The sequence below is a fragment of the Ovis canadensis genome, chromosome 3 (genome assembly GCF_042477335.2).
Source record: "Ovis canadensis isolate MfBH-ARS-UI-01 breed Bighorn chromosome 3, ARS-UI_OviCan_v2, whole genome shotgun sequence".
Classification (NCBI taxonomy): domain Eukaryota; kingdom Metazoa; phylum Chordata; class Mammalia; order Artiodactyla; family Bovidae; genus Ovis; species Ovis canadensis.
In genome coordinates, this window is record NC_091247.1 from 68602999 (window position 1) to 68740187 (window position 137189).

The 137189-nt window shown below is 37.5% G+C and overlaps 2 protein-coding genes across 3 annotated transcripts; one reads left to right on the forward strand and one right to left on the reverse strand.

Annotated features, from left to right (window-relative positions):
- Positions 1-10487: 10487 nt before the first annotated feature.
- Positions 10488-64044, forward strand: PPP4R3B (protein phosphatase 4 regulatory subunit 3B). Of its 2 annotated transcripts, none has more exons than XM_069583275.1 (16): positions 10488-11058; positions 12362-12417; positions 22970-23068; positions 27894-28517; positions 31734-31811; positions 33164-33280; positions 36458-36574; positions 40318-40449; positions 41763-41865; positions 44215-44256; positions 45621-45779; positions 51032-51201; positions 53101-53240; positions 53623-53807; positions 55308-55510; positions 61513-64044. In XM_069583275.1, exons 1-16 carry the CDS (start codon positions 10917-10919, stop codon positions 61606-61608), a joined length of 2463 nt encoding a protein of 820 aa, XP_069439376.1. In that variant the 5' UTR covers positions 10488-10916; the 3' UTR covers positions 61609-64044. The 2 variants fall into 2 exon arrangements, with proteins under 2 accessions (XP_069439376.1, XP_069439377.1); XM_069583276.1 differs by having other exon boundaries at positions 53644-53807.
- Positions 64045-65223: 1179 nt separating this feature from the next.
- Positions 65224-95775, reverse strand: CFAP36 (cilia and flagella associated protein 36). Its single transcript, XM_069583291.1, has 10 exons — positions 95022-95775; positions 92066-92130; positions 91350-91451; positions 80882-80996; positions 77135-77222; positions 75244-75295; positions 69779-69881; positions 66203-66342; positions 65863-66012; positions 65224-65392 (listed from the first exon to the last, which is right to left on the reverse strand). The coding sequence occupies exons 1-10, from the start codon at positions 95134-95136 to the stop codon at positions 65291-65293; spliced, it is 1032 nt and encodes a 343-aa protein (XP_069439392.1). The 5' UTR covers positions 95137-95775; the 3' UTR covers positions 65224-65290.
- Between the last annotated feature and the right edge of the window lie 41414 nt (positions 95776-137189).

Below are 137189 nucleotides of genomic sequence, written 5' to 3' on the forward strand. Positions count from 1 at the left end.
TACTTTATGTCTGAACTTTTTTTTATTTTTTGTCTTCATTCATATCTTGGTAGTTTTCCCTGCTTTCCAATAAAGTTTTTCTGTGAGGGCTATTATATGCTAAGATCTCTAATTTATAATAACTCAAACTGACTACCTATCTTTGGTAGTAATGCAGTATAGGTACTCACAAGACTTGTTTCTTTATAATCTTTGTTACTAACACTTCCCTGCCCATAAATCACAGATTTTTTTTAATACAAAATTTTTTTCTTCTCTTATAGAATATCTTGAATTTCTGGATCTAACATCATTATCTTTCTTACTTCAGTTCAGCCAAGCATAGCATTCATTTATTCAATACTTACTATGTGCCAAGTTCTAGAATGTGTACACGAGGTATATCAGTAAACAAAACAAAGTTCCAATGCTCACATTCTAGTGGATGGAAACAATAACTAAGTCAGATAGTGGTAGGTTCTTTAAAGAAAAACTGGGTAAGGGGATAGAGTGATTTTTTTTTTTTTAATTAAAAAAAAAAAAGGTACTATTGTAGATAAAATGATCCAGAATAGCATCTCTGAATAGGTAACTTTTGAGCAGAGACCTAAATCAAGTGGAGGAAGATATACAGCAATTTTGGAAAAAAGATTCCGAATAAAGGGACTAACAACTTTATTAGTATGGTATGTGTAGAATATACAGCAGCCTTTCTATTCTAGGAACCAATTTCACATAGTCCTTTTACTCCTTAGTAGTGTGCCTGTTGTTCACCAAAATTAGAAAACATTTTATAAAAGAATATAAGAGGAGATATAATCAATGCAAGGTGATAATTTTCAAAGCATTTAATCTGGAAAGAATAATGTTTGCTTACTTGTAAGAAGAGGAAAGATATGAAGGTCGTGTAAGTTTAAGTGGCTTTTACAAAATTCCAGGCTCATGACAGACTAGGGTGGTAGGCAGCGAAAATGGAAAAGAGAATGTATCTTGGTATCAAGGGTCAGAAACCAATCTAAATTAAGCTAAAGCTAAGAGGGAATTTTATCATAGGACCATGAATTTATTTTACAGAAAATTAGTCACAATCCCTATGGTGGAATGGAACTAGGACTGTCAGGTACTTATTAGGAACTAAGACAGTTCTCCCTACCTATGGAGTCTCATGACCTCTCATTTGAGCTTCTTTCCATATAACAGCTTTTTTCTTCTAAGTCAATATATTTTCATAGCATGGGGCAAAAGATGGCTGTCCACAGGAAGTTACTTGTCTCTGAGTTCAACTTCTTGAGGAGAAAAGGACAGGCTTAACTTGAGAAAGGTGTCAAACCTGATCAGGATTGCCAGATAAAATAACAGAATGCCAAGTGAAATTGAAATTACAGGTAAACAAATGTTCAGTATAGTATGGCCTCTATAATATTTGGGATATACTTACATTTTTAAAAAGTTATTCCTCATTTATTTGAAATTCACATTTAACTGGGTTTCATGTATTTTCGTTTGCTAAATCTGATAACCCTAAACCTAGTGCAACGAGGAATTCTTAAGGGCTCATTCCTGGGCGAGGAGAATGTACAGAAAAAATGGACTGAGCCTATACCCAAGATACTGCAGAACAAACATAAAAAGAAAATGGATAGACTTAGATTAACTCAGATAGTAGAGGATGCAGGTGAGAGAAGAAAAGGCAGATTTCAGCCTGAGGGTTGTGAAGACAGGTGGATCTATGACATGAATAGTAAACCTGGAGGGGTAAATAGTTTTAAAGAAAGAACTGTTTGATTTATTAAATATGAGCATGAAATCACCAACCAACATATTGGTTGGATATTCACCTGAATATCTGAAAAAGCAACTGAGGCATAAATGACTTTTGCAGAGATAATATTTTAAAACAATCTTAGTTTTACCATCTCAAGCATATCTCAAATCACTGCAACAGGTTTCAGAGTAACTCTAAAATTTACAAAATTAAAGGTAATTAAAACTACCTATTATGAGCACAGTACTAAGTTATGGAATAGTTTGTTTCCTTCTGAGATTTACATATAGAGTCAGTAGTTTATGAAAAGCTGATTGATAAGCAGTCTAGTAAAGGTTTTTAAAAGTCATAAAAAGATAGGGGAAAGAATAGGTTAATTCTAATTGGAAGAAAAAGTGAAAGTTTCTAAGAAGTGGAATTTGAATAGGACATCATTAGGGAAAGGTGATATTTGAGTTGGGCTTTTAAGAATGATTATAAAGGGAAAGGCTGCCTGTGGAATGGAACAGTTTTAGCAGTGGATGAAGAAGGCAGTAAGTAGAGGCCAGATTGTAGAGGGGTTTAGGATATTAGACTTAGGACTCTGAACTTTATTCTGCATATACTGAGAAACACTAAAAAATACCCATTGTTTCATGAAAACCAAAATTGCATAGCCGGCTATAGTTTTGATATTGTGGCCATAAAATTTAATGCAGTTGCCAAAGGACTCAGAAGAGATGATATTTTTAAAAACACTAAAATGTGTAGGCCATTATCATTTGTGAAAACAGATAAATTATTTTAATAAAATATTGGCAATAGCTATTAGGACCAAATAGTCTACAGGAATGCAAGGATGGGTAGGCATATAATCTCTATAATGAATTACAGAGAAAAACCATATGATAACTAGATGCAAGAGAGGCAATTTATAGGATTCAGTGTACATTTCCTAGAGAATTCTGAATATTAGTATTTGTCCTCAACTTGGTAAGTGGCATCTATCAGCAATGAAGAACATGTATATAACACTGAAGATGTTGCCATTAAAGTCAGGAACAAAACAAGAATCACCACTATTTGATTCATCAGTGTTGAATGATGAACATAATACACCATCAGTGTTCTGAGGTCCTAACCAGTGTGATGAGATTAAAAACAGGAGGAAAAGAAAAAACATTTGCAGATGATTATCTAAAACACACTTTAAATTGTTTTAAAACAGGGCACGTGTATCTGCCAAAATAAATAGCAGTCAGCTGCTGTTATGGTATAAGCTCATTTCCACTTATCTCACTTTTTCCAGGTTTCAAAGAGCTACACCAGCAGTGAGTTTGCCCCATCCTCCGGGGTACTGATCAGAATTAAATCTTCTGTCCCAAAGTCAATGAAATCTTAATTATCCAGTCTTAGCCTCCAGTCCTCTTGATCAAGAACCCTCAAAATTCAAGCCCAAGTGTACTCTGGTTCCTGCTAGTACATGCTAGTTTATTTTTTCAGTTCCTTTGGTGTGTAATCTCCTCCCTTATCAGGCAAAGCAGTCCCCAGGCATATTACAACTAGATTTAACCCTAGTTACCACGGCCTCTCAGCCAGAAGAAATGGAAGCATATGGAAGAGAACTTTCTACAAGGGGGCAAGTGTTATCTCTTTCTAGGAGTTATAAGCCACTTCTGCAATCCCCAAGGATCCAGGGATGTTTACAAAGCCAAAATCCTCAGGGGCACCCACCCCATGTTTCAAAGCTTCAGGCTTTCTCAAGCAGGGCCCTAGCTGTATAGTAAACCTCCCTAGGCTGAAGATCCAAGTATCTTCAGAGCTCTTGTAACTGTCTAATCCCATGTCAGTTTTTTCACCGTAGGAAATAAGGGCCTGTTTATGAAGCCCACAGAGCCCCCTCTGGCTCACACTTAAGTTTTTGTTTTTCCAAACTTAGTTTTTAACTGTGCATTAAGCATTAAGTGCCCTCAACTCATTATCCCTCTTCAAGGAAGTAGTATAACTTAATTGGCCAGCTCTGCTCTCATAAGCATTGATTCCCCTATATCTTTCAAATCCTGAATTGTTGTCTAGGTGACAGCATCCACCCCTTCTAGGATGTTTTACTAGGTCACTACTGGTGAAATCAATAGTCAGGTGGCCACGTTGTTCCAGGGACTGAGTAAACATTTCCCAAACCACATCTTACTGTCTGATCTCTGACACCACTACCTGTATCACCTATTGTCAGTCCTGATCCTCAGAAAAGCAGATGCCAAGAAGGGCATCACATGCAAGATAGTGATCGGGAGAAATGTCTGTGAAGGATAAAACCGGTGGGCTCAGGATTGACAGGGAGAGCCTACAAACTATGGTGCCAAGTCTGACCCCTGTAAAAGGAGGAAGGGAAGAAAACACAGAGTGGAACTTCAGACTAGTCTAATTCCAAGAAAGTCTCATCCTGGCTAAGTTCCCCAAGCCAAAGTTGTCCGTTAGAGGAGTTCTGTGGACAAGAAAGGACAAGTCACCCAAAGAGGTGACTTGCTGTCAAATAACTGTTCTCCAGAGTACAGTATCTTTAAGGAAATCAGAATGGTGCATGTATATGGCCACCACACCAATCAAAAATCAAAACAACTAAAGCTACAGCAATTAATTGTCATACTAGAGTTGACCAAATAAAACAATGGATAGAGTGAATTCAGACTCAAATCTAGATATATGTCTGTGAATTTAATAAAGAATATAAGTAGCATTTCCAATAATTCCATCTGTAAATGATGTTGACAGTTGACTCTCCCATTTGAAAGGAAAATTTTAAATTGACATCCTATTTCACATATAAAAAGGTTTCAAGTGAATTAGAAAACTAAACATTAAAAAACCATAAAAACATGACAGAATACCTTGGTGAAACATGGAAAATGAATAACACAGTTAATTTTTTTTAAAGTAGAGTCCAAAGGGCAAACAAGACAATAGCAGAGATGAGATTTTAACAAATGTTGGTTGCATGACAAGCAAATAGAAAAGCAGTGGTAAATTCAGCAGAACTGAGAAAGTCACAATCTGTATGACCCACAGAGGTGATGAGGCAAAACAGCACAAATCATCTTCACCAAAAAAAGGATCAGGGCTGAGAATTTGAGGGTGGGTTAAAAGTCTATACAGAGACTTACATGCCTGACTCCCTTCCCAATTTCACATAACCAAAGGACTACCATCACCGTACACACACACCCATACATGCATGCTCTTGTAGAACTGCCACGACCATCTCAGAAGAATGAGATCCTAGCTACCGGAGATGAAATGGTGAGAAAAACATAGCTCCTCAGACTCATGAAAATTTTTTATCTACATGTGGAGACAAATTATTAATCAAAACCCATACAAATAAAGGTAAGGATTCAGCCTGAGGATAGATGAGGCAGAGCAGAAAGTAGAATCGAGGAAGGAAATAAAATTCTCATTGATAATCAAATCAACACTGAGGTTCATCTTATCTTCAGACTTTGTGTTCACATGAGCCAATGAGTTCTCTTATCATTTTAACTAAAGTGAATTAGGTTTTTTGGTACATTCCAAGGGGATATGGAAGGAAGTCAAGGAAGGCTCCTCTACATAAATAATTGTAGTGACATCTGAAGGATAAAGCAGGAATCATCATGAGATGACTGGAAAGAAGGAAGTTCAGACAAAAATGTCAATTTTAACTTAGATCAAGTAAAACAGGTTGAAAGATGTTTGTGGGCATTATCTACATAGAGGTCTTTAGTTGAGTTTAACAAGAGCGTTTTGGTGAGGGCTGAGTGATGGAAACCAGAATATGCGTGTGTATATGCATGCGTGCGTGCTCAGTCGTTTCAGTTGTGTCAGACTTTTTCTGACCCTATGGACTGTAGCCCACCAGGCTCCTCTGTCCGTGGGATTTCTCAGGCAAAAATATTGGAGTAGGTTACTGTGCCCTCCTCCAGGGAATCTTCCCAACCCAGGGATCAAATCCAAGTTTCCTGCATTGCAGGTAGATTCTCTACTGCTGAGCCACTGGTGAAGCCCAGAAATCAGAATAGGTGGGTTCAATTAAGGAGTGAATGGCGAGGTGAGGAAATATGAAATGAGTATAAAACAACTTCAACCCTTGAAGAGTTTGGCTGAAAAGAGGCAAAGAAACAGGAATATCAGTTAAGATACAGGTTATCAGTTTTGATGACTTTTTAAATGGGGATGGCCTTAAAGATTAGTCACCTCAAGGAAAAACTAATTATACAGCAAAAAACCTGTCATAAAAGTTTTTTCATAAAAATATCCGGAGAAGGCAATGGCACCCCACTCCAGTACTCTTGCCTGGAAATCCCATGGACGGAGGAGCCTTGTAGGCTGCAGTCCATGGGGTCGCAAAGAGTCAGACACAACTGAAGCAACTTAGCAGCAGCATAGAAATATCAAATAATTAGGAAGGGTGAAAACAGAAAGCCTCACATTTCAAGGACATGACTTTCACTTTTCACTTTCATGCATTGGAGAAGGAAATGGCAACCCACTCCAGTGTTCTTGCCTAGAGAATCCCAGGGACGGCAGAGCCTGGTGAGCTGCCGTCTATGGGGTCGCAGAGAGTCGGACACGACTGAATTGACTTAGCAGCAGCAGCAGCATAAAATTATCAAACAGTTAGGAAGGGTGAAAACAGAAAGCCTCACATTTCAAGGACATGAGGCAATAAGATTGAGAACCCAGTTTACTCTGTAGAGAGAACTATTTTTAATCCTTAAGAATTAAAAAGTGTAATGTACTCTCAAGAGACATTTGGCAAGGATGAGAGAGAATTCCGATGATCACAACAGGAGGATGAGGTACAATACTACTAGCATCTGGTGGGTAGAAGCAAAGAATGCTGCTAAACATCCTGTGATGCACAGGACAGCCTCTCACAACATAGAATCATCCAGCCCAAAATTTCAGTGGTGCCAAAGTTGTTAAGCCCTGCTCTAGGAATTTAACCCACACATGTATTGACACACATAAAACTACTTCTGTACAACCATTTATTGTTTGAAATTACAAAGTACTGGAAATGACATACGTATATATAGAAGGTTTAAACAAACCAAGGTACACTAGAACACCAGTACGTATGATATTCCATTATTTGTGTTTTAAAAAGAGTGGTAGAAGTAAATGTTACATATATAGATAAAGATACCTATCTATCTTAGCCTTTGGGGTTGAACCTTCCTGAAAAAACTTTTTGCTGGGAAAAACACAGTGTTGCAGTGCATTACTGCCCTCAGTGTATTTTAGAGAATCTTGTTCTGGCCCTCTGTCTGTGCTCTCCATGGGAAGAGAAGTCAGTGACACCAACGGAATGTGTCCAGCTGGAATCCACTCTTTCCCTTCCAGATCATGCTCTGGCCACCCTGGAATTCCTTGTCCCAAGGGCCAAGACTGCTCCGAGGGTCTGCACAGTCCTCTTCCCAAATTCTGTCCTCTTGAGGAACACCCAAGAGTGACTACATTCAGGGAGTGCAAACATAGAATTTGGACAAAAGGTTAGGGTATCCTATTTGTGTACATGAGAGCTGTCAAAGTGCAGGACAGAGCTGAAGTGTGAGAGAGAAGGCAGGCTAAGGACTTCAAGGGCCAAAGGGAGAAGGTGGAACTCTGAAGAGTTCAAGAATTCTAGATTTGAATCTAGCTTCCAGACCATATGAATATGTATTTCTCAAGGTATGCCAAAGGTAGGAAAAGAAAATATATTTTCATTTAATAGATTGATTTAAAAAATTAAAATCTTCAGACATACAGTATATGTTCTTCCATTTGTATGCCTGTCCTGGATCTTACCAACGTTAGAGGTCAGCCCATTGCAGGAGAGAGAGAGAACCCCTGTGACCTAGAACAAGAAAGAAACAGAACCTGGGCCAGAGGATCCAGCAAGGGTCAGAGATGAGTCCCAAGGGTTTAACTCTGTTCCCTAATTTCAGATCTTGGGGAGTATAGCAGAAAAGGGATACTATAGGGAAGATGGAAGCGATGCTTTCAAACACTGCTGAGGTCATTTCATTCCTTAGTTGAAAACTCCCCAGTGAATTTGCAACTCATTCAAAGTAAATCCAAGGCCCCAAAACGGCCTCTCTCCCACTCCCAAATTTACTTCCCACCATCTTCCCCCTTTCTCACTCCACTCCAACCACACTGGTTTCCTTGCTAGCCCTCTCACTCAGCATGCTACAGCCTCAAGGCTTTGTACATGCAGTTGCTGTTTTCTGGCTCTCTCTGCCCCCAGGGGAATGCATAGCACACTGCCTCCCTTCAGAAGCCTCCCTCAGTGAACATTATTACCCTTCCCAAACTCACTCTCTGTCTGCTAATCTATTTTTTTTTCCTTTGGTCATAACATTTACCAGTATCTAGCATACATTTGTTTATTGTCTTCCTACACTAGAATGTGGGCTTCCCTTGTAGCTCAGTGGTGAAGAATTCACCTGAAATGCAGGAGTCACGGGTTTGATCCCTGGTTCCGTAAGATCTCCTGGTGAAGGAAATGGCATCCTACTCCAGTATTCTTACCTGGGAAGTCCCATGGTCAGAGGAACCTGGAGGGCTACAGTTGATGGAGTTGCAAAGAGTTGAACACAACTGAGGGACTAAACAACACTAGAATGTAAGCGCCATGAAAAGAGGGATTTTTTCCTATTTATCCATTGACTAGAACAGCGTCTAGCACTTAATATAGTCAATGAGTGTTGAATGACTGAATAAGTACAGGAAATGACTCCTGTGATTTCAATTAAGAGTGGGACACTTACTGAGCGACTTCACTTTCACTTTTCACTTTCATGCATTGGAGAAGGAAATGGCAACCCACTCCAGTGTTCTTGTCTGGAGAATCCCAGGGATGGCAGAGCCTGGTGGGCTGCCGTCTGTGGGGTCGCACAGAGTCGGACACGACTGAAGCAACTTAGCAGCAGTAGCAGCATAGGATATTAAGCTTTTAACGTATGGTGTCAAAGTGACTTCTATATAGTTCTCATTTTCAATATTAATACATACCTTGCTCATAAATTCTTTTAGGCCAGTAACACATTATGACTTTGTTCACCTGGTCCCCACAGCCTTAAACACCTTTCAAGCCAAACTTCCACTCAGGGATCCTCTAACATCAGGTCCCAAAGTTACCAGTGTGAAGCCTTCTCTGACCTGAGATAGAGATGTTATTTTCTCTGGGTTCAAAATGCATTTTGTGCACATTAGTCACAGCAATTAATGTGCTCTTTTGCTACATATATTGCACGCATCTGTGCTCAGTCACTAAGTCATTTCAGACTCTTCTGTGACCCCATGGACTGTAGCCGACCAGGCTTCTCTGTTCCTGGGGTTTTCCCGGGCAAGAATACTAGAGTGGGTTGCCATTTCCTTCTCCACAGGATCTTCCCCACCCAGGAATCGAACCTGCATCTCGTCTCCTGCAATTCTTTACCCCTGCAGTTCAGTTCAGTCGCTCAGTCGTGTCCGACTCTTTGCGACCTCCTGCACCACCTAGGAAATCCCCAACACATGTAACTACTTAAATTCAAGTGTATTTTCTTAGGTTCTCTTTAGATTAAAAGAAAACCCTATGTAGCCAGATTTTGAAATGAGAGTTTATTTTTCATCAGGAGCCTACTCTGTGTAAGCATGTCACGTGTCAGTTCGTATGCTGGGTTTACGCACAAGATTTGGTCAAAAGAGAAGCACGCTTTGACAACACCATTGGTAAGGAATGACTACAACTCCCAAGATGCGCCGCAGGGTAAAACCTGTCGATCTCGCTTGATTCTCACCCTTCAGACTAAAGGGTTGTCAAGAGCTGGCGGCAGAACAAACTGAAACTGTCTTTAAAAACGAACCAAAAGAAATCTACCAAGAACGAACAGCGACTGACAATACCGCGCAGTGTCTGACAATTAATGTGATGTGTGACAACCGAAGTGAACGTCCAGAGGACTGCCCCCTCGCTTATTCAGTGCGGAAGACCTCCCGAGAGAGAACGCTAGAAATGCCAGCAGGAGATACTCAAAGATATGGAAACAGTGCTCTTAGATGTGTTAGGAAGGTAGTTCCCCGCCACTTGCCTAAACTTATCTGAAGACTTACGTTCCGAGGTTACCAACGCAGGAAGGACACTGTTTTCAAGAAGCGGAAAGTATGCCAGCCACCAAAAGCCTGACAAGAAATAACGCCTGAACGAGAAATAAACTGCCAATGCACTTTTGTACGATGTTATAATCTCCTGGATAGCCACAGAACATCCTGAGGAGATGCTTAACTGTAGCAGACTCCTTAGCGAGTTTCAGTGGGTTTCGAGTCGCAGTAAAGGGCTAACGTCTTCACAGAAAGAGGTTTAAACTATTTTTCTCTCACAGGCTGAAAGGGCGAGCTTCCATTATGGAGTGCGAGCACATTTCCTTCCCTTCTGCTCAGGGTGAGTCCCGTCCAAGGATGCGTACCTCCCAGACTTGCTTCGTTTTTTCCACAGAGCTGGAGTCCACGGCTGCTCACACGCCGGGCGCAGCCCCAACAAACCGCACGAAGCCGAAGCCACAACTCCGCCCTCGCCGCCAGTGCAGAGAAGTCTCGCGGCACCAGCGAAGACCCGGAGCTCGCGAGAACCGCCCACCTGGCGAGAGCCCACGCCTGCAGGCGGGGCCGAGAGAGGAGGAAGTCGCACTTAGACCCACCCACCTCACTCCACTACCCCTCCTCGCGAGAATACTGAGCTCGGCCGACCTGGGTAGCGCGTGCAGAAACAGAGGCGTCACACGTTGGACTCGTCGGCCGCCGTAGCCCCTGCTAGGACAGCCCGTGCGAACCTGCTGGAGGAGGAAGAGAAAGGCAGAGAGAATCGGGTTACAAGATGGCGGGTCTTTAGTAGTTACCGCGGCGGCGGCGCGGCGGCGGCGGGAGAGCGAGCGAGCTCTGGGGGGTAAAGGGTGGGGAGGGTGGGTGCGTTCGGGGGTGAAGTGAGAGGTAACTGGGAATCTGGACGGCAAGGTCTCAGTGGCTCCTGTTGCCCTTTCCCGCGGCTGAACCTGGGAGCCATGGTGAACTCGGGCCTCTCCGGAGCCGCCGCCGCCGCTGCCGCCACCGCCGCTACCGTCTCTCAAGAGTGAGGGGCGTAAAGGAGGTGAGCAAGGAGGCGGCGGCTGGAACAGTGGGGACAGCAGTCACCATGTCGGATACGCGGCGGCGAGTGAAGGTCTATACCCTGAACGAAGACCGGCAATGGGACGACCGAGGCACCGGGCACGTCTCCTCTACCTATGTGGAGGAGCTCAAGGGAATGTCGCTGCTGGTTCGGGCAGAGTCCGACGGTAAGGTTATTGGAACCGTAGCATAGGGGACAATGCCTCCGGTTTGGGCACAGCCTGGGGTTTAGGCCCTGAGCCGAGTACTGTTACTGCCAGCCACTTGGAACAGCGCATTGGTTTTGTGTCTTCACTTCAGTAAGGTAAAAACAAACTACTTTGTCGGGATTGACCCTCAGTCGTACGCCGAGTCTCTGTTTCCTCCTCTTGCTAGCCTTATTAAAACACTTGATCCCTTTCTCTGCAGTCTGGCCTCTTAAAGAAGCGGGGAGAGTGTGGGAGGGAAGGGAGGAAGTAATGAAAAACAGTTTAGTGCTCTCCTTCTGACCCTCCCCGTCCCCCTTTATTTTCTTACACATTTTATCTCTGATACAAAAAATTTAATGAAACGTTACTCTTTTTTAAAAAATTGATTTTATTAACAAGCTCCAGTTGCCACAGTAGACAGGTGCTGGGAAAAACCAAAAGACGCCTTTTTCCTGGGGTTATTGCAGATTGTTGCCACGATACATGCACTCACAAGCACATACATCTTCAGACTGGGATCCCTCCAGGCTATCTTTGTAGAGGGTGCTGTGAACAAGTGAATACTTTACAACTTAAACAAGTTAGGACAGCAGACCAGACTGTAAACTTGTATTCCTTGATTTATTGTACGAGTCTAATGTGAAATATTTTTAAATGATAAAATGTATAGCCTTAATGAAGACACCTTCCTCACTGTAATCTGACCGCTGGATTTGAGCAGCTGATAACGTGCAAATAAAAGAATAATAGTCTTCGGTTTATTTTCGACACATCTTGTACTCTTGCACCTTTTTTTTAAAGTAATCATAGACATTTATTTTTACATGAGGTGGCCTTTGTTCTTAGAAAAGGATAAATGCAGTTTTGTAATTTGTGTGCAAAGTATTTAGATCCCTGTTGTGGTACTTTGTAATTTGTTTTATTTGTTAAACTGGAAATGCAATAAAAATAACTTTGTTAAAAAGAATTTGGTTTCAGGTGGTCATTTAGACCTTAAAAAGTTTCCTTTCAATAAAACTATAAGTCATCTAGTCTCTGTATATTCTTGGTCTGAATGTTGGTCTTAGATGGATTTTTTTCCCTTAAGAGTATTATGGGGATAGAATGATATGTTCTAATGCAAAGTCCAGATCTTGAGAGAAAAATGTAAACTGGAGTATATTTGATGACTTAAGATGTCTTGCCTGGGAAAGAAAAAAGTTTTTTTTTTAATGTGTATTCTGATGTTTTACTCAGGGTTTTGTAAGTTGAAACTTATAAATATTATTTTTTTAACTTTCAGGATCACTACTCTTGGAATCAAAGATAAATCCAAACACTGCATATCAAAAACAGCAGGCAAGTAGTTGTTTATCTTTAATTTGAAAGACTTCATCTGTGATCAAGGAAGTATTAATCAGACAAAGAATGGGAAAGCTTTCCTGACAAGAAAAAAAACATTTGGTAAACAAAGTTACATACTGTATGTATTTTCCTTGCAGATTAAAAGTTTTCAAACTGAAAAGTGCAAGCTTTTGTACTGGCAGTAATTTATTATCTTTGAATTGAGCCACTGTTAGTTTCTAGTAGAATACAGTGTATTCATTAGTCTTACTTAACTGCAGCTAGTCAGGTATCTTTTATACACTGTACACTAAGCCTTTTATTCTCAATCACAGTTAAAGGAAATGGCATAAAAGAAAATTCATAGGAGTACTCTTTAAAGCAAGGAAAGCCTGTTTGTGGTGTGAAAGTAGATTCTTTGACTCATACAGAGGTAAAACTTTGAAGTAGAAGCACTTAACATCCTGTTCTTTAATTGTATATTTTTAATATAATAACCAATTGATATTTTATGAAAGTGTACACTGCTTATTATGTAATGTTTTCTGTTAATATTTATTGTCTTATCTGGGAAAAGAAAATCTATGTTGTGTATTAGTGTGCCTAATTATCTAATCTGGAAATGGCAGCAGTGATTCAACCTTTCCTTTATTCTGTGAATGTTTTCTTTTTTATTATGAAAAATTTCAAAATTGAAAAGTACAGAGAATAATATAATGAGTGTCTGTGTAACACCTCCAAATTTAACAATGTTAACATTTTACCATATCTGTTTCTAATCTTTTTGTAGTGTTGAACATTGTGGATAGAATTAAAACTCTCTTTGTACCCATTTCATTCTATCCATTCTCCATCCTCCCTATAGGTAACCACTATTCTGAAATTGATGTGTATTATTTCTGTACATGCTTTTATACCTTTTCTGCATATGTATGTATCCATAAAGAATATGTAGTCTTTTGTTTGTTTTAAACTTTGCACAATTGATCTCCTATTCTTACATGTACTCTGCAGCTTTCATTTTTCACTCAGTACTGTTTTGAAGATTTGTTCATGTTAACAATGCAGATCTAGTTGGGCTTTTTTTAAAAACACTGTATGATATATACACCTGTTGTTAGAAATTTGGATTATTACTGATTTTTAGTGTGTTTGATGTGTAAAGTGAATATGGCAGAGATTTTTGGAGGAAAAGATAATTTTCCAGTGTATTTTGTGTGTGTGTGCAGTGTGTAAAGTGAATATGGTAGAGGTTTTTAAAGGAAAAAATAAATAATTTGAAGGAAAAGATCATTATATTTATATCATCAGTGCCTACTCTCTTCAAGATCAGTGAAAATTTTGATGCTCAGAAACAAATACTTTACAGTTGGAGAAATGAAATTATATGTCTATTGCACGGTGCATTGTTAGTAAAAGTCTTACTGTTAAAACAATTATTTTGTGTATACAATACATTCATAATCAGTAATTTGAAATATTTTTGAATTTTTAATATTCAAGTAATAGTGTTTTTTTCTGCTTATAAAATACTATGTGTTTTTTTGAGAGAGAATCAAACATTTATTCTGTGTTGAACCCTGAAGATATTTCTTTTAAGTCAGCTAGTCAGATGGTTATTCTCTGTCTTTATACTGACTTATACCAGAGTTATACTTTGAGTTTGTTTTTTTTGTTTGTTTGCTTGCTTGCTTCGTGACTAAATATTTTGTAATCATTTTGTTTTCCACCTGCATAAATATAAAATTCTCAGGAACTGTTTTCTTAAGTACGACTCCCTACAAATTAGTTATATTATGGAGTCTTTTCAAATTGTATATGAAATCCTTTAGTTGTTTTAACTGGAAAGATCCCCTTATGGTTTAGGTTTGTGTATAAAATAATCCATCATCATTAGTTCAGAATTACACAGTGGTTCTGTGAATATTTTTAGAAACTTTGGGACATAATTTTGTGTGTCCTGTTACTCTGCTAGAAAATTTAAATAATATAGGAGAGAGATCTTTACTTAAAAAAATTTTTTTAATGCCATTAGGGGAGTAGTTTTTGTAATTAATCACACTTAAATAATATACCATTAGGACTTTTAAAAAAATATTTCCCTCATTGAAATTTTAATAATTGTACTAAATAACATTAAAGTACTAATAATTTAGTACTTTTACTAATAAAGCTTAAGAGCTCTTCAGCAGTAAGAATACTCTGGAAAAGCTTTGTTTATAAGAATGAAAAACCTATGTAGATGAGGTCAGTTGTTTAATTATCTTTATATTTGTTTAAATTATACTTTTCTAATAGAAATCAAAGAACTATATAAGGGTTATGTTACGTTTGTTTGTTTCACCAGATCTTGTTTCATTTGCCTTATTACCAAGTTACACAAATTGGGATTTCCAAGCACATTAATATTTTTCTATGTTCATTAGAATTATCTTTTTTTTAAATGTTATCATTTGAGTATTCAATAAATTAGCCTAGAAAATTGTGTGCTTGCTTAGTTACTTCAGTCGTGTCCGACTCTTTGCAACCCTGTGGACTGTAGCCTGCCCGGCTTCTCTGTCCATTGGATTCTCCAGGCAAGAATACTGCAGTGGGTTGCTGTGCCCTCCTCCAAGGAATCTTCCTGACCTAAGGATCAAACCCATGTGTCTTAATATCTCCTGCATTGGCAGGTGGGTTCTTTACCTCTAGTGCCACGTGGGAAGCCCCTTATTTCCAAAATTTATATGAAATACATTGATCATTAGTGGGAATTTTTGGTTTTTTTATGTTTTGGGCTATGCTTTGTAGCATGTGGGATCTTAGTTCTCTGACCAGGGATCAAACCCATGCTCCCTGTGTTAGAAGTGTAGAATTTTAACCATGAGACCACCAGGGAAGTCCTCCATTGGTGGATTTTTAATTAAAAAAGAAATACCTTCAGTGAGTTAATGAGACATTCATAGTTACAGGATATTTTGCTACATTAAAGTACATTGATTAAATACAGAGAGGAATATTTAACATTCTTTTAACATTACAGTTCTAAAATGAGCTAAGTACTAAATTATGGGCTCAAAATGAGTTAGAATGAGTTGAGTTTAATGTCAAATGACTCAATAAGAAATCACTGATTGATGTCACTTCCTTTGCTTACTATGGGCAGTATTGAAGTAGTTAATGGGGAGAAGATATACTTAACCTTAAGTAGCGCATAAACTTGTGTTTAAATAAACACATTAGAAGGAAAAGACAATGATTATACGGCCTGACACAAAATACAGTGCCTGATACCTGTGTCAAAATTACAAGTTATTTAGAATCAGTTTCAGTTGATCTTGACTAAATCAGAAGCAGACTTATAGGGTGTATACTTTGTATATTGAACATAATTTTGTGTTAATTGGGTTTGGGAGAGATGTATAAAGAAGTCTTCGTCCTGGGTCTTATTGGGAGACAAGACACAACAAGTGAAACAATTAAAGAATTATAATACAAAAGCTAATAAAATGCTTTAACCCAGTCCTTCTTGAGAGCCCATGAAAGCATTTCACAGAAAGTTTAAGTTTTTTAACTGAGGTTATACAGCAGGTATGCACCAACAAAAAATACTGTGTAAAATAACTTTATTCCAGAGACTTGAGCGGTAGAAAAGAGGAAAGAGAGACTGATTTGAGCCAGAATCATTGAGAAAATCTTCACTTCTTGGTGGTGTCTGCTGAAGGATCTGTGATAGGGAAGGAAATAGTACACCTGACACAAAAGGTATTTATTAAGCCTCTTTGCAGCAGAGTTTTCTTATCTGAGAGCTTGGTTTGCTAAACAAAAGGGAGCCAGTATAGTTTCTTGAGTAGGAGTCTAACGTGAAAGTAATACCCTGTTTAGGAACCCAGTGTGGCAATGTTATGAATATTGAATTGAGGGTAAGGAGGGAAATAGAAGAGCTTTAGGTAGCAAGACCTTTGCAGTAATTAAGATCAAGAAAATGAAAGTCTGTTCAAGTATAGTAAGTGGAATTGGAAAAGAAGAAATAGAACTTCAGTATATTTTCAAGAAAGTGCTGGAAAATTTGAGTAATGATTAAATATGAAAGAGAACTGACTGATTCACATTTTTGTACAGCAGAAATCAACACAACATTATAAAGTAATTATCTAATTAAAAAACTTTTTACCACACACAAAAAAATTTTTTAAGGGAATCAAAGGTTACTAGTAGTGTTGAGTTTTGGGGCCATGAAAATGATGGTTCTCTCCAGAAACTGGGAAGTTGAGAAGAAAGCAGTTTTACATTTATCATATGGTTATGTGCTGCTTTTTTTTAAATGTTTTTATTTTGAATAGGTAATACATTCATGTTTTTTAAAACAAGAAAGTATCTTTTAAGTCTCGTACTCTGGATTCTGTCCATACAGTTTCCTTTACTAGAGGCCACCAGTGTTACCAGTTTCTTGTATACCCTGCTAGAGGTTTTATGCGTATGTAACAAATTTGCATGCAGTCAACTACATAAAATTCTCCCTTTTATTGGCATAAGTGGCAGCAAACTGCATTTTGTTCTGTGCCTTATTTTCATTTCGTCTTTGACATGAGTAAAATGAATAGGTCTGAAAATTGAACATTCTGGGACTAGAATTAGAGTAAGAGTTTGGTATAGGAGATTCTGATTTGAAAATCATTGAATGTTATTTTTAGCGACAAGAGGAGATTACCTTTGAGAGAGAAGGATAGAGAAAAGAACAGAGCTTAAGGCTGAGTCTGGTTAAACTGTCTACATTTACTCATTCATCCAGTAATACTTGTTTGAGAGCTATTTGTGGTTTGATTACTATCAGTAATTTGGATTTTTAAAGTGCAGTTGAAGGCTCTTGAAGAGTTTTCAGCATAGAAATGACATGATCCAAAATAGTAAATCAGTCTGTAGAATTGAAGACAAGCAATAAATGAGAGACTGGTTGAGAGAGTGCAGCAGAGTCTAGTAAGCTAGAGAGAATGTTGAATCCAGTTAGGGTAATGGCAGTAGAGATGGAAAGAGGAGGGGTGGTTAGATTTGAGATATATGTGAAGATAGAATTGACAGGGCATACTGCAGGATTAGATGTTTGGTAGTCAGGAATAAGGAAGATACAATGAAGAAGAAGGAATAAGCAATTGGAAAGAATAGAGCATCAGGAAAATATGTTGTCTTCAAACCAAGGGAAAATATAATTGGTAAGGAAAGAAGGGCCAGTCAGGCAGCAAATGCTGTTTCATATCCTTTCAAGAGAAAGACTGAGAATATTCTACATTTTGGTTGGAAGAATGTCCACTGAAATGAAGGTAGAAATAAAAATAATCTTACTGTATCTATCTATGAATTGGCAAAATAATCCAATAAAATTGAGGATGTTGAGGTTTAGCCTAAGAACCATTATGAGGAATGAACTAATGAGTATGTGAGAGGTAAAGAAGTTTATAAAATTTTGAATGTTGCATTAAAATAGCTGCATGAATTTGTAATTAGTAGAATCCAGTCTGCACTTTGAACTGTAAATCAAGTGCATAAGTAGAGGACATGAAAGATTAAGTACGAAACATGAGGCAGAGTGATTGGGTAGTGGTCTGGAATGGAACCAAGAGGGAATCTGGATATCATATGGAGAGGTCTTTCTTACTTAGGGTCCTTTTTATTTCCTTTCTTCACTAGTGGCTCAGAGAAACTGCTGGCAATGCCAGATATGCAGGTTCAGTCCCTGGTTTGGGAAGATCCTCTGGAGAAGGAAATGGCAACCTACTCCAGTATTCTTCCCTGGAGAGTTCGTGGGCAGAGGAGCCTGGCAGGCCCGAGTCCCTGGGGTTGCAGAGAGTCGGACACAACTGAGCAACTAACACTTTCACTTCACTTGTTTCTTACAATGCAGCAGGAGAGATGCTTGGGAAGCAAGTGTATTTTGCCATTTTTTAGAATTTGTTCACATTTCTTATGGGGCATAGTGATAGAAACATGGGTTTTAGAATTTCATGGATACTCTTTAACAGTTTTTAATTCCATTATTTCTATCTTTATGATTTTGAGCAAATTTTCTCTGAACCTCCCTTTTTAAATGGAGATACTACCTGACTCATGTAATAGTTTTGAATTAATATATGAAAATTGCTTTAGCACGGTACCTGACACATAAGCACAGTAAGATAACTGTATTCATGGTCATCTTATAGTAATCCTTATGTAGGCAGCATTTTCCTCTTTTCCAGAAAGGAAAGACAATCAAAGAAGTAAAATATTCAGCTGAAAGTCATGGAAATAGTGGACAGTGAGACTGTGGGTGGTGCCACCAGGTCCTCGATCTAGTTCAGGGTTACTCCCATTGCACCAAATAGATTTTGAGATGATAAGACACTACTACTGTAAGTGGTGTCATCATGTCTGTCTTGGACTGTATGTTATACCATACTGTATGTAATACTATGCATAGATTTAAAAATCTCTCAGAAAGCATTTAGGCCAACTGTTGTTATAAACTGCAGGGGCTTCCTGGATAACTCAGTGATAAAGAATCCACCAGCCATTGCAAGGATGCAGGTTCAATCCCTGGGTCAGGAAGATCCCCTGGAGAAGGAAATGGCAACCCACTCCAGTATTTTTGCCTGGAAATCCTGCACAGAGGAGCCAGGCTACAGTCCACGGGGTCACAAAAGAGTTGGACAGGAATTAGCGACTAAACAACAACAGAGAGTTACATGCTGTATTTTCTGGTTAATCTCACTGATTTCAGGCATCACATTGATTTTGAACCTGTAAATTGAATACTGTAAATCTAATAATCTTTTCCTATTTTATAAAAAATTAGTATTCCTTTTGAAAAACTTCAGCTCTTCCTCTATCGATTTTGTCAAAGTCATTGGGAGCAAAGATAGGGTTAGTCTGGCAAGCAGTAGGATCTCACATATTTTATGAGTAGATTTTATTCATGTTAATAAAGTGGATCAGTACTAAGGAAGAGAACTGAAGCATAATTCATTGGTTTGTTAGACCCTTTAAAAATGTGTCATGGATTTCTTAGCGAATATATAAAAATTGGAGCCCCTTTCCCCAAAAAAGATGTTATGAATCAGGTTTTAGATAAAATTTTAAGGCGTCTGTAGACTCTGGATTAAGAACCTCTGGTTTAAACACTATTTGACTCAAGAATGTGTTTTTAATATATAAAATTGAAAATAACTATTTCTCATAATAAAACTGCATTGTGAAAACCTGTTAGTGGAGGCTAAATTGTCAGGTTTCTCTAGCTCATGTCTTACTCCCATGCTGGGCTTGAACATAATCACCTTTATTTTTTCTTCTTCTTTCTTTTTACACAATCAGACCAAATAAAATTTTAAAGCTCATTTTAAATCTGACTTCCATAGGGATATAGTGGTGATTAACTGTTTTAGTTAATAGAGGAAAACTATGCTTTCCTTGGTTTAAACTGAGACATTAATAACATCCCAAAGATACGTGTGCCACACACTGATTAGGAAAAAAAAGAAAGATCACAACGTACAGTGATTGAAAACAATTTACTATGAAAAATTGGGCTTGACTCAATTTAGGCTTTTTGGTATGTAAGAAATTGTGCCATTTGACACTTCATTCTGGTATAAATATTCTTATGCCAGCTCTCTATATATGTTCCCTTACCCGGCAATTTGACCCTTGGAATAAGCAGTTCTAAACAGTCCTTTTTAACGGGTGCTTTTTTACCCAGACAGTAAGGTACGGAGGAGAGAGAAAAGGAAAGATGGATTTTGTCATCATTTGACTGAATAACAACAACATAGAGATGGAAGGTGTCTCTGACAGCATTTCCCTTTTCTCTGTTAACCAGCTGGTGGTGTACTTAGGTCATGTTCTCAAATTTGACTTACCCAAAGAATTACCTGAGATCCTTGTTAAAAATAAAGATTCTTAGACTTACTCCAGACCTGTATCCAGGGGAGAAGCATGGGAATCTGTATTTTTTACCTTTGCATTGAAAACAATTCTGAATATAAATCCTATTTAGTTTCTGGGATTTTGATTGGCTTATGGATAAAGAGTTTACTGTTAAGGATGGGAAAGAAAGAACAAAAGAAAATGGTTAAGAAGAAAGATACTGCATCATTTTAATTCAGACTTTGTTGCTTACTTGGACTTTTCTCGGAAGATAGATTGGAACCAAAATAGAAGGGGCATTTAATACCTGGATAAAGAAAGGGTTTTGAATTTCATTCATTATGCTATACTAGTGATCTCCAAAATGGAATGCACAGTATGAATCATTGGAGAAGAAACCTGTTCATCAAAAATTGAATTTTGCTAATATTTAATGAAGTCACATGGTGAAGAATCAAAAATAAGCATGGTATTCTGAGAGAAGGGGATTCCCTGGTAGCTCAACTTTTAAAGAATCCACCTGCAATGCAGGAGACCTCGGTTCAATTCCTGGGTCAGGAAGATCCACTGAAGAAGGGATAGGCTACCCACTCCAGTATTTTTGGGCTTCCCTGGTGGTTCAGCTGGTAGAGAATCTGCCTGCAATGCAGGAGACCTGGGTTTGATCCCTGGGTTGAGAAGATCTGGAGAAGAGAAAGGCTACCCTCTCCAGTATTCTGGCCTGGAGAATGGGGTCGCAGAGTCAGACATGATTGAGCAATTTTCACTTTTCTGAGAGAAGAGTAACATTTCCATGAAGACTGTTCCCCACCTATTATGAGTTGTTATAGACTGTATATGCAGATAAATATTTACAGATATTTTCCAACTAAACATAACCCTAACAAAAATGTGTGTGTGCCTTAAAATGGGTTGAAGACAGTAACGAAAGTGCAAGTCAACAAGATAGTTGTCAAACTGATTTACACTTAGTGTAGTCTGTCTGTTGGCCAAGTGACAAAGCCAAAACAATGATTAAAATAGATAGTATAAAAAGTTGTCCCTCCCCCCCAAATTCAGGATTGCTAAAAGGATGGCATTAAATATGGATTTGTATCTCCCGTCAGTTATGGATATACTATGCCCTAACTATATTGGGTCTTAAAATTCTTAGTAATAATAATATGGAGCCATTACAGTTTAAACATTTTTAAAATATGGCTTATCTTTTTAAGCTTTATATAAGCCTTTTAATTTCTGTTTTAGTATGAAATTAATGTTTTATAAAGTACATATGGCTCTACTAATAATATATTCCTTAAATAATATGAAAGTAATTTGAGGCACACAGGTTTTAAAAGTTTGGAGATCACTATTTCTGCAGCTGCTTTTCTGTTGAGCTCTAAGAAACTCGGGAACTAAGGAAAGAACATGGACCCTCTGCAGGTGCCCTAGTGCTTTAACCAGAATAGCTTTGTTTTTATCTTCTTTTTTTTAATGGAGATTCTTAGTAAAATTTTGATGATAAAAAGAGCTCTCTTGATTTTTAAAAAAGATTTCAAAACCTCTTCTGTACATGACGGGAGCAACTAAAGGTTTTTAAATCAAAGAGTGGCCTACTCAAATAAAGGGGCTTTCCAGGTGGTGCTAACAGTAAAGAACTCTTGTGCCAGTGCAGGAGACAAAAGAGAGGGGTTCAGTCTTGGATCAGGAAGATCCTTTGGAGGAGGCATGGCAACCCACTCCAGTGTTCTTGCCTGGAGAATCCCATGGACAGTGGAGCTTGGTGGGGCTATAGGTCCCATAGACAGAGGAGCCTGGTGGGCAAAGAGTTGGACATGGCTGAAGCGACTTAGCACACCAGCACGATGGCAAACAATCCCTTCTAAGAAGCATGGCCAATAAGAAGCAAGAACACAGATTCTCAGTGTTCTTTTTACCTGGTTATACAACAAATAAGTGTTAATCTGAGTCCTAGATTAATTAAAAGATATTTTTTACTTTCTTGTTAGATCTACCAAAGTACTGAAATGTTTTCATTTTGAAAATTTTGTCTTTATTGGGGTTCACTTTTAGTTTTCTATTTTTTAATAGGCTATAATATTTATAAATTACCAGTTAACTGAACAATTAATAAATGTTTTCATAAATTACAGTTTTGATAATTGAAATAACCTCAGATGGCATTTTTTTGAAATTCAAAGGTTTAGCCATATTAAACTTCCATTATTATGTATCCTTCAAAAGTCCATTTCATTTAGGTTCTCATAATGATTTTAGTGTTTATACTTGTGTTTTAATTTAAAACCAAACTTTAGTTTTTAATAAGGGAGTTGACAGTTTTTCCCCAAAAGCATAACCTTTGGGAGAGACATAATTAAAGACATCTGAATGTGTATACTATACTTTGGCCAAGTGCTAGACTTTTGATTAAACGTTATCTCGGTAACATGAGCCTGCTAACATATCTTAATATTTTTTGTGTCAGAAGATTGCTTACTGACACTTACAGTGTCAAAGCTATGATTTCTTTGCCTGTATAATACTAAAGTTACAAAGGATAACAAAATGCAATTACATGGTGTCAATTGAGTGCACATTAATTGCACTTATCTGAGGGCATTGCTTTGCTGTTTCTTGTGCGCTTGATTTTTACTTATACTTTGTAGTTAGTTATTCTGGTGTGATGACACAAATCTTTATTTTTAAACAGGATACGTTAATTGTTTGGTCAGAAGCTGAAAACTATGATCTGGCACTAAGTTTCCAGGAAAAAGCTGGCTGTGATGAGATCTGGGAAAAAATTTGTCAGGTAAGGTTATTTTAATAATATTTAACTTGCATGCATTCTTGATTTTTTTTTTCCATTTTATCTAAAAGAGGTATGTTAAAATGTGGAGAGATAAAACAGAAAACAAGCATATAGGAAGGCTGACTGCCCATGTGGCTGACTCTAGTCTCCAGCACTCCCAGATGTTGAGCTGATACTGTGTGGCCCAAGATCTCCACCATAAACCATACAGTTAGCCATACATGTATGTGCATGATATATCTGGCATAGCACAAGGCCCCCAGGTAAACAAAACCACTCCTAATAGACCGTATATTCAGAATGCTTAGGGATTACCTCTCACGAATTAGGCAAGGTCCAAACCTTCCTTGAGGCAAGAGTAGTCCTTTACTGCAAAGATCACCATTTGACCGCTTGGCTGAGACTGTTACACCAAAATGATCATATTTGCCTTAGCATGTACATTTAGTGTAGCATATATGCGACAAAGCAGTAGTATCGGTATCAACATGGCTAACGTGGAGGAGCCAATCTGGGCTAGGGATAGATTTAAAGAAAAAACTATTCTGTCCTATAAAGCCATGATTTACTTTTTTGCACTATTTTGACTGATCATTTCCCTGCTTCATCTACTATAATTTGTTTTAATACCTTACGGTCAACTCTTAAGAAAACTCTTTAGTATAGAAATTAGCTGATGGTTAATAGCTAGTAAGTCCATTTATTCTTCATGTCAATCATTTTCTATTGACATTACATGCTAAGGAGCTTTACTTCAATTTTCCAGAGCATTTGATCATGAATATCAATATTATCATAAAGCTTATGTACGTAAGGTAGTTGGATCAACAGTAGTAATGTTATACCATGTGTGGTAGTAGATATAATCTGAAAAGTAAGAATCCAAGTGGATACTGGCACATTACTGTTGGGTTGGCCAAGTTGTTTGTGGCTTTTCCAGAATATGTTACAAAGCTTCTTTGTAGAAAGGACAAGCTTCTTTGGCCAAACCAGTAGAATCCCACTCAGTCATTAATAATTAGTCCATGAGTTCATCATATTGTATGGCAGTGTCTCCCAGAGTGGTGTCAGTTCTGTCTGGTTGACCTACAGACTTCCATTCAACTTTTTTGAGTCCAAGGAGCAGTGGTAGACTTAGTAAATATATAGCTTCAGCCTCCAGGCATCTGTTATAATTGAGCTAAGAGAATACCATCTCTTACCCTGAGCTTTTTTAAGGCACCCATGTTAATACTTGATTTCTCTCATTACCTACTTGTTCATTACTTTGCCCTCTGTTATCATTTCTCCTCCCTATTTGTCATTGATTTTTACCCAAACTTTTCCACCTTTGAAAGGAATGTTATGTTTGGCCACTCTGCTGGTCTCCCAAGGTTAATTTTTTACTACACAACTCAGTACTACACTTTTAAGATCTATCCGTGTTTCTGAGTATACATTTAGTTTATTGCTCCCAGCTACTGTGTGGTATTCTATAGAACCATACATTATGTTTTAGTTCTGGGAGGTCATTCCTGACTTTGAAAGAACAATTTCAATAAAAAACACGTTTCTTGGTCATTTCTTAACTCCTTATAATGAGAAAATAGAATTCCTCTCTGAAAAAGATTGATAGTTCAAGGAGTACTAAGTATCTTAAGGGTAATGGTGAATGATAGAATCATTGGGAAGAAAGAAATTACAGAAACCTGGAGCTCAGATAATTGATAATATATGGAGCTGTTAGAAAGCATAGTCAAAAATACATATGGAGCTTTTAACCTTAGAAAATGGTAGGGACATTTTCTTTGAAACAGATGAAGGAAGTGAGTAAAGATGTAAGTTGTGAGATGGAAAAGAAGAATATTGGAGGAAGTTGAATACTCAGTGGCCTCTTGGAGAAAAAGATCTCTTTTGTGAGACTTAAAGGAGAAATAGTGTTTGACAGTTGAAAAGGAAAACAATTTAAAGCAGTAACTATAAGGCACTGATGACTGTGATTGGTGTGTGGGAAATACAAATTTTCATTGAGAATCCTATTGATAGTGGACTTGCCATGAACGTTTTCATCATAAAGTTGACTGACTTTAAGAATGTTAAGGACAGTTTATGTTGTAATAACAAAATCTTGAAATTTCAGTGGCTTATCACAACAAAAGCTTGGTTTTTTTCCCTTAATGCTGTTTGACCAATATTGGAGAGGAAGGAACTTTGCTTAGCAGAGTCACTCGGGGGCCCAAGTTGATAAGAGAATTCATTTTAATATTTCCAAGGTTATTGCAAAGTGGGAAAGAAAAGTGATGAATCAGGGGCACTGGTTTTTAAAATCTCTTTCCAGAAGTTACACATGGCACTTTTGTTCACATTTTATTGGCCAAAGCAAGTCACACAGCTCCGTGTAACTTCACTGAATCAATGAACTCACATGCACAAGAGACAGAACCAGAAATACCTGGTGGACAGCACTGCTGTGTGTTAGTCTCTCAGTCATGTCTAACTCTGCAACCCCATGGATTGTAGCCCACCAGGCTCTTCTGTGCATGGGATTCTCCAGGCAAGGATACTGGAGTGGGTTGCCATTTCCTTCTCCAGGGGATCTTCCTGACCCAGGGATCGAACCCAGGTCTCCTGCATTGCAAGCAGATGCTTTACCACCTGTGCTACTAGGGAAGCCCGGTGGATGACACTTTTGACATCCAAATAGATACTTGGGTTTGTGTGCCATTGACAGATCAGAGTTACGTTTAGGAGAGAATTGAGGAAGCTTGTAAGGGTTAATACTAGATAACAAATAAAACATGCTATAACCAAATTAATGGTTCCAGAGCTGTGCTTTTATTCTTAAACTTATGCAAACCGTGTTCATTTGAAGGGTAAGTTAACTCCTCTGGTTTCCTCTTTTTTGTTCTTTGTAACCTCTGATTCTTCTTCCTTCCCTCAGGCTTCCATTCCTCTTTTCTCTGGTTTCTGTTAGAGTCTTCTGGGCTTAACTGCCACCCTAATACCAAATATCTATCTTCTGTCTTATCTTTCCAGAGTAATAGGCCCATGGGCTTCCCGTGTGGTTCAATTATTAAGAATCCACTTGCCAAACAGGAGACACAGGTTCAGTCCCTGGGTCGGGAAGATCCCCTGAAGAAGGAAATAGCAACCCACTCCAATATCGTTGCCTGGAAAATCCCATGGACAGAGGAGCCTAGTGGACTACAGTCCATAGGGTCACAAAAGAGACAGACGTGACTTAGTAACTAAACAACAGTAGCCCCACAGGTTTAGTTGTCAGCTGGATATTCAGACACCTCAAGCTCAACATCAGTTGGTTAAAGAAGCCATAATCTTCCTAATGACAAGTTTAAAGCTGTGGGGTCATTGTGATTCCTTTTCTCTTTTATAGCTATTCCTCATCTGCTCCAACATCACAATCCAAATTCAGTTGTTCATTTAGCCTTTGGAATAACAACCTATTTTACCTATATTTTCAAATTTATCTCATGCAGCTGATGCTAGGTCAACTTTCTAAAGTGCTACACATTCACTTCCCTGAACAATCCAGATATTTTAGCTTGACTTTCCATGATCTGGTTTCATTCACTCTGCATTTCCAGTTTTGCTATTTGCCATGTGTATGTCCTATACTTTCATTTCTCTGGCTCTGTGCTCTTTCCCCTTGCACTTTGAGTACCTTTTTCTCCCTCTGAATCTTACTTTTTTCTCTCTCTTAAGATTTCTTAAAATCTCAAATGCCGTGGCTTTTATGATCCCTTCCTTGTATTCTTTGCTCACTCCCACCCCAAGAGCTGGAAGGAATTTTCCTTCCTGTGAATTTCCAAGATATTTTATCTGAACTGTTCTTATGACCTTGCTTATAGTGTACCTTAAATTTATGTGTCATCCTCCTTAGGCCCAGATATTCTGTTGAAAACTCAGAAGTAAAAAAATACTGTCACTCCTCTAGAGAAAAAAATACAGATGCATTAGTATATCCATCTACTTTTTTCTCTTAAGTTCTTAGATCTTTTTTCATGTGTTGCTTTGGTGAATTTGGAAATTCGTGGAACTTTGTCTATTTAGGATATTCAGGATGTTTTAAGGTGGAGAACAGAAGATTATTACACGATGGATTAGGAATTAGAAAAATTTATGAAAAGTCAAATTCTAAACTTTTTCTTTTAGAATAATTCACTAGAAAATTTGTTAGCCTTGCTTTTCTTCAGTCATAAAGCAGTCAACTTGAATCATACAGCAGTTCTTTATTCATTATGGTGTAATTTTTATCTAGATGTTAGAACCTTTGGAGGCTTTATCACAGATGTTAAATGAATGCCAGTTTTTGAAATAATAGATTTTTTTTTATTAGTCTGTTTATCAGTTTCAGACTCAGAGCAAAAGCAAATATTTTTTCAAAAATATTTTGAGGAAATCTTACTTTCTTATTCTTGAATAGACAAGGAGTTGGGTTTTAATTTGATTTGAACTTAATAGTGTCCTTGTTAAGCCAGTGTGGTGGTGCTTTGTTATACATAATAATTTTGAGGACTGAGAGAAGAGTTAATTTCTGCAAAGTTCACTCCGCATTATCAAATATTGAGGTTATTAGGTATCAGAATTAACCTCAAGGTATAAGTTGGGAAATTTAGAAGTGAAATCATCTGCAGTCAGCAGCTGAAGACTCAAATAACTGACTGTAAGCTAGTAATATTTCCTCCTCTACACTTCACTTTTAATTAACAATGTATTAGGATTAATTCCTTAAAAGGTATATTTACTTAAATTCAGTGGTGAGTGATTTGGTTTCCGAAATTTTGAATTCTTTTGTATTTTAAGGTAACCAGCTGTATATTTTTAGGTTCAAGGTAAGGATCCATCAGTGGAAGTCACACAGGACCTTATTGATGAATCAGAAGAAGAACGATTTGAAGAAATGCCTGAAACCAGTCATCTGATTGACCTACCCACGTGTGAACTCAATAAACTTGAAGAGATTGCTGACTTAGTTACCTCAGTTCTCTCCTCACCTATCCGTAGAGAAAAGCTGGCTCTGGCCTTGGAAAATGAAGGCTATATTAAAAAACTACTGCAGTTATTCCAAGCTTGTGAGAACCTGGAAAACACTGAAGGCTTACACCATTTGTATGAAATTATTAGAGGAATCTTATTCCTAAATAAGGCAACTCTGTTTGAGGTTATGTTTTCTGATGAGTGTATCATGGATGTCGTGGGATGTCTTGAATATGACCCTGCTTTGGCTCAGCCAAAAAGGCACCGAGAATTCTTGACCAAAACTGCAAAGTTTAAGGAAGTTATACCAATAACAGACTCTGAACTAAGGCAAAAAATACATCAGACTTACAGGGTACAGTACATTCAGGACATCATTTTGCCTACACCATCTGTTTTTGAAGAGAATTTTCTTTCTACTCTTACATCTTTTATTTTCTTCAACAAAGTTGAAATAGTCAGCATGTTGCAGGTAAGTAAACTGAGGTGTTCGTCACAATTCTGTTTTCAAATACGTAGTCACCCTAATAGTTAAGCTGGTGTTTGTTCCTTCTTTTTGAAATATTTATTTTGTTTGCTTTAAATGTACTATCAAACACTGAAAACAGGGCTTTATCTCATAGTTTTCTGTAGAGTCATTTATTAGTGTGATCTTTTATATTTCTAAATCTCCTGTCATGCAGCTGGAGTTTTTTGTTTTTTTTTTTTTTTTTTTACTTTTTTCGCATTTAAAACATTGTGGTACAGTATATGTGACATAAAATTCAGAATTTTAATTTTTAAGTGTACAGTTCATAGTGTGTACATTGACAGTGCTATACAGTCATCACTACTATCCATTTCCCAAACTTTTCCATCTTAAACAGAACCAGCTGATTTTTAAAAATACCTTTTATGCCATTTTGTGAGACCTAATTATTATTGTGGGTATGTGTGACTGTGTGTGCTTAAAGATTCCCAGATAATTCAGATATGCAGCCAGGACTGAGACTAACTGATTTTATTCTGTTTCCTTGAACTGTATAATGGAAGTTTTATACCTCTAATGGTGAATGAGTCCTGGGTTTGGCATTTTGGTTTTGTGCGTGTGCCCATTTTTACATTGTTGCAGAGAAAAAAGTTTTGATTTCAGACTTTATAGGAGCAGCTCCTCTTTTCCCCTTAAGGTTTTGTTACCTAAAGTAGTTCAGTTCAGTTTAGTCGCTCAGTCGTGTCCAACTTTTTGCGACCCCATGAATCGCAGCACGCCAGGCCTCCCTGTCCATCACCATCTCCCGGAGTTCACTCAGACTCAACTTCCATCGAGTCGGTGATGCCATCCAGCCATCTCATCCTCGGTCGTCCCCTTTTCCTCCTGCCCCCAATCCCTCCCAGCGTCAGAGTCTTTTCCAATGAGTCAGCTCTTCGCATGAGGTGGCCAAAGTATTGGAGTTTCTACTTCAGCATCATTCCTTCCAAAGAACACCCAGGGCTGATCTCCTTCAGAATGGACTGGTTGGATCTCCTTGCAGTCCAAGGGACTCTGAAGAGTCTTCTCCAACACATGCACAACTTGACTTAGAATAATTATGATTTATTAAAAGCTTTTAAAGTGAAATGGTAAAGAAAAACTGAAATGATCTAAGGAAAATAGTTTAATTATTAATACTTAGAGAAGCAGGGATTTAGGGGGAGATTTCCCAGCTGTATTTATGATAGGCTTTAAGCTGTCATTCAGTAGCTCCCTTAATACATATATCAGAACAGAGTGCTTTTGTAGAATATTGTCAAGAATAATAGGGGCTTCCCTGGTGGTCCAGTGGGTAAAACTCTGTATTCCCAACGTAGGGGACCCAGATTCGATCCCTGGTCGGGGAGCTAGATCCCACAAGTCACAATTAAGAGTGCTCTTGCCACAGCTAAGACCCAGCACAGCCAAATTTAAAAAAAAATTTTTTTTTAAATAATAGAGATCAGGGGAAGAAAATACTAGGAATCAGAAAGCATTCTTCTAGCAGACTGTAGTACTTGAAATTGCTTCTCTAATCCTTTATGGAGTTTTAGCTGTCAGCACACAAATAATGAATCCTATAAGAAGAATTTAAATGGGAAATAGCATTTATCAAAGAACTGGAACTATTTTCCAATGAAAACATTCTGAAAATAGTTAAAAATCTTTAGACAGGAAAGAAGGAGTTAATCTGGGAGCAATGCAGGAAAAGAATTTATAAAAGGTGTTAAGTTGAGATAAATGTGTACTTATTCACTAAAATCTAAAATATTGAGAAAGATAAATGATTTGAAGGATAAGTGATTTATACAGTTGCACTCTCTCAGAAGGTGAATGATTCAGACTTCCATACATAAAGTCCAAAGGGAATCAAATCAACGAAAGGAACACTTCTGAGTCAGTGAAAGGGGTTATTTGTCAATGATGTGTCTTTGAGTAGCACCAAAGGATATTTATTGGGAGAGCATATTACATTTTCCATAGTCATACCTAGTGCTTTTCATTCATTTTTTCATATATGTTCTACCTTGTTTCAGAAAGGCTTTAAAGAATTGATAGCTCTTCATGGGGGATTCACAGTAAGAAAAGGGGCAGGTATATTAGCTAGCGGTAAAGAACCTGCCAGCAAGTGCAGGAGGCATAAAAGACCCAGGTTCAATCCCTGAGTCTGAAGAGCCCCTGAAGGAGGGCATGCCACTTCAGTATTGTTGCGTGGAGAATTTGATGGACAGAGGAGTCTGGCAAGCCCCAGTTCATGCGGTCACAAAGAGTCAAACACAACTGAAGTGATTTGTACACAACATACTTACTAGCTATATCCTTACTGTGTCATGGTTTGATTTTTATTATCAACCATGTGGTTACCATTATTATAAATAATTTTAGGTTATGTTCTTTTAATTAATTTAAATTATTTGAATAATATTTCATAAAAGTGAATTTTGAAGATTACTAAAGCTTAAAGCATGACTTTCAGCAGGTTTTGATGAAAATCTCTAAAGTGAATTTCAATATTCATGTCAGTTTTTTCCGTTGTAATTTAATTGTTCATACTTATTCTAGAAAATTGGAAAATACAGGTGAGCAAAGAAGAAAATCACTCAAACTCTATTACCAAAAGATAATCACTGTTAGCATTTATAATCTTACCACTATCAGATTTCAGTATTCTGAAATTTGTAACAAATTTGTAACAAATTTGTAACTCCCATTATTCTGATCCACTATGGACTATCACTATCAGATTTCAGTATTCTGAAATTTGTAACAAATTTGTAACAAATTTGTAACTCCCATTATTCTGATCCACTATGGACTAATAATGAAATCTTCAAATTTGTTTGAATTTTGTTTAAATTAAGCATAAATAAATAGACCCTGAACAGGAACTAGAGAAGCACTCAGTTAAAGTAAATAAAGTTTTCATGCATGCCCTTTAGAACATCAAATTTTTGTTTTTCAAATAGTTCTTTAGGGGTTTCTGATTAAATGTAAATGAGGTAATAATATATGTCTAGCTAATATTGAAAGGTATTGTCAAATTTTGAACCTTATAACATGAATATTCTGAAATTTTAAGTTTGTAATGAAACTGCTACTAGGTTTTCATCTACTTTTATTACAATTTTTAAAATCAGATAAGTGAGTATAACTTTATACTTTTGTTAATATTTCATAGTAATATTTCTTCTCATGTAGGAAGATGAGAAATTTTTGTCTGAAGTTTTTGCACAATTAACAGATGAGGCCACGGATGATGATAAACGACGTGAATTGGTAAGTTACTGAAATTCACACTCTTAAAGAGCACTTACTATTTTGGCATACATAGCTTTTAATATTGAGCTTGTTAATTTAAGAGGAAGATTTTTATAATTAGTATAAAAGGAACAGATGACCCTCGAGCAACATATGTTTGAACAATAGGAGTCCATCTAGACACAGATTTTTTTTTTCTTTTTCAGTAGTAAATACTACAGTACTGCATGGCCCAAGGTTGGATATGGAACAATAGATATGGAGGGCCTGCTATAAAGTTACATGCAGATGTTTGACTTAGTGGAGGGTGGGTTCTCTAACCCCTTACTGTATTTAAATTATACTATAAAATGATTGTTCTCAATATTTCTAAAAATTATTATTTTTTATATCTTAGAAGTTTTTAGAGATATTTAACTTTCCCCCCAGTGAGGGAGTATGTGCCTTATAAATTATAAAATCAGGCATGTGGATTATGTTAGGACAGAACTACGAACTCATATATTTTTGTGGTTGTAGAAACATTATTGAGATGCTGTTTTTTTTAAAACAGGTAAGGAGAATCCTGGCAGAAACCAACACAATATTGTAAAGCACTTATCCTTTAATTAAAAATAAATAAATTTTAATAAAAAGGGAGAATCCTTCTTGAATAAATGATAAATAACTTGGCTCTTAGGGATGGTTTTATTTCAAATGTGTTGATAGTTAGGTTTTTGAGATATAAACCATCCATAGGGAAAAGAGAATGGTGACTACTGTTTACCAACAGTTTACCATTTTTTTAAACTTTATAGTCAGATGCTAAAGAAATACTGAAAAAGAATTAGAGGTTTCCTAGGAGAAGGCAGTGGCACCCCACTCCAGTACTCTTGCCTGGAAAATCCCGTGGACGGAGGAGCCTGTTAGGCTGCAGTCCATGAGGTCGCTAAGAATCGGACACAACTGAGCAACTTCACTTTTCACTTTTCACTTTCATGCATTGGAGAAGGAAGTGGCACCCCACTCCAGTGTTCTTGCCTGGAGAATCCCAGGGACGGGGGAGCCTGGTGGGCTGCCGTTTATGGGGTCTCGCAGAGTCGGACACGACTGAAGCATCTTAGCAGCAGCAGTGTAAAGGGGTAATTTTATAAATGAAAAAAGTAATATGCCATTAATAAATAACTGTACCAAAGATGAATTGGCTGATTTGAAGTCAGGGTATCCTGGCTCCTCATAACCTAAAGAACATAGAAACCATGCTATAATAAATGGTAGCTGGGTTTTCAGGTCCTTGAGGTTTAATTCCACACTGGTAGTTCACATTACAGTTTGCCCCAAGGTTTCTTTTAATGTGTGTAGGCTTCTCACTATACTTTCTAACATTACAGGTTAATTTTTTCAAGGAATTTTGTGCGTTTTCTCAGACATTACAACCTCAAAACAGAGACGCATTTTTCAAAACTCTGGCAAAGTTGGGGATTCTTCCTGCTCTTGAAATCGTAATGGTAATTATATAGCTTCATTTCATGTTTTTGAAATTGAAAATTTGTATAGTTTTATGTTGTGGATGGGAAATAATTTATTATAGTAATGCATGCTGAATGTTTTAATTGTAATTCACTTGGTAGTGAATCATCTTCAGATTTTTAATAACTTAAATTTATAATATTAATGTGTGATTCATATACTATGACTTCAAGTGAGTAAAAATCCCACGTTTTTACAAGACTATTATCTCTCCTATAACAAAGTTAAGTCTGTTTCATAGAAACTAATAAAATTCCTTTCCTTTTTAGACCAGTGAGTAGGGGGAAGGAAGATGACCAAGGGGGCCTGTGCTGCAATATGGGGTAGAGGGAGTGATTTTCACACTTCAGTTTATATGAACTATATACAATGGCATTTATTGTATGAAAAATAAACAGATTTTAAACTATTAACTCATTTATTAATAACACATAGTTAACATAAATAACTTTGATGAACAAATAATTTTTCCAAAACAAACAAAATTTGGTGAGACGTGGCATTGTTATCACTTTTTTTGCCAGTCTCTTTGATGTCTGGCTTAATAGAAGATAGCTAGATTCTGGTAGCAGCTTCTGCATTTAATCTGTTATGATATCACACTTTATAGCCTCTGGAAAACCCCACTAGACTTCTGAGAGACTGGGAGTGAAAAAGGCCAGTAATACCTTAATACTTATTTTCATAAGTACTATGAAAAATAGTTCTACTCTAGTGCACTTTTCAAAAAGGTGTTATAACCCCCTTTTGGAGTTGTTAGACCCCTCCCCAGGATTCCCTGGGCCACACTTTGAGAACTGCAAACTTAGGGAATGTTTTCAGAAAAACCTGGAGATTTTTAACTTACGAATCATATGTCCTTTCAGTTCAGTCACTCAGTCGTGTCCGACTCTTTGCGACCCCATGAATTGCAGCACACCAGGCCTCCCTGTCCATCACCTCCTCCCGGAGTTCACTCAGACTCACGTCTGTCGAGTTAGTGATGCCATCCAACCATCTCATCCTCTGTTGTCCCCTTCTCCTCCTGCCCCCAATCCCTCCCAGCATCAAAGTCTTTTCCAATGAGTCAACTCTTTGCATGAGGTGGCCAAAATACTGGAGTTTTAGCTTTAGCATCATTCCTTCCAAAGAAATCCCAGGGCTGATCTCCTTCAGAATGGACTGGTTGGATCTCATTGCAGTCCAAGGGACTCAAGAGTCTTCTCCAACACCACAGTTCAAAAGCATCAATTCTTCGGCACTCAGCCTTCTTCACAGTCCAACTCTCACATCCATACATGACCACTGGAAAAACCATAGCCTTGACTAGATGGACCTTAGTCGGCAAAGTAATGTCTCTGCTTTTGAATATGCTATCTAGGTTGGTCATAACTCTTCTTCCAAGGAGTAAGCGTCTTTTAATTTCATGGCTGCAGTCACCATCTGCAGTGATTTTGGAGCCCCAAAAAATAAAGTCTGACACTGTTTCCCCATCTATTTCCCATGAAGTGATGGGACTGGATGCTATGATCTTCGTTTTCTGAATGTTGAGCTTTAAGCCAACTTTTTCACTCTCCTCTTTCACTTTCATCAAGAGGCTTTTAGTTCCTCTTCACTTTCTGCCATAAGGGTGGTGTCATCTGCATTTCTGAGGTTATTGATATTTCTCCCAGCAGTCTTGATTCCAGCTTGTGTTTCTTCCAGTCCAGCGTTTCTCATGATGTACTCTGCATATAAGTTAAATAAGCAGGGTGTCAATATACAGCCTTGACAGACTCCTTTTCCTATTTGGAACCAGTCAGTTGTTCCATGTCCAGTTCTAACTGTTGCTTCCTGGCCTGCATACAGATTTCTCAAGAGGCAGGTCAGGTGGTCTGGTATTCCCATCTCTTTCAGAATTTTCCAGTTTATTATGATCCACACAGTCAAAGGCTTTGGCATAGTCAATAAAGCAGAAATAGATGTTTTTCTGGAACTTTCTTGCTTTTTCCATGATCCAGCGGATGTTGGCAATTTGATCTCTGGTTCCTCTGCCTTTTCTAAAACCAGCTTGAACATCTGGAATTTCACGGTTCACGTATTGTTGAAGCCTGGCTTGGAGAATTTTGAGCATTACTTTACTAGCTTGAGAGATGCGTGCAATTGTGCGGTAGTTTGAGCATTCTTTGGCATTGCCTTTCTTTGGGATTGGAATGAAAACTGACCTTTTCCAGTCCTGTGGCCGCTGCTGAGTTTTCCACATTTGCTGGCATATTGAGTGCAGCACTTTCACAGCATCATCTTTCAGGATTTGAAATAGTTCAACTGGAATTCCATCACCTCCACTAGCTTTGTTCGTCGTGATGCTTTCTAAGGCCCACTTGACTTCACATTCCAGGATGTCTGGCTCTAGATGAGTGATCACACCATTGTGATTATCTGGGTCGTGCAGATCTTTTTTGTACCGTTCTTCTGTGTATTCTTGCCCCTTCTTAATATCTTCTGCTTCTGTTAGGGCCAGACCATTTTTGTCCTTTATCGAGCCCATCTTTGCATGAAATGTTCCCTTGGTATCTCTAATTTTCTTGAAGAGATCTCTAGTCTTTCCCATTCTGTTGTTTTCCTCTCTTTGCATTGATCACTGAAAAAGGCGATCCTTTAGGTACTACTTAATGGGGAAAAATCATTCAGGATCACTACCTTAGAAAACTAAGTTATGGAAAGAAATGAAAATACCCAGATTGTTTTCAAAAGCATCCTCTATTAAAAGAGTAAAAGAGAGACTCAGTTATTCAGGTGTAAACTGGCAAATCCAGGGCTAAAGACAGATTCTAGAAAGTTTTGAAGCCTTATCTGAGAGACATCATTCACATTTTTGCGTTTGTTTAAATCAAGAATCTTCCTTCTTACCCCCCAAATTTTTTGCAGCATTTATAGAGCAGTGCTTTATAATCCTGTGCTCATTCTTTTATTTGAATTCTATGAATGTTTAGTTTTGTGATGGTTAAAAAAAAACACACCTGGCTGACACTAATCATTAAGCTGCCTAAAGTTTTTAGTATTTGTAAAAGAAAATGATGAGAGAGGTGTGTATTTTGATTCTAGTACCATGTCTAAATCCAAAATACGTTTGACATAGATCTGGGAGAAAAGAGGGGGTCAACATTCTCCAAGTAATCTGATTCTCCTTTTATCAGGGCATGGACGATTTGCAAGTCAGGTCAGCTGCAACAGATATATTTTCTTATCTAGTAGAGTTTAGTCCATCCATGGTCCGAGAATTTGTAATGCAAGAAGCCCAGCAGAGTGATGACGTAAGTGGTACTGTTTTGGTTCTGTGTGAATTACCTATAGAAAAATGTTTGCAGACTGTTGAGAGGAAAGGGATATAACCATAATTTTAATCTTTTATAAAGAATAATTGGATTTCTAATCAGTTGTGACTTTGGCAAGCCCAGAATATATAGCAGTTGATGTGTTTATTGTTTAAAAAAAAAAAAAACATTCAAACTAGTATTGAGATAGATTTAGTGAATCTAATGAAATGTAACTCTAAACCCTTAGGTCAAGGACTTTTCTAATATAACTTAGAAGTTGCTCTTGCTTGTTCAGATGTGTCTGTTATTTTAGTGAGGATGAACATTTAATAATGAAACCAGTGTTGTGTTTTCCACTACAAAAATGCCAAACTTTCCCCTTAAACTGTTTTAAAGACAAAATGAACATATGTTCATAATGAAGTACCTTTATATTAAATATATGTTAGTGTTAAGTAGAAAATAACTAAAATTTAATAATGTTTCTTCTTAAAGAACGTCTAGATTCCCAATTCTAATTTGATTCTTTTATGTTTTTGTTACTGTTAAATTAAACTATAGTTTTTTATGCGTTATTTTTAATTTCTTAATGTCTGTTTAGATTTTTGCATTCTATTTTTGTTAGATATTTCCAGTTTTTTTAAGGCAGTTTTTAGAATCAGGACTAATGCTGTTGTTCAGGTAGTAGGAAAGAAATAGAAGAAATATTTTGTATTAAGTATATTTTAAAGTTTAAATGATGCTAAAGCTGACTAAAGAAATACTTAGTTTGTTAATCGATTTACCATGTCACTGTTGATACCATCTTAGTGTCATTTTTATAAAAGGTAACTTTGAAACAAACACATCTGTTACTTCATCCTCAGTGATGCATGGGATTATGAGCATTCATCATAAAATCTCTAAAAACCTAGTAACTTAGAATTCTTAACTTAAATCTTTTATTTATGTTTTCATTAGAGATATTTCCTTGTTTACATTTAACTGATGCATGAGGCATGGGGAAGCAGTTACTCATTTTTAACATTGAAAAGTCCCTTTTTAATTTCTCTTTTTCTTGTAGTCACAGTCTTCAGTCTGATTTCCCTGAATTTTCTGAGGTCTAACAATTTTCCAGTTTAAAATTTCTGTTTACATCAAAATAAGTTAGCCCACAAATGAAGCTAAATTATTTTTTCTTTAATTTCCAGAATTAAGGAGTCTACATGCTGAATTCTATATTAAATTGGTGGTAACACTGAAGAAATAACTTACCTCTGTATTCAGTGTGCAGTTAATGTTTTAGTGCTCTCTCAAAATAAACGTACAACATTCAAACTTTTCTTTCTAGTACTATAGAAAAGGTTTGGTTTTAGCAACATGGATTACAGGATTAAAATGTGTTAAGATACAAGGAAATGTTAACATTTTTACTATAGTCATTATATCTATACACAGATTCTGCACAGATTCTAATATTTTCTTGATCTTATCAGAAAGTGTCAGTGCAAATCTGTCATGTAAGTTTGTCATGGTTGCCACTTGACTAACAGTGACTGTATAAAGTTGTGGATGATAAAATATATCTTAGCATCTAGAAGTTAAAAAGTTTTTAAGAAACCTTGGAAGCAGTGGAATAAAGTATGTTCTTTGTTTCCCAATCAGAAAACAGGGAGGCCAGCCGATTATCTGGATAATACCTAATTCCATGTGTAGATACCCAGAACTTTCCTTCTGTTGCTAATTATTTTCCTCTGTGGCTAATTATTTAAGAATTGAAAAAATCTTAAACCCACTTAAATGTACTTTAAAAACAAAAGTATGTATTTCTAAGAATACTATGACATGGGAATGTGATAAAACCAACAGAAGTATTGTTTCTCTAAAACTTGATTTAGAAACTGTTATACCAAGGCTTTGAAGCATCTCCCAGAAGCTGTAACTAATCTCACTCATGCTATTTAGATGAAGGGTGGCAGACTTTTCTTAAAGGGCCAAAAGGTAAATAAGACTTGGTGGGTCCTTTAGGCTCTATCGCAGCTACTCAACTCTTCCTTTTTAGTATGAACCATCTATAAATGGTTTGAAAATGAATAGGTGTGGCTGTGTTCCAGTAAATGTTTTATTGTAAAGCTATTTACAAAGTGAACAACCAGTCAGGTAGTTTGGTAGTTTAATGACCCCTGACTTAGACTCTGGAATATTGCAAGTAAATAGTGGTGGCATTTGGAAGCTGGTTCTGAATTGAAGTTTCTAATTGCAAAGCTTCTCTGATAATATAAAGAGAAGTAAAACTCAGAGACCATGGTAGTAAAGCAACATTAATGGGATAGGAGTTACTAGGCCTCTCCTAAGACTACAAATTTAAGAGAGTATTCTCAAGAGTAGATTTTGGTGACCTAGCACTGGAATAATGTCACTGTGGTTACTCTTTAATGGCCTATTTTCAGATCAAGTCATAGTGTGACATCCAAAGAAGTGATTTTCCTGTTGTTTGTTTTAAATCTCCATTATTTTGCTAAAAGTTGCTTGATCTTGAGTTTTCTAGTGTGATAAATGCCATTGTTGGAGAAGCAGATCAAGGAAAATTAGATTTGTTTTAACCAGAAAAGAACTTTACCATGCAGTTAGAAATGCTGGCTTGAATTTTGAGAGTGGTCTGACTTTAATGACTGCTGAATTTTAGTTCCATTGGAGAAAACAGCATGGAAGAGTTAAAATACGGCCACTTACCTAGCTAGTTATTAGCTGTGCTGCCGTTAGAGGCTTGGTCCTTTAATTTAGCTGTTCCTCCTGTTCATCAAGTTTGCTAAGAAAATGAAGCCTGTTTAACAGACAGTGAAAGTGAAAAGTCACTCAGTTGTGTCCAACTCTTTGCAACCCCATGGACTGACTAATATAGTCCATGGAATTCTGTAGGCCAGAATACTGGATTGGGTAGCCTTTCCCTTCTCCAAGGTATCTTCCCAACCCAGGGATGGAACCCAGATCTTCCACATTGCAGGCGGATTCTTCACCCGCTGAGCCACGAGGGAAGCCCGTTTTACAGACAACTAGCTTATAACACTGGTAATGCTTTTAGCTCACTGATGAATGTTAAATTGTTCATTATATTAGGAATTATTTGTTCATTGTCTCAGCACATTGTTACTTTGAAGTGGGTTTAGTCATGCATTATAGGTAGACTAATTTTAATTGTTTGCTGAGGTGAGTGTACTTCTGGGATAAGACCATTTTGCTATTCCATGCTACTCTCCACAACATAATCTCTAGCCACATGGTTAATGCCAGTTTTTTTAGAAGTTGATTTTTACTTAGTTTGCAGAATCCAGTAATTAATACTGATAATAATACCTAACATATATCATAGGGCTCATCTCATTTGTTACCCATCTCTTAGTGTCTTTCATTGTCTGGTGTCTACTGTATTACCAGTTGTAGTTTCATATATTTTCTCAGTGTTTTTTTTGTTATCGAGATTGAGAATACATTAGCGAATAAGAATTGCTGGTAAATGATTTTGCTTTCTGTTGCCTATATTGATGATATTGTAAGCTATTATGCGCTCTGATTTTTATTTTGATGGGTTTCTTTTTACTCTAATATGTTTATAGAACTTTGAAGACAAGAGGATTAAAAAGTTTAAATAACTTCATCCATTCTTTTTTTTTCCTTCCTGTATGATTCTGATTTTGTCGTTTCAACTGGTCTGTTTGTCTTATATCCAAACCAGGTCTCATAGAAATCTGTTTTCTTTTCAGGATATCCTTCTTATTAATGTAGTAATTGAACAAATGATCTGTGACACTGATCCTGAGCTAGGAGGTGCTGTTCAGTTAATGGGACTTCTTCGTACTCTAATTGATCCAGAGAACATGCTGGCTACAACTAATGTAAGAAATTACTCTCATTTTGGTCTAGTCAGTTTTAGATGATTTTATATATACTATGTATAAATAGATAAATTATATGTAAATATTTAAATTTTGAAAATTTGTACCATTTTGAAAAGCATTCAAGCATTTGTACACTCAGTATTCAAGTAGTGGTAATACTCCTCTAGCAGTTATTTTTGCTGCAAAATACAAGATTGTAATCTGCTAAAATCTTGGTAAAATGCTAGCACTTCTATTTTTGTTTTTTGGGCTCTGATGTTAGCATCTTAAAAATTAAAACAGCAATGTGAATATAATTAACACTACTGAACTATATGTAAACTTAAAAATGGTTAAGATGGTAACTTCTATATGTTTTTTATTACAATAAGAAAGAAACAGTATGTATCAGATTATGTTAATTGCATGGTGAAAGGAGTGATTACCAAAAAATGACTTAAGGAAATATCACAAAATATTATTAGTGGTTATCTCCAAATGCTTGAATATTTCTCCTTTATAGAATTCCCTCAAATTTAGAGAAAAAGTTTATTTTCAAATCATTACAAGTTTATAGAGCCAATTATATAAAAAATAATGATCAAAAAACCAAAAGGCACTATTTTCCAAATTTCCAAGTAACAAATTCTTAAAACTATTTTTAAAATATCTAAAATCTATACCATTTCTAAATAAACTTGGTATTTGTTCAAATTTGGATACATTGTGAAATCAAATTTTAAGCAGTTAAGTTGTTCTTCCTGCCGCTAAGTCGCTTCATTCGTGTCCAACTCTGTGTGACACCATAGACGGCAGCCCACCAGGCTCTGCCATCCCTGGGATTCTCCAGGCAAGAACACTGGAGTGGGTTGCCATTTCCTTCTCCAATGCATGAAAGTGAAAAGTGAAAGTGAAGTCGCGCAGTCATGTCCGACTCTTTGTGACCCCATGGTCATGTCCGACTCTTTGTGACCCCGTGGACTGCAGCCTACCAGGCTCCTCCGTCCATGGGATTTTCCAGACAAGAGTACTGAAGTGGGTTGCCATTGCTTTCTCTGTTGATAGATTTTCGTTGCATTTCAAATCATACTCATGAAAAAAAATATTTTGAATAATTTTCCCTGGAGAAACCTTTTTTTCATTAAATAAGTAATATGAAATAGGTTTGTCAGTTCTTCAGAAGTAAGATTAAGGTGAATATAATTTTGTTGAGTCTTTCACAGTATCCTAAAGTATCTCTTATTTGTATATGACTTGCACTGCTAATTCTTGAAGATGTTCTATTAATTATAAAGATAATAAAGTTTTTATTTTAATTCTGTATATTTCAGAAAACTGAAAAAAGTGAATTTCTAAATTTCTTCTACAACCATTGTATGCATGTCCTCACAGCACCACTTTTGACCAATACTTCAGAAGACAGACGTGAAAAGGGTAGGGCCTCTTACTTACCTGCTTATGATTTCTGTTTTAAAAGATCAAGATAAGAATTAAAGCTAACAGGCTCTTTACTTGATGCTTTTTATGACAGGGAAATTATTACTTAAAATTTTAGCCTGCAATACAAAATCATGGTTTCCCATGTTTTAGAGTGTCTGTGGTAGAGAAGTGTATACAAAATGTGGCAGAAAGTATTACACCTTGAGGAAGAGAAATGTAAACACTTAGCAAGAGAAGCTTGTTCCCAAAGTTCTTAAGAGTTAATATCAGAGTAAGTATGGAGAGTATATTGCCTACATTAGAAAATCCAAGGGAACCATCATTTTAGAGTTGGCAATACAGTAAAAAATGCTTTAATTTCAGAACATAAGGATCAGAAGTTTAATTAAGTTGGTTAAAGCAGAGAATAATAATTTTTTAAAATAAACTAAACATTTACTTTACATGCTGACTCTTAGTGCTAGTTCGAATGGGGTCAAGTCCTTTTTTGTTTTTGTTTTTTTCTTTCTGTGTGTGTGTGCATGTGCGTGTATGTTAGTCACTCAGTCGTATCCAACTCTTTGCTACCCCACAGACTGTAGCCCACCAGGTTTATCTGTCCATGGAATTCTCCAGGCAAGAATACTGGAGTGGATTGCCATTCCCTTCTCCAGAGGAACTTCCCAACCCAGGGATCAAACTCTGGGCTCCTATATTGCAGGCAGATTCTTTACCATTTGAGCTCCTGGGAAGTCTTTTTTTTTTTGTACATGGGTTTTCTTTCATTGTGGTGGCTCAGACAGTAAAGAATCTGCCTGCAGTGCAGGAGAACTGGGTTCAGTCCCTAGGTTGGGAAAATACCCTGGAGAAAGGAGTGGCTACCTATTCCAGTATTCTTGCTTGGAGAATTCTGTGGACAGAGGAGACTGGCAGGCTACAGTCCAAGGGGTTGCAAAGAGTTGGACACAACTGAGCAACTAACATTGTCACTTTCACTTTCTTTTCTTCAATTGTATTTCCATATTGCATTCTTACATATAATTTATCAGCTATAATTTCTGGTTTCAGTTTATTAAAGTAGAGTAAAAACTGAAACATTTTTTTAAGCAATCTGATTGTAGAATTCTGCTGTGGTTTTAAGTACTTTCCCTTTAAGTGTTTAAGTATTCATAATTTTGTGCATCTAAGTTGAGTTCTGCTGTATTTAACCTAGCCATAGATATTACAGTTCTGTGACATTTAATCAGTCTGCAGTGTTTAAATTATGTGATCATGTGCCAAATATAACTAGCTAAAGAACTGACTCTTTGAGAAGTATACAGCTCAACTGATAAAATGAGAAATGTTGGGGGGCGTAAGCTCAGAAAATAATGGTTTATCTGTTAAATCAGTTAAGAGGAAGTCAGTTAAAATGTTTGTTAAACTAATAAAAATTGTACACCCTAGATAATACTATCAGCTCCATTTTTGAATTTATATCTCAGGGGGCATTTATGCATATGCATGACAGATATAAGAATGTTGTTGCATTGTTCACTATAGGAGATGAAAATGTAGCATATTTGTATGGTGGAATACTAATTAGCAGTCAAAATAATTGAATTTTGATCTGTCAACTGATTAGTTCTCAAAAATATAAAATTGAATAGATAAAAAAAGCATATCACAATGTTTTCTTGCAGAAAGTTTCCATTTATATAAATTAAATGCATTTTTAGCTTTTATTTTAAAGTAAAACATTTCCAGCATACAGAAATATTTAGATAATAGCATCACAGATATGTATTTCCCATTGGCTTTGTCAGTACTGACTTGTGCTTTTTCCATTTTTAAAAAATAAATTATACATAGTTTCTTATGCATTCTCATTTTACCCCATCCCCATCCCTCAAGAAATGCTGAATTTGGAGTTTTTCACCCCTGTTTTTTATATTACTGTGACATGTATAATGTGGTGTTATTTTTTCACAGTAACTTGTTTCTAGCTTTCTGCTGTTACAGACAATGCTCTGGTGTACATTATTATGTTTCCTTACATAAATATGCTCTAAGATGTGAGCCTAGGAATTGAAACTTTCAATATTCTTAATTTTTTTTAATTCAAAGCATAAGTGACTAATTGTTAAAATTTGTGTTATCATATCAGAACATTTGATACCATCTTTTAATAATTGTTCATCCGCACCCAAGTCTCTAAAAAAATTGCGGATAGAGGTATAATATTTGACTGAAGCTCCTAATTCTTAATGGTTATTATGCTGGTAAAATGAGGTTATGATCAAAGATGTGCTTTGTATGTTGTAAAGTCCTAAGGAAGTGTGAGGTATTATTACTAAAGTCACTGATTTTAATTATTTTTATTAGATAATATAGTTGGATCTAACAAAAGCAGCACAATTTGTCCTGGTAAGTATACATTCTTATTTTATGAACTAATAGAAATTATAAGTTTTTTCCTATTCAGAATATAATGTACTTACACAAAACTAGGAAAGGTTTATTTTCGCCCCAAAATCCAAAACTAGATTTTTTTTTAAAGAAAAAAATTCAACTCTAATATCAAAGATGGAAAATACATTTGAAACTTTGTTGTTTTTTTTCTGTAAATTTAGACCTTATGTCCTGCATTTTTTTTTTTAGAAGACCTCTAAAAGTTGAGGATTAGTTCCTTCTTATTTTTTAAATACAGTAAACTCAGGCAAATAGTTAGGAAGTAGTCTTCATAACAGTCTTTGCATACATAGATGGCTCATGAATCTGAGTATAAGCACTGTTATTTCTACTTGGAACATATGTATCAGGTATTGACCTGGTAATACGGAAAATATGCTGTGTGTACCTAAGCATCCTGTCTTTTCTACCAGGCTCATCAGAGTTCTAGGGAAGCCAGTTTCAAATAAGAAAGGAATTCAGGGGTTGAATTATTAGATACATAGTGAGTGATTTCACATCCTAATTTGGGAAAGTGAAAACAAGACATTTAATTTTAACACTACAGATTGCTGTTGCAAAATCTTTTGTAAATAAAATTTGGGAATTGAGAAATTAAAGAGAATTGTTTTTAATGGTAATAATGTTTTCTTGCTTAAAATATTTACAGTAGGTATGGGTAATTACCTATATATTCAATCTTGATATTCAAGAAGCAATTATAAATCATTCCATGAGTATGTAAACAAAAGCCTCTTGAGGAAGAAAAAGCTGGAATATTTTAGTAGGCCTTTCATCAATATCATGATTTGATGTTAAAAAGATTATTGTCTTAAAATCTTGATATAATATTTTTCACTTGATATTCAAACAGTCAGAAATGTCCTTTTCTTAAAGATGTCTGTAAAGAAAGCATATTAATTTTTCTTGAGAAATTTGTGTTGCACCATTTTAGGCAAAAAGTTTAGGATATTTCCTCTTTACTATGGGGTAGATCCTTTTATAGACCCATTAATGTTAATAATGATAGCACATATTACAAAATCATTACTAAGAAAATCTCAGTGCAATGAGGGTCTTATTATCATGTTTGTAGACTTTTATTTAACATACTTAAATATTTTATATTAGAGCCTTAGAAAGTATTTAGTAGATAAAACTACTAATGCTTCTGGAGAGTCTACCTAATGAAAAAATAAAAATCTGTAGCTTCTTTAATTGATACAAAAATTAGGAGAAAACAGTTTTACTTTTCTTCTAAAATAAAGGATTTATACTTAGTATTCTCTTTGTCTAGATGTGTTGCAGTGTATATTTTCATACAATGATTTTCTTTGCAGATAATTATCAAACAGCACAGCTGCTTGCCTTAATTTTAGAACTACTCACATTTTGTGTGGAACATCACACATATCACATAAAAAACTATATTATGAACAAGGACTTGCTAAGAAGAGTCTTGGTCTTGATGAATTCAAAGCACACTTTCCTGGCCTTGTGTAAGTAACAGTTTTAATGAACATTCTTGTAAAATGTCTTATGAAACAATATTTTTAATTGTTTTAGTCTTTTATTTAAAGGACAAGAGGAACAGGTCATAGTGCTTCTCCCACCCACATATTGCTCACATTTAGATTCAGTTGTGATATAATACCATGTGCAGTGATATCACTAACAGAACCTCTCCTGCCATCTTTTACATCTGTTTCATCAAACTGTCATTTAGTAGTGACTCTTGTTTTTGAGATATGGGCCTTGATATGTATTTCTGTAACTCAGGCTATTTAAACTTGTAAAATTAAGTTATGGTTAGCCCTTCAGTAGACTACTTGGACCAATAAAAATCAAACTTTAATGCTGATGTTTGCTCAAAAGTGGATTTTTGGCACACTCCTTTTCTTCCTCATAATTTCACCTGCAGATAGAGCAGCTCTCGAAATAAGAGTTTTGTGGATTTTTTTCTGAGCATGAAAATCATAGTTAAAATGTAAACATTTACTGTATAGAGAAGAGGTTAATCTCCCTCAGTTCAGTTCAGTTTGGTCGCTCAGTCGTGTCCGACTCTTTGCGACCCCATGAATCGCAGCATGCCAGGCCTCCCTGTCCATCACCAACTCCCGGAGTTCACTCAGACTCACGTCCCTCGAGTCAGTGATGCCATCCAGCCATCTCATCCTCTGTTGTCCCCTTCTCCTCCTGCCCTCAAACCCTCCCAGCATCAGGGTCTTTGCCAGTGAGTCAGCTCTTCGCATGAGGTGGCCAAAGTACTGGAGCTTCAGCTTTAGCATCATTCCCTCCAAAGAAATCCCAGGGCTGATCTCCTTCAGAATGGACTGGTTGGATCTCCTTGCAGTCCAAAGGACTTGCAAGAGTCTTCTCCAACACCACAGTTCAAAAGCATCAATTCTTCGGCACACAGCCTTCTTCACAGTCCAACTCTCACATCCATACATGACTACTGGAAAAACCATAGCCTTGACTAGATGGACCTTTGTTGGCAAAGTAATGTCTCTGCTTTTGAATATGCTGTCTAGCTTGGTCATAACTTTCCTTCCAAGGAGTAAGCGTCTTTTAATTTCATGGCTGCAGTCACCGTCTGCAGTGATTTTGGAGCCCCAAAAAACAAAGTCTGACGCTGTTTCCACTGTTTCCCCATCTATTTCCGATGAAGTGATGGGACTGGATGCCATGATCTTCGTTTTCTGAATGTTGAGCTTTAAGCCAACTTTTTCACTCTCCTCTTTCACTTTCATCAAGAGGCTTTTTAGTTCCTCTTTACTTTCTGCCATAAGGGTGGTGTCATCTGCATATCTGAGGTTATTGATATTTCTCCCAGCAATCTTGATTCCAGCATGTGTTTCTTCCAGTCCAGCGTTTCTCATGATGTACTCTGCATAGAAGTTAAATAAGCAGGGTGACAATATACAGCCTTGACGTACTCCTTTTCCTATTTGGAACCAGTCTGTTGTTTCATGTCCAGTTCTAACTGTTGCTTCCTGACCTGCATACAGATTTCTCAAGAGGCAGGTCAGGTGGTCTGGTATTCCTGTCTCTTTCAGAATTTTCCACTGTTTATTGTAATCCACACAAAGGCTTTGGCATAGTCAATCAAGCAGAAATAGATGGTTTTCTGGAACTCTTGCTTTTTCCATGATCTCCCTACTACAACCTTAATTTTTAAGGCTTTAATAAAGCCAGTGTTAACTGCCTGCACTACTTCTTTTCCATTCCTTTTTCCATACCTGTGCAAATTTACATAAACATTCACACATGTATAGGTTTTCATGTTTTATTTTTATAGAAACATGATCATGCTAACACATATCTCAGCCCCTTCATGTTACTCTAGCTCATTGGATATGGCATGAACTAATATTTTTCCTAAACATAGCTGAGTAACACTTCATAAAGTGGCTCTTCCACAACTTATTCTACCATTCTCCACTATATGGATTACAAAATTGTTTGGGTATTTTGCCATTCCAAATAATAATTGTAGTAATTAGCCTAGTACATAAATCTTTACTGGTTTATTTCCGTAAGGTAGATCCTCAGTATTGCTATTGCCGGGGCAAAATGTTACTATATTTTTAATATATCCTTTTTCAATTTTAATTTAACATTATAGCCTCCAGATTACTTTCTCTAAAGGCTGAGGCACCTGACATGAAAAATGCACTCATTGAACAGCACTCAATATGGCTGCTTTTTTAAATGTTATCCAGATGATGATGGAAAATGTATTCTGTTTGTGTTTTAATTTATATTTTCCTTGATACCATCTTTTCACATTTTAGTGCTTTTGTATTTTATCTGCTCTGAATTGCGTAATATCTTTTTCTTAGAGCTTTTATATATTAGAGATATTGGCAATTTATCACATCTTGGGGAACAGAATATCCCGTCTCATTTGTCTTTACCTTGACTGTGGCATGTTTTCCATATAATTGCTATAAAATTCTTCATGGTGACAAATATGTCTTTATGGGTTTTTTTGTCTTGCTTAAAGTCTTCTATGTCCTAAGTTTATGCAAATATACTCCTTGATTTTCTTCTGATACGTTTTTTGTTGTTTTTTGTTGTTGGTTTTTTTTGCCAGGCCTTTTTAGTATGTGGGATCTTAGTTCCTTGGCCAGGGATAGTACCCTGCACTGGGAGTGTGGAGTTTTGTTTTGTTTTGTTTTTTAATAATTTGAGGTTTTTTGGTTTTTTTTGGCTGTGCTGGGTCTTCATTGTTGCAGGGGCTTTTCTCTAATTGCAAGGAGTGGCAGCTACTCTCTAGTTGCCTTGTGCAGGCTTCTCGTTGCAGTGGCTTCTCTTATTGGGAACATGGGCTCTAGGACCCGCAGACTTCAGTAGTTGTGACAGATGAGCTCAGTAGCTTCAGTTCCAGGGCTCTGGAGCACAGGCTCCATAGTTGTGGCACACAGGCTTAGTTGCTCCAGGGCACATGGAATCTTCCCCATCAGGGATCAAATCAGAGTCTCCTGCACACCTGCTCAGTTGTGTCCAACTCTTTGCAACCCCTGGATGGTAGTCCACCAGGCTTCTCTATTCATGGGATTTTCCAGGCAAAAATACTAGAAGGAGTTGCCATTTCCTTCTCCAGGAAATCTTTCCAACCCAGGGATTGAACCCATGTCTCCTGCCTTGCAGGAAGATCCTTTACCATCTGAGCCACCAGGGAAGTCCCCTAGCTTTTCTCTGGATGGATAACCAATTGTACTAATACCTTATTAAATAAATTATATTTTCCTTACTGAATTAAAATACTTTCGAAATACTTTCGATACATAAGAAGTTACCGTATACATTTGTCTTATGTCTGAATCATCTGTCCTTTTATTTCACAAGATAAAATGAATGAGAATGTTTATTTTGTCATTATAGTATCTCTGGTATAAAGTTTAATATCTGCCTAGCACGTCTGTTTTCTTTTTCATAATTTTCTTGATTCTTAGACATTTGTTCTTCCACAGCAACATAAAAATAACTTTATCCAGTTCATCCTGATTAGATTTAAATTAAACCTTTATATTTTGAAAGAATTGATGTTCTCATGCTAAATTTTCCTGTATGGCTTTCTATAAATAGTCCCTTCTGAAATGACTGCTTATTGGTCCTATTTAAATGGATAACCAGTCCATTCTAAAGATCAGCCCTGGGTGTTCTTTGGAAGGAATGATGCTAAAGCTGAAACTCCAGTACTCTGGCCACCTCATGCGAAGAGTTGACTCATTGGAACAGACTCTGATGCTGGGAGGGATTGGGGGCAGGAGGAGAAGGGGACAACAGAGGATGAGATGGCTGGATGGCATCACCGACTTGATGGACGTGAGTTTGAGTGAACTCCTGGAGTTGGTGATGGACAGGGAGGGTTGCAAAGAGTCAGACACGACTGAGCAACTGAGCTGAACTGAACTGATCATAACTGAATGAATATCCAGTATTGAAATGTTTATATTCCTTTAAGATTTCAATTATTATAAACATGCTGTTTTAACTATAGCTTTGTGTGCATGTTCATTCACCAGCAACATATGAAATTGCCTATTTTCTTAGGTCTTTGCCAGTACTTCAATCTTTTTAATCCTGAATAAACTAGTTCTTACCCTACTATAAAAAAGAGGTGATGTTTTAAGTCTAACACTTTTGTCCACACCTGTTTCAAGTGTTACAGTGATCACACATTCATACCTTATATGTCCTATTTCTGTTTTATTTTCAGATAATATTTAGAACCTCTTTCGATAGACACAACTTCTTCTTTTAGTAACTTCCATCTGTGAACAAGGGTTTGTAATGAGACTAAGAAAATCAGAAGCTTTGTGTTTTAAAGGATGTGGCTTAGTGGTATCTATAGAATAAATTAAGCTACCTAGGAGAGAGGTTATAAGTTAAAAGATAAACATTAAAAATAAGGGATTAAAATTAGTTTGTGTTTCATCAAAGTTTTAGTAATATTGCTAAATTTGTTTAGCTTTATTTAACCAGGGAAAAGACTAGTTAAAGGGAAATTTTCATTTCAGTATTCTAAAATGTGAAGAGCCAAATTATACTGCTTGCTTATTACTCTGTCACTCTTTTACAAATACAGTCTGATCTGCCATAGTACATGTTTACCAAAGGTTAAACAGGTTATTATAATCTGGAGGTAGTGTTGTTTCACAGATGATTTTCCCAAGGCAAAGAAAACTGGAATAGCCTTCACCAGAAAAGTAAAGCAACCCCTTAGCTCTCCTGTATACAGGTAACAGGAGCACTTTCGGCTGTATTTTCAGAAAATTTAAAAGAAGCACCTACTTCAAAAGCTTCCCCCACCCCCTTCTCCCCGCTGTCCCCCAAAGAGTTAAGGAAGTCTTGGCTCTTGGTAGGTTGCACCATTCTTGTCCCTTTCCTAATGACAGCCCCTGCTGATTCTAAGCTGTCTTCACTATATTGTCTCATGTCCACCAGCACTGCTCTAAGTAGTGCCAGCATTTGTATTGTGCGGGTTTTGTGTATTTTCTAATCTCTCTGCCTTGTAGCTCTCTGCCTACCAGTTGTTGGAATTTTGTTAGCTCCCTATGTAAGTTTTCCAAGTTCTGAGTGGTCTTTCCTTAATTCTGTTTTTCTCAAAACCCAGTTATTCTTAATGCAGTTTTGCTTTTTACTTTAGATGAACATATATGTTTCTTTATGTAGAAATTCCTGTACAATAATTAATATTAGTAAGATTATCCACTTACTCGCTTTATCTTTTTTTAATTAGGTGCTCTTCGTTTTATGAGGCGAATAATTGGCCTTAAAGATGAATTTTACAATCGTTACATCACCAAGGGAAATCTTTTTGAGCCAGTTGTAAATGCTCTTCTGGATAATGGAACTCGGTACAATCTATTGAATTCAGCTGTTATTGAGTTATTTGAATTTATAAGAGTGGTAAGTTTATATTAAAAGATTCTTAGTAAAAATATATGTTTAGTGATGTTAATATTTTACATTGTGAAATTCATCATAGTATTTTAAATCATGTTTATATTCTCAGTTCCTTTTTTTTTATTATTTTTTTGCTAAATGACTCGGGATATTTAGCATATGTGGACGTTTCACTCTGACATGCCATTCATATGATCTCTGTGATCTGTTGTAAGGGTAGTGATAAAAATGAATAGAAAAGTTGAAAATAATTCCCTTGGTAGACATTGATACAAGATGCATAAAAGGAAGGATGTTATGATGGAATTTAAAGTTGAAGAGACTGTTAGGTGAACTATTCCAACTGCCTTATTTTATTGATGAGGGCTTGAGACACCCAAAGTGATTAGCTGACCTATTCAAATGCATTCTTTTGTTTAGGAGCACAGTCAGGGCTTGAAGATACGGTGCAGCTCAGTCTCAGGCAACGAGATAATTGTCGTAAAAGATCTAGAGAAAGCTCTGTGTGAATAGCAGGGATAAGATGAAAACTGAAGAACTGGTACAGTAAATTTACCCTGTCCCACACACTGAAATGATTCTACTAGCGGACATGGCCACATGATCAGAAAGAACTTGAAAAAAGAAAATCAAAGCTAGAAATTACTTTTATTTCTTTCAAGTCAAATTTGAACTGATGACACACTATTCTCATGTCAACATTATTTGGCAGATTTTCTTAGAGTAGTCATTTGCTATGAGTATAGTTTGCAAAAAGGATGAAGAAGATAGAAGTACTAGCCTTAGAAAAAAGGGAAAATAGTTAATTAGCTCACCTACTTTCTGAACCCAGGTTCACAGTGCACTGTTCTGTGAATTAGAAATTAATTTTTATATTTTTTCCCTTTAAAATTTTTGTTGAGATACAGATCAAGTGAAGTGTAGGGTTCATAACGCCATCCCTATTCCTATGATTGATTTTGTTTTTCTGAAAATAATTTTGAGTGGTTGATAGATAAACTTTGAATCCCAAGACTTAGCTTTTTTTTCCTTTCAATATATAACAACCATTTTACCTTGGGTTCTAATTTTTCTCCTTTGCATATTTTTTGATTGACATATTCAGGGGAACTAGTTTAAAGACTTAAAAATCCTAAAAGTCCAGATTACGGTTTATTTTTAAAGAAACAATATGTATACTTTAGTCCTAGATCACAACCTGTTTTTAATAATGAGCCTGCTTTTCACCATGGATCTGCATTGATCGCTTAAAATCATTCATTAAGAATTTAGAATTTATTACTGTTGGTCTAGAGAACTGGAAATACACAGGAGGAAGTCAGGTTGTTTTATCAGCTATGTGTATGTGATATAGTTGGAGGAATCTGTTTATTTTTTAGTAAGACTATCTTGCTTTGATAGGTAAACAAGGAGTCATTAATATCTTTCAGTGTTTTTTGAAAATATAATTTCAAAATCTGCCTTCTATCTAGGTGTGCACTCTTGATCAGGCCATCTAGTCTCTTATAGCCTCAATTTTCCCTGTTTGTAAAATAGGGATAATAAAGCCCATTTCATAGAATTGTTATGAGAGTCAAGTGAAATTATATGTGAAAGTGCTTATTTTAAGTTGTAAAGTACTATTATGTAAATAGAAAAAATAAATAGGTGATATAAAGTAAATACATTTATGTTTCAAATGTTCTGTATAGTCTCCCAGAAGGGCTTCAGGGAATTGCTTCCTTTTTTTCCCAAGTTTTCTTTGGAGTCCTGGCTCATGTATAAAGAAACTAGGACGTTTATTTTTGGAAGGTGATTTGAAAAACCTTTTTTTCGATCAGCTTTGGAACTATAAAAAAAATTTTTTTAAGTTTTTCTTCTAGCAAGTATTGTATTTGAAATATAAATTTTGTGCTTATACAGGAAGATATCAAGTCTCTTACTGCACATATAGTTGAAAACTTTTATAAAGCACTTGAATCGATTGAATATGTTCAGACATTCAAAGGATTGAAGACTAAATATGAGCAAGAAAAAGACAGACAAAATCAGAAACTGAACAGGTATTTTTTAAGTATATTACATTTATAATCTATAAAATTATGTCCAAAGCCATATGTAGTTTGATCTTACATACGAAATTTACCCAGGAATTTCCTTTCTATCATTAGAACATACAGGGTTGTATAGGAGGGTAGGCTGTTCTCCCTGTCTGAATCCTTTATGTAAAAAATTACTGTTCCATATCTTAACTCAAGATAAATTTTTAGGTTAGTGTACAGACATCCTTGGAGTGTTCTCTGGTTACATATTCTTTCACAACTGGTTATAAGTTATACTCAGTTAAAATTATTTCATCTCCTGTTGGTTATACGTATTTATTCTCATTTAAACTGGTCAGGAATTTTAAGTCGTTACTCAATACCTGTGATATATTTCTTACAGTGTACCATCTATATTACGTAGTAACAGATTTCGCAGAGATGCAAAGGCGTTGGAAGAGGATGAAGAAATGTGGTTTAATGAAGATGATGAGGAGGAAGGAAAAACAGTTGTTGCACCAGTGGAAAAATCTAAGGCAGAAGATGATTTTCCAGATAGTTATGAAAAATTCATGGAGACTAAAAAAGGTATTAAAGTGTTGAATTTTTGATTAGCTCATTCTCTTATTCAATATAGAAATTATATAGTTGCTTGTGAGGTTGTGATCCCAGTTTATAAAGCATGAAAGGCATGAATTTTATGCTAAATAAAAACCTTTTAAATAAAATTATCGTTTTTTAAAATCTGATTTTTCAAAACATTTCTTATGTTGAAAATATTTTTCTTGAAACTTGCTCTTTTGTGATGCTCTTCATTTGCTATTTAGAAATTGCATTGTCTGTTTATACTTTGCCTTCTGTGAACAGTTATGGCTTTATGTTTATACTGAAGTCTCCAATAATGATAGAGATCATAGAGATCCAAAGAAACTTTCCAGTGCACTCTGTCATTTACAGCTGAGGAAACTTAAGCTTAAAGAGAGAAGTACTTTACTCTTTGAAATTTTTTAATTGTTAGTAAAACATTCATAAAGATAAAATGTCGAGAAGAAAAGTATTATTTCCTGTCTTTCAAATATGCTTAACTTGTCTGTAAAACTAAGATCTTACTAGTGTTTTTCAAAAGAAGCAATCACTTTTAATTCTGTGACATGAGAAATTACCACTATTAGTACCTTACTGCATATATCATTTAAATGTTTCAAAAAATTTATATCTTGAAGGGCAAAAGCACTTCCTAGGCTTTATGTAAGTTTGTGATTTTCAATGTTAGATTTTTATTAAGGCATTTCTCAGGAGTTAGTGTTTCATTAATTTCTTACTACATTTTCCTTGAAACTCTTCTTACTAGCCTCACTCATTTTCTTCTCACTGCTAGGTTCTGTTTACTTCAGCCTAGGGGAGCAAATAACCTGTGAAAATGTCCTAAGAAACAGGTCCCTTTTGGTAGCCAAATTCTTTTTTTACTCATTACACCCACTGCCCTGACTACTGTCAAGAGAGGCAGTGAGGCAACACCTGAAGCACTGCATAAGAATCATATGTAAAAATAGTAGCAGCCGGATGTTAAAAGGTAGTAGACACCCTTGTCAGAAAGGAAACAGATAAAGGAACCTGAAATATTCAGAAAATAAATAAGCATGATCATAATCATTCTCTTGAGGCGTTTTTGACTTGTGAGAGAGATTATTAGGTTTTCATGAGTATGGAAGTGTAGATTCAGTGAGTGGACACTTTAGAGAGACAATGAAAAAAGAGAGAGAGAGAGACAGCAAGTGAGACCTTGGAAGGGTCCTAGATAGAGCAATGGAGAATTCTAGGGTAGGGGAGACCTTGGAAGGGTCCTAGATAGAGCAATGGAGAATTCTAGGGTAGGGTGGCTAATCAGTCACCTGATTCTTAAGGTCTTTTCTAACCCCGGGATTTCTAAGATGACAGCTGATAAAGACGTATCACTGTACTTACTCATCATGCTTTGCCCTCTTAGTTCTTACAAAAAAGCAAAAGAATTAAATTATTTGTTCTTTTCAGATGCTTTGACTTAGCAATATTTACCAACAAAGATTCAAATATTTATGTTTGCTTTAGCAAAGGAAAGTGAAGATAAGGAAAACCTTCCTAAAAGGACATCTTCTGGTGGCTTCAAATTTACTTTCTCCCACTCCACCAGTGCTGCTAATGGAACAAACAGTACAAACAGCAAATCTGTAGTGGCTCAGACACCACCAGCAAGTTCTAATGGATCCTCTTCCAAAACTACAAATTTGGCCACATCCGTAACAGCCACCAAGGTATGTGAAACTGCTCTACACACAAACAAACTTTGCTGTTTTCATCTGTAAAATTATTTTATGTTTCCTGAAGAAAAATTGGATAATAAAAATAATTTAAAAGAAGAAACAAAGTTGCACACATAGTCATAAGAAAATGACTGCTAACATCCAACTGCCTGCTCTTGTGGGGGGGGGGGGGGGGGGGTTATCCGACACAGTTACCGTCTTTGTATAAGCACAGTTTTGTATCCTGCTTTTATTTGTTACAAGAATTTTTCTGTTATTAAAACATTGTTGATGACTAGAATTTCATTTTATTTAGCTGTATCATAGTATTTGTAAGCATCCTCTCCCCCGACCAGTACTTTGGAGCACATAAGTCGATTCGGATATTTCACTGACTGCTGCTGCTCTTGCATTTTAAATTATTTTCTTGGATAGATGAGTAAAAATGTTTTCGAACATATTGTCAAATTCCTCTCCAGAAAGACTATACCAGTTAGTTACCATAAGCATTGTATGAGTGTGCTTGGCTCACTGCCGCTTTGGCGGTGTTATTATAATGATTTTTAATCTTTACTCATTCAGTAGCGGAAACAGTATTAATATATATCTCATTCCCCAGCTGTGTCTTTTGTAACTAGTAAAGTTGAATATTAGCCTTTTTGATTTGCTCTTCTGTTAATTGTCTCTTCATAGTCTTGCCTTTTTAAAATTGGTTTGTTATTTTAGTGAGTCTTTAAGAATATTACTAATAACCTTTTTATTATTCACAGAGCAAATGTATTTCCCAATGGTTACCTTTTTTATGTAAAATAGTTTAACTTGTATATAAAATGTTTTTATTTCCTTTACGTTATCATTATATGTAAAAATATCCTTTTCCCCAAAAAGGAGTGGCTTAAAAAGGCATAAGTATAGGACAACTTCAGTATAAGGGTAGAAGGACAAGAGAAGGCCATAGTCAAAAACGTAACTGAAGTCAAGCTCGTTTTAAACACAAAATACAAGTCTGAGTTTATTTTATTTATTTATTTTTTTAATGTAGAATCTTTCTTAAGATTTGTAGTAAGGTGGGTTCTTGACTAAATATCACAGAAATAGCATTTTCAGTGGGATTCTTCTGTTTAGTAAAACACAGTTTATGTTATGGAACAAGAATTTTTAAGTTTTCATTTTTTTGATAGGACAATTTAGTGTAATATTGTGACACTGTATTAAGAATATTATATTGTTTGGATTCAGATCTTTTTAGCTGGTTAATCTCTCCAGGCTTTAGTTTTCTCATTTTAAATAGGAATAAATCTGTACCTCCTTTATCAGTTTGTTGTGAAGATTAAATTATTTGATAAATGTAGAGTTTAGAACACTATTTGGCACAACTCAATATATACTAGCTTTTTTTTTTTTAAGTCTAATGCATGTACTTGCTTTTAAAAAGCAAATAGTATTAAAATTATGGGGGGAAAAACAGTCCTCTTTTCCTCTCCACAGAGAAAGCTTGGCTCTCTTCTGTTAATACCTGTTTCTTCTATTTCTAAACGGTGTGCTTATACTGCCATATTATTTTACCACTCCTTACCACATCCTCACCCTTACTATTCTCTGTATCACAATTTTTGGTTAAAACAATATTTGGTAATCTTAGAGCTATAACAGTGTACATATTTTTATTCATTGATTTTTTTCCTGCTCTTTTTTTCTATAGTGTATTTTGCTTTGTAACTTCCTTTTTTAAATAATTTAATTGCCACCATTTTTCCATTCATTGCAACAGTTATGTGCCTCTTACTCATTCTTTCAGTACCTCTCAAGTTAGTTTCCACATAGTCTCTTCCTTGGAGATGTCTCTCTTGAAGACTCCCATCTCATCCCAGCCTGAATTGCTTGCTCTCTAGACTTGCTGCACAACTGTTGTCTTAAGGCTGCTTCTGCCATCACCCTAATACTTCCTTTGCCTTTCTTTTTTTCTTACATTGACTGTTTCCTGGATGTCAAGTCTCTGTTCTCATTCTTGATTTTCCATTTCATTTTATTGGGGCATACCCTCTCTGTTTCCTGAGAAAAGGATTCCATGAGAGATGAAGTATAAGACCTGGCATGTAGGAAGATGTCATTATTGTATCCCCATACTTAATTGACAGTTTAACTGAATGTAGAAGGAACCAAATTAGAAATAATTTTCTTCCAAAAATTTGAAGATATTGCTGCCAAGAAATCCAGAGACATTCTTATTCCTAATTCTTTGTGTGTGAATTTAATTTGTCTTTCTTGGAAGCATTTGGGATTTTATCCCTGTATTCTGAAACTTAAAATTGAAATACTTTGGACTTTCTCAATTAAGTCATGACCTTTAGTTTTGGGACACTTTATATTCTTTTACTATAGCTTTCTGTTTGGATATTGTGCCTTGTTAATTTATCTGATAATATTCATAATTTTTCTCTCCATTTACTCATTTTTTTAAATGGTTCTGTTTGCTGGGTTGTCTCCCTGAGTTTTCAGTTTATTATCCTTCCAGATAATTTTTTATTTATGAACAAGCAAAATCAAGTGCAAGCACAAATGCTTATTTCACCCTTATGACACTAACGGCAGATTGCCAAATACATTTGATCTACACTTTTAGGGGGAACAGGTAGAAAAATAGCAATTGTTCTTAGAAAACAAATTAATTGTTCAGTCACTCAAGACTATCACAAAAATTTGATATTAAGCAAGATAGGAGCTCACAGAGTAAAGCACTAGTTATATTGGCTCTCAACCTTTTTTCAATAAACTGACCACATTTCTAAGTGAAGGCAAGTTCTTTATCACCAATGGTCCTTTAACCATTTTCACCATCTTTGTTTTTCAAGTGTCCAGAAAATTGATTCAGAGATAGATAAGTTCTTTTTTAGATTGTTTTCCATTATAGGTTATTACAAGAGATTGAATATACTCCCTGTGCTATACAGGAGGTCCTTGTTGGTTATGTTTCACATATAGTATTGTGTATATGTTAATCCCAAACTCCTCTAATTTATCCTCTCCCTCCTCCCTTTCCCCTTTGGTAATCATAATTTTATTTTCTATGTCTATGAGTCTGTCTCTGTTTTGTAAATAAGTTCATTTGTATCATTCTTTCTAGATTCCATGTATAAGCAATACCATGTTTGTTTTTCTGATTTCACTGCATATGATAATCTCTGCTACTGCTAAGTCACTTCAGTCGTGTCTGACTCTGTGCGACCCCATAGACAGCAGCCCACCAGGCTCCCCTGTCCCTGGGATTCTCCAGGCAAAAACACTGGAGTGGGTTGCCATTTCCTTCTCCAATACATGAAAGTGAAAAGTGAAAGTGAAGTTGCTCAGTCATGTCCGACTCTTCGCGACTCCATGGACTGTAGCCTACCAGGCTCCTCTGTCCATGGGATTTTCCAGGCGAGAGTACTGGAGTGGGGTGGGTCTATCCATGTTGCTGCAAATGGCATTACTTCATTCTTTTTTATAGCTGATTAATATTCCACTGTGTATGTATACCACGTCTTCTTTATCCAGTCATCCGTTGATGGATGCTTAGGTTGCTTCCATGTCTTGCCTATTGTAAATTGTGCTGAACATTGGGGTGCAGGGATCTTTTTGAATTATAGTTTTGTCAGAATATATGCCTAGGAGTGAGATTACTGTATCATATGGTAACTCTAGTTTTTTAAGGAACCCCTCCGTACAACATTGAGCATCTTTTCATGTGCTTGTTGGCCATCTGTATGTCTTCTTTGGACAAGCGTCTATTTAAATCTTCTGTGCAATTTTTAATAGGGTTCTTTTTTTATGTTGCCTTGAAAAATTTATTAATTTTGGATTTTAACCCCTTACTGGTCATACATATCATTTACAAATATTTTCTCCCATTCAATAAGTTGTCTTTTCATCTTTGCTTTGCAAAAGCTTTTAAGTTTAATTAGGTCCCATTTGTCTATTTTTGCTTTGTTTTAGGAAACTGATCCACAAAAATAATGTCATAGAATATTCTGCCTTTGTTTTTATCTAGGAGTTTTATAGTATTTGGCCTTACATTTAAGTCTTTAATCCATTTCGAGTTTATTTTTGTATATAGTATTAGTAAACATTCTGATTTCATTTAAAACATGTTTATGTAAAAAAGTTTATTTGTCCCTTTTCACCCTGGCACCTTACCCTACCTGCCCTTCACTGTGTCCGAAGTCCTGAAATGCAGAACCTTTCTGGCTCCTCCTCCTTGTGGTTGGTGGGCGAGCTGGAATCTCCTGGTGGGAGATCTCATGGTGGGGGTGGGCATGCAGTAGGGGAATGAATTATAGAATTGAGGACTCAGTTGTCTGTTTCACTGACTCGACCATTAACTATCTTCCTGCTTTCCCTAGTATTTTGGTACTCTGTCTACTCTTTTCTGGGATTGCTTCCTTCTCATTTCTGTGTTCTCCTGAAATACTTCTTTCTTGACTTTGTTCTCTATTAAAAATGAGTTGTTTTGCCTCTCTGATTTCTTTTTCCAAAAATGCCTTGACATCTTTCATCTGCTGTTTTCTCGATTCCTTTTTGGTCTTTGTTGATATATTGTCAGAAACAAAAAATTTTCAAGAGAGTATAATCCCTGGGAAAGCAATCCAACAAGGAATTTAATTTTGGTGATGTATCCGTACCATGGAATACTAGAGTTTAAAAGAATGATATAGAACTTTGTGAACTAACATTGAAAGCTGATATTTATTTTAAAACAACATTTATAGTTGTATATGAAAAGTCTGGAACCTATCAAATTCTTCACAGTATGCATCTGTGGATTTATAGTTCCTTTTACTTCCAATATTTATTTTGTATTTTTATTCTTTCTGTATGCTAAATATGATTTTTAAATGTATAATGAGTTTATGGTGTGTATATGTATAGATAAGAGATAAAATTGAAAAATTGTGTAGCTGAGTGTTTCAGACAGAATATTGATCTTACGCCAAAAATCATTGTTAACCTTTTGGAACTGAAATGTGTGTACCTTGTGATATATAGGATTAAAAGCAGAATTAAAACTTTGATTTGCTGTCATTCCTGTGACTGTCAGACTGGTGCCTTTTGTACTGTAATGATGTCTTCTCCCTCTTACCTCCACTCCTCCAACTAGAAACCAAATAACAAATGATGATGATTATGGTAATAGTAGCTGATATCAATTAGCAAATAGTAACTACATACCAAGCACTGTACCAAGGGCTTTATAAGTTAAATTTAGCCATACTGCTTCTTGCTTATCCTGTGTTATCAAGCTGAGAAAGCAGCAGAAAGATGCTCACTTATGTAAGTTTTATCTGGTTCACAGACTTTCTGATAGCTGTTTCTAGCTGCTCAGAGCCCTTTGTTGATTAATGTTGCAGTGCTTCAGTTATATTTTGGTATAGTGTTAATGCCAGATGCCTGGATAAGCTACTTAGGTTTGAAATATGACTTTATTTCTGTTGTATTTGCTTATCCAATAGAAATCCTAAGGGTTTAAACTAGATGTAGTATATAAATTTCATGGGGTTGGCTCATACTAATGCATACCTCAGGACATATAATTTTCTGGGTAAAGTATCCAGAGCTTTAATAGAATTTTCAAAGGGGTCCATTACTCATGAAAGGTCCAACGCCTGAAATACCGCATCCTTTTCTTTTGGCTAGAGAGAGCTAGCCCTCAATTTTTTAGTCATTAGTTTTTAGAAGCCATTTCATGTGTTTATTATGTCAGCCATTTTAAAGTATTTTTCAAAAGCAGAACAAAAACAATGATGTGTGTAGTGATGAAATACATGCATGCGGAACAGAGACTAAAAGGAGACTCCTTGTCACTGGCTGCCTGTCCTAAGTTGAGGGTAATTTAAGACTGCCAGCAATTGTACTAAGTAGTCATAATATCAAGCAGTTCCTTTATCAAACTCAGAAATAATCTGTTTCAGATATGTGATTAGTTTAGAAAAATGATTTTTTAGTTACATATGTTAAAATTTGTTTTTATTCTTCACTAGGGAAGTTTGGTTGGTTTAGTGGATTATCCAGATGATGAAGAGGAAGAGGAAGAGGAAGAAACATCTCCCAGGAAAAGACCTCGTCTTGGCTCATAAAATTTTTACTGGGGCCCCTCAACATGTGGTTGAACAAAAATGCTGCAACTGTTCAATGAGCTGAAAATCTGAATCAGAAAGCTTTCTCACTTGAACTTATAAGTATACAAGAAATAGCAAAAGACACTCAGTATATCAGCTAGGAGAGTTTAGTTCTGTTAAAAAAAAAAAAAACACACAAAAACAGGCTTCCCAGGAACTTGATTGCTTGCTAGTAATTAAGAGGTTTGCTCTTCAGGATGTCAAAAAAAAAAAAAAAAAAAGTAACCTGGGAGGTAGCTTCTCAGCAAGAAAACTCTCTGGTTTGGGGATGGTTTAGGGAAGGGGTAAAGTTGGTAAGATATTATTAATGCAGGGTTGCTCCAGGGGGGTTTCTGATCTAGAAACAATTCTAAAACTTCAGTTGCAAACCCAATAACATTACTTGTATGATGGTGCTGGCCATGTTGTTCTTTTAATCAGTTGCCTCTATGGAAAACATTCAACTATCATTAAAAAATGAAGTTAAGCTGTTGGGACCATTTCTTTGAAGATCTAACAGAAATTCAGCCCTATTGGTAGTTGGAGGGAAATACACCCTGTGTTACAGCACATGTTGAGTTTTCTCCATCAGGAAATTTGTGTGTATTTTGATGAAAACAAGCTGGATTAAAATGGACAGTTTTGTTACTATAACTTTAAAATCAGCACTTTTAGAGATAACAGATGCCAAGAATCAGTACAGTAGTATTCCAAAGTGATTTTCTCTAGAAACGGGAGTATATTGAACAGAATGTTTTCAATTGCCTACCAGTACAATCTTTTGTGGAAGATACTTTAAAGTCACTTTCTACTTCATTAGTAAAGTTTTCTCTGCAGACCTGCAGGCAAGTTTTTAAGGTGTAATTTATAAAGACTAACATACAAAGAATAGTGCTGAATTAAGTGGCATTTAATATCTACAGGCCATTTTGGTCCAAGAAGTTACTTCAGTGTCAGTCAGTATGCAGCACCTGAAGCTTTTCCATAAACAAGGGTGTAATATGAAAGCTGCTTTTTTTTTTTTTAAAGAATAAAAGCACATTCCATGTACGAAAATGAATTTAAAATAATAAACTGAGGCAAACAGTTAAGAGGTTTTATTTTTAGAACAGCGAGTTAACTAAATATTTTAATGTTAGTTTGCTCATCTGTGATCTGAGATCATGCTGAAGTGAGAAAAACATCCCCCAAACTATTAATACATTGGGGAAAAAAAAAAGACTAAAATTAGTCATTCCAGCTACAGTCTTCAGATCACCCTTGTAATGTGTTATGGGTCCATTTTTCCTGGAATAGCTTAAACTGAAGCAGTTTCCCCTGTTTTGGAGATTTTGTAGTTAATTTTAATTTTGGCTATTGTTTGGAGGATGGGCTGTTGTGTAGATATGAAGTACAGTTTTTCCATAAAACAGATGTTTATTTTGTATTAAAAATACCACTGTACTTGTTTTACACCATTTGTATACATGTGGTGATATTAATGCTGACCTGTAAAATTCAGGAATTAAAATGTGACCCTGTAATTCTATGGTTGTTGCTTTTGTTTGGTTTGTTGTAAGTATAAGTAAACTCCATTTTGAGTTATGTTCATTTTACAGTATTTTTTAAAAGCCAGTATGTTTTCCATAGATATTTATTATAGACCACTGTGTCATAACACCAATCTGAATGAAAGAATTCTAAACAAACAAAGGCCAACCTCACATTAAATATCGCTGATACTAAGAGAAGGTATGCCTTGAGTCCTAAAGTCCTAGCACCGAAGGATCATAGCATGGGGGCAGTAGCTCCTCTTTGATTAAAGGTGCATATAATGGAAACTCCACCTCATATCAGTCAAGTGACTCAGGATAAATCAGTCAAGTTACTACAGGAAAACATTTTCTTTCAAGCAAGTTTTATCAAGCCCGTTCCCTCTTCTTAGTTCTTGTTAAATTTCCTCTTAGAATCTAAGAAGCCCAGCCTTAAAACATTTCCCTTTCTACTCTTGACTCTTCCTGGTAAAGTAACTTTGAGTTCCAGCAGGAAGTTTTATCTTTATCTTAGGAAGTTTTTCTTTCTGAAGAACTGCCACAGGTGAAACATGTGAAGCATTATTATCATAGGAACCTTTTCTTATAGCATAATTGTGAATATTTTCTTGAATTACAGGAAAACACTTTCCATGGTACAGATGCTCAGCCACAGTGAAATGAGAGCAAGACTTAAAAATATCGCTTGAAAGAATAACTTAAGATGACATATGTTAGCTGCTGTCCTAAATGACTACCCTCAGGCAGATCGAGATTTTTTATCTTCACTCAGTGAAGCAAGCCAGAGCCCACATTTGTATGCCTGAGGTTCTCTTAAAATAGTTATCTGTAAACATGTATGCAATATAAAACCTATTTTTAATAAAAAGCTTCATGAAATAAATTTCTGTGTTTCAATCACTAGTTTTCCACTTGTCCATGTAAGCGATGAAAATGTGACAAATATAAAGTAAGGCTGGGTTTTCTCTGCATACTGAAGGTTGGAACTAAGGTAATTTTGGTATCCCGTTTTGGGTGGGTTTTGGGCGGGGCGGGGGGGATGCCTTTGGGCATGTGGGATCTTACTTAGTTCCCTGACTGGGGATGGGACCCACACCCCCTGTATTGGAAGCATGGAGTCTTTCCAGTGGACCACCAGGGAAGTGTTAGAATCCTTTTTTTAAAGCTTATAACTATAGACATAAGGAGATTAAATGGAATTATAAATTAAACCTTGGGAATAGCCTGTAACCAGAAAAGAAGGTGCTTATGGATGACACAAAACACAGTTTCTGAAAGGAAGGTTTCTCCTACTGTTTTGTGTTACCTTTTAGCAAATGGACTACACACCACCCCAGGATCACTTCAAACACAGAAGACTCTACACCCATGGCAGAATTCCCCAAGGAGGCTCAAGCGATTGTTCCTTTATCTGTTTTAATGTTGCTTTTCTAAAAAAGAGTAACTGAATATTTTGAACATCCCCCACATCTATTTTTGAAGTCCCATTTGCTCCTGCCTCAATGTAGGGTGCTAAATTCTGCCAGAGAACCACTATTGCATTACATTAATTACCCTATACCTGTTCACCCACACCTACTCTTAACTCACCCAATCACCACACTGCAACTACACATCTTTTTAAAATGGACATTTTGATCATGAAACCTCCCTGCTTTAAAATTTCTGTGACTTCCCACTACCATTATAAAATGTTTAAAACTCACATTCCCTACAGGCCTTGCAAATCAGTACCTCACCTATCTCCAGTTCATATGCTAACCTTCTCTTCTCACTGACTGCAGGATCCTGTTTATAACACTGCACTCTTCCCATCTAACACTGGCCACATGAAAGCAGGGACCCTGTCGATTTACTTGATCACTGTATCCCTAGCATGCAGCACAATGCTTATTATTAGCACAAACAAATAATGAATGAATGAATGCACTATCACTTAGCTTTCTATACCTTCTCTCCACAAGAGAATATTATTCAGAAATTTGTATTGAACTGGTCCACATAAGTAACCCACTGCCCTATACCTGAAGAGTTTAATAAAAGTAATCAGTTTATATACAGGTTCAGTTTAAGGATTAAATAATTTATTTTTAAGAAATTTTGAACTGCTTGCTAAATTGTTCTTAAATTTACTTATTAATAACTTCTTCTTTAAGTTTCTCTGCAAGCAATCTCCTCTTTAGTAATGTTTGCTTCTCCTCTGCTGTCATTTCTGGTTTCTCTGTCATTTCCTTAAAAAAAAAAAAAAAGAAAAATATTGGCTACAGTAGAAGATGGGTTCATTTGTCTAAAATTCCTAGCATACTGCCTTGAACAAATAGTAGAGCATTCAGTGAACTAAAGGAAAAAAAGCCACACATGGGCTGAGTTCCCTAAATTTCTTCTTTGTAAAAATCTCTTAGGGAAGCCTTTTAGAGGTAGTGGCTAGGGTACTGATGCTGTTCTATGATGAAGTATTTCAAAAGGCTTAGGTAAAACAGCTGACCCTTCAGTGTTCAAAGCAGGGCAAGTAAATCATGAAGTTGCTATAATTTCTACCTCACACAACCCTATCAACCCTTTCACTGCTGAGAAAAGACTTTTCTCAGTGTAGCAGTGCTACACTGTCAGGGAGACTATTATGAATGCATCTACAAGAGCGCACACACTGAGAATCCCACCCACAGATGTGCAAATTTTCATATACTAGAGCTGGCCATACCTCCACCTCCCCAGCAGGTTTTCCTTTCTGCTCCGAAGTTTGATTCTGCTTAGTTTTCATGTCCTTCCTCATGGATATCAACTTATCTCTCTTCTGTTTTAGATAGTGTTCCCGCTGGCGGAGCTCTTCTGTTCGAAGTGTTGATAAAGTCTGGGTCAAATGAGAGCAGGAACTGTTTAAATTCAAGACTGCATAATAAGTGGCACAGATACCCACTGACTGATCAAATTAGAAGCTTGTGTCCAAGACCATAACAAAAGCTGGGTGTCTATGGCCATTTACAGTGTTTCTAGTACTTTGTCATTTGCTCATAGTTCTTAAAAACTAATGTTTCACTTACTGCTATTGGTCCCTCCATGCTTGCATGTTCGAAGCCAGGAATCTTCAGGCCTTTTTGTGGGAGGGAAGAAGTTTCAGGCAACATTTCCAGCTTTCTTGTCAAAGGTTGGACTGATTGATTAGCAAAATGCACTTTAACTTCTGGCAGTAATTAGAGAGACCAATTAGAATATTATAAGAAATATTAAGTTATGCTAGATTTACCAAAATGAGCTAATGTTTATAATACTTGGGTTTTTTCTCTCATTCACTCACAAGCATTGGTTCAGTGCTTCTGTTGTGCTAGGCACTGACTGGGTGAAAACAAATAAACATGGTCTCGGGCCTCAAGGAGCTTTAACTATGGTTTCTTGTTGGCATTTTGACAAATACCAAGCTCCTGCTGTTTGGTAGTATAGCTACAAAAAGATATAATTCTTGTCTAAAGATCAGAACTATTGTAATACAAGGTTGCCAGACAAGCCAGGTAAAGAATCCACCTGCCAATACAGGAGATGCAGGGTTTGATCCCTGGTTCAGGAAGATCCCCTGGAGAAAGAAATGGCAACCCATTCCAGTATTCCTGCCTGGGAAATATCATGAACAGAGGAGCCTGGCCAGCTACAGTCCATGGGATTGCAAAGAGTCAGAAATAATCTGCCGAATAAAGTGCACTAAAATCCCTTACTAACAGTGTAACTGTCTTTCAAACTTTGGCCTGCAGGCAAAAACTGTTAAAATGACCTTATATTTGCAGAACAATTAATATAAAGCTACAAGTAGTATCAATAAGGTGTAAGTACATCCTAAAGATAACTATAAACCTAATAACATTAAGAAAATGTAAAGATTTTAAAGGAGAATTTGGAAGCAGATATAATATGAGCACTCAACACCTTCCAATTATCTGGTAACTGTGCCAAGAGACTGGATTAACATGCTAATTGCTTTTCTGAGCCATTTTTTATTATAAGGTGGAGACTTTAAAAACAAAACATTTTCACTATAATACATGGACTATGAAAGACAGCAAGTGAGAGCAAAGACTCACATAAAAATGATGCCAAGAACTAAAGGCATGATGGGAGAACATGATATACATGTCTCTAAATGATTAAAAATCTTGCCAGCACAATAAAACCAGAAACAGAACTTTGCATGAGCAAGAAATTTGCCCAAGGACCACTGTTTAGCATGCGGTGAGCAGACTGACTGTAGGGCCAAGGAGGTTAGAGGCAAAGTTCTTCAGGCTCTTGGACTGAAAGGGAAGTTTCCATGAAAGAGATGAGGCTGCCGTTAACACTCCAACCAACCTATACAGGAAGCTACAGGACTGACTATAACAGAAATGAAGATAAGCTTTATTCAACAACTTGGTCAAAATATGCAAAGTTAAAATGCCATTCATATGACAGTGACTTTAAGCAGAGATGGACTTGAACCACAGAGCTGGGTGCGTGGCGTGGGGTGGGGTAGATTCCAGGCACATAAGCATTTATATTCACGTACTTGTTCTGGACAGTTCCTGCCTTCAGTTTGTTGTCATGAACATATTTTATATTCTAACTTGAACCTAGAGGAAAAAACGCCTGAGACCAAAATACTCAGCTTGTCTAATTTCTATGAATGGAGACTCGAAAAGCCAGCTAGCTTAAAGGAAGATCAACTGATCACTGGCAACCCTGAATCTACCGAAAAACAGAAGTCACCCATTTCTAGCAGGAGAAGAAAATGGCAACCCACTCCAGTGTTCTTGCCTGGAGTATCCCAGGGACGGCAGAGCCTGGTGGGCTGCCGTCTATGGGGTCGCACAGAGTCGGACACGACTGAAGCGACTTAGCAGCAACAGCAGTAGCAGCAGCAGGAACCAAGGAAAGATGTGGGCAATGGGATACGCAGGAAGCCAAACACCTTTATGATTCCTCCCACGTTAGGCCTTTCTCTTGGGCTCCTATCACTTTGTATGAAGTGATTGCCTGGAATATCAGATATACTCATTTTTAAAAATAGAACAGTTTTTAAAACTTAAAGTCATTACTTTTAAAATTACCTTCCATTGTTTCTCTGTTAATGTATATAACTGAGATACAAATGGTTTGAAATTAAGTTTTCTATAGCTTAATAGTCTGATAAGCAAATATATTCAAATTATGTCAGACATGAGACTTGAACAGTACATGTACTTGTGTGTATCAGTCACGTGTGACTCTGCGACCCCATGGACTGTAGCTCGCCAGTCCTCTGTCTATGGAATTCTCCAGGCAAGCGTACTGCAGTGGGTTGCCATTCCCTTCTCCAAGGGATCTTCCTGACCCAGGGATCAAACCCAGGTCTCCCACATTGTAGAAGATTCTTTACCATCTGAGCCACCAAGGAAGCCCCTACGTGTGCTTAGGTCTATACAAAACAAAAAGTTAAATTTGGACCAGCAAATCTTAAAAGCACTCAAATCTAAAGCAGGTACTTTTACAGACATAATTCAAATGAGGTTATTCTACTCAGGGTGTGCAAACAAAAAAGTATTAGATTTGCTAAGAATCAAAAAGCAAGATAACTTTATAAACCTGCTTCTGTTTCACATGCCCATTATCTTATCAACTAAGAATACAGTTCCTTAAAATAGTTGATAAACATCAAACCTATCTATCTCAATTATAAAACTTCTGCAAAGTGCAGAAAAATACAAGACTTGAAGTCAGAAGACCAAAGGAAGTCACAGTCTCACTATTTAAGAGCTCAGTTATTTTGGACATCACTAAACTTGGGAGTTGGTGATGGTCAGGGAGGCCTGGCGTGCTGCAATTCATGGGGTCTCAAAGAGTCGGACACGACTGAGCGACTGAACTGAACTAAATTGAAACTTCCTTGAATTTCTTGTTTAAAAAAATAAAAGTAAAGATTATAATATCTACCTCATGGAGTTACAGGGTTTTTAAATTGGGAAAAGGACATGTATCTAAAAAATGTAGAAATCCAAAATAAAAATGAGCTAAATGCATCATCATATTCAAGTTCTGCTTCAGAATTACCTGTCTTCTTATACAACAAATCAGGATACATATATTGGAAATGGTTTCCCACATACTGAACAAGATCATCCACTAACATTTCCCACAAGGAGTCTCCTCAATTTTAGTTTCAATGACAGTTTAAGACTAAATTTGTGAACAAACTGGATAACTTTTATTTACTGTTAATTCACTAGGAAAATAAGTTAATATTATCTTTCCATGTTCAGCTGCTAAGTCCCACACATCATCTGATTGTGATAAAGGAAGAAAGTACCGAATGTTACATGACCATACCTTGAACGCTGTAGTCATGGCCTACAGGCTAGGGGCTCCCCCAAGGAATTTTGCTCACTGCTCTGGGTTCCAAGCTTCACTTAGAAATTTAGGGGCTACGCCCTCTCTGTCAGCTGACTATCTCCTACAGGCAAACACTTTAGCTAAATTCACAAAGAGCATTAAACACCAATGGCCACTGAACACTCCCTCACAGGGCTTTTGAAGCTGAAGCATGTATGAGAAAAAAACACACTCTTTACATTGTTTAAGTATTCATATTATTCAGAAATTTCAGTACACTTCAACCTTACCTGATGCTGGGTGTGCAAAATGTTCACCATCCCCTTGGGAATTATTCATTTTTGCCGTTTCATTGGCCTGCGTCGGAGGCTCTTCTGTTTTGGCCTCTGATAACTTCAGGCATCAAGAACACAATTTAGAAAATATTTTAGATTAATTTTGAATAATTCACTACATAACAGATTCAAACATATTAGTTTCAAAAATTACTGTCTACTAAAAAGAAGACTGAGCACCACAGAACTGATGCTTAAACTTAAAATTATCTAAAAAATACAATAATAATACTACCAGTATTATGATATGCCTGAAGCAGCCAAAAACTGATTTACAGCATACCTAATTTTAATGCACTTCAACTTACTGTCTTTACTAGATACTGTGTTTCTTTGTTTTTTCTTTTTTACAAACTGAAGGTTTGTGGCAATTCTGCATTAAGCAAGTCTATAGGCACCATTTTTCCAACAGCATTTGCTCGCTGTGTCTGTCACATTTTGGTAATTCTTGCAATATTTTCAACTTTTTCATTATCATATTTATTATCATATCACCAGGGATCAGTGACCTTTGATGTTACTATTGTGCCTGTTTGGGGGCACCACAAATCGCATCCTTATATATGAGACAGTGAACTTAACAGATGAAAGTTGTGTGTGTTCTGACTGCTCCATTAACTGGTTGTTCCTTCTCTCCCTCTCCTCGGACTTTCCTATTCCTTGAGACACAAAAATGCTGAAATTAGGCCAATTAATAACCCTACAGCGGCCTCTAAGTGTTCAAGTGAAAAGAAAAGTCACAGGTCTCTCACTTTAAATCAAAAGCTAGAAATGATTACGTTTAGGGAGGAGGTGTGTCGAAAGCTAAAACAGATCAAAGGCTAGGCCTCTTGCACCAGTTAACCAAGTTGTTAGTGCAAAGGCAAAGCTCTTGAGGAAATTAAAACTGCTACTCCAATGGACAAGATAGATAAGAAAGTGAAACAGCCTTACTGCTGATATGGAGAAAGTCTTAGTGGTCTGGATAGAAGAACAAGCCAGCCACAACATTCCTTTAAGCCAAAGCTTAATCCAGAGCAAGGGTCTATAAAGGCTGAGAGGGGTGAGGAAGTTGCAGAAGAAAAGTGTGAAGCTAGCAGAGGGTGGTTCATGAGATTGAAGAAAAGAAGCTGCCTCTGTAACACACAAGCGCAGGGTGAGGCAGCAAGTGCTAATGTAGAAGCTGCAGCAAGCTATCCAGAAGATCTCACCAGCGAAATTAATGAAGGTGGCTCAGTGGTAAAGAATCTGTCGGCCAATGCAAGAGACACAGGTTCAATCTCTGGATCAGGAAGATCCTCTGGAGAAGGAAATGGCAAACCACTCTAGTATTCTTGCCTGGGAAATCCCATGGACAGAGGAAACTGGTGGGCTACAGTCCAAGCGGTTGCAAAAGAGTCTGACACAACTTAGTGATTAAAACAACAACACTATCAGCAGATTTTTAATGGAGATGAAACTGCCTACCACTAGAAGAAGATGCTAGGACTTTCGTAGCAAGTGAGGATAGGTCAATGCCCAGCTTAAAAGCTTCGCTTCAAAGGACACACTGTCTTATTAGAGGCTAATGCATAATAAGGCCCTTAAGTTCAGTTCAGTCACTCAGTCTTGTCTGACTCTTTGCGACCCCATGGACCACAGCAGGCCAGGCCTCTCTGTCCATCACCAACTTCCAGAGTTTATCCATACTCATGTCCATTGAGTCGGTGATGCCATCCAGCCATCTCATCCTCTGTCGTCCCCTTCTCCTCCTGCCTTCAATCCTCCCAGCATCAGGGTCTTTTCAAATGTTCAGCTCTTCGCATTAGGTAGCCAAAGTACTGGAGTTTCAGCTTCAACATCAGTCCTTCCAACGAACATTCAAGACTGATCTCCTTTAGGATGGACTGGTTGGATCTCCTTGCAGTCCAAGGGGCTCTCAAGAATCTTCTCCAACACCACAGTTCAAAAGCATCAATTCTTCAGCACTCAGCTTTCTTTATAGTCCAACTCTCACATCCATACATGACTACTGGAAAAACCATAGCCTTGACTAGATGGACCTTTGTTGGCAAAGTAATGTCTCTGCTTTTTAATACGCTGTCTAGGTTGGTCATAACTTTCCTTTCAAGGTGACTTCATGGCTGCAGTCACCATCTGCAGTGATTTTGGAGCCCCCCAAAATAAAGTCTGTCACTGTTTCCACTGTTTCCTCATCTATTTGCCATGAAGAGATGGGACCTGATGCCATGATCTTCATTTTCTGAATGTTGAGCTTTAAGCCAACTTTTTCACTCTCCTCTTTCACTTTCATCAAGAGGCTTTTAGGTTCCTCTTCACTTTCTGCCATAAGGGTGGTGTCATCTGCATATCTGAGGTGATTGATACTACTCCCGGCAATCTTGATTCCAGCTTGTGCTTCATCCAGCCTAGCATTTCTCATGATGTACTCTGCATTTCTCATGATGTACTCTGCATATAAGTTAAATAAGCAGGGTGACAATATACAGCCTTGACGTACTCCTTTTCCTATTTGGAAGCAGTTTGTTGTTCCATGTCCAGTTCTAACTGTTGCTTCCTGACCTGCATACAGATTTCTCAAGACCCTTAAAAACTATGGTAAATCTATTCTCCCTGTGCTTTATCAGTGGAAGAACAAAAGTCTGGATGATAGCATATCTGTTAACAACATGGTTTACTGAATATCTGAAGTCCACTGTTGAGACCTACTCCTCCAAAAAAGGAAAAAAGATTCTATACAAAATATTACTACTCGTTGACAGTGCACCTGGACATCCAAGAGCTCTGATGGAGAGGTACAACATTCAAGTCGTCTTCATGTCTGCTACACAGCTCATGACGCCAAAGCTGAAGCTCTAATACTTTGGCCACCTGAAGCAAAGAGCCGACTCACTGGAAAAAACCCTGATGCTGGGAAAGACTGGAGACAGGAGAAGGGGATGACAGAGGATGAGATGGTTGGATGGCATCACCAACTCAAAGGATGTGAGTTTGAGCAAGCTCTGGGAGATGGTGAAGGACAGGAAGACCTGGTGTGCTGCAGTCCATGGAGTCGCAAAGAGTCAGACACAACTGAGCAACTGAACAACAACAACACGCAGCTCATGGATCAAGGAGTAATTTCAACTTTCAAGCCTGATTCTTTAAGAAATGTATTTCAAAAGGCTACAGAGGCCATAGATAGTGATTCCTCTCATGGATCTGAGCAAAGGCAATTGCAAACCTTCTGGAGAAAATTTACCAGTTTAGATGCCATTAACAACCTCTGTGATTCATTGAGAAGAGGTAGAAATAACAACATTAACAGGAGTTTGGAAGAAGTTGATTCTACCCCTCTTGGATGACTTTAAGAGGGGTTCAAGACTTCAGTGCAGGAAGTAACTGCAGATGTGGAGGAAACAGCAGAACCAGAATTAGAATTGGAGTCTGAAGATGTGCCCGAATAGCTGTAATTTCATGACAAAATTTTAATGGGTCAGGGAGTTGCTTCTTAGGTATAAGCAAAGAAAATGGTTGCTTGAGGCAATCTGCTCCCAGGGAAGATGAAATGACAACAAAGGATTTAGAACATTACACAAATTTAGTTGATAAAGTAGCAGCCAGGTTTGAGAAGACTGACTCCAATACTGAAAGAAGTTCTACTGTGGGTAAAATACAATCAAACAGCACTTCATGCTACGGTGAGATTGTTCATGAAAGGAAGAGTTAAATACTGCAGCAAACTTCACTGTTGTCTTATTTTAAGAAACTGCCACAGTCATCGCAACCTTCAGCAGCCACCATCCTGGTCAGTCAGCAGCCATCTGCATAGAGGCAGGACCTTCCACCAGCAAAAAAATTACAACTTACCAAAGGCTCAGATGATGGTCAGCATTTTTTAGTAATAAAATAATTTTTAATAAAGACATGTACATAATTTTCAGACATAATGCCATTGCACAATTAAAAGACTACAGTTTAGTGTAAACTAAATTTTATATGTCCTCAGAAACCAAAATACATTTGCGATTTATTGTATTATTATCTTCACTTTATTGTAGTAGTCTAGAACCAAACTCACATCATCTCTCAGGTATGCCTATATTTCCATTTCTAAAATAAGACGCTGCGTTTAAACCAAAGAAATCATTTAAATCTTGGAAAGAACTAAGTAAAATAATTCATTTTCCCATAAAAATAGGAAAATCCAATCACATGTAACTTTTTAGGTAATTCATGGATACCTACGCCATAAGTCTCTATATATGCTGAGTGATGGAAACACGAGGACTGAAATTATTATCAGCTCTACTTTTGTGTTTGAAAATTCCCATTAAAAAAAAGTCTAAAAAAAATTCACATGCCCCTAAAACATACTATATTTAAGAATCCTGATATAGTTTATTTATAAATCAGAAAGTTAAGACGGTCTTTTTTTTTTTTTTTTTTTTTTTTGCCACATCATGCAGTTTGCAGGATCTTAGTTCCCTGACCAGGGATCGAACCTAGGCCCACAGCAGTGAAAGCACAAAGTTCAAATCACTGGACCACCAGGGAATTCCCAATACTACTGTCTACTGATACCAGTTTTGAATAGTTGCTATTCTATATTCTTATATTAAAAAATTGTATTATCTATGAATTTCACCTCCACTTACTGAAAGGATAGTTAGTCAAAGAGAAATAAATCCCCTGTAAATCCTAAAAATCTCTCTTCTGCTCTTCATTGGGTACCTTGGAGTAAAATAGGTTTTTTCAAAGACAGTAAATGATATAAGCATGAATCACAGTGATTGAGGAAAAAAAAGGAAAATGACTATCAAGTGACTGAGAATTAGTTTATATTAGGTTTCCCTCTCCCTTTGGGGAGATTTGGGAAAAATGTGGAAAGAGAGGCAGCTAAAAAAAGGGGGGAAGAAAAAATAAATATTAGCTTCCCTCACCTCAACCAGATACATGTTTAATTTTTCCTTAGGAAGAATTAGGCACTTTAGGGAAGAAGTTTTTAATGAAAGAACAGTACATCAGGAAATGTGAAACGGAGTCATTCTGCTTCAAGCTGGCAACGTTAAAGTCTATGGGGACCCTCAATAGTAACTGCAGCTGCTGTTTCAAAACAGTAAAGGAATCAAGGCAAGTCGGGAAGTCAAATATTTTCTTAATCTTCTTTTATTCATAAAATTAAGGGGCATTTCTATTAAAAATTCCCCCAAATATGAATAGTATTAAGTTTTTTTGGAGTGAATAATCTCATTCTTCACTGAGAATTTAAAAGGCTGGTCATTGGATGAATTATAAAGTGAATAAAAAAGTATAAATGCTCAGAACTGCCAAGAAAATATGAATACTCTGAGGAACTGTGTCATTTCACCTAAGCTTAAACTTGAACAGAAATCCTAGGTGTGAACTTAAGGGATAACAGCAATGAAATACTTCTTTATATTAGTATGTTTTATAGGCACCTGCTTTTTTCTCTTCCTTTCTTCCTCCTGGTCATACTCCTCTTTTGATTTTCTGAAATACACAAAAATAAAGCAGAAAAGTAAACTTTCTCTTTTGGTCAAAGAACAAATATTCAACAAGCAACATGCTAACCAAAGCGTACAATATGTGCAAGGAATTTTGCAAACAAAGATGGAAATAATCAGGCTTCACTTAAAGCAGCTTACAATCGAGAAAGATATACACAGACATAAACAGCATAATATGGTTAGCTACATAAAACACAGGTTTACTCATATCCTGTGTGAAGGATCCTAGATGAACAAAATTTAGCAGGTTTGAAATTCTAAACCCAAATCTGAATGGCAAATTCCATGAATATGGACTCTGATCTCTTACTTTAGACAGATCAGTTACATGTCCCCTGATAAGATCCATTTCTCTCCTCATTTTAGTTTTTCCATGGCAGATGAGCTATCACAAAGCTCTCCTGATGACCTTACACCAAAGCCTTATCACCTTTGTAAACTGCTCACAAAGACCATCTGATTTAGGAAATTAGTCAACTGTCTTATATGTCCATAACTAAGTTCCACTGTTTATACAGTAGCACACCCCCACCAAAAGCTTACAGAAAATAAAATCTAAAAGTACAATACTGATCATGTTTCAAACCACCAATCAACCAACAGAAGCAACCAGTATAAGTCAAAACTAAGTGTCTTCTAAACCAACTACCAAATATCCTGAACTCTTCCAATCTAAACTCAAAGCTCTCTGTGTTGTCTCAGGCTCCTATACACCCTTATGTGGCACATAGGAAAGGAGGACATGGCAGCAAAGGCCTAGGTTCACCCACACATTTGCCTCCCTCCCCACACTCACTCAAATCCCCTGAAATGAAGGACTAAATCCTAGAGCTCCTGCCACAAACTCCCACTAGGCCCATCCTTTTAACCACCTCCCCTCCTGCTTTGGAACTGCGGACAAGTTGGGAAGGTGGGAGGACCACAGGATGCTATAAGATTGTCACGTATGTGGTTAGAATGGAGAGCCAGGGCCCCTAAAGGCCAAGGTTCCACTCTGCAGGGGACACAGCAGCTGTAGGAATCCTTTTGCCTTAAACCTATACATCCCCACAGACTTAAATATTACATGTTGCAATTGCCCCTCCCTTCTCAAACTCCCATAGAGGTTAGGGGACAACAGGCTTTAGGGGGAAAAAAAAAATCCCCTTTACTGGACTGCACATTTCATGCCAGGCATTGGTCTGACAATCACATAATAGATAAGAAAGTGAAAGTCACTCAGTCATGTCCAACTCTTTGCAGCCCTATGAACTATACAGTCCATGAAATTCTCCAGGCCAGAATAATGGAGTGGGTAGCCTTTCCCTTCTCCAGGGGATCTTCCAAACCCAGGGATCGAACCCAGGTCTCACACTGCAGGCAGATTCTTTACCAGCTGAGCCACAAGGGAAGCCCATAGATAAGTCAGCAAATAGTCAGCTATTTGGTCTGTGGAGCCTGGATGTCCAGCCTCCCACCATGAGACACCTGGCATGAGCCTCCTCCAATGCCAAGATCCAGAAGCCATGCAGTCTCCTGCTCAGCTCAGGCCACACAGCCCTTCCAAGCATCAGGCTGCATCCACCGCACCTTATTTCCATTGATGCTAGTTTCCTAGGCCCATGATGGGAGTGGAGGAAGACCCTCCTATTTGGGCTGATATGTCCATTAAGAAATGTAATACATACATAGTCATAACAAATAAAACGATAAATCATGTTCATGGTCTTTAGGAAAGAATTTAGATATTTTACTAGTACACAGTATTTTTTGGGTAAAAAGTTTAGGTACAGATCATATTGCAATGTTATTAATGATCCATTCAAATAATTAAAGAGGATACCTAAGAACTTCTTTCAGGATTTTCATCTCTTCCTGTTCAAGGTCACTGACCACATCAGAACCATCTGTTAAGCAGTCAGGTAATACACCTGTTCAAAACCAGAGATCACACAGGAGAACATCAACTCAACTGAAAACATTTTATTTCTCACTATTCTAGTTCATCAAGAAGTACCAAGTAGTTTATTAAGATCTATCACTTAAAAAAAATGTGTTATGCTATTATGTTTTATTATCTTTTTAACTATGGTCTTTTCAACCTTTTCTTCTTTTAAGGAATCAGCTCCACAAACAAAACAAAACAAAACAAAAAACCTCACAACTGTACCTAGAAATAACTCTTGGTAACCATGTATTGTCTGTTTAAAATAATAATAATATATGATAATAGAAATTAATATAATCTATTGTCTTCCATAATCATATACTACACAGGACATACCAATGAAATTAAATTCATAATAATGAAACTATGCTCTCAGAAGTATAATTTAAAAGGGAAAAGAGTTTACAAAGAAAAATATAAAATACTTTGTTAATTGAAACAGCATGTTAACACTCTTCATTCATACTACAACATATGCTACCAAAACAGCTCAGCTTACTACATGCGTAAGAGCATGGTGCTAAGCACTTAAGGGGAATATAAACATGAATAGAACAGTCTCTGCTCTCAGACCTTCTATTCAGATAGTGGGCTAATAACCATAAACTAGGGCAGTACCAACTTTACCCCAAGGCAGAGCAATTCACAGCAAGTAATTTTAAGTATTGGTTTAATTTACTTTATTACCTATATCTTCCTGATAAGCAGGTAGATGGTAATAAGTGTTCTGCTTTTATCTATAATTAGTATATTCCCAAAATGTAAACAGTATATTCCCTAATTTTTACCTTTCATTTCTTTATCCATATATGATGATGGGATTTTGGATCTGTTCTAAATTAAAGTAGCTTTATTATTCTAATGCCCTTGATGTTTAAGTACATTTAAAATTAAACTTTTCATTTTGAGATAACTGCAGATTCACATGCAGTTGTAAGAAATAATACAGAGATGCTATGCACTCTTTACCGTTTCCCTCAATGAAACATCTTTCAAAACTGTAGTATAGTATCACAACCAGAAAACTGACTTCTATATAACCCACTGATCTTAAGTGCATTTTTGCTTAGTCAAAATCTATATAATTAGTATTCTCCTACTGATCTTTCTAAGGAAAATTTTTAAAACTAAGGAAAGAATAAAACAACAGTGTGCAATACTTCAAAACCATCAAAATATTGCTCTGATTTGCACTTGCCCCAAATTCTTTGATAAGATAAAACCAGAACTCTGAGAGCCTTCGAATTTTTCTCACACAAATAGTCTGCAGTTTTGAGTACAATCCTGGATTTATGTTAAGTGAGATACTTAAATACAAGTATTAAAAGTTCTGTGGCAAAAACTAAGCATTAGTTTTTGTTTAAATGTAAGCAAACTGTCCCACCCTGCAGTTTGACTGCAGCAGCATTCCACATCATTCCCCTGGTCCTCTCTTGCTAATAGAAGCCATCTGTGTGCAGCTGCTGCTGCTGCTGCTGCTAAGTCGCTTCAGTCGTGTTCGACTATGTGCAACCCCATGAACAGCAGCCCACCAGGCTCCCCTGTCCCTGGGATTCTCCAGGCAAGAACACTGGAGTGGGTTGCCATTTCCTTCTCCAATGCATGAAAGTGAAAAGTGAAAGTGAAGTCGCTCAGTTGTGTCCTACTCCCAGCGACCCCATGGACTGTAGCCTACCAGGCTCCTCCATCCATGGGATTTTCCAGGCAAGAGTCCTGGAGTGGGGTGCCACCAGGCAGCCAAGTACTTAAAGGCAGGGCCCAACCCCACCCCACAAGAGTGACTCATGATTTAAGCCAATCACCATGGTCTCATTCCCCCTGCCAGAGGTTTATAAAGCCATGTGAATCCAATCCTAACCAATAGGACCTGAGAGGAAAATTCCTAAGCGGCTTCTATGAAAGTGTTGTCTTGCTTATAAAAGGAGATGTACAGGAAGAAGCATCGCTTTTCTTCATGAGATATTGTTGAGTGTGCACTCAATGATGCTCGAGTGCGATCATGAGAGAAGATCCTGAGAATGGCAGAGTAAAAGTGGGAAAGTGTCAGGGTCCTTGAAAACATCGCTGAGCCACCAAATGAACCAAGCCTGGACCTGTCTTCCTTCCCTTCCTCTATTTCTGGTTCTGTGAGATGATTGCTTAGGCCGTTTTCCCTGAGGTATTCTGCTAATGGCAACTTGAGGGACCCAGCTGATACAAGCTATGGTTACCTGTTCTCTTTTAATTAAAATCTCCTTGTTTCCAGTTAAATTCTAAAGACTGCAGAGTGCCATTATCAAGCTTCCTATTTCTTTTATCAAAAGGTCCCCTAAAGCAATGTGAAATAGCATAAAGTAATTATTCAGATTCTCTATCCTATAGGTCAGAATAAAAAGCATAGTTGCAGGAAAACACAAGAGAAAAGGATCTTATGAAGCAAACCATGGTAGAGAAACAAAGAGAAAGAGACTGTTTTCCACACTTTACACAAAAGCTGCAGTTCAGTGTCGAGCATTGTTAAGGGTTAGGGTGGTATTATCTCCACATCAGGGACAACAGTCTTTCCTGCTGTGAAATGCATTTTAGAGAATAGATATGATAGTGGTTGGCTCTAGGGGTGTGGTCTTTACTCACTTCAGACAAATGAGAGGAGAACCCACAACAGACCCTCCAACAGTCTAATGTTTGCTGCGTAACAACAGAAGCCCTATTGCTGCATATTCCAGACCCTTAAAAGCAAATAGTACAACTTAACTATAGCACTAATATGCTCAAGAAATAAAGAAAAGGACCCGCTGCCAAACCATTAGAGAGTATATAGGCATGATAAGGAATATCTGTGGCAATCTATTAAGCAAAGGAACACACAGGTATTAAGGTCACTAGAGTCCAAAATGGGAAACTTAGATATGCATCTGGGTTGAAAAAGAGATAGTACAGTAACAAGAAGTATGGTTAGAAACTCTGACGTTTTGAATCAAGATGTCAAGTAGAGTTCAAGTACACAGGAAGGGAAGAAAAGCAGAAAGAGCTAGGAAAAAACTGAGTTCAGGTAGAGAATTAAGGAAAAGATAAGGCTAAAGGTAGTCACCAGGACTGTGAGCTGTTTTCTCTTCCACCTTATGGTGTCATAATGCTATCGGCCCACTGTCCTAGTTCTCAGTGCTGCCTCAAGACCAGCAGCTTCAGCATCAGCTAGGAACTTGTTAAAAATACAAAGCACTAGGCCCCACTCCAGACCTACTGAGTCAGAAACTGGGATACAGGCATGTGTTTCAACAAGCCCTCAACTGCTTCTAATTGCTCACTAAAGCTTTAGAACCACCATCTTCTATAAGCCAGGAGGGAAAAAGCAACTGTACACTCAACAGTAACTGTAACTGTGACCACTCAAAAATACTGACTTTCATAAACATGATGGCTGAGCAGAAAAACCGAGCTCTCTGAAACCTGAAACATCAACTCAAATTCTGCTCTGCTTTCTTCGAGATGTCAACCAATCGGTTATCAGGAAGTTTACACTCTAATAGTTCTTAAGTCAGTCTTAGATTTTCAAACTTGAAATAAATTTATACAAAGCAGCAACATTAAGATCATATTAGTTAAAACTAACACCAAAACAAAATTCATTTAGCACTTAGATTTCTAAATTCAACCTTTTACCATTTCTCTCTTGAATTATTCGAATGGCTTGCAGCTGCATTTCAGTATTTTTCTCGACCATCATTGCTTTAAAGATAGTAAAATCTTCTGCTGCCAATACAGGTTGCAAAATGGCCTGTGGAAAGAAATCAGGAAGTTACAGAACTATTTCCCACACACTCAAATCATTTCCACTGCAAAAGGTGCATTAATTCAAGAATGCTGCATTATTATTTATGACTAGATGACTCAAAAGGACAATTTTAAGATTTTTTTCTAAAAGCCTTTAAAGTAGGGTTCTCAAGAGGCTGGTCTTCCAATCCCTCCCACCCCCACAAGGCTAGGGCACACAGTGACACATTTTCCAAATGAGCCAGTGCTGAGCAACTCTGATAAACAACACGGGAATGAGTCTTACTCTTTTAAAGTTACCACTTCAGTATACAAATCTGTTTTTCAGTCAAAATAATGATAACTATTTGGTTTAGATTCTGTCAATCTGAAATTTGGGGCTTCCCTGGTGGCTCAGTGGTAAAGAATCCTCCTGCCAATCCAGGAGACATGGGTTCAGTCCCTGGGTCAGGAAGATCTCCTGGAGGAGGAAATGGCAACCCACTCCAGTATTCTTGCCTGGAAAATCCCATGGACAGAAGAGCCTGGTGGCTACAATCCATGGGGTCACAAAAGAATCAGATACAACTTAGTGACTAAACCAACAACCACCTGAAATTTACTGTTTAGTGATAAAGCAGTAACTACAAATAATCCTTTAATTAATAAAACTGCCATATTGAATAAGAGTAAATGTCAAAATTCACTTCATGGCAAATTGACAGGGAAACAATGGAAATAGTGAAAGACTTTATTTTCTTGGGCTCCAAAATCACTGAAGATGGTGACTGCAACCATGAAATTAAAGTACATTTGCTCCTTAGAAGAAAAGCTGACCAACTGAGACAGCAAATATTAAAAAGCAGAGACATTACTTTACCAACAAAGGTCCATCTAATCAAAGCTATGGTTTTTCCAGTAGTCATATATGGATATGAGAGTTGGACTACAAAGAAAGCTGAGTGCTGAAGAAAAGATGCTTCTGAACCATGGTACTGGAGAAGACTCTTGAGAGTCCCTTGGACTGCAAGGAGATCAAACCAATCAACCCTAAAAGAAATCAGTCCTGAATATTCATTGGAAGGACTGATGCTGAAGCTGAAGCTCCAATACTTTGGCCACCTGATGTGAACAGCTGACAGTGGAAAAGACCCTGATGCTGGGAAAGATTGAAGCCACAAGGAGAAGGGGATGACAGAGGATGGGATGGTCAGACGTCATCACCCACTCAATAGACATGAGTTTGAGCAAGCTCCGGGAGTTGGTAATGGACAGGGAAGCCTGGCATGCTGCAGTTCATGGGGTTGCAAAGAGTCGGACACGACTGAGAGACTGAACTGAGTGAAATGCCAAAAAAATGGAGTCTGAAAAATAAGTGTAACATGGTAGGAATAATGTGAGAACACAACAGGAGTAGTCCTATAGGCAAAAAGTTTCATGGAAGAGACAGAAATTATGTGAAATCTTTTTCTAGATGAAACTGAAGTGTAATAAGTTGAGAAACAATAACAGTATCTACCCTGCACTGTGCTGTGCTTAGTCACTCAGTCATGTCCAACTGTTTGCAACCCCATAGGCTGTAGCCTGCCAGGCTCCTCTGTCCAAGGGGATTCTCTAAGCAAGAATATTGGAGTGGGTTGTCATGTCCTCCTCATCTACCCTAGAGCACCCAAATTAACACTCCTTTAGCTACAGAGAACTATTATTATATAAAAAAGCAAACAAATTCCCAAGCTAATCAGTAAGAAGAATAAGCTCTGAAATGTAGGAAAATCCAAAAGAAAACACTCAGACCTTATTCACCTTACTAAACCTTATTTCAAGCTTTACATGACATTCATGAAAAAGCTGACCACAGGAATCATACAGAGGCAACCAAGGGTGTGCTACTGTTCACCAGGTAGGCAGCAGTGATAATGTCAAAGACACACCGCAACAAATGTTCCATCAAAGAGTGCTAAGCAAAGAGGAAGGAGTCCCTCCAGCAGCAGCCAGCTCACATTCTAGACAAAAGCAATACAGTCAAACAAAATAAGGTGCAAAAGTAGTGACATTTACAAGGAGTCAACTGTAGGGAAAAAAGAAAGTTTCTTGTCCTTTGAATTCACATATACTGTTCAAAAGGCCAAGGGCAGGGGACAGCAAATAGGCTTCATCGGTGTTTACCCGAAAGTTACAGCCCATAGAGCAGTATTAAAGACAAGTGCAGTATAAAATAGACCACTAATGAGAAACTACTGTGTAGCACAGGGAACTCTGGGGTGCTCTGTGGTGACCTAAATGGGAAGGAAATCCAGAAAAAGAGGGGATGCAGGTATGTATTCATTATGGTTGATTCACTTCACTGTATAGCAGTAATTGACACAGCCATGTAAAGTAACTAAACCCCAATTTTTTCAAAAAAATTTTAAATTTCCTTTAAAAATAAAAAATTATAAATAAAGACAACTGTAGCCAGCCTCTGTAATAGCGTAGTATATCTGATCTGCCAGGGCACCTTTGTGGGATTACACAACCACATAACATTATTCTTGGTCTTATTAGTAATATCAAGTTCTCTGTCCTCATCACTGACAAACACTTGAAGGGCACTGCTACTGATGGCATTTGTCAGCTAGAGCTATCAGCAAGTCTGCATTTGAGCTGATCCTTAAACATATAATGCAGGGCTTCTCAAAGGGTATGTTTAACCCTTCTAAGAAATGCAGGAAAGAAGGACTGTTAAATGCATGTTCCTGAACCCTACCCTAGACGTAATTAATCTAAATTTCTGGACAAGGGGTACCCACGTATCTCCCCAGATAATTCTTATAACATTTAAGTTTGAGAACTATTGAAACAATGGGGGGAAAAAATAAGCCCCTGATATGAAAGGCTACTTTGAGCTTAACCATAGTTAGTTGTTTGATTCCATATACATCATTTAGGCTTCTGGGCACTAGTTTCTTCACCTGAAAATTAGCATAATAATAACAACAATAATAATGGAGTATTTTGTCAATTCTAAGACTCAATAGATTAGCAAAATAAACCATTATTTCATGTACCAATAAGAAAAGAAAAAAACCCTATCCATTAAATTATAACATGCCATCAATTACAAAATGCATTCTCATTGATGAGATATTTATGATAGAAAATTTTCATCTGAGAATGAAGGAAATATAGTAACTTTCTGGCTAGGTGTTAGAATTGAGCAGTGTAAGAAAGCATTTTTTTAAAACTAAGAAGTCCTATAAAAGTAATTTTCTGGGCCTTTTGATTAAATATCAAACTGGTGTGCTAAACCTAACAACTGTACAGCAATTGGGCTACACTGGTCCAAGGAAATGGAACACCCTTTGCCTAAGAGCTTCCAATAAGGGTAGTTAGAGAAACTAAATACAAGAGTTACTCCAAAAAGCTAGCAAGTGGTTTAAAAACAACAACAATCTTAAGTATCCTTTAAATTAATTGAAATGTCAAACTACTTTGAAAGAAGACTATGAGATAAATGGTATAAATACATAAATGTGGTGTCATACATGTTTGAAAAAAGCACATTGACAAAAATATGAACATTGAGTCTTTCAGAATCTGACTTAAATGAGTTTTAAAAACCTCCAAACATGTTCATACTTAGCCTGAAGTTACAAGTGATTTCATGCATTTCTGCTGCTCTATTAATAGAACCACAAGGAGAAACAGATGAATTCACTACTATAGTTGGAAACTTCAATAATGGACAGAATCAGCTGGCAGAAAATCAACAAAGAAATAACTGAACTGAACAGCACCTTCAGTCAACTAGATCAAATTGACATTTTTCCAACAACAGAAAAATACATTCTTTTCAAGCTCACCGGGAACATTCACCAAAATAGACAACATTCTAGGCCATAAAACACACCTTAATAAACTTAAAAAGAACAGGAGTCATATAGAGGAGACTCTCAGACCCAACAGAATTAAACTAGAAAACAGTAACAGAACAACAGCTAGAAAAACCTAAAATACTTGGGAGATTAAGAAACACACTTTAAAACAGCACATGGATCAAAGAAGTAGTCTTAAGAAAATCTCTAAAATTATTTCTAACTAAATGAAAATACAACTTATCAAAATGTGTGGGGTGCAGCAAAAGTTAGTGCTTAGAAGGAAATTTAAAGCACTGAAGCATATATTAGGAAAGAAAAAATAACAAACATCAACAATCAAAGCTTCCACCTTAGGAATAAAAAAAGAGCAAATTAAATCCAAAGAAAGGAAATAATAGAAATTGGAGAAGAAATAATGAAATTGGAAAACAGAAAATCAATAGAGAAAATCAACAAAACTAAAAGCTAATTATTTAAAAAATAAATAAAACTGAGACACCTCTGGCCAGGTTAAGTTTAAAAAAAAAAAAAGTGGGTGGATATGTGGAATTCCCTGGTTGTCCAGTAGTTCAGACTTTGTGCTTCCATTTCAGGAGGCATTGGTGCAATCCCTGGTCAGGCAGGTTCCACATGCCAGGACATGAGACACAAAAAAAGACATAAATTTTAAAATATCAGAAATGCAAAAGGGGACACTACTACAGATCCCATGGACACTAAAAAGGTAATAAAGGAATTTTATGAACATCCCTATGACCACAAATTTGATAATCCAGATGAAATGGACCAATTTCTTAAAAAACACAACCTGCTAAAACTCACACAAGAAACAGACAATCTGAATAAGTCTATATCTATTAAAGAAATGGAATCAATAATTAGTAATCTTCCAAAACAAAAAGCACCAGGCCCAGCCGGGGTCAATGATGAATTCTATCGAACACTTAAAGAATTTTATACAATTCTATACAAATAAAGATAGAACTTTAAAGAAAAGATATAGATTCCTTTTACTTCTCAAAAGAATAATGATTATTTATTTGCAGAAATTCAATAGCATAGCCTATAGAAATGATGTGAAAGCCTTTCTATTGATTCAAAGGACTAAGGGGGAAAAAAGTATAACTATGAAATCTGGTCCCATCACTTCATGGTATATAGATGGGGAAACAACGGAAACAGTGAAAGACTTTATTTTCTTGGGCTCCAAAATCACTGCAGATGGTGACTACAGCCAGGAAATTAAAAGATGCTTGTTCCTTGGAAGAAAAGCTATGATCAACCAAGACAACATACATTAAAAAGCAGAGACATTACTTTGCCAACAAAGGTCTGTCTAGCCAAAGCTATGGTTTCTCCAGTAGTCATGTATGGATGTGAGAGTGGACCATAAAGAAGGCTGAGCGCTGAAGTATTGATGCTTTCAAACACTGATGTTGAAGAAGACACTTGACAGTCCCTTGGATAGCAAAAGAGATCAAACCAGTCAATTCTAAAGGAAATCAACCCTGAATATTCACTGGAAGGACTGATGCTGAAGCTGAAGCTCCAATACTTTGGCCACCTGATGCTGACAAAGATCAAAGCCATGAGAAGGGAGTGACAGAGGACGAGATGGTTGGATGGCATCACTGACTCAATGGACATGAGTTTGAGCAAGCTCCAGGACATGGTGATGGACAAGGAAGCCTGGCGTGCTGCAGTCCATTGGGTCGCAAACAGTCAGACACAACTGAGTGACTAAACAACAACAACAAAGCAATCAACAATTGGAATTTGAAATAAAAAACACAATACAATTTACATTTGCACTACAAAAAAGTACTTAGGAATAAATGTAACAAAATATGCACAAGATCTACATGAGGAAAACCAAAAAATTCTTATGAAAGAAATCAAAGATGATCTAAATAAATGGAGATCTATTCCATGTTAATAAATAAGAAGACTCAACATTGTTAACATGTCATTTCTCCCAGATTTGATCTGTAGATTCATACAACCCCAATCAGAATCCCAGCAATTGTGGATATCAACAAACTGATATTTAAATGTACATGGAAAGGTAAAAGACCCAGAACAGTCACACAAAATTGATAAATATCAAAGTCAGAGGACTGACACTACATGACTTCAAGATTTACTATAAACTACAATAATCAAGACAGTATGATATTGGTGAAAGAACAGACGAAGGATTAATGAAACTGAATAGAACCTGAAAATTGACCAACAAAAACACAGTCAACTGATTTTTGACAAAGGAACAAAGGCAATCCAATGAAGAAAGGATCATCTTTCTAGAAAATGCTGCTAGAACAACTGACATCTACATGGAAAAAAAGAAGGAATCTAAACACTGACTTTACATCTTTCACAAAAATTAAAATGGATCACAGATTTAAAGGTAAAAACAAAACTTTGAAAGATAGCATAGAAAAAATCTAGCTAACCTTGGCTTTTGGCAATGACTTCTTAAGGTAAAATATCATAACCATAAACAATGAAAGAATCAATATATCAGACTTCACTAAAATAAAAAAGACTTCTAATTTGTGAAAGACATTGTTAACAGAATGAAAAGAAAAGCCACAGGAGAATATTTTGTGAAATATTTGCAAAACATATCTGATAAAGAAGATCTGTATCAAAAATATACAAAAAACTCTTACAACCCAACAATTAGAAAATAAATAACTCAATTTAAAAATGGGCAGAAGAAAACAATGATATCACTACATATCTATCAGAATGGCTAAAATCCAAAAACCTGACAATATCATGTGTTACTGAAGACATGGAGCAACAGGAGCTTCCATTCATTGCTGGTAAAAATGTAAAATGATATAGCTACTTTAGAAGAGTCTGGCAGTTTCTTACAAAGTTAAGAGTGAATCTTAACATATGATCTAGCAGTCTTGCTTCTAGGTATTTACCCAAATGAGATGAAAAATTTACATCCACATAAAAGCCTGAATATGAATAGCTATAGTGACTTTATTCAAAATTGCCAAAGACTGGAATGCACCAAAATATCCTTCACAAGATTATATACCACCTTCGAAATGTGGTACATCCATAAAATGGAATATTATTTAGCAATAAAAAGAAAACTATCAAACAATGAAAAAACTTCTTCATATTGCTTAATGAAAGAAGTCAGTCTGAAAAAGCTATATACTTTATGATTTCAATTACATAATATCCTGGGAAAAGCCAAACTATACAGACAGTAAAATGAACAGCAGTTGCCAGAGGTTTGGTGCAAAGATGGGAAAGATGAATATGTGGAATACGTGAGATTTTTAAGACAGTGAAACTATTTTGTATGATACTGTAATGATGGATATATGACATTATGTATTTGTCAAAATCAACTGTACAACACAAAGAGTGAACCTTAATATAAACTATGGACTTTACTTAATAATCATATATCAATACTGGCTCATCAACAAATATACTACACTAATGAAAGACTTTAATAAAAAAAGATGACACTACATTAGCTGCTCAACTTTCTGTAAACATAAAACTGCTCTTAGAAAAAGTCTATTGATTTTTAAAAATCTTATGAGCAATCAGACAAAATATTATTAATTGATAAGTGTGTGTTTTTAGAAAATGAAAGTTATACCATACATGTAATCATTTTAGTGATACAAGTTATTGGGGAAAAAAAGAATAATTTTCCCAAATTAATATTAGAAGACAAATGTTTCTGAAAGTGTTAAGTTCTAATTTACAAAAGCCAAAGTAAATCACATGAAAAGCAAAAACAAAAAATACTTTGTCTCTTGCCATATAGTCATCCCTGGCTCCTGCTATACATGGAAATCAGTGATGAGCTCTATCCTCCCCCCAAAAATTACAAGCAATGAAAAAAGCCACTTTTGCCTATTTCAGTTGAAAACACCATAAAATTACAAAATCAACTGAACACAACTGAAATAATATCTCAATATGCATTCTATTATCATATTTTTCTGAATTTTTTAGAAAGGTATCTTAATTTATGAGCATTTTTTGAGAAGCTACACACGTAAGACAGGAAAACATGCTCTTAAAAAGTCTGTTGTTGAGACTTCCCTGGCAGGCCAATGGTGAAGACTCTGTGTTTCCACCAGAGAGGGCCCAGGTTTGATCCCTAGTGGGAGAACTAAAATCCCACAAGCTGTATGGAGAAGAAAAAGAAGGAGAAGAGAGTTGGAAGGATGGGAGAGGAAGGATGCAAAGGGTGGAAAGAGGAGGGGAGGAGAAGAGAGGAGAGAAGAGGAGAGGAAGAGAAAGGAAGGAAGGAAGGAAGGGGAAAAAAAAGGTTGTTGTTTTTTTAAAACAGACACCTTCACCGGATGCACTCCTTACAACTCCTGCTGATTTTAATACACAAGAATGCCAGGACCAGTGGTCTAGGACTAATGGTGACCAAACCAGGTGAAAAGAATTTTGCAAGTCATCTTTAGTAGTACAGTTCAATGAGAGGGGAGTGAGCAACTGTTTATAAAAATAAAAATCAAACCAAACAGACCAAAACAAAAGAAAAAATACCTCCTAAACTACCCTGGGCGAACAATTGGTTTCTTGAATTCCTACTCTAAATTAGCATAATGGAATCAGCATTCTGATCTTTATTTACAAAGATTAGATTATTGCTGCAAAGCAGTAACTAAGCAGGCTTTGGGCTATTTTTCTGGTTATTGGAGATGGCCATGTGCTGATTCAGTCATACTGCCCTTAGTATCTGGGGCTAAGTTTGCTTGAGAAGAGAATAAAGCTAACTAGTCCACATGGGGATTGAATACATGACCCTGGCCTAATTAGCACCCTGCTAATCAACCACCAAAATAGCTACCATTAATTACAAGATGCTTCCATTTATAGAGCACTTTATATGTGTCAGGTATTGTGCTAAATGTTTTATGAACATTTTTGCTCAAATTTCACAAAAACCTTTCAAAGTAGATACTGTCCCTGTTTTACAGATGTTCAAACTGAGAATCAGAATAGACAAGATAGGAAAACTGTAAAACAACTCTGTCCATGATAAATGAAAGTAATCAAAAGATCTAAGCTCAAATCCAAGTCTGTCTGTATCAGGTTTCCATGCTTGTACATAACCAGACTGTACTACGAACCAACTCCAAATCAAAAGGTGTTATGTAACAGAACAAAGCAGAAAGATATGTTACTTTTGATCTGAAAACAGTATTTTAAAATTCTGAATGTCTTCATTCACAAGTTATCCTGATGATGAAAACAAAAGATGGATGTGACTACTATTACTATGAACATCTTTTTTCACAAAGTATTTCAGATTCATTCATAATAGCTTAATGAAGAGGTTGACAAATATTAACCAAAGAAAATATTCTGGAAATACAAGAAAAATAAAAACAAACACCAATGCCTTAAAAGAACCCTAGATACTAATTAATAATTTTCAATAAATTCCTCAAGGTAAACAGACATGTAAAAAACTTCAATTCAAGGTAATTAAACTGAATTGAAAATGTAAAAGTGCTCAGCGGGGCAGAATGAGTACTGGTCTGACTAGAGATAGCAGGAAAGTTGCCCTGCAGCAGGCCATGATGATGGGATGGGTTTCTCTGGGTAAGGAAAGGATGGAGTAGTGAGAAGGTGGGGGCTGAGGATTCCTGGTTAAGGAACGACCATGAGCAAAGCCAGGTGCACCAACGCTTACAAAAACAAGTAGCCAGAATTACTATAATATGTAATGTACTATAGAATGACAGCAGGAGGTTGAGAATGATAATTTGAGATCACATCCTAGATAATCCTATCATCTCACTAAGGAATTATAGTTAATTTGGTAGAAGATGAAAAGCTAAAATAACTATTTGAGAAGGCTATTGGGTAGTAATGACGTATCTCTATACTCAATCTCGGAGCCTGAGCTGGTATTCTGGCTTTGTTACTTTACTTGTAGACTGTGCACCAGTTCCTTAACATATATGTGCAATAGTTTTCTCAATTCTAAAACAAAGTAAAATAAATAGTACCAATTTCTTAAGGACTGTTAGGAAGATTCAATGAAATAATACATGTCAAGTGCTTAAAACAGCAGCTAGCATGAACCCCCAGTAAATATTAGTTACAAATACACCTAAAACCTACTTCAATTCAGCACTGCAGAACAAATGAGACAATAAAATTAGTTCTAACAGAAGAAAGCCCCAGGAACCATGTACTATGTATCTGCTAAGATTAAAAAAGGGGCAACTGCAAAACCATCAGAGACTTATATAAATAATTTTTTTGCATAAAGCCTGTGATCTATTATAGTTCTGATAGGAAGTTCTTTTTTAATAGCATCAGTTTATTAATGCTTCAAATTTATCTTTTCACAAGGTACTTATAAAGAAAGAATCCATATGTGTTAAATTGGCTTTTCACTCTTACAGTCTCTAGAATATTATATTTTGACAATCAAACACAGCAAATCTAAGTGGAATCCTGGGCATTTTTGTTAAAATTATATATTAGCAGAAAAACACAAAAACCTGTGATGTACGGGTCTTTGCAAGAGGAGAAGTACATGCTTCTTGGAATTGATCTTCATTAATTCCAATTTCTTTAAGGTAAGTTTCTAACAGCTTTTCAACCTAAAAAAAAAAGTTTAACTTTTACAATTTACATTGAAAGATTCCAAATGAGTTTTTATATTAAGTTTAGAAAAGTATAATCAAATGCTTGCTTGCAATTATTAATCTACATAAAATTATATTATATGGCAGTGACAATCTTTTTCACCAAAAAAAAAAACCCTAACAACTAAAAGTGAAAATCTTTGCAGAGAATCAAATGAAAGTTTATTTCCTCTACCAGAAATAACTAAAGTCAGGATTATGAAGTTTGATGTGGTATAATCCTTGTGCTACCCAGAGGCATTTCTTAAAATCTCAAGACAACATGGCTAAATTAATAATGAACACTCCCCTGGATATACCAGCAGAAGAACAGGAATAAAATTTAAAGATCAGATGCAAGATCCCTTAAAATAGTTGTCCTAAATCTATTCCCTACATTCCAGAGTCTTATGGAGGAAATGCCCAGAGAACTCCTGGAGTCTGATGCAACTGATAGCACTACTAAGGTAGAATTTTGGAATACTACTGGAATTTTGGAATTTAAATGGACAAGTCTATTTTTTAAATTCAGAACAGATTTGAATTAATATTATTCAAATTATATTTAAAATCAGTTTAAAAATACTCACTAGTTCTTTATATTCCTGATGAATCTCTGTATAAGTCAATTTGCTCTCTTCTTCATCATCGAAAACTAAATTTAAAAGAAAAATATTGCATAGTGTAAAAAAATTTCATTAAATATGAAAGTCAGCTCCACAAACAGAACTTACAAATAGAACACTCATTCTTGTAAACTGGCTCTTCCACTTTAAAATTCTTGGGATTAAAAATAATAATAATTAATTGTAAACGAGTTTTTGTCTGTACCTAAGAGCTACTTCATATGGGAGAGGAGCATTAATTTGCCACTTTTCAATCAATAATACGAGACAACAATTTATTTACAAACTTTAAATGGAACATTATTGGTAAGTTTCTAAATAATTCCTTTCACAACAGGTTCCAGATTATTTTACCATATTGGAATTTTGCTGATCCAAATTTTACTGAAACTGACTCTTTCTTTATTACATATAAATCAATAATGAAACAAAAATGAATAAAAACAAATGTTTACTCAATGATGATATGTGTGAAACAATGTAGATCAGAAAGATATATATTCCTTCAAAAAGCTACAATGTGATCAAGGAAAAGACAAATTCATGAACTGTAAACCATAAGCCACTTCTAAAAAAAATTCCCCCATTCTTTCTAAAATACAAAACTAACATTGGTAATTTTCTATTTAAAACTCTTCAGTTCTTTGCCTAGCGAATAAGTATAGAATATTTAGAATCCCAGACAAAATTCTTCAAGATTGGATCCCAAGTCTCATCTCCCACCACTCCAAAACCCAAACTTTGCCCTCATAACAGGACACAATTACTTGGAACATGGACAAATGTAAAAACATACAAGGTGCTTCAAAGCCCCAGGTCTTTGCTCAAGCCCTTCTTGGATCTCTTTGCCTTTACCCAATACCTCTTCTCCCAACCATTCTTCAAAATACTGTAAGAGGCACATTCTCCATGATCTGCTGCTGCTGCTGCTAAGTCACTTCAGTGGTATCCAACTCTGTGCGACCCCATAGACAGCAGCCCACCAGGCTCCCCTGTCCCTGGGATTCTCCAGGCAAGAACACTAGAGTGAGGTGCCATTGCCTTCTCCGCCATGATCTGCTACCCACTCCCAACTCCCTTGGCTATTCAGATTCCTTCCTCAGAACTATTTGAATACACAGCACCATATGTCCACCTTTATAATAACATCTGGTCACACTATATTTAAAGTCCATTTACCTGCTTGTCTTCCCCACCAAATTATAAACTTCTCAAGGACAAAGATTTGTTTTATTAACTTTTCTAACCTCAACTTCTGGCTCAAAGACACTCAATAAATGTTGAAATAAATGCTGATATTTACAAAGTTATATAAAACTAATTTTTAAATTACCTAAGGTGAAGAATACCTCATTAACAAACCAAAGTCAGTGAAATATAAACACTATTATTTCAAGTGCCACTGAAATGTTACTTCCATTTCTCGTGGCATCTATTCTACATAGCACTGGGCATACATGCAATATAGCAGCTAATAAACCTGTTTTCAGATAATTTTGAAGCCAAATTACTACATTACATGTTTACAAGTCTGAAGATTACTATTTCCCTATAAAATTACACAATCAGCTATGTTATAGCTGAGATGCAGCCACTTTTAAAGTGTGGGAATAAAAAAAAAATTTTTTTTTTTTTTTTGCCATTTCAGCATTTAGGTTCAGTGGGATAAGTGGAATCAAACGGTGACATAATTTCTTTTTTCTCCTAAAGGAGATCAGAACACCAAATGCTTCCTCAGTCTCAGAATAGCATTTTAAATTCTTTAATAGAGCAGAAATAAAAGTTATTTTGAACTTCTTTTAAAAATTACCTGCGAGAACAATACCTAGTAAATACTATTTGAATGTTGCTCATGGCAATGAGAATGTAATGAAAAGATTCAGTGGTCAAAGTAAATTTCATCTTTACCAGATTCATGGAAACTTAAGGTTGAAAGGACTCTTAACAGATCATTCATGATAACCAACCATTTGACATTTGAATTCCCCTCTGTAATAACTCCATTAAGGTGCTATCAGATTCATTCAAACACTGCTAACGCCTAGGGAACTCATTACCTTCCGAGACGGGCGATTTATCCAGGATACTATCTGTTATGAAGCACTTCCTTCACAGAAATTTGTTTACCTCTAGCTTGTACCCACGGACGCTAGCTCTAGCCCACTGAACCTTAAAAAAAAACAAGTCTAACCCCTCCAACATACGACAGACGTTCGTAATGGATATTACTACCCTTAAGGTCTTGGCCAGCTAAACAACCAGGACAACAGCCTTAAATTACTCTTATGACATCGCTTCTGGTTCCTTTTCCATAAATGGACTCCAAACTATCTCTAAGAACTGAATGCAAAGCTCCAGAATCTGGAGGTACTCTTTCCTCACAGGGAACGTTATGCCACGTCTTCATATCTCATTTGTTGGAAGATACCCTCCATTTTTGGTATAACCGAGACAGAGAGCTCAAAAAGGGCAATACAGGCCACCGAGATTACCTGCTCTAGGGCTACCGGAGTAACCACATATCCCTCGCCCACCCACTTTTTGGCCAACAGTTGGAATCAGAAGGAACTCTGAAGCAAACTGACATCTCTCCTCCCAAGTCACTGGGGAAGCTGATGAAGAAAGAAACCCACAGTCACCTGGCCAAGGCAGAAAGGTGCAGGATGGAGTGGGAGGCCCAACACAGCACTAAAGTCTACTGTTTTTCGAATGCGTGCTTGGGCCCAGCGGGGAGAGGTATGTCGTCCCCCTTTTCATCACCGTGGAAAAGACAGGCGCGGTGACAGCAACACATTCTAAAAATCCAGCTCTAAACCTGGTCGACAGGAGGGGAGATCGAGGAGATGAGAGGCGGTGTGTGGAGAGGCTGTTGGTGTGAGAGAGGTGAGCAAGGACTGACGATTCGAGATTCATATTTTACCTTCACATTTCTGCTCCACGAAGTCCAAGATGGGGATGGACCAGTCCGGGCCCCGCAGGAATCCCGCGATGCTCTCCACCACCCATTCCACCTCATCCTCTTCTTCCGCGGCCATTCCGCCCCCACGGGGCGCCGCGGAAGCCTAGGCCAGATCCCCGGATCCTAGAAGGCCTTTCGGCCGCAAGGAACCGAGAGGACAGGGAAACGATGTGCCCCAGCAGTCTCCGCAGTCACCTGGCTAAAATCTACAAACCACTTAACGTAAAACGGTCGCTATGGCAACAAAAGGAGCGGCCTCCGGCAGCCGCCCGGAAGTGAAGCCAGCTTCCTCAGAGCCTGCGCAGCTTAGAAAGTGGCATTTGAAGAATGTTTCCGATTGGCTGGGAAGGAGTAGAAGCCAGTCGAAAGATAGCCTTCATCTCATTGGGCCGGAGCTGTTGTAGCCATTGGCTGGAAATCCTGGAAGGAATCTCAATGTTCTCACGGGAGAAGTCCGTGGGACCAAGGATAAGAAATGGCGCCACGAAGGCCCGCCTCACCTGGTCTCTGACTGAAGGTTTTAAAGGCTTCAGTTCACGGTTGTATCCCCACCGCTCACTCCCGACCATTTTCCGACCCGCTGAGCCAGACACGTTTGTAATTGAAAGGTTGATTTTTGAAAATACAAACCCGAGGAAAGCAGTTTCTGTAAGATTTGCTGATTGTCCCAGCGCCAGTTTGCATCCCGTAGCTGCCAGCGAGTCTTTACGGCGTCAGTCAGTTCAGTTCAGTCGCTCAGTCGTGTCCGACTCTTTGCGACTCCATGAATCGCAGCACGCCAGGCCTCCCTGTCCATCACCAACTCCCGGAGTTCACTCAGACTCGTGTCCATCGAGTCAGTGATGCCATCCAGCCATCTCATCCTCTGTCGTCCCCTTCTCCTCCTGCCCCCAATCCCTCCCAACATCAGTCTTTTCCAGTGAGTCAACTCTTCGCATGAGGTGGCCAAAGTACTGGAGTTTCAGCCTCAGCATCATTCCTTCCAAAGAAATCCCAGGGCTGATCTCCTTTAGAATGGACTGGTTGGATCTCCTTGCAGTCCAAGGGAATCTCAAGAGTCTTCTCCAACACCACAGTTCAAAAGCATCACTTCTTCGGCACTCAGCTTTCTTCACAGTTCAACTCTCACATCCATACATGACCACTGGAAAAGCCATAACCTTGACTAGAGGGACCTTTGTTGGCAAAGTAATGTCTCTGCTTTTGAATATGCTCTCTAGGTTGGTCATAACTTTCCTTCCAAGGAGTAAGCGTCTTTTAATTTCATGGCTGCGGTCACCATCTGCAGTGATTTTGGAGCCCCCCAAAATAAAGTCTGACACTGTTTCCACTGTTTCCCCATCTATTTCCCATGAAGTGATGGGACCAGATGCCATGATCTTCGTTTTCTGGATGTTGAGCTTTAAGCCAACTTTTTCACTCTCTTCCTTCACTTTCATCAAGAGGCTTTTTAGTTCCTCTTCACTTTATGCCATAAGGGTGATGTCATATGCATATCTGAGGTTCTTGATATTTCTCCCAGCAATCTTGATTCCAGCTTGTGCTTCTTCCAGTCCAGCGTTTCTCATGATGTACTCTGCATATAAGTTAAATAAGCAGGGTGACAACATACATCTTGACTACTCCTTTTCCTATTTGGAACCAGTCTGTTCCATGTCCAGTTCTAACTGTTGCTTCCTGACCCGCATATAGGTTTCTCAAGAGGCAGGTCGGGTGGTCTGGTATTCCCATTTCTTTCAGAATTTTCCACAGTTGATTGTGATCCACACAGTCAAAGGCTTTGGCATAGTCAGTAAAGCAGAAATAGATGTTTTTCTGGATCTCTCTTGCTTTTTCCATGATCCAGCGGATGTTGGCAATTTGATCTCTGGTTCCTCTGCCTTTTCTAAAACCAGCTTGAACATCTGGAAGTTCAGGGTTCCGGTATTGCTGAAGCCCAGCTTGGAGAATTTTGAGCATTACTTTACTAGTGTGTGAGATGAGTGCAATTGTGTGGTAGTTTGAGCATTCTTTGGCATTGCCTTTCTTTGGGATTGGAATGAAAACTGACCTTTTCCAGTCCTGTGGCCACTGCTGAGTTTTATAGAAATAACTAGAATTAGGAATTTTTCAGGAGTAAAATCAAAGTCAGTATTCCTTTAAATAAATGTCTAAGTAATCAACCCTTAATGTTAAATAACACTACTTTTAGCTTGGAGTCCTTTGTGGAATGGGTCTTCAAAGATCTCTGCCAGGGTATTTGGCACCCCAAAATATTTTCAAACAACTTTGTATGTATTTACATACATGGGATCATATGTACAGTTAGGAAGTTTTGTTCACTTAGTATAATCATCTGTCCATGTAAACATTAAATTGTCGTTTCTTTACAGCTACAAGATATTCTATAAACTAGCATTTTTAAATTCATATTTCATGTATGGTTCAGTGGTTAAGAATCCGCCTGCCAATGCAGAAGACGTGGGTTCAATCCCTGGAAAGGGAAGATCCCCTGGAAATGGCAATCCACTCCAGTAGTCTTACCTGGGAAAACCCATTAACAGAGGAGCCTGGAGGACTACAAGGTCGCATAAGAGTCAGACACAATTTAGATTAAACAATAACAAATATACACACAGTACCGTACTTGGATGCATAGATGTGATTAGTATGCTGTTTTTCTCTCCCTCCATGGTGTGGATGTATGTACCATGCCATTTTTCCCTTCTATAAACAGCTGAAATGAACATCTTTGTGTCTCTAAGAACTGTTGGTTTTATTGACTATTCCAAGGAATACAGTCTAGCAGAATTGCTAAGTGAGAGCGTATATATACCTTGATTTATGTGACCAATACTCAATTGCTAGATTTAATTTCATCAGTTTCTTAAACAACAATTCTGTAATGAACACACATGCAAATATTTTTCACCTCTAGTCTCATTATTTACTTTGGATAAATTCCCAAAGGAAAGATTTCTGAACCTATTTTTAAAAGCCTTTTTGAAAAATACCTTTACCAATCTACTAGGTTAAAGATGACACATAATTTTAACTTGAATTTTTAAATTTGAATGTGAGCTTTATTTCATGTTGATTAGTCTTTGGTTTCTTTCTGTGTTATTTTTCATATCTTTTGACCATTTCTTATTGGGATTTATTTTTCTTATTGATTTGAAAGAGCTTTTTATACATTATTACAAGAATTTTAACTCTTCATCATAAGTTGCAGTGACACATTTGTCATTTGTCTTTTAGTTCACTGTGTCTTCTGCCATATAGTTTTATATTTTTTTATGTAGACTCTAAATGGTAGCCAGTAAGTTATTAATAGTTATTTTCTTAATGGATATCCATGTTCCAAATATCACTTACTAGAAATGAGTGTGGTAAATTGTGGTGATTTTTTAATACTGAGAAGAGGTGAAAGAAGGACTTTATTTTTGGGGAGCCAATATATTGTGACACCAGCGGTGGATCACTATGGTTTATTGCTCTCCTTTTCTGTCTTCTAAAGCAGCTTAAAAGAGAAAGCCCACTTCTGTTTTGCCAATTTCCTCCCTTCATGAAGAAGTTACTTGTAAGATTGCTAATGAGCCTGAAGGCCACAAAATTCTGTCCAACTGCACTCAGCATTACCTGGCATTAGGGTCTTTATCTTTAGTCTCAAGTGCTTTCAAGTTCCACCCAAAGCAGATAATAACTGGAATGTACAAACTCTCCTTTCACTTATTTTCTCAGCATCATTCTTATTTTTTTTTTAATATTTATTCACTTGTTTTATTTGGCTGTGTCAGGTCCCAGTTGGGACACGTAGGATCCTCTGTCCTGGCTGGCTGGCTTTTCTCTAGTTGGTGGCAGGCAGGCTTAGCTGCCCCAAACCATGTGGGATCTTAGTTCCCTAATCAGGGGTAGAACCCCAGTCGCCTGCACTGGAGGGTGGAACCTTAGCCACCGAGCCACCAGGGAAGTTTCTTAGTGTCTTTCTTGAATGTGGCCAATGTGAATTCCCTCAAGCCTGCAAGCTTTATCATTTATTTCAAAACATTGTGTTAATGCAATTTTCTCCTCAAAGTGTAAGGATTTTCTTTTTATTCAGTCCTTGGGGCTTTTATAAGCAGGATGCTTATACAGATTTAATGTAATATATTCAATATGCTTATCATGAAATAAACACAAACTCAAAAGAACAGTGCTCATACTCTTAGGGCAATGCAGGTGGATGCCCTGAAGTAAGAATGTAAAGGAAAGGTGGTGTGTGTTTTGTATTTTACCATGTATCACTTTGTCCAGCCAAGTAGTGTTTTTCATGTTGTGCAGTTCTGCACGGCACAGTCTCTCTTGATAAAAATCACAGCTTCTTATTTTGGCAATTTTGTCTGCTACATATGAACAAATTTTCATATTGAAGTTGTGTTTTGTAATGGAAAAGACCGAAATAGGTAATAAGCATACCCTTCTGGGTATACACACACATACATATTTACAGTACTTTTACATGAAGTTGATAAGAGGATTAATTAGAGAACACTTGGGACCATGTGTTGGTAAGTTAGTAAATGCTCAATATATGTTAGCTATTATTGTTATGTGTAAGTTACATCTTCTTTAACAACTTGCATTCTCTTTGTCTCCACTGACGAGTCGTTTGTGATCTTTACTGCTGTCTTACTGAACTCTCTTGCTTCTCTCCATCCCTCTGTGGGAACTGAACCTCTACCTTACTAAAGGGCTATAAAGTTCAGTCTTACAGAGAAGGAGAAATATCATATGACATCCCTTATAAGTGGAATCTAAAAAGAAATGATACAAATGAACTTAAAAACAAAAAGAGACTCACAGACTTCAAGAAGGAGATTACCAGTGCCTAAGGGAAGGGATAGTTAGGGAGTTTGGGATGGACATGTGTACACTGCTATATTTAAAACAGATAACCAACAAGAAGCTACTGTATAGTACATGAAGCTCTGTTCGATGTTATGTTGCAGCGCGGACGGGAGGGGAGTTGGGGGTAGAATAGATACATGTATATGTATGGCTGAGTCCCTTTGAGTTCACCTGAAACTACCATAACATTGTTAATTGGCTATATAACTCAATACCAAACAAAAAGTTTAAAATTTGAAAATAGGAATTCTGATGAAAGGAAAAATAGCAGATAAACCAAAGCACAGCATTTATGTTCTCATTTTTATCACTAATTAATTGATTATCATTATTAAATAACTTTCTTTAAAAATTTTTTTAAAAAGATCAAAACTCCCCCCAAAAGTTCAATCTTAACAAGATAATTTTTAAAAGATTGTTGTTTAGTTGCTAAGTTGTGTCTAACTTTTTTTTTATTTTTTTTTTGATTGAAGGATAATTGCTTTACATAATTTTGTTGTGTTCTGTTAAACATCAGCATGAATCAGCGGCTTTTATATTTATTTTGTTTTTGGCTGTGCTGGGTCTTGGTTGCTGTGCAGGCTTTTTTGGAGTTGTGGAGAGCGGAGGCTGCTCTCTAGGTGTGGTACTTGGGCTTCTCACTATGGTGGCTTCCTCTGTTGCACAGCATGGGCTTTAGGGTGAGCAGGCTCCAGTAGCTGCAGCACGAGGGCTCAGTAGTTGCAGTTCCCAGGGCCCTAGCGCACAGGCTCGATAGTTGTGGCACATGGGCTTAGTTGCTCAGAGGCATGTGGGATCTTCCCAGACCAGGGATTGAACCTGTATCTCCTGCATTGGCAGGCAGGTTCTTTACCACTGAGCCACCATTCCTCCAGGTTTCTCAGGGACCCTGTGAATAACAACTACTTATACTTGTTTAGGACCTCATCGTCTACAAAGGAATTTATATCTGTTTGACTCAGGGCACCCTTAAGAGCTAAGTGAAGATGGTATTAAGATTCGCCCATCTTACGGACGATGTGTATTAGTTTGCTTGGATAGCTGTAGCAAAGTACCACACTCTGGGTGGCTTTGTCAAAGGTTAAGAAATACCCAAAATAGAACTAGTGAATCACGGAAGTAGTAATTAGTTAAAGTTTTTTGTGCGCACATGAAAAAGACAGTTTGCTGAGGAGGAGCTCTTCAGCTAAAACATGGACTGAGGCCCAGGGGTATATTGTCATAAAGCAGCTTATGTAGTGAGAAAGCAGTGACTGTTTATTCTTTACAGTGATTGATTATAATGTTAGAATTTTCTTAAATGATAGAGAATTTGTCAGTAATTATCTCATATCAACTTTGGGGAACAGTTCCAGTTTTGCTTATGATTTCCAGAGGTGTAAACAAGAAATGACCCAGGTCAAGTAGGTCTCACACGGCAAGCTAAATTAAGCCTTGTTTATATGAGTAAACTGGTTTTATCTGCTGAGGGAATTTTCAAAGCCAGTCTCCCTTTGTTTCTGATTTTAACAGCTTAAACAACAGAGTTTTATTCCCTCATATATCTGTAGACTGGAAAGCTGACTTGGAGGTGTCAGCAGGGTTGGTTTCTTCTAAGGCCTCTCTCCTTGGTGTCTGGATGCCGCCTTCTCACCATGTCCACCTGGTCTTCCCTCTGTACTCATTTGTGTCCAAATCTCCTCCTCTCATAAGGGCGTCAGTTGAAGGGGTTCAGAATGTGGCACTCTGAAATATGCCACTTTGGCATGTTGATTATTTTGAGCTAAAGTCAGCTGAGAAACAGCAGATGCAGAAACAGCTCTCTACTCTTCTCCATCTGTGTAAAATGGGGCATAAATTTCCCATGAGAAACCTACTAGGCAGAGACAAGGAGAGCACTCTCATCACTAGGGATGAGGAGTCAATGCTGGAATGCGTCTACATAACAGACTCTATTAAAATGACCCTTGTCTTCCATTAGAAGATTTCTTAACCACCTCCTCTCCATATATTCCAAGTCACTTCTGCACAGTTTGTCAACCCTAGAAGCCCAAGCCCTGTTTTCTTTGTGTAGTCCCTTCTCCAGTTTATCACCCTTTGTTGAAATGGTATGTAAGCCCCCAAATCTGTCTGCCCTTTGATTTTTTTCACTTCTTTTTTGGTGAGGCCCCCATGCCTATAAAATTTTAAATATTAATAAAATTGTAGCCTCTTCTCCTGTCAGTCTGTCTTTTGTCAGTTTAATACACCAGCCCCAATAACTAAACCTAAAAGAGTAGAGGAAAATTTTCTCTTTCCCTACATAATCATATTGCACTAGCCACCGCCCCACCCCTGCCCATGCATGACCTCATTTTAACTTGAGGTTAATAACCCCTTGAAAGGCCCTCCAAATGCAGTCAAAGTTTTAGGTACTGTGGGTTAGAAATTTCAGTGTATGAATCTGGGGGACATGATCCAGCCCATAACAGGTAGAACTGAAACTATGTGGTCAAGTTTCTTGCCCAGTGTCAGCACAAAGTCAGGGCCTGAATTTCCCTGTACTTGATACTTAAGCAACACTGTAACTTCCAATATTCCTTTTATAATATATCACAGAAGTTTTTCCCTGTCCACATGATCCCTTTGAAGGAAACCTATTGTCTTAGTTTGGGCTGCTGATAGAATACAACAGACTGGGGGGCTTATAAACAGAAATTTCTTTTTCACAGTTCTGAAGGCTGGGCAATAATAGCATCAGCAGATTTGGTGAGAGCCCAATTCCTGTGTCCACCATCCTCTTGCTGTGTCCTCACAAGTGGTAGGAGTCAGGGAGCCCAACAGGGTCTCTTTATAAGGGCACTAATTCTGTTAATGAAGGCTCTACCCTCATGACCTAATCACCTACCAAAGGCCACCACTTCCTAATATCACTTTTGGGGTTAGGGTTTCAACATATGAATTTTAGGGGTACATAAACAATTCAGCCTATACCAACAACCTACTTTTCCATTGTGTGGCTGTAATACAATTTATTTAAACAATTTCATATTTACCTAGGCTGTTTCTTGCACTATTTTTAAAACAAATACACCCTTGGAACTAAATCTTGGCACCTAATCTTTATCATTTTGTGAAAATGTGTTCCTAAAAGTGGAATTGAAAAATCATACAGAAAGCAGCTTTTAAAGACCTGTGTACCAAGGGTTTCAGTTTTAAGAAGAAACATTGTGCATTCTGCAATAATCATGGTTATGCACAGACATATCTCAGATACTTGGAAGATTGCTAATTTAATTAGGGGAGAACTAGAGAAATGATTGTAAATTCCAAAGGAAGTAAACTATTTAGTTATTTATTTGACTGCACCAGGTCCCAATTGCTGCACGCAGGATCGTCACTGCGTCATGCCGAATCTTCCACTGCAGCTCACAGACTCTCTAGGTGTTGCACACCGACTCAGTAGTTGTGGTTTGTGGGCCTAGTTGCTCCAAGGCACGTGGGATCTCAGTCCCCAACCAGGAATCAAACCTATGTCCTTTGCATTGCAAGCAGAATCTTAACCTCTGGCCCAGCAGAGAAGTCCAGAGAATTAAACTCTTTAATTTCACAAATATATCTCCAACTCCAATACAATGCTTCACCCTAAGAGATCCACAATGAATATTTGATGGATATATGAATGGTGACTGGAGTACATAGTACCTCATATTTGCCTAAAAAGAATCCATTTCGCTTTTCTGCTTCTGGGGAAGAAAGTAAAGGTGTAGCTGCTAGCAGAGCAGGGTTTATTTCTTTAACAAAACATGGTTGCATTCTAGATCAGATGGCTTAAAGTTATTATTAGCAATAGGCTTAAAAATACCAATGCAACATAAGTGGCATTTTCATATATAATTTACAGAACATATAAAACATCACTAATGAACTACCTAATTGCTATTCCAAATGGTATGAATTCAGCTTTCAAGAAAAGAAAGAAAAAAGGTCACTGCTTTAATCCTCCAAATCGCTTTTTTTCCTGGCTATAGAAAGACTTTTTAGAAGTTCTAAATTATAGGTTCTTACCAAATATTCACTATTATTTGGTTTATATAGGAACAAAGGGATGGAGGAGGTTTCCATGGGTTGGCAAATAAATAATTACCTGCCATATCTTCAAATTCTCCAGCGAACCCTTAGATTTTTATGGCATTTGCAGACGTAGCATCACAGAATTTCCATTGTCGCTTCATTGTCTTTTGTTTTGTGTTCCTCATAATATATAAAGTATTCAACAACTTGATAAAACAACAAGGAAATAAAAATGCAATGACTTCTCAAATTGGACTTAACACATTGATTTGGTATAAAAATGGCATAGTTTAGAATCCTTACTTTACTGACCGAGTGCACACTATGTGCCAAGCATCATGCTAGACACTAAGAAGAAAGAGCTGCAAATATGGTACGTTCTCAATTCCAACTGTATGATGGTTTGCTTATTTTCATTTATCTCTAAATGTTCAGGATCCTTGTGTGAATTATTCTTTCTCTTTGATCTCCCTTTCTTTTGTCATAAGAGTTTTTTGTCCTTGTTTTATTTGTGTATGTGTAGATAATTTTCATGTTTTACTTTCTTCTCTTCCCTTGTACCTTTTATTACCTACTAAGTTGACTCTTGCATTTGTCCTCTATTGTGTTTTCTTATCTATTTTCTATTTTTCTTTTAACTATTCATTATATTAGTGACTTTGGGGACAATGACTAATTTATAGAACATGTTTTATGTACCTTAGATCTGTCTTTAGTTCTCTGAAAAGCAGCTATAGCCTGAATTAATGGTTTCTGAATTTTTTGATGAGCTACTCCATCAGTAAAATAAAATGTCCAAATGCCACTTAATATTTTAATATATATTTATTAATGACTTACAGACATGTACATATACACACATGAATACAAACAACTGTGGAATATAATTTAAAAGACAAAGTTGAAAATTGAAATTGACAAAAGATGAGATTAAAAATATATAAGTTGAAATTCTAATACTTTTTCCCTGAGTGCCAATGCATAATCTTGCAGACCCATTGTGGTGGCCACTACTTTGGGCTTGATAAACTTGACAATTTGGACTTCTGGCATAGTAACCAAACCACTGATTGTCCTATTTGCTTTAGTCCCATTTTGAATATCTGGAAAAAATAATAAAGTTTCAAGATTCACATTCGGAGCCCAGAACATTGAGATCAAGACTCTCAAACAAAGGGATGACAGAAGCCTCTTCCACCTTTACAAGTGGTAGAACTGGATTTACTGACAGGGAACCATCCTGATATGGGAAGCAGTAGGAAATTGAGCTTAATAATGGAGCATTTTTTAAGGATGGGTAGGAAACTTTCTTTTATTTATTCATTTAAAAGTTTATCTTTATTACTGGACTTTCCTGGTGGTTCATTGGTACAGAACTCACCTGCCAACGCAGGAGATGTAGGTTCAATTCCTGGGTGAGGAAGATCCCCTGGAGAAGGCAATGGCAATCCACTCCAGTATTCTTGCCTGGAAAATCCCACTGACAGAGGAGCCTGGTGGGCTACAGTCCATAGGGTCGCAGAAAAGTTGAACATGGCTTAGCAACTAAACAGCAACAACAATCTTTATTACTTCTTCTGTTGGAAAAGTTATGCAGTCATCCCTTCATATCCATGGGTTCTGCATCCTCAAATTCAATTGAACATGGATCGAAAGTACTTGAAAAAAGATTTCAGAAATTTCCAAAGAGCAAAACTTGAATTTGCCACACAATGGCAACTATTTTCATAGCATTTACATTGTATTAGGTATTATGAGTGTTCTGGAGATTATTTAAATAGAAGGATATATATATGTTATATACAGATACTATGCAACTTTACATAATGGGATTTGAGCATCCATTTTGATATCCACAGGGGTCCAGAACCAATCCCCCATGGATAACAAAGAATGATTGTCTATGTATGTTGAAAAAAACTCAAATGGTATAGAACTACACAATGAAGAAAGTGAAAGTCTTCTATTTTTCCCACCACCTAAAATAAAAAACCCACTGTAATTGTGCGCTTATTGGGCTCCCAATTTTTTTCAGTGTACCTGTTGACATATATTATTTCCTTATTTAACCAAAATGAGGCCAGTTTCATTTATCTAACTTGCTTTCACTTTATTTTCTGAAGATCTTTCAATATTAATACAAAGAAACTGTTCTTTCAAATGAATGCATAGTATTCTATTATGTAGAGGTATCTTTTTAAAATGAATATTGTATCATGCTCATTTGTAATATGTCGCTCTTATAAACACTGATACATTAAACACCAGTGTACATGTATTTTTGCATTCTTGCCAAATCATTTCATAAAATAATTAGAATTCTGGGTGTAAGGATATGAAATGTTTTGGGAACAAAAATTTCCATCAGTATTAACAAATTGCCTTCTAAAAGGCAGTACAAGCTGATACCAAGAGATTGTGTTTACATTTCCACACCTTTTCAGCACCAGAGACTGTTAGTGTCTTAATGATTATTTTTCATCTGAAAGGTAAAAAAAATTTTCTTGTTTTAATTTACCTATGAAAGTAATAAAAGAGCCTCTTGATGAAAGTGAAAGAGGAGAGTGAAAAAGCTGATTCAAAACTCAACATTCAAAAAACATGGATTGTGGTATCCGTTTCCATCACTTCATGGCAAATAGGTGGGAAAAAAGTGGAAACAGTGACAGACTTTATTTTCTTGGGCTCCAAAATCACTGCAGATGATGACCACAACCACGAAATTAGAAGATGTTTGCTCCTGGGAAGAAAAGCTATGACCAACCTAGACAGCATTTTTTTTTCCTTTTTTTTAAATTAATTAATTTATTTTTTTTTAAGTTTTTTATTTTTTTAATTTTAAAATCTTTAATTCTTACATGCATTCCCAAACATGAACCACCCCCCACCTCCCTCCCCATAACATCTCTGTGGATCATCCCCATGCACCAGCCCCAAGCATGCTGTATCCTGCGTCAGACATAGACTGGCGGTTCAATTCTTACATGATAGTATACATGTTAGAATGGCAGAGACATTACTTTGCCGACAAATGTCGATCTAGTCAAAGTTTTTCCAGTAGTCATGTATGGATGTGAGAGTTGGACCATAAAGAAAGCCGAATGCCAAAGAATTGATGCTTTTCAGCTGTGGTGTTGGAGAAGACTATTGAGAGTCCCTTGGACTGCAAGGAGATCCAACCAGTCAGTTCTAAAGGAAATCAGTCCTGAATATTCATTGGAAAGACTGATGCTGAAGCTGAAACTCCAATACTTTGACCACTTGTGAAGAACTGACTCATTGGAAAAGATCCTGATGCTGGGAAAGATTGAAGGCAGGAGGAGAAGGGGATGACAGAGGATGAGATGGTTGGATGGCATCACCAACTCAATAGACATGAGTTTGAGCATGCTCTGGGAGATGAAGGACAGGGAAGCCTGGCGGGCTGCAGTCCATGGGGTTGCAAAGAGTCAGACACGACTGAGCGACTGAACTGAGTGAAAGTGAAGTGTTAGTTGCTCAGTTGTGTCCAACTCTTTGCGACCCGTGGACTGTAGCCCACCAGGCTCCTCTGTCCATGGAATTCTCCAGGCAAGAATATTGGAGTGGGTAGCCATTCCCTTCTCCAGAGGATCTCCCCAACCCAGAGATCAAACCCAAGTCTCCCCCATTGCAGGCAGATTCTTTACTGTCTGAGTCACCAGGGAAGCCTAATTCACCTATGTTTAATTGTTAATGAGATTGAGGATAATTTCATATATTAATTGGCCATTTATATTTGTGAGAGCAATAATTTTTGTTTCTTTTTTAACGATTGGATAAATTTGCACATGTACCCAAAAGAAACACCATGCTTCAGCAGTTAGCAACATTTTTGCCAAATCCATCATGTCATTTTATATGGGAGTTCTTTTACCAAAGATTGGAAGATGTCATTTAGGGCCCTTTGACCCAGGCACTCAGCTCTAATTCTTTGGTTAGCTAGATGGAATGTAAACTAAAGGGTACCAGCCAATCCTAGATATGTTGCAGCACTGAAAATGTAGTTGCAGATTGAGGTCACCAGATGGCAGACCACAGGGCAAAAGAAAAAGAAGAAATCCATACCTACCAAGACCCAGCTTCAGGGTAGTTCAGAGGGTTTAGGGAACTTTGTTTCCTATTAGTAGTAGGTGGAAGGGGAGATTAGTCAAACACATTGTTTTAAACCATAGTAATGTCATTTATTATCTGATGTATTTTATATTTTTTTCAGTTTTTTTCCTAGCAACCCAATGGACTGCAGCCTACCAGGCTCCTCTGTCCATGGGATTTGCCAGGCAAGAGTACTGGAGTAGGTTGCCATTGCCTTCTCCTATGAATATTTAGGCCTCCAAAAATAACTTTTTTATTTATTTATTTGGATGCATCAGGTTTTAGCTGCTTCTTAAGGAATCTCCCATCTTGGTTGTGGCCTGCTGGCACTTTAGTTGTGGCCTGCAAGATATTTTCCTTGTGGCATGCAGAATTTTAGCTGCAGCACTAGAACTCTTGGTTGCGGTATGTGGGATCTAGATCCCTAACCAGGAATCGAACCTGGGTCCCTTGCATTGACAGCACGGACTCTTAACCACTGGATCACCAGCGAAATCCCCCCAAGTAATGTTTTAATTGGAATTGCATCAGAACTACAAGTTAATTTGAAAAAATTAATATCCTTACACTATTGATATCTTTGAATAAGGATTGCAATTTCCCTTCTAAAGATCATGCACATCACTCATTAAAAATTTTACTTGGGAACAGATTTATTTTGCATATATTGTAACAGGATTTTGATGATTTCTTGGACATATATTGATTTTTGTAAGGTTAGTGTTTATTCTCTGTATTCTTTTATCAAGAAATAGCCCTGAGTTAGTTCTTTCTAATTTTCCTACTGTGGAATAACTTAATCTGAAAAACATCATAAAATTATTTTGCTTGCCTTTCTAGTATTTATTTCTCTTATTTCTGTTTTATCCGTCATTGCATTAGCTAAAAATGTCATAAAACTGTGAAATATTTAATAATTATAAGTAGCATATCTTTAGTATGTGTGTGCTCAGTCATGTCTGACTCTTTGGTACCCAATGGACTGTAGCCCCCAGGCTCCTCTCTCCATGGGAATTCTCCAGGCAAGAATACTAGAGTTGCTTGCCATTTCATTCCTCCAGGGGATCTTCCCAACCCAGGGACTGAACCCAGGTCTGCTGTGATTCCTGCATTGGCAGGCAATTCTTTACAACTGAGCCACCTGGGAAGCCCTTTAGTATGTATAATTGAATTTTTATTTGGAATAGACACTCATCATGTTTATTTAATTTTATATAGTAATGTATTTTATAAGAATATATATGGGCATTGAATTTCAGTGGTGGCCTTTTAGCATCTACTGAGATGATCATATAATTTTTTTAGTTAATCAATTGATATGGTTATTTTATTAACGCTTCCTCACATTGTCAGCTTTCCAGTCTAAGGCAAATTCTTGATTTCGTGAGTTAAAGTTTTGGTGTATTTTGAACTAGAATTGCTATCATTTCATTTATTTTGTGTCTAATCTTCATAAGTTAGATTTGTCTAGAATTTTTTGGCATGTGACATCTTTATTATGTTATAGTGTTGGAACTATGTTTAGCTTATAAAAGAATTGGATAACATCCAATCATTTTCTCTGTTTTATGTTGCAGAATAAATATATAATGATTTTTATCTATTGTATTATTATTATATTTCTAAGGCTGTTCTGAAAGAAGTGTTATTTTTAAATTTTAAATGAAAGTAAACAAAGGCTTTTATTAGAGATGTTTTATAGAACATCTTAAAGAACTGTAAAGAACCTTAAAGAACTGTAATAAAAGTTATTTCCCCACTCCAAAATGTTAAAGACATGCCTCCCAAACCCATTATAAAAGATTATCTCTGTCTGGGTGTGCTCTGGGTTATACATTACATAAAGCAGACAGAATCCTTTTTTTTCTCAGCTGTTCTTCTCAATCACGGAGAGAAAATTATGCGTAGTGATTCAGCGTCTGAAATGGTATACCAAGTCAAAAGTAAGTTGCTGCCTATATATTTTTCGCAATAAGCTATTGCATTGCTTAGATGCTGTGTGTGTGTGTAGTCGCTCAGTCATGTCCAACTCTTTGTGGCCCCATGGACTGTTAGCTTGCCAAGTTCCTCTGTCCATGGAATTTTCCAGGCAAAAATACTAGAGTGGGTTGCCTTTTCCTACTCCAGGGGATCTTCGCAAACCAAGGATCAAATCCACCTCTCTTACGTTTCCTGCATTGGCAGGCAGGTTCTTTACCACTAGTGCGAGGTGCTGGTAGATAATACTGTTCCAAGGAAGTGCATTTCTTAGGGGGCAAAAAATGGCAATAAAGAATTTTGGTTCTTGTTTTATCTAGTTGTACATCTTGCCTGTTGAAGTCGCTCGTGGCAGGTAGCTGTGGTAAACTTCCAGATGAATAATATTGATAAACTTCTGAAAGATCACAGCTTTGTTAAACAGAACTTTCTGCTATGTTGGAAATGTTCTGTTTCTCTGGCTAGTCTCTGCTGTGACTTTAAGGACTTGAAATGTGGCTAGTGCAAATAAGGAAATAAATTTTTATTTTTACTTATTTTTAATTAAATTTAAATAGCCACTTGTGGCTAATGACTACCAGGTTGAACAGCTCAACTTTTAAGGTACAAAATTTAATTGGTAGGGTTACATCAAAAAACCCAGGATGTTTTCACCACTAAACAGTTCCTTATGATGCATAAGTAAATTTCACTTGCCAGTGTTTTGACAACTGAGAATCAAAATTAGTCTCTGCTCACTTCTCTAAAATTATTTATATTTTCATTTTAAAAACTTGATTTAATACTTACCTCCTCCTATCTGATCCACCTTCTTTTGCCATTCTGAGACCTGTTCTGTTTTTCCTGTCATTAAGCATTTGCTGTTGTTGTGGTTCCCCTTTGTTTACATGCTTTTAGCTCTGCCATTAGGTATTTTGTAATTTGTATCCAAACCAACTGAGTTTTTGTCACGTTCTTAAAAAAAGTGATTTGGTTTAAAAATTGAACATGAACATTCTGCCGTGTATTATGATGGATAAGAATTATATCAGTAAAATGGTCATGGGTAAAAAATAATCAAGAAGAATTTGCAAAAAAAAATTTAATGAGAATTTATAAGAATAGAATTGGCACTTCATTAAGGAAATTGCAGCTATATCACTGAACTGCTTTTCAAAAATGAAGTCATTTTGCTTAATCCTTTACTATAATTATACTTTAAACTTTCCGAGAATATACACTCCAGTATATACCAGTTTTATATGTAGTCTCAGCATCTAACTCCAGTATTATTAAAATTTTAAGATTTGGTGGTTATGTTTTTGTAACAATACTACATATGCTGCTACTTGTATTTCTGTAGCAGCAATCTGAATGTATACTTGGAAGGTTTTATGATTTCAAATGATCTAATAAGATGCAGGAATTATTTCTGTTAATTATCTTTTGATTAACAGATTACAGAGTACTATTTTAGAGAGATCGGAATAACCATTCATTTGAAGCTAAACCTGCATCATTTAGTAGCTGAGAATATGATCACTACCTATTTTTTTTAAAAAAAGCTAATTTTAAATGAAATTATCTGTGACTGGAATTCACATATTGAAAACATTGAAATATTGGGCTGGCTGGATACTAAAAGAACTCAAGTTTCTATTAAAATGCTGAGTCTGGTGGTTAAGGTCGTTCTAATAGGGATGAGGGAGGTAACTCACAAACTCTTCAGAAAAGAGATGCTGTACCTCACTCAGATCAGTAACAGAAGATTAGTCTAGCTTCTTGATAAAACGTAATCTTATTACCTTGGTCCCCACTAGCTCACAATTTATGATATAAAATGGAAGTTTGCACTGCTTCTTAGGAAAACATTTTGCTATCAGAATAATAATGTGAACAAAGTAAATAACATAAGAACATGAGACTGTCCTTTATATTAATCTATTTTTCTGTGATTACCTCATTAGAGTTATATAATGTAAGATCATTTTTTATATTGGCTCAGGATATTAACTTTTTTTTACCTATTTTTATTTTTGGCTTTCTTAGCCACTCTGTGTGGTTTGTGAAATCTTAGTCCCCCGACCAGGGATCAAACCTGGGTTCCCTGCAGTGCAAGCGCAGAATCCTAACCACTACACCTCCAGGGAATTCCCTACCTGTTATTTTTTCAGGTAGATTTCAGAATTATTTTATCAAGTTCTTTGAAAGTATATCAAATTGGGATTTTGCCACATTGCTTTAAGTGTATTAATGAATTGGTAGGAGAGTGGCATTATTAAAATATTAGTCTTAAATAAAGGTACTTCTTTTCTTGCCATTAGTATCTTTCAAGAAAATCTTCTGATTTTCTTCATATTAATGATCTATATGATCTATATGCACTCAATATGCCAGCAAATGTGGAAAACTCAGCAGTGGCCACAGGACTGGAAAAGGTTAATATTCTTTCCAATCCCAAAGAAAGCCAATGCCAAAGAATGCTCAAACTACCACACAATTGCACTCATCTCACACACTAGTAAAGTAATGCTCAAAATTCTCCAAGCTGGGCTTCAGCAGTACGTGAACCATGAACTTCCTGATGTTCAAGCTGGTTTTAGAAAAGGCAGAGGAACCAGAGATCAAATTGCCAACATCCGCTGGATCATGGAAACAGCAAGAGAGTTCCAGAGAAACATCTATTTCTGCTTTATTGACTATGCCAAAGCCTTTGACTGTGTGGATCACAATCAACTGTGGAAAATTCTGAAAGAGATGGGAATACCAGACCACCTGACCTGCCTCTTGAGAAATCTGTATGCAGGTCAGGAAGCAACAGTTAGAACTGGACATGGAAAAACAGACTGGTTCCAAATAGGAAAATGGGTACATCAAGGCTGTATATTGTCACCCTGCTTATTTAACTTATATGCAGAGTACGTCATGAGAAATGCTGGACTGGAAAAAACACAAGCTAGAATCAAGATTGCTGGGAGAAATATCAAGAACCTCAGGTATGCAGATGACACCACCCTTATGGCAGAAAGTGAAGAGGAACTAAAAGCCTCTTGATGAAAGTGAAAGAGGAGAGTGAAAAAGTTGGCTTAAAGCTCAACATTCAGAAAACGAAGATCATGGCATCTGGTCCCATCACTTCAGTAGATGGGGAAACAGTGGAAACAGTGTCAGACTTTATTTTGGGGGGCTCCAAAATCACTGCAGATGGTGATTGCAGCCATGAAATTAAAAAACGCTTACTCCTTAGAAGGAAAGTTATGACCAAGCTAGATAGCATATTCAAAAGCAGAGACATTACTTTGCCAACAAAGGTCCGTCTAGTCAAGGTTATGGTTTTTCCAGTAGTCATGTATGGATGTGAGAGTTGGACTGTGAAGAAGGCTGAGCACCGAAGAATTGATGCTTTTGAACTGTGGTGTTGGAGAAGACTCTTGAGATTCCCTTGGACTGCAAGGAGATCCAACTAGTCCATTCTAAAGGAGATCAACCCTGGGATTTCTGTGGAAGGAATGATGCTAAAGCTGAAACTCCAGTACTTTGGCCACCTCATGTGAAGAGTTGACTCATTGGAAAAGACTCTGATGCTGGGAGGGATTGGGGGCAGGAGGAGAAGGGGACGGCAGAGGATGAGATGGCTGGATGGCATCACGGACTCGATGGACGTGAGTCTGAGTGAACTCTGGGAGTTGGTGATGGACAGGGAGGCCTGGCGTGCTGCGATTCATGGGGTCGCAAAGAGTCAGACACAACTGAGCGACTGAACTGAACTGAAATGAACTGAATGATCTATTTCCCATTGAGAGTCATTAACATATCTGCTGGTGTTACAAATTAGGATTCCTATTTAATTAAGTATATCAAACAGTATGATTGGTATATATTAATGTTATTTCAATTTTATATATTTACCTTATTTCCAAGCATTTTTCTGAACTCTTTATTCTGTATTCTTCCCCCAAAATAGAAATTTCTTTTGTTATCTATTTTCTTAATCAAAAATAACATCTATTCATTTCATGCATATAATGTTCATTAAAGTTCAAGACTCAGTAGGGTTGGTAGCACTGATCTATCATATAGAGAAAGGGCTCTTGCCTGCAGAGTAGAATAACATAGGCAAATTATACTCCAGAATACCTACAAATCAATTTAGAAATAGCAGTTTCTGCTTAGACATTCGAGGGTGCATGGGGAAGATTTTGTTAGAGGAAAGATCACTTTCAGGGTATTTGAAACTTGTTGCCATAAACTTCTGAAGCTTTGAAGAGGTTATTGTTATGTTGGTGTGTTGGCAATCAATAAAAAAGGCATTTATTTAATATTAATAAAGTGAATGAATACATGGAGCACCTCCTGTGCTCTGAAGGTTTACTGATAAGAAAAAGAGACCTCAAGGGTAGATGGACATTAAATAAAGACTCACTCTGATAAATACATCATCTGTTCCTGGAGTGGAGAATTTGAGGAGCCCAGAAATCATGGCAGCCACAGAACCCTCTCCAGTGTGACCTTAACTATGCACAGGAAATCCAACCCTAATTGACACCATTCCCTTTGGAGTTGCCCATCCCAAATCCCTGATTTTTGAAACAAGGATTCAAAATAGACTGAGAGGGTCCAACTGGACACATTTGTCAAACAGATGAAAAACTGGGTAGAACAGACTTTACCTACCACTCCACCTTCAGTTAGGTGCCTAAACCTTTTATTGCCTGACCAATTTCCTTTCCCACTTGCAAATTACTAAATATTCTCAATGAATTTTCAAGGAACTACCAGAGCTGAGACCTCAGTCTGGAGTATCTGAAGAGCAGATAAACCTAGCTGTTTGTATTCCCCACAGGCCAAGGACTTTCAATGATACCTATAGCCAATGTTCAGGGTACTGAAACTGCATACTAGGTATCTCATTTGTACCCCCAAAACAGGACTCAGTCAGACTCCACAATCCATTTCACTTGGGCGGACTCTCATGTGTCCTTAGGACTAAAAACTTTGTAAACTTGCCTACTATGAGTTTGTGGGGAGCAATGGCTTCCAGAGAAATGTTCCACTATTTTGACTTATGACCATTGCAGTTTCCCAAAGCTCTGGTAGTTTAGGAAATAATTTGGTCTGTAATCAGTTCAATCAGTTGAGTCAAGAAAATAGAAACCACCGTATGTAGTTGAAACAGAAAGGGACTTAATTCTAGGAAATGGATACAAAGGTGTTGAGAGGCCTAGAGGAAAAAGGAGGAGAAAAGGAGTGCTACCCAGAAGTGTGAAAGCTGCTATCACAAGGCATCGGCTGGACTCCTGCTGTGTTTGCTGCTGGAAGTTCCCAGGTGGCCAGTACAGGAACCCTGCCTCCACAAAAGGAGCCCCCTGGGGCCAGTGCTGAATCTGCTGTTGTTCAGTTCAGTTGCTCAGTCATGTCTGACTCTTTGCAATCCCATGGACTGCACCACGCCAGGCTTCCCTGTCCATCACTAACTCCCAGAGCCTACTCAAACTCATGTCCATTGCGTTGTTGATACCATGAAACCATCTTGTCCTCTGTTGTCTCCTTCTCCTCCTGCCGTCAATCTATCCCAGCATCAGGGTCTTTTCTAATGAGTCAGTTCTTCACATCAGGTGACCAAAGTATTGGAGTTTCAGCTTCAGCATCAGTCCTTCCAATGAATATTCAGGACTGATTTCCTTTAGGATGAACTGGATGGATCTCTGTACAGTCCAAGGGACTCTCAAGAGTCTTCTCCAACACCACAGTTCAAAAGCATCAATTCTTTGGTGCTCAGCTTTCTTTACAGTCCAACTCTCACATCCATACATGACTATTGGAAAAACCATAGCTTTGACTAGATGGACCTTTGTTGGCAAAGTAATGTCTCTGCTTTTTAATATGCTGTCTAGGTTGGCCATAGCTTTTCTTCCAAGGAGCAAGTGTCTTAATTTCTTGGCTGCATTCACTGTCTGCAGTGATTTTGGAACCCCAAAAAGTTCAAGCTGGATTTAGAAAAGGCGGAGGAACCAGAGATCAAATTGCCAACATTCACTGGATCATTGAAAAAGCAAGAGAGTTCCAGAAAAACATCTACTTTTGCTTTATTGACTATGCCAAAGCCTTTGACTGTGTGGTTCAAACAAACTGTGGAAAATTCTTAAAGAGTTGGGAATACCAGACCACCTGACCTGCCTCCTGAAAAAATCTGTATGCAGGTCAAGAAGCAACAGTTAGAACTGGACATGGAACAACAGACTGGTTCCATATCAGGAAAGGAGTACATCAAGGCTGTATATTGTCACCCTGTTTATTTAACTTATATACAGAGTACATCATGAGAAACGCTGGGCTGGAGGAAGCACAAGCTGGAATCAAGATTGCCAGGAGAAATACCAATAGCCTCAGATATGCAGATGACACCACCCTTATGGCAGAAAGTGAAGAACTAAAGAGCCTCTTGATGAAGGTGAAAGAGGAGAGTGAAAAAGTTGGCTTAAAACTCAACATTCAGAAAACTAAGGTCATGTCATCCAGTCCCATCACTCCATGCCAAATAGATGGGGAAACAATGGAAACACTGAGAGACTTTATTTTGGGGGGCTCCAAAATAAGCTGTTGATACTCCTCTATCACTGGTACAAGGCTTAAAATGGCTTCCTCTTTCTTGCACCAGTGACTCCCATTGACTAAGCCTGACTGAAAATCAGTTGATAAAGGATTCTGGAGAACAGAGTTACAGGCTTACAGCCCCTACAGTTATGGGATACGGAAGGGAGAGTGTGCCATTGGGCCAACAGAAAAATAATTGGCACAGTAATGTTCTCAGGTAGATCTTTAATCATTTTGATCAATTAGATAGAAAATTACCTCTGAATGAATTAGATAAGTGTATAATAATAATCTCTTTCTTTCCCTTGATTTCTTGGGAAATCTTGCTTTTGAGACTATTAAGAAGGCAGTAGCATGAGACAGAGACAGAGAGTCAAGGATGGTTGAAAAGATGAAGAATGGACAGGGCAGACGTGGATAATTAACTTGATAAAACATGGGTTTTGAAAAAAATTTCATCTTTCTAATTAAGAAATATTTTGTCTCTAAAATTGTGGAGGTAGGGCAATAACAATAAAAAACCTTTCTTTTTTATTTTTTAAATTTATTTTTTATTGAAGGATAATTGCATTACAGAATTTTGTTGTTTTCTGTCAAACCTCAGCATGAATCAGTCATAAGTATACATATATCACCTCCCTCTTGCACCTCCCTCCTTTCCCACCCCTCTAGATTGACACGGAGCCCCTGTCTGAGTTTCCTGAGACATACAGCAAATTCCTGTTGGCTATCCATTTTACATATGGTAACATAAGTTTCCATGTTACTCTCCCCACACATTTTACACTCTCCTCCCCTGTTCCCATGTCCATAAGTCTGTTTATGTCTGGCTCTCCATTGCTGCCCTTCAAATAGATTCTTTGGTAACATCTTTCTAGGAGGAGAAGGGGATGACAGAAGATGAGTTGGTTGGATGGCTGCACTGACTTGATGGACATGAGTTTGAGCAAGCTCCGGGAGTTGGTGATAGACAGGGAAGCCTGGTGTGCTGCAGTCCATGGGGTCGCAAAGAGCTGGACACAACTGATTGGCTAAACCGAACTGACCAATATTTATCTTTCTCTTTCTGACTTACTTCACTCAATATAATAGGCTCTAGGTTCATCCACCTTAATAGAAATGACTCCAATGCATTCCTTTTTATAGCTGAGTAATATTCTATTGTGTATATGTACCACAACTTCTTTATCCATTCATCTGTTGATGGACATCTAGGTTGCTTCCATGTTCTAGCTATTATAAATAGTGCTGCAATGAACATTGGGGTACATGTGTCTTTGTAAATTCTGAAAACCTTTCTTTTTGTCCGAGTACCAAGAGCCAGAGATCAAATTTCCAACATCCATTGGATCATTGAAAATGCAAGACAGTTTCAGAAAATCATCTACTTCTGCTTTATTGACTATGCCAAAGCCTTTGACTGTGTAGATCACAACAAACTGTGGAAAATTCTTAAAGAGATGGGAATACCAGACCACCTGACCTGCCTCCTGAGAAATCTGCAGGTCAGGAAGCAACAGTTAGAACTAGACATGGAACAACAGACTGGTTCCAAACAGGGAAAGGAGTACGTCAAGGCTGTCTATTGTCACCCTGCTTATTTAACTTCTATGCAGAGTACATCATGAGAAACGCTGGGCTGGATGAAGCACAAGCTGGAATCAAGATTGCCAGGAGAAATATCAATAGCCTCAGATATGCAGATGACACCACCCTTATGGCAGAAAGTGAAGAGGAGCTAAAAAGCCTCTTGATGAAAGTGAAAGAGGAGAGTGAAAAAGTGGGCTTAAAGCTCAACATTCAGAAAACGAACATCATGGCATCTGGTCCCATCACTTCATGGAAAATAGATGGGAAAGCAATGGAAACAGTAACAGACTTTATATTTTGGGCTCTGAAATCACTGCAGATGGTGACTGAAGCCATGAAATTAAAAAGCACCGGCTCCTTGGAAGAAAAATATGACCAACCTAGACAGCGTATTAAAAATCAAAGACATTACTTTGCCAACAAAGGTCTGTCTACTCAAAGCTATGGTTTTTCCAATAGTCATGTATGGATGTGAGAGTTGGACCATAAAGAAAACTGAGCACCAAAGAATTGATGCTATTGAACTGTGGAGTTGGAGAAGACTCTTGAGAGTCCTTGGACTGGAAGGAAATCCAACCAGTCCATCCTAAAGGAAATCAGTCCTGAATATTCATTGGAGGAACTGATGCTGAAGCTGAAACTCCAATACCTTGGCCACCTGATGTGAAGAACTGACTCGTTAGAAAAGACCCTGATGCTGGGAAAGATTGACGGCAGGAGGAGAAGGCAATGACAGAGGATGAGATGGTTGGATGGTATCACCGACTCAATGGACATGAATCTGAGTGGACTCCAGGAGTTGGTGATGGACAGGGAGGCCTGGCATGCTGCAGTCCATGGGGTTGCAAAGAGTCGGACATGACTATGTGACTGAACTGAGCAAGAGCCATTGAGTTTTATTAGAGGAGCGTGGTGGAATCTACATCACTAATTATATGACCTTACAAATTCTCCTTTGTAATGAAAGAGAAATGAATCAACAAAAAATTTTTAAATGCATAAATTAGCACCTTCACTCTCTTTAGAGAGAGTGAAACAGCAGATAGAGTTGTCCCCAAATTTCCTTCCTTTCATCTTCCGCCCAGGCATATCCACTAGCATTTGTAAAAGGCTCACATCACCATCAGTTGATACCTGATGTGGAATCTTTTTAACTTCTTTATATTTCTTCAACTTTCACTCTGCTTCACAAAATGCTTTATTAGAGTTCACGGGGGCTTTGTGGCTTATATGACTCAGAAATGAGTTAATTCCTGTTTTGTTAGGTGGCATAAAAACATCCAGTGAGCAATGCTGAGGAGGATGATTACTCTATGGATAAACATGTATCAGTTCAGTTCAGTTCAGTCACTCAGTCGTGTCTGACTCTTTGCTACCCCATGAATTGCAGCACGCCAGGCCTCCCTGTCCATCACCAACTCCCAGAGTTCACTCAGACTCACGTCCATCGAGTCAGTGATGCCATCCAGCCATCTCATCCTCTATCGCCCCCTTCTCCTCCTGCCCCCAATCCCTCCCAGCATCAGAGTCTTTTCCAATGAGTCAACACTTTGCATGAGGTGGCCAAAGTACTGGAGTTTCAGCTTTACCATCTTTCCTTCCAAAGAACACCCAGGACTGATCTCCTTCAGAATGGACTGGTTGGATCTCCTTGCAGTCCAAGGGAATCTCAAGAGTCTTCTCCAAAACCACAGTTCAAAAGCATCAATTCTTCGGTGCTCAGCTTTCTTTACAGTCCAACTCTCACATCTATACATGACCACTGGAAAAACCATAGCCTTGACTAGATGGACCTTTGTTGACAAAGTATTGTCTCTGCTTTTTAATATGCTATCTAGGTTGGTCATAACTTTCCTTCCAAGGAAGATCATTTCAAAGATTGTTTTGAAAATTCTAGTCTGTAGTAAAGCACATTTAATTTTTTAAATATCGTGAGTGTAAAACATTAGCTTTTATTTATTTTTTTTAATTTTTATTTTTACTTTATTTTACTTTACAATACTGTATTGGTTTTGCCATACATTGACATGAATCCACCACGGGTGTACATACGTTCCCAAACATGAACCCCCCTCCCACCTCCCTCCCCATAACATCTCTCTGGGTCATCCCCATGCACCAGCCCCAAGCATGCTGTATCCTGCATCGGACATAGACTGTCGATTCATTCCTTACATGATAGTATACATATTTCAATGCCATTCTCCCAAACCATCCCACCCTCTCCCTCTCCCTCTGAATCCAAAAGTCTGCTCTACACATCTGTGTCTCTTTTGCTGTCTTGCATACAGGGTCATCATTGCCATCTTTCTAAATTCCATATATATGTGTTAGTATACTGTATTGGTGTTTTTCTTTCTGGCTTACTTCACTCTGTATAATCGGCTCCAGTTTCATCCATCTCATTAGAACTGATTCAAATGTATTCTTTTTAATGGCTGAGTAATACTCCATTGTGTATATGTATCACTGCTTTCTTATCCATTCATCTGCTGATGGACATCTAGGTTGTTTCCATGTCCTGGCTATTATAAACAGTGCTGCGATGAACATTGGGGTACCTGTGTCTCTTTCAATTCTGGTTTCCTCAGTGTGTATGCCCAGCAGTGGAATTGCTGGGTCATAAGGCAGTTCTATTTGCAATTTTTAAAGGAATCTCCACACTGTTTTCCATAGTGGCTGTACTAGTTTGCATTCCCACCAACAGTGTAGGAGGGTTCCGTTTTCTCCACACCCTCTCCAGCATTTATTGCTTGCAGATTTTTGGATTGCAGACATTCTGACTGGTGTGAAGTGGTACCTCATTGTGGTTTTGATTTGCATTTCTCTAATAATGAGTGATGTTGAGCATCTTTTCATGTGTTTGTTAGCCATCTGTATGTCTTCTTTGGAGAAATGTCTATTCAGTTCTTTGGCCCGTTTTTTGATTGGGTCATTTATTTTTCTGGAATTGAGCTGCATAAGTTGCTTGTATATTTTTGAGATTAGTTGTTTGTCAGTTGTTTCATTTTCTATTATTTTCTCCCATTCAGAAGGCTGTCTTTTCACCTTGCTTATATTTTCCTTTGTTGTGCAGAAGCTTTTAATTTTAATTAGATCCCATTTTTTAATTTTTGCTTTTATTTCCAGAATTCTGGGAGGTGGATCATAGAGGATCCTGCTGTGATTTATGTCGGAGAGTGTTTTCCCTATGTTCTCCTCTAGGAGTTTTATAGTTTCTGGTCTTACATTTAGATCTTTAATCCATTTTGAGTTTATTTTTGTTGTGGTGTTAGAAAGTGATCTAGTTTCATTCTTTTACAAGTGGTTGACCAGTTTTCCCAGCACCACTTGTTAAAGAGATTGTCTTTACTCCATTGTATATTCTTGCCTCCTTTGTCAAAGATAAGGTGTCCATATGTGTGTGGATTTATCTCTGGGCTTTCTATTTTGTCCCATTGATCTATATTTCTGTCTTTGTGCCAGTACCATACTGTCTTGATGACTGTGGCTTTGTAGTAGAGCCTGAAGTCAGGCAAGTTGATTCCTCCAGTTCCATTCTTCTTTCTCAAGATTGCTTTGGCTATTCGAGGTTTTTGTATTTCCATACAAATCTTGAAATTATTTGTTCTAGCTCTGTGAAAAATACTGTTGGTAGCTTGATAGGGATTGCATTGAATTTGTAGATTGCTTTGGGTAGTATACTCATTTTCACTATATTGATTCTTCCGATCCATGAACATGGTATATTTCTCCATCTATTAGTGTCCTCTTTGATTTCTTTCATCAGTAAAACATTAGCTTTTAAAATGAACTTTGTTCCTTGCCAGGATGTGTGAGTTAGTCTATATATTGTATATACATATATAATATATATGTATAATTTATGACTATATTTTGTGGGGTAACACTATCCAATGATGTTCCAGAGACTTCTTTCAGAATTATGAAATGTTTAAGAATTATAAAAATTGAAATATCCTTCTAGAACTTCATTTTTAAAGCTGCCACTTGCTGTCATCATGAAATGCATACTATATGTTCATTGTAAAGTAATATGGAAATAATAAATTCATATAAATATATTTATATTGTCACGTGATAAAAAGGAGTATTTCTGTCAGATGCTTTTCTTAAGTTTGTGCACAGTTCTCTACCCAGTTCTCCTGTGTTTGAAGTAAGTCAATCCTTTTCAGAGTTAATCCTCCTAGGAAAATACTGGAAGGGTGAAAGCAGTGGATCAAGTTATATTGGTGTGTGTAACTTAACCTTTTCACCTCTTGGAGGTAATAGGGTGAACATTCAAGCCACAGCTATAGAGAACTGCATAGAGACCCCAGAGGGGTCGTTTCACAGATGGCCTGTATTTAGTTGCATTTGGGTGGTCTGCACAGGTGTGGCTGTGCTCTTTCTTCAAATAACAAGACTTTTCCATACCTGTGGTGGTAGAAAAAATGGTCCCCGAGTTGTCCATTTCCTATAGATCCAGAACCTGGCATCTTACATGGCAAAAAAGGGATTTTTCAGATGTGATTAAGAATGTTGAAAAAGGAGATTATTCTGGATTATCCAGCGGGCTCAATCTAACCACATGGCTCTTTAAAAGTGGACTTTTTCTCAGCTGTGATTAGAGTGAGATGTGACCATGCAAGAAGAACGAGGGGGAGGTGTAATATTGATGACTTTGAAGATAGAGAAAGAAGCCAAAAATCGAGGAATGTAAGCAGCCTCTGGAAGCTGAAAAAGGCAAGGAAACAGATTCTCTCGGAGCCTGCAGAAAGAAGGATAGCTGTGAAAACACCTTGATTTCAGGTCAGTGAGACCTGTGCCTAATTTCTGACCTACGGAACTGTAAGATAATAAGTTTGTGTTATTTTAACCCTAGGTTTATGGCAACTTGTTACTGCAAAAATAGAAAATGAATATACCTACAAAGCCACTGCCCCACACCCACTGCTTCCTCAGCCATCCTGAGCCTCCTTTTGGGACTCTCAATCCATAAACAAACGGGTAACCCATGGCCTGGCAAAGTTCCCTGGGGCCATGTCCCAACACAGCACAGCTTTAGTTCTGCCTGGACTACACCCAACTTAACCAGTTGTGAAATATTTTGAACATTACTTTCAATTTCAGGGACCTAAACCAGTGACTTTCAACCCTTTTTGACTCCACCCTACCTATACTAAGATACACATTTTTATTTCAAACTAGGACATAAGACATATTCCCACACATACAAATTATATAACTGAAACTAAGGTTTCATGAAACTGTATTTAGCTTTACTGCTTGTATTGCACTGTGATATTTTCAATTCTATTCTCTTCTATTTTGTTAGTGTAAATTTCAACCCACTAAACTGATTTCAAGATTCAGTACCAAGATGTAGAGTTTTTGATGGAGAATATATTGTTTCTTTTTATTATTTCTTAATTAATTTATTCTTTTGGCCACACTTCACAGCATGTGGGATCTTAGTTCCTCCACGAAAGATCAAACCTGCAGTGGAGTTACCAGATCTTAACCACTGGCCTGCCAGGGAAGTACCAATTCTGTATTATTTTTAAAGGAAGTTGACTTTGTTCAGAATTTAAATAGTTTCTATATGTAACTTTAATTCATTGTTATTAAATGTCATTTGTGGATGTACTAAAAATGTATCCATTTTCTCAAAGTGAACATCAAACCCATGACAGTTTGTAAATTAAGCCTGACAGTAGGAGAGAGGAACCACAACAGGGAAGGGGGTGCATTTTAGGAACAATTTTTAAATGAATAGATATAGTCATTGGGCACATGTATTTAGTGTTCTGCTTTCTGTTGCTCAGTTTTTTCATTTCTGCTTTTATGTTGAATATTTCCCTTTTTATGCTTTTAAAATATTACCTATTTCCTTTTCTAGATTTGTTATGTTAATTTATGGCATTTATTTTTTTTCCTTATTACTATTTATAGCTGCAGTATCATTTCAGGCACTTAGACTTTAAGTAGCCTCTTAATTTGAGGTCCTGGTGGAGTTTAAATGTGAGTTTCAAATTATGTTTATTATAACTCAGTTAGCTTTTCTAGGTATTGGTAGCAAAAAAAGTTTGACAATTATACTGTGTATGATTTCACTAGTTTATTTTGTGGAACAAATCATCTCCCTAATCCTTGTGGCTTACAATGTGCATGCTTGCTCAGTCACTTCAGTTGTGTCCAACTCTGTGACTGTATGGACTGTAGCCCACCAGGTTCCTCAGCCCGTGGGATTCTCCAGGCAAGAATACTGGAGTGGGTTGCCATTTTCCTTCTCCAGGGGATCTTCCTGACCCAGGGATTGAACCTGGGTCTCCTGTATTATAGGCGGAGTCTTTGCCACTGAGCCACTGGGGAAGCCCCTGGCTTACAACAGCAATGGTTTAGTGCTCCTCTACTGCACCTGTTTGCTACAGCTCTGTTCCAGGACCTTTATTCCAGGATGTAAACTGAAGGAACAGACCTGTGTGAGACATGCTGGTCTATGGCCGAATCACAAGAGGTCTCTTAAAAGCATCTGCTCAGATGTGGAGCATACATCACTTCTGCGTGCATTCCTTAGGTTCATGCAAGTCATAAGGCTAAACCTGATGGCATAATCCTTTCATAGACAGGGCAGTAAATAATAGGGAAACAATAGTAGAATCTAACCTCATGTTATCCCCTGTAATGCTGCAACCCAAAAGGTTTATCCTTGCATCTCTGTCAGTTCAAAACTCTATTTAATTGTTGGATTAGATCTGAGATTTACCATTATAGCATTTACATTTCCATTTTCAAATGTATCTTTAATCATGATAAAATACTGTTTGTCTCCCTTAATGCTTTTGCTATAAAATTAGCTATGCTGATCATGTTTTTACAGGCCATGCCAAGCTGTGGCTACTATGAGTTATAATAACATTAGGAAAGCAGTATTTTTCTACCTTAACCTATACCCACAGCAATGCCAGACCTCATCGCTCAAAATTCACCAGCTATTTCATGGGCTAATTCAAGGAGCCCTGTGGTTCCCAGAAGGATCCTTCTTGGTACCTCTCTAGCCTGGGTCCCCGGTATGCCAAGAGATGAGCAATATTTCCTCTGTAGACCTCCATACGTCTCTCTGCAGAGCAGTGTTTGCACATCTCACACCTTCAGAGGTTCTGGGGAGTTTCCTCTTCCTAAATTAATAGTCATCTTTCCCCAGAGCTTTGCCTCAAGTTCCTAAGATACAACTGGATAGTGAATGATATGATTAATATACTGCACCAAACTCAAAATTACCCCAAACCTTTCATTTCAGTTCAATTACAGCCAAATCTTTCATTTCAGTAAACTGATTTCTCTCTCCCTCCCTGCTCCCTGCTTTCCTCCCCACTTCATCCTCCCCATCTCCAGCATCCCTTCTCCTCTCTCTACATGAGGCTCCTCTGCTGTTCCTGCTGGTGTGTCCTGTAATAAGCGAATCCCACCCTGCAATCTTTGTGAAACTGATATAATTTAAACACCAGGTTTTTATTGTGCTTGTGCAGACAGGCACTATGAATTGTAGGCCATTCTTGCTTTATTGCTGTGCTTAGTCGCTCAGTCGTGTTCAACTCTGCAACCCCACAGACTGTAGTCTGCCAGGTTCCTCTGACCGTGGGGATTCTCCAGGCAAGAATACTGGAATGGGTTGTCATACCTTCCTCCAGGGGATCTTCCTGACTCAGGGATCGAACCCAGGTCTCCTGCATTACAGGCGGATTCTTTGCTGTCTGAGCCACTTGCTTTATTAATATATTATTTTAAAACATTTTACCACAGTAATCACATATGGAAAAAGCAATGTACTAGGGTTTATAATGAAACTATAGTCTACCGCCGTATCTCCTCTTCCCCTAATTCGATTTCCCAGGAGGAATCACTTTTGTTTCTGTTTCAAGGATTTTTGATAGTTACTTCTCTAATTCTAAAAAATGAGCCTTTACTACTATTTCTTGATTTACTGGTAAATCACTGTATTAAAATGAGAAGATTTGTTCCCCTCTTCGTGCGTTCTCCTCAGTCTTCTTCCTGCTTTCTATACTTGTACCTTTACTTTCAAAATATAAAGGTTGGCATTTACATTTTCTCTGAAATGAAGTGAAAGTCACCCAGTTGTGTCTGACTCTGCGACCCCATGGACTGTAGTCCCCATGGAACTGTCCAGGCCAGAATACTGGAGTGGGTAACCTTTCCTTTCTCCAGGGGATCTTCCCAACCCAGGGGTTGAACCCAGGTCTCCCGCACTGCAGGCGGATTCTTTACCAGCTGAGCCACAAGGGAAGCCCATATTTTCTCTAGTAACCATAAGTAACTTTTCCCTGAACTAATTCATAGGTTGCTTCTAAAAACTGAAAACTGCTAATACCATTGACATAACTGTGTAAGTATTGTTGATAGGAAAATTAGATAGTAAAATTTCATTTTCCTCTCTATAGGGGCTCTACAGATCATATAACAGACTGTTCAGATTTAAGATTACAAAGTTTTCACTAGGCTTATTTGATTTTCTATTTCCATCTCTATTTACTTATGCTGAAAATCTTGGTTCTGATGGCAATAAATATTAGTATTTACAAGGTTATGTTACTCTTTACCTCACAAAGTTTTATTTTTTTAAATATCAGCTAGTAAAAGTTGAAAGAATAGTATAATAAATACCTGTATACCATTTATCTAGATTCACAGATGATTAGATTTTTTGCCACATTTGCTTTCTCTTTTCTGCTTTTGCTGAGTCATTTGGAAACAAGTTACAGACAGCATGACAATTCACCATTTGTTGCTTCTCCTGAAACAAGGACATTTTCTCATAAAACCACAAGCCTATGATCAGAGCCAAGAAATTTCATATTGATTCTATTATACCTATGACTTAACCCATATCCAAATTTCCCCCACTGTCACCCAAAATATCCTTTATAGCTTTTCTTCTATCCAAATTTCAATCAGGACTCACTCATTATACGTAATAGAAATATGTCTGTAGTCTTCTTGATTGTCCTTTAGTTGTCATTTGTCTGGTCTTTCATGATAGTTGACAATTTTTTCTTAATAATTTTAGTTGTTTATTCACTGCACCGGGTCTTTGTTGCTGTACAGGCTTTTCTCTAGTTGCGGCAACAGGAGATAGTCTCTAGTTGTGGTGCGTGGGCTTCTCATTGGCGTAGCTTCTCTTGTCACAGAGCACAGGCTGTAGGCACACAGACTTCAGTACTTGTCACTCCTGGGCTCTAGAACATAGGCTCAATAGTTGTGGCATAAGGGTTTTGTTGTTCCTCGGCATGTGAGACCTTCCTGGATCAGGGATGGAACCTGTGTCTCCTGCATTGGCAGGTGGGTCTTTAATCACTGGGTGACCATGGAAACCCTGACACTGACAATTTTGAAGAGCCCAGGAAATTACTTTGTAGAATGTCCTACATTCTAAATTTATCCCATTGCTTCATCTTGATTAGATTCAAGTGCAACATTGTTTTTAAGAATGTCATAGGAAAAGTGTGCCCTTCCCATCACATCACATCATGATTCTAGTTCCTCTCACTCAATGATGCTAAGAACCTTTTGACACAGATGGTGTCAGATTTCTCCAATGCAAAGGTACCCTTGCTCTTGTAATTAGTAATCTGCGGGGTGATTCTTCAAGACAAATCACCGGTTTCCTAATCACCCTCCACTCAATAGTTTTGTCATCCACTGATGCCTATTTTCATACTGTTCATGGGGTTCTCAAGGCAAGAATACTGAAGTGGCTTGCCATTCCCTTCTGCAGTAGACCACATTTTATCAGAACTCTCCACCATGACCCGTCAATCTTGGGTGACCCTACCTGGCATGGCTCATAGTTTCATTGAGTTAGACAAGGCTGTGGTCCATGTGAATGGGAAAGACTAGAGACCTCTTCAAGAAAATTAGAGATACCAAGGGAACATTTCATGCAAAGATGGGCTCAATAAAGGACAGAAATGGTATGGGCCTAACAGAAGCAGAAGATATTAAGAAGAGGTGGCAAGAATACACAGAAGAACTGTACAAAAAGGAGCTTCACGACCCAGATAATCAACGATGGTGTGATCAGTCACCTAGAGGCAGATATGCTGGAATACAAAGTCAAGTGGGCCTTAGGAAGCATCACTATAAACAAAGCTAGTGTAGGTGATGGAATTCCAGTTGAGCTATTTCAAATCCTAAAAGACGATGCTGTGAAAGTGTTGCACTCAATATGCCAGCAAATTTGGAAAACTCAGCAGTGGCCACAGGACTGGAAAAGGTCTGTTTTCATTCCAATCCCAAAGAAAGGCAATGCCAAAGAATGCTCAAACTACTGCACAATTGCACTCATCTCACACACTAGCAAAATAATGCTCAAAATTCTCCAAGCCAGGCTTCAACAGTATGTGAACCGTGAATTTCCAGATGTTCAAGCTGGTTTTAGAAAAGGCAAAGGAACCAGAGATCAAATTCCCAACATCCACTGGATCATTGAAAAAGCAAGAGAGTTCCAGAAAAACATCTTCGGCTTTATTGACTATGACAAAGTCTTTGACTGTGTGGATCACAACAAACCATGGAAACTTCTTAAAAACATGGGAATACCAGACCACCTAACCTGCCTCTTGAGAAATCTGTATGCAGGTCAGGAAGCAACAGTTAGAACTGACATGGAACAACAGACTGGTTCCAAATAGGAAAAGGAGTACGTCAAGGCTGTCTATTGTCACCCTGGTTATTTAACTTCTATGCAGAGTACATCATGAGAGATGCTGGACTGGATGAAGCACAAGCTGGAATCAAGATCACAGGGAGAAATACCAATAATCTCAGATATGCATATGACACCACCCTTATGGCAGAAAGTGAAGAAGAGCTAAAGAGCCTCTTGATGAAAGTAAAAGAAGAGAGTGAAAAAGTTGGTTTAAAACTCAACATTCAGAAAACTAAGATCATGGCATCTGGTCCCATCACTTCATGGAAAATAGATGAGGAAACCGTGAAAACAGTGACAGGCTTTATCTTTTTGGGCTCCAAAATCACTGCAGATAGTGACTGCAGCCCTGAAATTAAAAGGAGGCAAGAATATACAATGGAGAAAAGACAACCTCTTTAATAAGTGGTGCTGGGAAAACTAGTCAACCACTTTTAAAAGAATGAAACTAGGACACTTTCTAACACCATACACAAAAATAAACTCAAAATGGATTAAAGATCTAAATGTAAGACCAGAAACTATAAAACTCCTAGAAGAGAACATAGGCAAAACACTCTCCGACATAAATCACAGCAGGATCCTCTATGATCCACCTCCCAGAATATTGGAAATAAAAGCAAAAATAAACAAATGGTACCTAATTAAAATTAAAAGCTTCTGCACAACAAAGGAAACTATAAGCAAGGTGAAAAGACAGACTTCAGAATGGGAGAAAATAATAGCAAATGAAGCAACTGACAAACAACTAATCTCAAAAATATACAAGCAACTTATGCAGCTCAATTCCAGAAAAATAAATGACCCAATCAAAAAAATGGGCCAAAGAAGACATACAGATGGCTAGCAAACACATGAAAAGATGCTCAACATCACTCATCATCAGAGAAATGCAAATCAAAACCACAATGAGGTACCATTTCATGCCAGTCAGAATGGCGGCCATCCAAAAGTCTACAAGTAATAAATGCTGTAGAGGGTGTGGAGAAAAGGGAACTCTCTTACACTGTTGGTGGGAATGCAAACTAGTACAGCCACTATGGAGAACAGTGTGGAGATTCCTTTAAAAATTGCAAATAGAACTGCCTTATGACCCAGCAATTCCACTGCTGGGCATACACACCGAGGAAACCAGAATTGAAAGAGACGCGTGTACCCCAATGTTCATCGCAGCACTGTTTATAATAGCCAGGACATGGAAACAACCTAGATGTCCATCAGCAGATGAATGGATAAGAAAGCAGTGGTACATATACACAATGGAGTATTACTCAGCCATTAAAAAGAATACATTTGAATCAGTTCTAATGAGATGGATGAAACTGGAGCCGATTATACAGAGTGAAGTAAGCCAGAAAGAAAAACACCAATACAGTATACTAACGCATATGTATGGAATTTAGAAAGACGGTAACAATAACCCTGTATATGAGACAGCAAAAGAGACACAGATGTATAGAACAGTCTTTTGGACTCTGAGGGAGAGGGAGAGGGTGGGATGATTTGGGAGAATGGCATTGAAACATGTATACTATCATATAAGAAACAAATCACCAGTCTAGGTTCGATGCAGGATACAGGATGCTTGGGGCTGGTGCACTGGGATGACCCAGAGGGATGGTACGGGGGAGGGAAGAGGGAGAGGGGTTCAGGATGGGGAACACGTGTACACCCGTGGCAGATTCATGTTGATGTATGGCAAAACCAATACAATATTATAAAGTAATTAGCCTCCAATTAAATAAATTTAAATTTAAAAAAATAAAATTATATCTCCAACTCAAAAAAATAAATAAAATAAATAAAAAGCACTTGCTCCTTGGAAGAAAAGTTATGACCAACCTACACAGCATATTAAAAAGCAGAGAAATTACTTTGCCAACAAAAGTCTGTCTAGTCAAAGCTATAGTTTTTCCAGTGGTCATGTATGGATGTGAGAGTTGGACTGTGAAGAAAGCTGAGTGCCAAATAATTGATGCTTTTGAACTGTGGTGTTGGAGAAGACTCTTGAGAGTCCTTGGACTGGAAGGAGATCCAACCAGTCCATCCTAAAGGAAATCAGTCCTGAATATTCATTGGAGGAACTGATGCTGAAGCTGAAACTCCAATACTTTGGCCACCTGATGCAAAGAACTGACTCATTTGAAAAGATGCTGGGAAAGATTGAAGGCAGGAGGAGAAGGCGATGACAGAGGATGAGATGGTTGGATGGCATCACCGACTCAACGGACATGAGTTTGAGTAGACTCCGGGAGTTGGTGATGGACAGGGAGGCCTGGAATGCTGCAGTCCATGGTGTTGCAAAGAGTCGGACATGACTGAGACTGAAATGAACTGAACTGATGCCTCTTGCTTAAATCAGTTACACTGAGGTTTTTAAATGGTGGTTGTCTAAGTCACTCTTTTGTAATGGCTGCATAGTATACCAGCCTTTAGAGTTGTATCATAATTTATTCATGAAGTTCCCTGTCAATGGATTTAGATTGTTTTCAGTTTATTGCTGTTACAAACAGTACTACACAACCGTAACTGTTAGATGAATCCCAGGGAGGAAAATTGCTAAGTCAAAAGCATTTAACATTTTGATAGTTATTTCAAGATTGCCTCCCAAGAGAGAGAATACCAATTTGCATCCCCACTATCAGAACATAAAACTGTCTATTTACACAACTCCCTTATTTTTTGACTATTTATTTTGGCTTTATGTCTACCACCACCTCCTGTTTCCCAGCTTTTTCCCACCATACCTTGACTCCCACAATTCTTCCACTCCTTCTGAAACCTAAAGGCCACTGTTCCTTTTCACTGCTCATTATTCCCCCTCATTTTGTCTAGTTTCTATTATCCAGCTTATATCCTATGATTCATCATTATAATTACTCTTTTGCACACCCCCTCAAATCCTCTACCCTGATCTCCCTCTACTGTACTTTATGTCCAAACTCCAGCCCCACTTAAAACCAACTCACTTCCCAGCAGCTAAATGTGACTGGAGAAGAACCAACAGCTACTCATTACAAATTCATGGCCCCAACCTCAAACAGGCCTTTAATGAAATCCCAGTATGTTCCCTAACCCATTCGCTGGATTTCCTAGAGAGTGATTTCATTCCTTTTCCTCTTTCCCCAACTCTTCAACGTCTCCTGACCCCACGGGTGACGACTTTGCTTCCTATTTTGCAGAGAAGAGAATATCCACAGCTACCACCATAGCTACTAGCCTGCCAGCATCAGTGCTCAAATATCTGTTTCCTTTCTTGGATCTGTGAATATATTGTGGTCCTCCTGTAGCTCAGATGGTGAAGAATCTGCCTGCAATGCAGGAGACTCAGGTTTGATCCCTGGGTCAGGAACATCTCTTGGAGAAGGGAATGGCAACCCACTCCAGTATACTTGCCTGGAGAATTCCATGGACAGAGGAGCCTGGCATGCTGCAGTCTATGGGTTGCAGAGTTGAACACAACTGAGCAACTAACATAGCCACACACACACACATATACCCCTCCTGTCTAAAGCCACCTGCTGCAGTTGTGCGCTGGCTTGTTTCCCCGTCCACGTACTCAAGGTCCTCCAGCAAATGTTCCTTTTCTCTCCTGCATTATTTCTCCCTTGTAATCATTCCCATTAGTATCAAACATACTACAAGATCTCCCATTTGGAAAAAAAAATCAGCCCCTCCAGTATTCTTGCCTGGAGAATCCCCATGGACAGAGGAGCCTGGTGGGCTGCAGTCCACAGGGTTGCAAAGAGTCAGACACAACTGATCAACTAAGCATACACACAGGCCACAAAAGCAGCTTCGGTCAAAGCTGCTTTGACTCCAGTGACCTCTGTGTTACCATATCCAAAGATCAGTCCTCAGTCTTCACCTTGCATTTAACCTATATATAGCATATGATATAGTTGGTCATTTCTTCCTTGAAACACTTTATTCTAAACTCAAATGTTGCTTCATCAGAGAGCCCTTTCCTGAGCACTCTGAATTAAATAGCCAAACTAACTAGCCCTTTCTGCTCTGTATTATTTACGCCTCTACTCTGCAGTATTGATTACCACCTGACATATTTTATATTTGTTTATTGACTTTATCCTTTATTTCAATTCCAACTTGAGCAAAGCAACTGTAAAATGGTATCTTTATGACAACTAGGGATTTTTGAATATACACCAGTTATCAAATGATATTAAGCATAATTTTGTTAGGCATGGTGGTTATTTGGGGGAAATATTTATCAGTTAGAGGAAGGATCTGTGAGTTAATTGACATAATGTCCAATTTTTTTCTTTAAAATACTCAAGAATGAGTTCAAGATTTCTGGCTTGAGCAACTGGGAAGTGAGGCTGTTATTTGCTGTGATATTTGAAGATTGCAGGTGAAGCCGGTTTTGCACAGGGAGTGGGGCTTGGTTTGACACTGCCAAGTTTAAGATATGTGTTGCTAACCAATTAGTGTGTAGATAATCAAGTAGAGATGTTGACCGTCTAGATGGACCAGTCAGGAGTTCAGGGAAATAGATGAGGCTGGAGACAAATATATGTGAATCATCAAAGTCTACATGGTATTTAAAGTCATGAGTCTGGATGGGAATATTTAGGAAATGATAATCAGATTTTTTTTTTTCAAAAAAGAATTTAAAAGTTCTGAGAACTAAGCCCTACAGCATTAGAAAGTTCTCAGGCTAGATATGAGAAGTCATGAGAAGAGACCAGAAGGGAGAGGCCGTTGAGGAGAACAGATATGGCAGCCTGAGAGGCAAATGGCTAGTGTCCCCCCACCCAGGGTTCCAAAACTGACAGTACCACTAAAGGTTTACCAAGTGCGTATAACACAATACTTATTTATAATGCAATAGTTTATTTCAGCATATCCACTGACTGAATGCCAAAACTTTCAAAGTACTGTGGTACTCCATTAGAATTTTTAAATAAAATAGTCATTATTGAGCAAATTATGGATTAAAGATTAGCTGAAGTGAAAGTATTAGTCGCTCAGTTGTGTCCTACTCTTTGCCATCTCATGGACTGTAGTCCACCAGGCTTCTCTGTCTGTGGGGATTCTCGAGGTAAGAATACTGGAGTGGTAGCCAGTCCCTTCTCCAGGGGATTTTCCCGACCCAGGGATTGAGCCTGGTCTCCTGCATTGCAGGCAGATTCTTTCCTGTCTGAGCCACCAGGGAAGCCCAAAGACTAGCTAAGTGTCACTAATAATCTCAACACTTGACTGTTTTATACCACACTGCATTGTGCTGAATCCTGTTGTGCTCCAACAAGAGCCCTTCAGGGCCAGCACTCCCATCCCTGAGCTGCTGGGAGTATGGACTATAGTTGGCTCACTGCCACCTCTCTTGCTGGGAACCCCTCTTGGCTGCAGGGACCTGCCTCTCCCAAAGTTATACCCCTACTAGGAGGCAGCCTGTATCAAATGAATATAAAGTCTGGCCCCTTGTCTCAATTTGAGACAAGTCTGAAGGGTCAGCTCCCCTTCAGAACCCCACATGGAATGACTGATGCCTCAGCTGAAACCTCACTGGAGTCAGCTTCTCCACTGTTCAGCCCTGCCTTCCTTACCTCCCCAGAGGTCTCTATCTAATACCAAATACCAGTTTCTGCTTACAACTCTCCACCCTAGAACCTTCATGTAGGGAACTAACTCTGAAACCATGTCTACTGGAGGTGCCATTATCCTCTAACGTAATTGGGCCATTTACAATGTGTGGTAGTTACACAGTTTACTATTTGTTGAAAAGTCCAAGTCATTTGTTCTGTAGAATTTTCCATGTTCTGGATTTGGCTGATAGTATCCCTGTGAGTAGTTTTATTCTGATACTTTCTGTGACCCGTTAGTAATACTAAAGGCTCAAGTTCAAATCCATTCATTTAAATGTGGTATTCTGAAATCTTTTTTAACTTTTCTTTTTCTGCCCCATGAAATGGAAGCATTGCTTATCTGATCCTAAGAAGAGATGAAAAAAAAAAAAAAAGAAGAAGAAGAAGAGATGAAAATCAAAGCTCCCCAGGATCAGGAGAGCTCATTTATAATTGTATCTCCCTCCCCTACCCACTTATCACCACAGACTTGGTGTATGCAACATAAAGGCCTTCCAGATGCTAAAACCAAATGACTGGAGAATATGTTTACTTAGGTTGAAGGCCTTAAACGATAAATACCTTCCTCCCAAAGCAGAGTCTGATTATCTTATTCTCATCTAGGAAGAGAACCAAAGATAGCAACACCATTTCTGGACTATTTGCATGTCGAATTCCACGTTGTTACTAATTTTAAAAGCCATCCTGGCTTTCTTCTGTCAAATGGTTTGATTGTGGATCACATTCTTTCACCGACAGCTGGTGTATTCTAAGTCAATTAATCAACACGCATTTATCAAGCACCTGCTGTGTGATCAACGTAATTCTTAGAGAATTCATGCTGATTAAATTCTCTGTAAAACAATTAGAAGGCTGTATCTTGTTCCTGTTCTGCCCCATCCCCACCCCCAGTTCACACAAATGCATTCCAAAATCAAATAGATGCTCTTTTTGTATCAATTTACTGTTTTGAATTATCTACATCCTGCTCCATTCTGTTTAGAGTTGATAACATCCTGGACAATTATGATTTTTTCTAAGGTATTCAAAGCAGTTTTGCATAAATGTATACCCTTCTGTACTCTTATGCATCTCCTTTTAAAGAAATTTGTTATGAGTTTTTGTTCATTTTATTTTTTTATTAATGTCATTACAAGTAATAGAAACCAGCCTGAGCTGACTCAAGGGAAAATAAAAACTTATTGGAAATAATATATTAGGCTCTCTCACGGAATCCAAAGAACTGAACCACCAACCAGCCCTCTGGAAGGGCAAAAGACAGGGAACCTCTGGAGACCCTAACAACAGCTGCTCACAAACATGCCTTTTGGAATTCTGCCATTAACATGATTCAGAGCCAAACTTCTCCTGTCTCTGCTTCTCAGTTCAAAACTCAAAACTCCTGGGAGTGAGAATCTGATTGGCTAAACTGTGGTTAGAAGGCTGCTGATGCTCCAATCAAGTATGACCAGGACACTGGGTCACATGTCCAATATATCCACACTGTCCAGTACAGAAGCCACTGGCCACCACGTGGCTGTGGAGCACTTGAAATGTGGCTAGTACATTGAGGAACTGAATTTTTATTTTATTTGTTACTAACTTAAATTTTAGAACTAAAGCAATGTAAAATATTTTCCCATTACATACAACTTTATTATTTTGGTAGAGCTTCATTTCACTTTGTTAAAATTTACAATCTGAACTGAGATATGCTGCCAGCATAAAACACTCATTGAATTTTGAAAGTCAAAGTGAAGTCGCTCAGTCATGTCCGACTCTTTGCAACCCCATGGACTGTAGCCTACCACACTGCTCCATCCATGGGATTTTTCAGGCAAGAGTACTAGAGTGGGTTGCCATTTCCTTCTTCAGAAGGCATTCCCAACCCAGGGAATGAACCTGGGTCTCCCGCATTGTAGGCAGATGCTTTACCATCTGAGCCACCAGGGAAGTCACTGAATTTTGAAAGTACTATGAACAAAGCAAAAGAATATTGCACATTGTGTTAACAATTGTATTATAAATAAAATCAGTATATGATTACAAGTTGAAATAATATTTTGGATATTTTGGGTTAAATTGTTTTTGTTCAGTTGCTTAGTTGTGTCTAACTCTTTGCAACCCCATGGACTGCAGCACACCAGGCTTCCCTGTCCTTCACCATCTCCCAGAACTTGCTCAAACTCATGTCCATGGAGTCAGTGATGCCATCCAACCATCTCATCCTTTGTTGTCCCCTTCCTCTCCTGCCTTCAATCTTTCCCAGCATCAGGGTCTTTTCTAATGCGTTAGCTCTTCGCATCAGGTGGCCAAAGTATTGCAGCTTCAGTTTTAGCATCAGTCCTTCCAGTGAATATTCAAGATTGATCTTCTTTAGATTGACTGGTTTGATCTTGCAATCCGAAGGTTTAATAAAATATCTGAAAATTGGTTTTAGCTATTGTATTTACTTTTTTAAATTTTGGCTCTTGGAAGATTTCATAGTACATGTGCGGTGCACATTGTATTTCTACTGTTCAGTGCTCCTCTGAATAACTATCAAGGATCTATTTATGAGTATCTAGGGTACATCCAAGATACTAAATAAAAGTTCTGAGCAGAAGAAACTCTCAAAGGGTAAACCATACAGAACAAATGCCACAGAGACTTCTGGGGAAACCTAAGGTACTCAACTGATACTGG

Excerpts from the sequence above, each read along its gene's own strand:
- PPP4R3B (XM_069583275.1), top strand. The coding sequence starts at position 10,917 with ATGTCGGATACGCGGCGGCGAGTGAAGGTCTATACCCTGAACGAAGAC. Across the intron at positions 12,418-22,969 it reads CTGCATATCAAAAACAGCAG|GATACGTTAATTGTTTGGTC; the intron begins GCAAGTAGTTGT and ends ATTTTTAAACAG. Across the intron at positions 28,518-31,733 it reads AAATAGTCAGCATGTTGCAG|GAAGATGAGAAATTTTTGTC; the intron begins GTAAGTAAACTG and ends CTTCTCATGTAG.
- CFAP36 (XM_069583291.1), bottom strand. The coding sequence starts at position 95,136 with ATGGCCGCGGAAGAAGAGGATGAGGTGGAATGGGTGGTGGAGAGCATC. Across the intron at positions 92,131-95,021 it reads CGTGGAGCAGAAATGTGAAG|TTTTCGATGATGAAGAAGAG; the intron begins GTAAAATATGAA and ends TTTTAAATTTAG. Across the intron at positions 66,343-69,778 it reads TTTTGCACACCCAGCATCAG|AAGTTAAAGTGCATTTTGCT; the intron begins GTAAGGTTGAAG and ends AATTACTGCCAG.